Consider the following 144,179-nt stretch of genomic DNA (forward strand, 5'->3'; position numbering starts at 1 on the left):
AAATACCAACAGTAAATTCGCTGTTCCCATTACCTATATCTATCATACCTCTACTACTCTGTCTGTAGTCATGTCAATCACCTGATTTCCCTCCAATGTAATGGATGGCTAAGCCTAAAGACTGAGGTGCCCTTGATATTGACAGAAGAGGAAAAATACTACTTTAACACTAGTATAACTGAGGATGACTTACAGTAATCCTGTCTCACTAATGTGAGAAGGTGAAGGCGGCGTTGAGGGAACACCGCAGAAAAAAGTGGTTGTTGGGATACAGTTGTATTGTGGTCATGAACAAATGAGGAAAGGATCTCATATCCCACTAATCATGGTACAAAAATGTTCTGCTAACAATTTCGAAGCAAATATGCTCCTAACATCACCTTTATCTCTGTCATGGAGGATTCTAAAATAATATTTATTTTTATTTATCTATTTATTAAACACTTCAGCAAAGGATCGTTACCTTGTCATGGTGCTGGAGCTTGAGTACCTCAATGATGCCATGAGCTAAATCGTGAAGGGCCACCCAAAACGGGAAGGTCATGACAGAGATGTGAGACTAAATGCGATCCCTGGGGAAGGTAATGGCAACCCACCCCAGTATTCTTGCCGTGAAAACTAAATGAATCAGGACAACCAGAGATATGTCAGTATACCATTGGAAGATGACACCCCCAGGTCGGAAGATGGTCCAAATGCTACTGGGGAGGAACAGAGGATGAGTTCAACTAGCCCCAGACGTGATGACGCAGCTAGCTCAAAGCCGAAAGGATGGCTAGCGGCCGACAGTGCTGGTGGCGAACGGTGAATCCGATGTTCTAAGGATCAACACACCACTGGAACCTGGAATGTAAGATCTATGAGCCAGGGCAAATTGGATGTGGTTATTGGTGAGCTGTCAAGATTAAAGATAGACATTTTGGGCATCAGTGAACTGAAATGGACTGGAATGGGCCACTGCACATCAAATGACCACCAGATCTACTACTGTGGACAAGAGGACCACAGAAGAAATGGAGTAGCCTTCATAATTAATAGGAAAGTGGCTAAAGCAGTGCTTGGATACAATCCAAAAAAACGATAGAATGATCTCAATTCGAATTCAGGGCAAGCCATCTAACATCACAGTGATCCAAATATATGCCCCAACCACAGATGCTGAAGAAGCTGAAGTAGAGCAGTTCTATGAGGATCTGCAGCACCTACTGGACAACACGCCTAAAAGAGATGTTATTTTCATCACGGGAGACTGGAACGCTAAGGTGGGCAGTCAAATGACACCTGGAATTACAGGTAAGCATGGGCTGGGAGAACAAAACGAAGCAGGACATAGGCTGATAGAATTCTGCCAAGACAACTCACTCTGCATAACAAACACTCTCTTCCAACAACCTAAGAGATGGCTTTATACATGGACTTCACCAGATGGACAACACCGAAACCAGACTGACTACATCCTTTGCAGCCAAAGGTGGCGGACATCTATACAGTCGGTAAAAACAAGACCTGGAGCTGACTGTAGTTCAGATCACAAACTTCTTATTGCACAATTTAGGATCAGACTAAAGAGATTAGGGAAGACCCACAGATCAGCTAGATATGAGCTCACTAATATTCCTAAGGAATATGCAGTGGAGGTGAAGAATAGATTTAAGGGACTGGACTTAGTAGATAGGGTCCTGGAAGAAATATGTACAGAAGTTCGCAACATCGTTCAGGAGGCGGCAACAAAATACATCCCAAAGAAAGAGAAAATCAAGAAGGCAAACTGGCTGTCTGCTGAGACACTAGAAGTAGCCCAAGAAAGAAGGAAAGCAAAAGGCAACGTGATAGGGGGAGATATGCCCAATTAAATGCAAAATTCCAGAGGTTAGCCAGAAAAGATAAGGAATTATTTTTAAACAAGCAATGCGTGGAAGTAGAAGAAGACAATAGAATAGGAAGGACAAGAGACCTCTTCCAGAAAATTAGAAACATTGGAGGTAAATTCCAGGCCAAAATGGGTATGATCAAAAACAAAGATGGCAAGGACCTAACAGAAGAAAAAGAAAAGGTGGCAAGAATATGCAGAAGACCTGTATAGGAAGAATAACAATATCGGGGATAGCTTTGACGGTGTGGTCAGTGAGCTAGAGCCAGACATCCTGAAGAGTGAGGTTGAATGGACCTTAAGAAGCATTGCTAATAACAAGGCAGCAGGAGACGACGGCATCCCAGCTGAACTGTTCAAAATCTTGCAAGATGATGCTGTCAAGGTAATGCATGCTATATGCCAGCAAATTTGGAAAACACAAGAATGGCCATCAGAGTGGAAAAAATCAACATATATCCCCATACCAAAAGGGAAACACTAAAGAATGTTCAAACTATCGAACAGTGGCACTCATTTCACATGTCAGTAAGGTAATGCTCAAGATCCTGCAAGGTAGACTTCAGCAATTCATGGAGCGAGAATTGCCAGATGTACAAGCTGGGTTTAGAAAAGGCAGAGGAACTAGGGACCAAATTGTCAATATCCGCTGGATAATGGAAAAAGCCAGGGAGTTACAGAAAAACATCTATTTCTGTACATCTAATTATTAACTATTCTAAAGCCTTTGACTGTGTGGACCATAACAAATTGTGGCAAGTTCTTAGTGGTATGGGGATACCAAGTCATCTTGTATGTCTCCTGAAGAATCTGTATAACGACCAAGTAGCAACAGTAAGAACAGACCACGGAACAACGGACTGGTTAAAGATTGGGAAAGGAGTACGGCAGGGCTGTATACTCTCACCCTACCTATTCAACTTGTACGCAGAACACATCATGAGACATGCTGGGCTTGAGGAATCCAAGGCTGGAGTTAAAATCGCTGGAAGAAACATTAACAATCTCAGATATGCAGATGATACCACTTTGATGGCTGAAAGTGAAGAGGAACTGAGGAGTCTTATGATGAAGGTGAAAGAAGAAAGTGCAAAAGCTGGCTTGCAGCTAAACTCAAAAAAACCAAGATTATGGCAACCAGCTTAATTGATAACTGGCAAATAGAGGGAGAAAATGTAGAAGCAGTGAAAGACTTTGTATTTCTAGGTGCGAAGATTACTGCAGATGCTGACTGCAGTCAGGAAATCAGAAGACGCTTAATCCTTGGGAGAAGAGCAATGACAACTCTTGATAAAATAGTTAAGAGCAGAGACATCACACTGACAAGAAAGGTCCGCATAGTTAAAGCAATGGTGTTCCCCGTAGTAGCATATGGCTGCGAGAGCTGGACCATAAGGAAGGCTGAGAGAAGGAAGATCGATGCTTTTGAACTGTGGTGTTGGAGGAAAACTCTGAGAGTGCCTTGGACTGCAAGAAGATTAAACCAGTCCATCCTCCAGGAAATAAAGCCAGACTGCTCACTTGAGGGAATGATATTAAAGGCAAAACTGAAATACTTTGGCCACATAATGAGAAGACAGGACACCCTGGAGAAGATGCTGATGCTAGGAAGAGTGGAGGGCAAAAGGAAGAGGGGCCGATCAAGGGCAAGGTGGATGGATGATATTCTAGAGGTACTGGACTCATCCCTGGGGGAGCTGGGGGTGTTGACGACCGACAGGAAGTTCTGGCGTGGGCTGGTCCATGAAGTCACGAAGAGTCGGAAGCGACTAAACGAATAAACAAAAAAAAAATTATTAAACAAAGTTATGAAACCGCTCATCTCACTGAAAGTGACTCTGGGCAGTGTAGCACGAACAGATGAAACAACAAATATAAAAACAACAGATAAAAATGTTAAAAACCCCACATTAATAAATACCATAAAGAACCAAAGATAAAACCATAGGCGGAAGGAGGATGAAATGGCCCCTCAACATCTGAGCCACCTTTAACTGTTTAAAAATAGTATGTTGGCATAATTTGCACTGCCCTTCAACCATCCTGCATTAAAACTTTAAGGACAGCACCCATTGCCAGCTTCATTACTGAGGCAGAATACAGCATGGCTGCTGGGATAGTGCAAGTTACGTTGGCATACTTTTCCGCCACCTCAAGGACAGAAGAAATTGCAGCCAGGAAAAACAGCTTTTAGGGAACGCATGGCACATATTTATTGTCTGTTGCCCAACCTGAAACTTTAATTTATACCATAGCAAGTTGTGATTAGCTGCAACAAGAGGTAAACCCAAGCTTGGGAGTGCATGTGGTATGTGAATGATACGTGTCTGGGGTGAAGACATGCAGTTTCTAGCAACGTAAGATGAGGGCGAGAAGAACATTTCACAGAACAGTTCCGTAATGACTGAAGAAACAAACGTTAAGCAAGGGGCAGGATGGAAACAAATGCCAACTTTGCTTCCTTATAGATTGCTTCAACATCAGAGAATGAACTTCCTAAACAGATTGCCATGCAGAATGGATATGCAACTTCATTATTTCCCAGACAGTGCTGTGAATAAGGTATTATGTTTCCTATTGTATCTTTTTCCAGAATTGAATTCTGGAAAAAGTTAAAAAGCTGTCCAATCCACATGTATTATTCATATCTGTAGTCATTCCACTGACACTTTTTAAACCAATTTTTTTGGTACAAAATATTGAGCTGGAATTTGCTTTTTATATGTCTGCGGCTGCTAATATTTGCATCGATTGCACTAGTGGAAACTTAACAGTGCCTTTGCAGTGACAAAGAAATCCTGGCTAAGCCATGGCATCTCATAATTCTTCATCTGTAGGAAACAAGATCTTCTGTACTCTTACCTGTAATTTTCAAAAAACATGATTCAAGCATTGCACTAAGAGGTGAGGGCTGTACCATCTTCTGGTGCAGTTGGAAAAAACGCTAAAAGCAAACCCCACCTATCCTGCTGCTAGCTTCTACACTGCCCCTTTATTTAACATATGCAGAATAAATCATGAGAAATCCTGGATTTAAAAAAATAAAAAATGGAAATAAAATTTCTTGGAGAAACATCAACATCAGGTATGCTGATGATATCTCTGTGATTACTGGAAACAAGGAAGACTTGAGGAATCTCAACCTGAAGGTGAAAGAAGAGAGTGCAAAAGCCATTCTCATGCTCAAGATTTTTTTTTTAAAAAGGAGCTATGATCTTTTCAATGCAAAATGTCACAGAAGAAGCTGAAGCAGTAAGAGAGTGGATTTTCCTAAGCTCAAACATTCACAGGGATGGAGGTGGTAGCCATGAAATGAAAAGATGTCTGCTATTTGGGAGAAAGTTTATGTCCAATATAGGCAAAACACTAAAGTACAGAGATAATCACACTGTCAACAAAAACACGTTCTCTCAAGCCCATGGTTTTCACATGGCTGTGAAAGTTGGACTAGCAGGAAGGCTGAACAAAGAAAAGGCCTTGGAACTACAGTGCTTGCAAAGGATCTTGAGAATACCTTGGATCACAAGGAAAAAAAATCGTTCAATTCTAGTTGAACCAGACTGCTTACCGAAAGCACTAATAATGAAATTAAGTTTTAAGTATTTTGGACACATGTGAAGGCAGAAGTCATAGGAGAAGATCCTAATGTTTGGAAAAAATAAAGCAAGTTTTAAAAAGACCAAGAGAAGAAAAGGTGGCTAGATACAATCATTGATGACACAAGCAGTTATTAGCAGACATGCCTAGTGGAATTAAGTCTATTGGGTCCCAAAGAATTGGAAGTGACTAACTGAACAACAGCAGAATCCTGCTTCTGTCACCTCTGTTTCCATCACTGTAGTCACTTCCCTTCCGTCCAGGAGTGACAGTTTCAGAATGAAGGGGAAAATATGACTTTAACTTTGGTATTTAAATGTGCCTCACTCATGGGCTTGGGCAGAGATGAAGGTAACCTCAGGTGGACCACAACAGGAAAAAAAATATTGCCAGGACATGTTGTGCTGTGGTTAGGAGCAAGAGGGGAAAGGTCCTCTGTCTCTTGTTCTAACTACAAAGGAAGCAGAAAGATGGCAAAATGGCTTCTGGCTCATACTGGTGAGAAATTAATGTTCAGCTCCCCTCTCCCCCATTTCTGCCTTTCCATAGAGCAACAGATTGTGGGCCTATTTTATTTTAAAAGCAAGGACCCCAGCATACTGTGCAGGGAGTACAGCCTGATGGACTCCAAAGTCAATAGGCTCGTTCTGAAATCTGTACATACGTCTGGGAAACTAGTGAGACAACATAATGAGCAAAAAGTCCCTTGAACCAAATTAGTTTTAAGGTTGGATATTCAAGGCAAAGCTATAGAACTTGGAGGGAAAAGATGTTCTCTTGTAATAAGGTAGATTACACCCTTGGAGCAGTTTAGAAGGTTTAAAGCACTACTTGAAGGAGTTGAGGCATTTAAATGTCCCTCCAACCCATAAATGTCCTTAAACTTGCAATGATAAGCTAAGAAAGAGACATTAATTTGAAGTATGTAGCTTGATAAAACACCAGTGAAGGGTGCAGCTGCTGTGAAAAAGACAAATTCCATCCTTGGAATTCTATTTTCTAATAGTAAATAAAACTGCCAACATTGCCATCTTAAAAGCAAGTAAGTTGCCATATTCTTGGAAAAGATATTGCAAGATCAGAGAAGATGTAGAAAATAGTAACTCAAATAAACAAAGAGTGAGAGCAACTCCTCTACAGCAGGGGTGTGACGTTTCCAGCATGCTGATAAGACTTAGCTCTATTTGTGACATCTGAGCTGGGCTCTTGATTCTCGCCTGGATGAAATTTTGGGTTGCATGAAGGCCAAGAGACTGAGGCACAATCCTAGTAAGAACCAAGAAGCTGCTCAGGATCAGTGATTGGGCAAAGACCTTGTAGGAGCCATCTCACCCAGTGCTCTGGCTGACTCTGTATTCCAGAGGTTGACCAGGCACAAGACAGAACTACTTGCCAAACTGTTGAGAAAGTTCTTGAGCACCCTCTGGAATCCTTCTGGATCCATCTTGTGTTTGGGACAACTGCTTGAAGGGGTTTGCTGCCTCTGCCCATGTAGAGATCAATAATGTCTGTTCTGTAAGGCACAGTTTAACAAGGAAGGGATCTGATCAAAGCAGATGTCAGTGTCCTCCATCTCTGCATCAGGTTTCATTTGCTTGTCAAGCTATTATTTGTTAAGGAGGGAACTCATCACTGCCTGCTTCAAGGCAGGTGGTATTATCCCCTCTCCTAAGGATGCATTCTTCACCACCCTGAATGTCAAGCTCCATGTAGCTGGCAAACCAAGAAAGCAAAAACCATAGAGTTTTCAGCAAAATATATTTAATGCTAGACTGGAGCAAGTACAGAATCTTGAAAACTTAAGAATAAATTCCCAGTCTTAGTTATAGCTAGTTAGTTAAGGCTGAGTCTCTTTGAAATGCTTTCTTCCCATGTCTCTCACATCTGGACTGTGTTGCTTCTCCTCACATAAACCAAATGCCTAACCCCAAACTTTTCATAGTCTTTCACACCAATGCAACCTCCTATTACCTCCCTGAATGTTTTCCCCAGGCAGGAAATACAGGGATCTAGACCACAGGTGGCTGAGTTGATGATACACAGAACCACGTCTACTTCCTTGGGAGTCACCATCTCAAACTCATCTCAAATAACCTCAGAAGACATAGACTCAGTCACATCTCCAAAAGTTGCCCAGTTGCAATCTAGCTCTGAGCAGACTTGAATGACTGTATCCTCCAGTTGCCTGGAAAATTCCACATAGTGATCCTGTAATTGTTTGTCTCATCCTTCCTCAACAGGGTCCAGATCACAAATATAGAGTGGAGAAATGTTGACATTTTGCCACTCTTACTGTGGCAAAGGCTCAGATATGAGTAGTTATCCATGTTAGGTAGGATTTGCTCTTTGTTTTCCACCAGCAGCACTCTAGGAGTCTTCTCTGCCACTCCATCTCCTAGAGCTCCTCAGTAAACTCAGGAACTCCCCTAGACCAATGATCAGGGAGAAGTCACTCATGCACAATCCTGTCCAAGGCTGCAGCCACCCCCTCATTCCACCAGACAACTAAAGCCCAGCAAAGCCTCAGGAAACCCCCAAGGGCCCTCTGGAAGCCAAGTGTTCCATTAGACACCCGAGGCAGACCAATCAAATAGGTCCCTCTTCCCCCACAGAGGTTGGTGGCACAGGTCAACCCCAAAGCAATTAGAGAGTGATCCAACTATCAGAGGAGGTGGATGTTACAGCCTCCCAATCTCAGATCATGCCCCATCTACCCTGAGATAAAGCCAGATCAGGCATGTGTTAGACCCTTGATAACCCTAATAAGTTCATGGTTGTCATGGTGGCCATGAACTTCCAGGCCACTTCAGACCCTACCCTTAAGGAAGACATGTTGAAATCCCCCAGCACTATAAGCCTTGGGAACTCTATGGACAGTGTGGGGATGAGGTTGAGTAACCCAGGCAGGAGAGATAGTAAAACAGTAGCAATCCTGACTTGTCTCTGGAGCCCAAGTTCACAAACAAGGGCTTGCATCTGGTAATCTGTGAGACAGTGCTTCTAGATGCCATCAGGATTTTCTTGATTGCAATAGGCAATCCTGCTAGCTTTATGGTTGGTACCAGAGTCAAAACCCAGATGGGTACATCTCAAAGAGGGGAACCTCCACTCAGATTTTGCTTCTACAATCCAAATCTACCTCTCATTTACGATAAGATCATGGATGAGGCAGGATTTATTACAGGTAGACCTAATGTTCAGTAGCAGCAGTAGAAGACCAGGGGAATCTGAGGATCTGGTAATGTAGTTTCCAGAATGAGGACATGAGGCCAGAAATGGGGATTTGTCTTAGGTACATAATTCACCTTCTCTGAGAATGGCCAACTACTTGTCTTTCCCTATCTCTCTCTTAGCTGTCATTACCCTGATCTTTAGAATGGAGCTCTACTGCCTTCTATACCTCGGAGGTTCCTCCAAATCTTATGGTAGTATGGGAGAGGAAGTCCTGCATACTTTTAAGGGAGGTGGGCACATTGCACTAGAAGCTAGGGAACAGATGGAGATTGGAAGGGGGACATTAATAATTTCCTCACCAGCAAAGATGTAACTTAATTAATGGAAGCTAGTGGTTGCATTTCATGAGTAGCATCTCAGTTCTTGCAATGTTTGAAACAGCAATTCAAATTTAAATCAGGTTTTGTTTTTAGAGTTGCATAGCAAAGGAGATAGGTAAAGGTAAAGGTTCCTGTTTAGTTGTGTCCGAGACTAGGGGGCAGTGCTCATCTCCGTTTCATGGCCGAAGAGCCAGCGTTGTCCAAAGACACTTCCGTGGTCATGTGGCCAGCATGACAGTCACGGAATGCTGTTACCTTCCCATTGAATTGGTACCTATTTATCTACTCGCATTTGCATGCTTTCGAATTGCTAGGGTGGCAAGAGTTGGGGCAAGTGACGGAGCTCACACTGTCACATGGCACTTGGGTCTTGAACCGCCGAATTTGCAACCTTCCGGTCGACAAGCCTGGCGTCTTAACCACTGAGCCACCACGCCCCCTAGCAAAGGAGATATGTCCACATAAACTAATTAAAAGAATAAAAGATTTTTTTCAATAAGTACTTGTTATTCTGTCTTCACTTTAAGTCAGAAGATGCCTAAAGGCAGATCCTTAAATAATTCTTTTAGTGTTGGGTTACTTGATAATTCGTTATTACTTTCCTCTGAGATTGTAAATTACAGTACCTGAGTAAATGGATCCATCATCCATACTGTCCCTATGAAAAGCTCTTTTATTCTTGCCTCTAAGCCTAACCCCCCCCCCCCAAAAAAAATCCACATTCGTTTAAGAGAGAGAGAGACAATTGGGGCTGAACCAAGGTTTCAAAATCAAACCTCAGTTTTATAAACCAGTGAACTCTGGAGTGAAGTAGTGGAGCAAGGGTTTCTTCAGTCAAAATATGATCAAATCACTTGATGTACTCCTGGAGTAATTTAATGAAATATTTGTTTCAATCCAAACGAATGCTTTATAATACTGAAACCCTAACCTAATAATGTTGAACCTCAGGCTCCATCCTTTAGGGGCCATGTGGCTGACAGCACCAACTTGACAGTATATAGTCACTGTCAACTACCAAATCCCCTACTTTGTCTCAGGAAACAGCAGGGGTAAGTTGTCTTTCCAAGCAACTAAGGCAGAGAAGCACCATCCCAACCCCTTGTGCACAGGATGGTGTTACTGCCTTCACAACCATACCAATTTGGGGAGGAAAGTCGCATTCCATTTAGAGTACTTCTGTGAACCACCAGTGGTATGCATATTTCAAGTTGAGAAATGCCTGAGCATCCTCCGGGGTGGGGGTGGGTCAAAAGATGACACATATGTCATGATATCACCTTGCAAATCACACAACTTATTTATGTCATGATGCAATTAGATAAGTATGTTGTTTGCACAATGGAACTATAATGCATGTATTACATTTTTATTATTGTGGTTTGCTCCAGATATCACTGTTACAAGTTAGTAAGAGTGTTGCAGTGGTTAAGTTGTTGGTTCAAGTTCCCAGTCAAATATGGAGCTTGTTGTCTGCATTTATACAACAGTCCTAAACAAGCAAACAAAAAAGATTCTTCATATTTTTAATTATCTGGAAGTCTATTTTGAAACCTGCTTTCTGGGCATCTGGGAATAAAGTTTCCATCACTTTCAGTGAAAATATTGTCATCAATAGGCTTCTCAATGTGCCGCTGTCTACATATAGGTTGAATTATAACTTTCATCACCTGCTAGCTTACATGAAAGTTGTGCTGCAACACTACAGCTGGAGGCGACCGGGCATGGAGAGGCTAATCTAGGCTTTAATGTGCCATGGGAACTCCAAAGCATCTGATGGTGCCTTATGCTGTGAAAGCATGGGTCATACTGCACTCAAGATCCTCAGTGGGCTTGGATGTGGTGTCCCACTCACAGAAAGTAATGTTGCTTCCGTCTCCCAAAGTTAGCTACCGCAGTGGACCTGCTGAGCACCACCTTGCCCTAATGCATTCGCTAAGAGTTGAGCCTGACTTGATGACGCATAATCAAACTTATGTGAGTGCAGCAATTATGTCTTGTAAACCTGGGTTTTGAGTTTAATGTTTAACGAAGTTACTAGAATTGCAGCAAATGAAAAATGTATGTCCTGTGGCTTCCTCTGGTATGAGCTTGGATATATCAATAGTTTCTGCAGAGCAATTTCTATTACATGTAGTTGCACCGGATGGCCACACAGGGGCAGTATGAGCAAAATGGTCTTTTGTTGTGTGGGCGGGCGCAGCTAGTTGGGTTTGCTATTTTTAACCCTGAAATTTTTCAAAATCGTTCATCCTGTCTCTTAATATTTATCCACTCCTTTCTATGGGTGTTTCTTCACTTGGTATGCCTCAGTTTATTTGACAGATGGTCATGTACTTGTAAAAGTAAGTTTATGCCACTTTAGAGGAAATAAAATACTATCCACAACCACCTCTCTGTAACCAGGATTCACATGTGGCATTTTTCACTTCCTAGTTTTATTTTCTGAAGAGGGTAGGTTTAGCAAAATTCCCCTGCCACACGTGGCTGGACTTGCTCACAGTGCGTTATCTGAGATACCTAATGCAACAAAGGTATTGCTGAATCTATGCTACTTTGGGGGATTGATCTACAATCCTGATGCTGCAGGACCAACAAGGAGCAGTTTTTATTGCTATGGTCACGGAAGTGGGTCAGTTACAGATCTAGCAACTTGGCTGGTTTATCCTTGGTTGGGGAACTTTGGGAGACATAGTGTATGGTGCAGACTGTTTAGTAATTTATGTCTGGAAGTATTGTGCAAATGGGCTATATAGTAATCAGATTAAGTATATCATGTGAACACAGCCTGGGGGAGTTTGTGGAATGTCTGGGTGAGAACAGGGGCATTCGTGGGCATTGCTATGGCTGATCAGTCCAAGGCTCTTGCCAGCCTTTCCAGTGCCATGTTGTTGCCACTGTCTGCCCCTGCCCTACCTCATTAGTAAAAAAGGTAAGAATCAATGCTGGCAATTACCAGGACGAGGACATATCCTTTTCTGCAAAACGGTTTGCCACTGTCTTCTTCCAGGATGTTTTTTTCACTTCCCAGTCTAGTATACAACCCTGGGATTTTCTGGTGATCTCCCATCCAAACGGTAGCCAGGACCAGCCCAGTTTAGCTTTTGCAAGATGAGCTGAGGCTAAGTAGATGCTGGCAACATCACACCCAAGTATGGGAATAGAAGGTGGAGTGACACTGTGTACATGCTTGGCTCTTCTGCTAGAAATCTGAGGATCCAAGTTTCTGGCAGGATGTAGACATTGGGTGAATACGCATATGAAGTGTTCCTACACTGCGGCTTCTGTTTTTTTTTTTCCAGCTCTGTGAGTTAAATCTTATTCAAGAAAGAACAAGTTTCTAGAAATGTTTGATTCATTGTGACCACTGTAAGCCATTTTTCCTACTCAGTGCTTCTGCACTTAGTGATCGATCATGAGTGGGAAGATCACTTATTTTCCATGCCCTCACATTGTGTATCTTACTCTTTGTAGAGCCTGGAGGTTGTCAGCTCAGCACAAACCCTCCTCCATTGTTTTCCACCGCGCTGGGGCTTGAGTTTGGCCCCAGAGGGCTTTCATTTTCAGACACTGCTGGGAAATGCGTGGCGCTTGTAACTTAGGCGAGCTTGGACGTTAGGCCGAATTCGGACAGTCCCGGGGCGCCTCAAAAGCGCGCGGATTCGAGGGCCAGCAGCTGCCTCCTCCCTCCTGCCGAGAGCAGGCCGTCTGGGCTTCGTTCCCTTGCTCCCTCTGCGACGGTCGCGGTGACTGGAGGCCTTTTGTTCGCCGAACATTCGTGCCCCGGTTTCGCACTCCTCCTCTCTGAGCTCTTGAAGGAAGCGGGCAGCCAGACCCAGGGGAGTGGCTACACTTAACATGCATAGCTGTGAAGGCGAGAAAGAGGAGAAAATGCACAGACGCCGAGTAGCGAACGAGTTCAAAAGTTTATTTCCCCTGCGCCGGTGGTAGGACAAACCCTTTACCACCATCAGCACCCTCCCTGGAAGGGTCGAGGCCGGCCCCTGCCTAGGAGTAGCCTGGATCGACCTCAGGTGAGTTCCCCGGACCGGCCGAGCGAGGGAAATGTCGCGCAACAGCCCAGAGGCCGGTCCGCCTTTCGTGCCGAGGCAGGTTCCCGCTCGGTTCAGAGGCGCGTTAGAGCGTTGGCACCACGCCGGAGCCTGACACACACGCGTAACTGCAGGCAGGGAGAAGTGAAGACGCAACCAGGAAGTGGGCGCGAGGTGCCTTTGGCAGAAAGGGCCTGACAAGAGGGAGGGAGGGACGCGGGAGGGGGCGCTTCCTCGGAAAGGGCCTTTTTTCTGCTCCCTCCTTCGGACCGAAGAAGCAAACTGGCGCGCGGCGCTCTTGATCCCGTCGGAACGGCTTTCGGCTTCGAAGGTGGGCTGAAAGGTAGGAGGCGAGGCGGTCGGGACACTTGTTTCCCCTTCTTTTCCCCCTCCCGATTTCCTTCTCTTCTTGCTTTTCTACGAAGGCGACGGTGCGTGCCTGAGAAACCCCGGCCGTACTTTTCTGGCCGGGCTTGATCCCGGAGAGGGAGGCAGAGTGGGGAGGCGGTGTGGCAGTCCAGGTCGCGGTGGCCCTCCCGCCCAGCGCACCCTTTCGGGCTTCCTCTCGGTTCTGCTGCGCGGCTTTTGAGACGCCAAGGCGACCCCTCTCTGCAGCTAGGGCTGAGTCGCCCTTCGAGCCGCGCCTTCCGAGGTCCGGGGCACTCGGGAGACGGAGCTTTTGCTCCTGCGTGGCTTGGGGCTAGGCGTGTCCCTAGGAAAGGGAAGGGGGAACGGGGGCGCCAGGTGGAGACCCACCTATCCGCTCGGATACCCCCGGCGGATGAAGTAGAAAGCGCCCCGACTAGCGCTGCGGTAACTCTTAGGCTGGGTTCTCACAACACGCCCGGACTCTTTTAAAACGGACTGGGTACTGTAGCAGTTTGAGGCTTAGCGTGTTGTGGGAAACCCAGCTCTCGCCTCAGTACATTGTATGAATCAGGCTATCTCTTGTTTATTTCTGTCCGTTTATGATATATAAAGATAGCCGTTTGGATTTGTTAACTCGGGTTTAGTGTGTTGTGTGGACCCATCCAAACTTTGAAGTTGATTGCTCAGTGGTAGCTGTTTGAACCGCGTTTTTTTTCCTTATTCTTTTTTGCCGAGAACAATTTAGAATTTGGGGGGTGGGGGAAGAATGTTGGCAAGGAGTTGGTGACCAAGCAGTTAATTCTCAGCAGTTATATCATGACTGTTGTACTTGTTAGGCAGATTGACATTTGATTTGTTAAGACATTTGAGTTGATAAGACAAGAGGGAGGACCAGTTTATACTGGATGTCTGTAGATCAGGCTCTAACAGTGTCACCCTATTTATCTCTTTAGAACTAAGCGCCATTGAGGTCAGAGAATCTTCCTTCTGGAAAAGGGTCATTTCCAATCAGTAGATCTGTCAACCATTGCAGGTTGCTCTGCTGAATAGATGGTTTGCAATATAAAAGGGATGAGAGGCTTTTAAAGGCTAATTGATGTTTTTGAGACATAAGAAGAGGAGGGGGCAAACTTTTGAGGTGCGCTCTGACCTATAACGATAATCATAAAACAGTTTTTAAGATGTCATAGACATTCTTTGTTTTAGTGCAACAGATTAATGTGGCTTCCTTTCTAGAACTTGTCATAAACTTGGATTTTACTTAATGCTTTGCTTTGCATCTGGTTGCATAGTGGGGCTTGCTTTTTTCAGGCCCTACAAATATTGTTCTATTAATGTTTTTGGAAAAAATAAAAGGGCTGGAAAATATTCATATTCAGAGAGTTGGAGATGTCCCACTCTTCCATGTGAAAACTCAGATTTTACAATTGAAGGATAACTTTTACTGAGTTTCATTCTTTGTATCTGCTGGCATGGTACTTGGTTGGTTTTTAAATACATAGAATTTAGAAAGCTTTGGGGGGCACATTGTAAAGAAAAAAGAAACTTCCTAATCATAATGGGGGTAATGTGGATCTTCTATGGTAGAAAGGTATCCCTTGAAAGAACAAAATGTTGAATATAAAGCTGCCTGGCCACAGTGGCTTTCGGGAAGTCCTTTCTGTTCTCAAATTTGGAGATGAAATTAGTTATGATTATCTGTTATTGAAGAAAAGGTATTCTGTACATATCCCAAGATATTTTCTGGCTATAGGTTTCAGGTAGAGCTGTAGTTTTAAAGGTAAGTCCCATGGCCATGGAGAAGAAGTAGAAATCATCAAGAAACTGGAAATAATCCTGCCCATTGTTAACTTGCTAACTTGTTAATGAAGCAGATTGTGGCTAAGTGCAACATTTGAGTCAGGTCATAAAGTGGATTTTGCTTGTCAACAATTTTGTGCAGAAGTTCTCGCTCCTAACTGGCTTTCTTTTTCTCACAACCAAAACAAACAAACAACAACAACAAAAAGCCAGAAAAATTGCATTGTTTAGTTTGCAGATTTTAAATAGAATGCTGGTTTGAATTTACATGGACCTGCAAATGATTATTGTGCCTTCTGGGGATTAAAGGTGCTAATTGACACTCTGAGAAGCCTTGCCTCACCTCCCTCCACCACAACCTGCAGAAAGGAGGTTATCTTATGTCTGAAAAAGCCTCAGGAAGTTGTAATTGCAAAAGAGATGCATTTAATGTAAAGTTTTGTTGGCGGGGAGGGAATATGTATTCAAACCCGAGGAATCTTTCTCCTTCCAATCTTGCTTATATCAAATAAAATCTAGAAAGTCCGCAGTTTAAATAAAGGATGTAAATATGTATTCCTTATGTGAAGCATCAGTTGACAATTTGGGCCCCTAAAACCTAATGCTGCCTTCCCATGCAAGTATATCAAGGTTCCTGTTTGTAAATAAGCTTTTCACCACATTGAAAAAAAAATAGAAAATAAGTAACAAATGAGATAGACATCTTGTTTCAGGACAGAACCACCTCTGGATAGAGATGGAGGTCACAGAAGTTGGGTTCACACAACAGGCTCACTGTTTTGTTTAAATCCAGCCATTGCCTTAGCATGTGGAACTCAGCCAGAGACTGAGAAAAATACCATCTGTACACATAGAAGATGAGCAAGTAGGAAGGAGAATATGCTAGAATGCTTATCCTTGACAGGTTAGTTAAGTGCAAGTGCGACAATATGTCTGCGGTTGCTTCTTGAAAGACCCATAATATGTAATGGTGCAGTCCAGAGTCAGGTTAAAATCCAAGAAAGATTCTGGTGTGAAGATTTGTGCTTCATTGTGATTGAAACTACACAGTTCTTTACAAGGAAGATAGAGGCTTATCTCTGATCGCTGGATGGGAATGCATTTCCAACAGTGGCCAGCCAAAGGACAATAATGGCATTTCTCCATTTGCTTGCCTCCAGCATCTGGCATTCAGGTATACTATTTCTGAACATGGAGGTCCTGTCTTACTATCTCAACTAATGCTGGTTCACCTTCATAGAATGTCTTCAGTGTCCTTTAGAAGCTGTCTTAACCGATCACTGTATCCTGCTTTAATACATTCTTAGGTCAGCAGAAGTTGTAGAAAGAAATAAACCTGGCCAGTAGTTAGCCAATTTTAGGCAGGCTGAGAAGGGAGGAGAAGAAGAGAGAAGTCCTGGGTGAATTTAAGCCTGTCATTTTGATGTGCCAGCTAACAATTGATGATTCCCATGTACAAAATGTATACATTTGCACCAGCTTTCCTAGTGAATCTTGGGAATTATAATATGATCATCATCCTGAAAAATCTCAGGTAAAGGTCAGATTTTATCAACAATTCCTTCATGCCAAATGACAGTTTCCAAAACTGAAATCCTAACTCCTTAAGCATCCCCTTGAAAGCGGCGGGACCTCTGAATAGATAAACATATTTAACAATGACTGTGAATTAGGGTCTTGCTACACCAAGCAGTTCGAAAACATGCAAATGTGAGTAGATTAATAGGTACCGCTTCGGCGGGAAGGTAACGGCGTTCCGTGAGTCATGCTGGCCACATGACCCGGAAGTGTCCCTAGGGACAACGCCGGCTCCAAGGCTTTGAAACGGAGATGAGCACCGCCCCCTAGAGTCGGACTCGACTGGACTTTACGTCAAGGGAAACCTTTACCTTACTACATTGCTTGGAGCTGATTGTGGGAAACCTCCAGAGGTTTGGATTTAAACTCAGAATTGCAGTAACCAAGCTATCTGAGCAAAAAAGAACCATATTCAGCCTACACATTGATAATTGTTTTTCATAATTTTGCAGTGCATATGTGAGTGTTTGGATGTTACTTTGTTGCAGAAAGCTTGACACACATTGTTTAGCTATCGATTTTTTAGAGGATCTGAATCTAAGTTGGCTTCTATTTGCTATCTGTGTGGCAGGAGAGGAAGAATTAGCATCTCAGGTTGTAGATATATTGAAGACTTAAAAAAAAAAAGTTGTTGTGTTTAAGGAACTTTTTAGAGAAATGTCTATTCTCTCTCCCAAATCTGAACTAAAAATGAGATCTGTTCTCTGCAAATGACTATCATCAAGTTCAATTATGCAACTGAGTGCATATGTGCAAATTTAATTAAGTTGCTTATTGCTAAATTAGGTGCTTGTTTACAGACGTTTCAAGGACTGGATAAGTTGATAGAAGGGAACAGCTATATTGTGGTCTAAGGATATAGCTGAATGAAAAACTGCAGTCAGACTCAGATTTTTTTAAAAGGAAAGATTGAAAGCAATAATGAGCCACAGAACCTGAAGTGAACTAACCCTTCTGTAATGTCTTGAGTTTCCTCATTCAAGTCATCCCCATTTGTCCCACCCAGTTAGTATGTTCATAAAACCAAAGCTATGTATCAGAACAGGTTCCCACAGTTGAAACCTAAAAAAATAGCTCAAATCTCTGTATGTTCCCATGAGTTCCCTTCCTAGGGAAGTTATTTGAGGACATCGAGGCTTATGTCAGCTCCGGCTCACTCTTGCTTTGTTTCATGAAGGTAAGATCTTTATTGGACAGAATGGCCATTGGCATTGCCAAAGTTCTTCCTCTTTCTTATGAGAAGATCTAATTTATTTCATTAATACATGAAGAGAAATAAAATGGTTGTTGTTTATTCGTTTAGTCTCTTCCAACTCTTCGTGACTTCATGGACCAGCCCACGCCAGAGCTTCCTGTTGGTCATCAACAGCCCCAGCTCCCCCAGGGACGAGTCCGTCACCTCTAGAATATCATCCATCCACCTGGCCCTTGGTCAGCCCCCCTTCCTTTTGCCCTCCACTCTCCCTAGCATCAGCATCTTCTCCAGGGTGTCCTGTCTTCTCATTATGTGGCCAAAGTATTTCAGTTTTGCCTTTAATATCATTCCCTCAAGTGAGCAGTCTGGCTTTCTTTCCTGGAGGATGGACTGGTTTGATCTTCTTGCAGTCCAAGGTACTCTCAGAATTTTCCTCCAACACCACAGTTCAAAAGCATCGATCTTCCTTCTCTCAGCCTTCCTTATGGTCCAGCTCTCACAGCCATATGTTACTACGGGGAACACCATTGCTTTAACTATGCGGACCTTTGTTGTCAGTGTGATGCCTTGTTATTAGCAATGCTTCTTAAGGCCCATTCAACCTCACTCTTCAGGATGTCTGGCTCTAGCTCACTGACCACACCGTCAAAGCTATCCCCGATATTGTTATCCTTCCTATACAGGTCTTCTGCATATTCTTGCCACCTTTTCTTGATCTCTTCTTCTTCTGTGAGGTCCTTGCCATCTTTGTTTTTGATCATACCCATTTTGGCCTGGAATTTACCTCCAATGTTTCTAATTTTCTGGAAGAGGTCTCTTGTCCTTCCTATTCTATTGTCTTCTTCCACTTCCGCGCATTGCTTGTTTAAAAATAATTCCTTATCTCTTCTGGCTAACCTCTGGAATTTTGCATTTAATTGGGCATATCTCCCCCTATCGCTGTTGCCTTTTGCTTTCCTTCTTTCTTGGGCTACTTCTAGTGTCTCAGCAGACAGCCATTTTGCCTTCTTGATTTTCTCTTTCTTTGGGATGTATTTTGTTGCCACCTCCTGAACAATGTTGCGAACTTCTGTCCATATTTCTTCCGGGACCCTATCTACTAAGTCCAGTCCCTTAAATCTATTCTTCACCTCCACTGCATATTCCTTAGGAATATTAGTGAGCTCATATCTAGCTGATCTGTGGGTCTTCCCTAATCTCTTTAGTTTGATCCTAAATTGTGCGATAAGAAGTTTGTGATCTGAACTACAGTCAGCTCCAGGTCTTGTTTTTACCGACTGTATAGATGTCCGCCACCTTTGGCTGCAAAGGATGTAGTCAGTCTGATTTCGGTGTTGTCCATCTGGTGAAGTCCATGTCTCTAAGCCATCTCTTAGGTTGTTGGAAGAGAGTGTTTGTTATGCAGAGTGAGTTGTCTTGGCAGAATTCTATCAGCCTATGTCCTGCTTCGTTTTGTTCTCCCAGCCCATGCTTACCTGTAATTCCAGGTGTCATTTGACTGCCCACCTTAGCGTTCCGGTCTCCTGTGATGAAAATAACATCTCTTTTAGGTGTGTTGTCCAGTAGGTGCTGCAGATCCTCATAGAACTGCTCTACTTCAGCTTCTTCAGCATCTGTGGTTGGGGCATATATTTGGATCACTGTGATGTTAGATGGCTTGCCCTGAATTCGAATTGAGATCATTCTATCGTTTTTTTGGATTGTATCCAAGCACTGCTTTAGCCACTTTCCTATTAATTATGAAGGCTACTCCATTTCTTCTGTGGTCCTCTTGTCCACAGTAGTAGATCTGGTGGTCATTTGATGTGCAGTGGCCCATTCCAGTCCATTTCAGTTCACTGATGCCCAAAATGTCTATCTTTAATCTTGACATCTCACCAATAACCACATCCAATTTGCCCTGGCTCATAGATCTTACATTCCAGGTTCCAGTGGTGTGTTGATCCTTAGAACATCGGATTTGCCGTTCGCAACCAGCACCGTCGGCCACTAGCCATCCTTTCGGCTTTGAGCTAGCTGCGTCATCACGTCTGGGGCTAGTTGAACTCATCCTCTGTTCCTCCCCAGTAGCATTTGGACCATCTTCCGACCTGGTGGTCTCATCTTCCAATGGTATACTGACATATCTCTGGTTGTCCTGATCCATTTAGTTTTCACGGCAAGAATACTGGGGTGGGTTGCCATTACCTTCCCCAGGGATCGCATTTAGTCTGACCTCTCTGTCATGACCTTCCTGTCTTGGGTGGCCCTTCACGGTTTAGCTCATGGCATCATTGAGGTGCTCAAGCTCCAGCACCACGACAAGGTAACGATCCTTTGCTGAAGAGAAATAAAATATTAATATAAAATAGCACAAAAGAAGGCTTGGGGCCTCATTTACATATGTATGAAAGTAGGATGTTTGCTTATACATTGTGGATTATGAGGAGGGAAGATAAGTATCATGGTTCAGCATTGCCAAGTCTTTAACTTTCCTCTACTCCTGTGCACTAAATAGCATTTGGATCTCCAGAAATTGACAGATGAAGCTTTGTGTGCCATGAAAGGCAGCATTTTGGCATTGCTGTAAGCCATAGTTCCTTTAACCTTAATTTGTTAATAAGCCACTTTTATCTGGGTTCTCAGAACACACTAAATCCAGACCAAACAAACCACATCATGGCTTACTGAAGTGTCTGAATCCAAGTTAAATCACTTGCTAAAGCCATAGGAGATGTTGGCTGAAAAGCTGTCAGTCCCTATGCAAGGCTTCATGTATGTGGTCACTATAGGTAGCCAGCCACATCAACTGTAGCCCTTATACTGGCCTGTGTAATCCATATAACTCAGATCACTGTCCTTATATCTCAGGGCTGCCTGCTGTGACTTAACTGAGTTAAGGAGCAATGTGAAAAAATGGGATTAAAATTAAATATAAAGAAGGTCAAAGTAATGACAACAGGTAGAACAACCAGCCTTAAAATTGACAGTGAACGTATTGAAGTGTTGTATAGCTTCTGCCTTTTAGGATCAACCATCAACAGTAAAGGAACAAACAGTCAAGAAGTATGCCACAGACTAGCACTTGATAGAGCAGCCGAGAAGGCCCTGGAGAAGATGCTCAACTGCCGTGATGTGTCTATACCTACCAAGACCAAAATTGTGCAAGCCATGCTATTTCTGTGACGTGCTAGGGAAGCAAAACTTGGACTTTGAAGAAGTAGGATAGGAAGAGTATTGATGCTTTTGAACTTTGGTATTGGAGAAGGCTCCTAAGAATACTGTGGACAACAAAAAAACAATCCAGTGGATCATCAAACAAATCAACCCAGAGTTCTCATTCAAGGCACAAATGACTAGGTTCAAATTATCATACTTTGGACACATTATATAAAGACCCAGCTCTCTGGAAAAGGCTCTAATGCTGGGAGAGGTGGAAGGAAAGAGAAGAAGTGGATGACCAGCAGCAAGGTGGATGGACTCAGTTACAGTGGCAATGGGTGCAGTTTTGGAAGACTGAAAGACCAGGTTAGGGACAGATCATCATGGAGAAAATGTATGTGGTCTCTAAGAGTCGAAAACGACTCAATGGCACATAATAAATCACCACCAAAGCTGATTTTGCATGGGTAGAAGATGCAAGTCTGGATATTCTCCAGAGAGCCCCTATAGCCTTTTGTCCTACTTAATCAAAGTTCCCTGCAAATGGAGCATGAGAATGTTTACTTATCGCGTTAAAAAAAAGCTATTCATAAACTGAAAGAGCAATTCACTTGCTAGAGCAGTTATTTGCTGCTCTGACATGTGACATTTTTGCTCCCAGTTTGAAAAAGCTCTCAGAACTACACTCCCCACTGTTCATTTGTTTATTTATTTAGATGTGAGCAGGGTTTGGTATACTTACCAGCCTCAGGAATGAGACTGGTGCACTCTGCATAAGAGGAGGAACTGTAGCTTCATCACACAGTCACATAGCACTAGGAGTGTGCCGCACTTCACATTCGAAGGCAAAAAGGTACTTAGAAGTGTGCGGGGATGGTCACATAGCACCTCTATACAACTCCATAAACTAAACATCTCTCTTCTGGGGATCATGCTGCAATGTGGAGGGCAGCTGGACAATCTTGGAAGAAATGTAGCGTCTTTAAAGAGTTGCAAACAGGTGCTATGGGAGTGCTCTCACATGTTTGGAAGCACCTTTTTGATATTTTGATATTAAATCTATAACAACATGCAGAAGTTTTGGGCATCTTTATATTAAAAGGGATCTGGGCTTGTTGGGAATGAAATAGGCCTCTCATAGCCAACAGCTCAGACAATATTGGGTGAGATGGACCAGTGGTTTGTCCCTGTATAAGGCAGCTTCTGAGATAGGCTTTGGGTGGCATCACCAACAAGAAGATAATGCATTTTTTGTTCTTTGATTCTTGGGCACGCTTCCACGCTCTACAGTGTTCTTGCAGAACAGCTGCTACTCATGAACATTGTGTTCCCTCTTTTCTTTTTCTTTGGAAAAAACTCCTACTTGGTAATGGTAATCCTTTCCATACCAAGTGTTTTACCTATCCACGAGCAAAATTGCAGGCACAAATGACTGAGCAGTAACAGTGCTGGGAGGATCATTTTTCTACCAAGTTGGCATTAGCTTTTCCTTTTCACTATCAATGATCAGTGCAAAGTCCACAATGAATCTAGACCCACAAGCAAACTGGCAAGGAGGGCACTGGCCATGCTCATATTGCAATGGATCTGGCTGGTAGTATATCTTCTGGACCAGGGTTTGTTCAAATGTTTTTTTTAGCAACATTTATTTTTATTTGTAACAAATGCTTTTGGGCCATCTCAATCATTGTGACTCTAAGTGGCTCACAAGTAGTAAGTTACAAATACAACAATAATTGTATTAGTAATACAATAATAATAAAACAAGTCATCAAAAAAATGAGAACCATAATTCCATCATAAGACTCATGATAGCTGCCCCTTTTCCTTTCTAGCAGTTCTGTTCCTCTATCTTTTGATTCCATCTAGATATAGTCACTAAGCTATAACTTGCTTAACCACAATATGTTGAATAGGCCCCATTTGGCTGTGCTTATATATCCCACCAAGTTATAAGCCATAATTTATTCACCAGAATGCCTGGGTTCACACAAGATGCTCGGCTAAAACACCAAATCAACCACATTTTGGCTTAGCATAATGTGCAAGCCAGTCAGAGGAACTAATCCATCAGATAAAAGTTTTTCCTGACCAGTGACTTGCATTGGCAGGAATGATTCTACTTGCTACAGTCTGTGTGCTGGGCATCTGCTGAGAACAGAGGAGCAGAGCTGGCAAAAAAAGATGGCAGCTCTAGTGCTGGCTGGATAGCTCCAGCAGCAGCTTGAAGGGCAGTTGTGTGGGTGTACGTGGTTGGGTAAGTACCAGCAGTCTGGACATACACATCAGATTGGCTATGTCCAGCATAGACTTGTTCAATGTGAATCGTGTGTTCCTTCTTATTGATGCAGTGTATTAAGTGTGGGATCCTCTCTTGGTTTGAGCAACTTCTTCCTCTATTTTAATGCTAAAAGAGCCTATGCAGAGGAATAGCAGAGTATCCTACGTAAGGACACTGAGAGAGAGACGTGCTGCAGGATGTCAAGAGAGCACTTAAAGACAACCTAGGATACTGACTATGTTCATTCTGTACATTTCACCAGGTTGAGTACAGACTTAGCAGATGCACTCAGACAACTTGCTAAGCTTGGTTACTGTTAATTTTGGTTTGGTTTGGTTTTACAGCTGCACATGTTGCATGAATTGAGTCCATTTAGTTAATTTATAGTTCCACTGTATGGGTTAATTCAGTAACCAGATTAAGCAGGTTGCATGAATGCAGCCAGATTGTAGAGGAGAATTCACACAAGCTTCAATTTGGAATAGCTTGGAATTGAAGTGGGGAAAGGGGTAATTAAATAATTCCGTTACTACAGAGGAAAGAATAACTGTGTTGTTTCGTTTTATTTTCAGAACAATAAATGGAAACTTCTGGAGTAGTACGATGAGCATTCAGAAAAGTGTGTGTGTGTGTGTGTGTGTGTGTGTGTGTGTGCGCGTGTGTTTTTAATGGGATGCAATTCTGAGCCCTGTCCAGAAGTTCCATTGATTTCAGTATGTAGATTACATACGTATTTAAATTAGTCCAACTGAGATCAGTTGGAGCTAAAAGATGGATTAGATTAGATGCCCATAAAAAGGATCCCCAGTGTATCCAATTTGTGTCCATGAGACCACATAACTAATTTCAGGAGTCAGGGTATGTGCTTTACATTCAAATAGGCCTAGATTTCTTAGCCCATTTAAATATAGTAGGTAACCAAATTGCCACTAGTCGGAGTTGTGCCTGGCCGGACCAATGATCTGATTCAGTGACTGGGTCATTCAGTACAGTTAAGTTACTGACCAAACATTTATCCATTTGCATGAACCTGTTAACTCAGTCAGTACTGGGAGAAGAACAGTCTTAACCTGGATCAGGAGCAGGGCCAATTACCCTTTCTCAGTCAGGTATGTGGAACTTCAAAGACTTAATTAGCCATGGGGCATTGCCCAAGCCCCTCTCAGACAATTCTCCTAGGAAGAAAAGATTTAGAGTGGCTGAAAGCACAATGCATTCTGTTACAATAGTCACTCCTAAGATGGAGCAGCCATAAAATACACCTCAGATTGGCTGCGATGTCCAAGCCACAGCCTTTGCTGTCTGTCTGGACAAAGGGGAAAAAAAGCCATTGATGTAATGAAGCCTTGCCAGAGATCTCCTGGCAGAAGAACTCATGAGATACCAGGCAGACTGAAGGGCATGAACAGAGTTATTTCCTAAAATGGCATTCCTTCATCTGGTTAGGTCTGCACTTCCTAGACAGTGCAGCATGGCGCCCTGGGGCACTGCAGCAAACTCACAGGGGCACCATGGGGTATTTTACTACTTAGTGAATGGAACTGTTGGTGAGTTCACTGCAGCATCTTGGGGTGCTGTGGTGCACAGTTTGGGAACCTCTAAGTGCACCGGGAGCCAAGAACATTTGGGAAACTCTGGGTTAGGCAATTATGTGACATGTTTGGAGTCTATCAAGTGGCTAGCATGAATGGGCTTGCTGCCGCTGGGGGGGTGTCTATTGTGTTTTTTGGTTTTTAATTTTGTATGCCGCCCGGAGTCACTGTGTGTGAGTTGGGCGGCCTGTTAAACTGTCTAATAAATAAATAAATAAATGTTACGTTCTATGGTCTGATAGTAAAGTGCTAAGACTGGATTGGCTGATCACAAGGAGTGGTAGGGTTCACACATAGGTTGTTTTAACTGTTTATTGACTAGTTAGTAAATCATGGTTTATAAACCACAGCATGGCTTATAATTATACCATGGCTTATAAATTCACACCAGCCACTAACCCTACACCAAACAAAGTAATGGCATGGTATCAAACCAAACCACGTTTAAGGTAGCTTCAGATGCTCATAATATTCAGACCTTTCCAAATTCAAGTTAGATACCTGAAATAAATTGAGCTGGCTCTTATTTCTTGGAGGATAGTATGGGTTTGATAACTACAGTTATTAAGCTACAGTTCAGCATGTAGCACATCCACACTGCACATGTTTCTCCATGTGCCCAGATTGCAGGCCTTAAGATCTAGCTCTCTGGAGAAGTCTCTGATGCTGGGAAAGGTGGAAGGAAAGAGAAGAAGAGGACGACCAACAGCCAGGTGGATGGACTCAGTCACAATGGCAATGGGTGTGCCAGACCAGGTTAGGACAGATCCTTATGGAGAAAATCTATCTATGTGGTCACTAAGAGTTGACATTGATCAATCTATAGTGCTTTAGTTGGAACCAACAGAAATACTAGCATCTCTTTGTGCCTTATGTTTTCCATAAAGCTTTCATGTTTACTGCCAGAATCCAAAGAGATGTACATAGAGTGTGGAGACCCTGAGTTATTCTTCCATTGATGAGACTAGAGATAAGATGTCTCCCATTGTTCAAAGCTTAGGTGATAGATTGTCACTTAATTCTATTGAAAGCTGTTTTATTTCGGCTAACCTCTTTTTGGAGTGTCATTTTAAGTGGTTTTGCCGTTCCTATTGTCTATTTGTCTTTCGGACTTTTTTTAAGACTAAAGGTGTGGTAGAAATAGTAGATATAAACAACTGACTGTGTGGCTCTTTTAAAACATGCTTGGATTTATTCTAGTTGTAGGGGAATCTGCATAATACCAGTAGAAATTCCAGCTTCTTCCACATCTGTCCTAAGTTTATGACTAAGTGCAGACTCCATCCATGACTTCAGAATAAGCCAGCCCCCCCAGTCCCACCCTTGCCAAAAAACAATATTTATTCATTTATAAGATTTATAAGACCATCAAGCTCAATGTGACTTTGCTTAACATTTCTACAGAACTGGAATGATCGCTTTCCATTTTGTGATATTTGAATTGGACAAACCAAAGTATTGCCCTAATTTGATACGGGGCATTGACAAGACACTGTAATGTATGACAGCAAGAAATTTATATTGTAGAATTACTTACCTTAGGAAGCTAGGAGTGGCTTATTATTACTTTGCATATATTTGGGAAGAAAACTTATTCTTGGCACTGTGTCATGTGCAAAGCAGCTCTTGGCATGAACATCCAGCCAATATTATACTGTGCAATGTTAATATAGAATATTTAAAATGAGTTTATTGCCTGGGGCACCTTATTCCAGTTTGGCATAGCTTTGGTGTTTAGTCATGATGCCAGAAGAACAGTGAGGTAGAAATGTTGGTGATGAGGCAGCCATCATGATTCCTGCAAAAAGTATTTCCTGTGTGATTAAAACAGCATTTTTTCAGAGCTTTAGCCAGAATATATGACTCCTTCAAATAGGAGTCACTTTTGGGATGTTCTTTTGGGATACTCAGTTTCTGAGTCTCTTTAGAGAGAGAGGTCCGTGACCTTGATGCACAGAGCGAAGCTGTTCATGGACTCACTGGACTCTAAAGGTACTTTGGTAACTCCAAATGTGTATCTGTTTTGTCTTTGCTCGCTGGGATAGAAAAAAGTGGTGATCAGGATTCTTCCTCCACCCCATCATATTACAGATATTAATGTATTGTTGAGGTTGTTTTCTTATGTTTAGTGTTGATAGTGTTTTCAGTAACTTTGTATTCCAACCCAAGATTGGGTGGATTAGAGATGATGATGGTGATGATGGTGATGATGATGCAGCGTTGCTTCCTTCTGCTTGGCCTATTTTTTGAGCAAGAAATGTAGTTATTGAAGAGGAGCTATTCTGTTTTTCCACTCCCAGTGGAACGAGCAACTCAGAATGTGGCCTGAGTCTCACCTTTATGGTTCCCAGCTCTCCCAGGATTTGCCAGCAAAATGTGGTCGAAAAATGGAAATTTTCAGAACCGTAACTAATTTTCTTCTTTCTGGAACACATCAATTATCTGTTAAAAAATAAATGAAAAATTAAAACTCTCAAATAAAAAAGACCAACTATCCTCAAAGGAAAAAGGATTGCATACCCCTTGGATATCCCTCCATTAATTCTGTGTCCCGTAGAGGCTGGAAATACCAACAGTCGAAATGGGGGGGGGGGGGGCTTTCAAGTCCCAAAGGGTCATCCACCCTGTCATAAAAGGTCTGCAGAGAGGAAGTTTGCAGAGGGGGCAGCAATGCCCCTGTGATTGAATGACAGCTGACGGGGCTGTGGAAATAGGCTTTGCATGCCATTGGCTGCAGGTTGAGTCCCTTGGCACCTCAGGTAGGAGGGCTGGGAAAAGCATGGAGAGCCATTGCCACTCAGGAGGAGACCATACATGTGATGGGAATAGAGCCCATCATCTCAGAGCCTAAGATGTTTTGAGTTACACTTTCTTATCATTATCTCCTAAAAAGTTCTGTTGCTGGCTTGTGCCCTGTCAGGACTTACCAAGCAATTCACATAGCTGCTGAGACAGCAGGGAATCCTGTGTGTGTGTGTGTATGTATGCACAGGCCTGCATGGGTGCACATTCACATTCTTTGATATTTTAAATTGATGCAATACTTCAGCCCTCTCAAACTCAGCCCCCCCAAACTGCAGCGCTTTTTAAAAGAACCAGTCATCCCCAATCCTTCTTTCTAAATGTGATGAACTATAAAGCAAGACCATTTCAGCATGTGGTGGTAGAGAATATGAGAGATGATGGATTGGGGGAAGATATTTTAGATAATTCCTTTTGCAGTCCAACAACCAATATAGCCAATATAACTGCAGTTTCTCATATCCAAAAATAATACTCACTTTTGATGCTTTTAAGGATAGATTATGTGATTAATTCTACTTTATTAATGAATGAAGAACTCATATTTGCAGGAGTCAAATAGTTCTCAAGGGATAAATAACATTTTTTTTTGTTTTATATAGAGATTTGTCTGAAATTAGTGCTTATCCCTGCATTATTCAACATATTTGAAGTCTTTAAAAGTTTCATTCCAAGCATGTAATTGCTTCACTTGTTATTAATGTTGGCATTTTGAATCCTAAATAGTTTCAGTCCAGAATAAGATTAGGAGATTTTTTTCTGCATCTCACTTTGGATGAATGAATGATTGGTGATGAAAAAAGGCAGGGCCTTTTCAGTGGCTACACCATAATTATGAAAAAAATCAGCCTTGGCCGTTTGTCCACCAATGAGGAAATAAGTGTTTTCCAGCAGGCTTTATGTGATGGTTATGCATTATGTATAACATTCTGCTTCAATGTATTTTAAACTCAATTTTATAATACTGTGTTGTTCAGCTGTCATCAGCACTAGAAGGTTGGGACAAGAATTTTATATAAACGTGCATTTTTAATAATTATTTCAAATGTTAAAGCATGTTTATGTTTGGTCAGAATTATAAACTGAGCCCAGCTTTCCTCAGCTGATCACCCTGCAAATGAAGTGGACCACAGCGTCCCTTATCTTCAGCTGCCATGGCTGTGCATGTGCTAGCTGGGGATGATAGAACTTTCAGTCAAAGGCAACTACGGGTCACTGTATGAGGAAGACTGATTAAAACTGGCTGTTTTGAACTTTCCCAAGACACTGCATAAGAAATATCATGATGGGTTTGGAGCAGGAAATCTAGTTCTATGAAGCAACAGCAGAAATACTTTCAGCCTTCAGGCAGAGGACTCCAGATCTGGAAGTCATACCTTGACCTGTCTGGCCACAACAGGAATGTCTAGCTTGCAGCTCTGGCCCAGTGGCTGTGCTCCAGCTGCATGCTACTTTCTTCTATTTACTTCCGGAGAAATGGTTTACAGCTTGGCAGGAAATGTTGGCTGTGCGCAGAAATGAATCATTCTTGGGTAACTGAGGAGCTCAGAAAGAATTTAAATTTGCTTTCCATCAGAACCACTTGCTGTGCTTCAGTTGATGCTTAACATCAAGAGTGGAGATGACTATAAAAAGAAAGTGAAAGAAAAAAAGGAAGAGGGAAGAAAAAAAAGGGGGGGAGTCAGAACTTCTTGTTCCGGATGCAGCAAAATCCTTTTTGCTTGGAGGCTGTGAAATGACAAATATGGAGACCATCTGTGATAGAGTGAATCATGAGGGTGAGGGAAAGCTAAGGCAGTAAACGGCAGAAGGCAAAATGAGAGGCAGTTCTAAAATGCTGTGTCCAGCTTCACAGATACAAGAAGGCATCATCTGAATCAAGATTTGTTCTCAGCAAACAGCTAGGTGCTCTGCAAAGTCCTGATGAGGGCTTGAAAACAGCATCCTATTTCAGCTACATCCTTAACCAGAAACTGCTGATAGTTAGAGGTTAACTGCCTCTGCATGTGCTTTTTCTGAGTAACAGGCATTGCTGCATTCCTGACATGTATTTTACTCCTTTTAAGAGTGTTGTTCTGGGCAAAAAATACATATATGCTATTTCTTTGGGTGAAATATAACAACACTCCCCACATCTTGTAACAGGATGTTTCATAAGTTAATGGTCTCACGTGTCTGTCCAGCACCAGACTGGGGAGGGCTGGTGTGTTGTGGGGAGATTTTTGTCCATCCTGGGCCTGCAAGTTGGGGGACCCTAAGAGCTGTAAAAAAATATTCAATTTCTTTCCCCCATATCTTGCATTATTTTATTAACCTCTTTCATATCCTATAAGGGCCGGTTTAATTAAGAAAACCCAACACTGATCCAAAAAGGAAAATGTAAATGCCTTCTCCTGGATCTGGATGTCACCCATGCCACCACCTTCAGAGGTACAGCTGAGACGATCAGATATTTTAGTTAGTAGCTTCATTCCCTTGTTTGTCAGCTTCTGTCTCTGCTTTGCACACCTAACTCATTCATTGGCTATTTTCCTGTGTTCTTATGCTATGTGCATATGTTAACATATTCATTGATGTTGAGTTGGGTGGGCTCAAATCTGAAATAAATGGATGGTGTCAAACTTGGATGCAGTCTATGGATAAATCAACACAGGGTACAATTCACTAGCCTCCTGCAGAACATCCCCACCCCCGAAAAAGCTCCCCCCCCACTTTTTTTCTTTCACTTTTTCATCCACGTCACAGAATCCAAGGTCATCTAAATAAGCTGAATGGTGGGGGATTCAGAGCTGATGAAATATTTTTTTCATGCAGCACCTAGTTAAACTGTAGTACTCACTAGCAGAAGATGTGATGCTAGCCAACCTGAATTTCTTTAAAGGGGTTGAGACAAGTTCATAATGGCTAGTAGTGATAATAGCTATATATTTCTTCCAGTAATGGAGGCGTCATGTCTCCCAATACCAGTTGCTGGGGAACATGAGTGGGAGGTGCTATGTGCTGTTATGAATGGGTATTAGATAGCTGTATTAGATTTCCTGAATCCAAAACAGCACATCTTGAATACTGGTTGCTAAGGATCAACAGTGGAGAAGGACTTTTATAGCTCATCCTGTACAAGGTGATCTTCTCTTGACCACTGGGTGACACTGAATGCTAGGTGAGGAGAGCCTCTGTCCACAGGCCTCTCCTTATGTTCCTAAGTTCATGTCCCATGTTATCAAATACTCCTTTATACACCAGTGTATAGCCCTCCTGTTGGTATCTGGTTGGCCAGCGAGTGAACAGAGTGCTGAACAAACTGGGATTTTGTCTGTTCTATCAGGGCAGTTTTTCTCTTGTTATATTATGCCACCCAAGGTGAATTTCCAGCAGTTCATGCCCTAAAGCACCGTTTCTCAACCTCGGCAACTTTAAGATGTGTGGAGTTCAGCTCCTAGAATTCCCCAGCCAGCGTGCTGAAGTCCACACATCTTAAAGTTGCCAAGTTGAGAAACGCTGCCCTAAAGCATGGAGGAGTAAGCTTTGGCTACCCAAGTTACTTTTTTGCAGCTCTCAGAACTGCTTCTGACTCTGTTTGCTGGGAGCTGAGATACCGTTCCCCTTCATTCTGAGGGGAGTTATAGATATGAACCGTAATGCTAGTCATACAAAGGCACATCGTCATTTCAAAAAGAGAAGATCTCCCAGAATTGTCTGCAAATGGCAGCCCCACCTGCATGTGTGATGTGGTGCCCCCCCCCCTTTGTGGCCTTCAGCCTACCCCCCCCCCATTTTGTGTAGCCCTTGGCCACCAAAAGATTATCCACTTCAAGTAAAGCTTTTGTTTTACTTTACAAGAGCCAGTTTGGTGGTATAGTGGTTAAGGCACAGGCACAAAGCCAGCTGGGTGACCTTGGGCCAGTCACTCTCTCTCAGCCCTAGGAAGCAGGCAATGGCAAACCACTTCTGAAATCTTGCCAAGAAAACTGCAGGGACTTATCGAGGCAGTCTCTGAGACTCAGACACCATTGAACAGATTTTTAAAAACTCTACACCGCCAGAGAAAGGGATCTCCATATGTTGATCAGTGGGATTGGGACTGAATAATAATCTTGCTTTTAGTCCTGGATCAGAACAATTTGCAATGTAAGATAAAATATGGAAGAAGCTGTTCTTCCTTGCCCCTTTGTTAATTCTGTCATAATCTTGCTTGTGTTTCTCAAAGTATCTGCCAAAAAGTCTGTTATGAGTTGGTATTGCACATCCACATATTTAAATTCAATTAACTACGGAGTGATTTGTTTATTTACTTATTTTTCAAATTTCTGTCACCGCCCATCTCTCCCGAAAAGGTTGTTGTTGGCAGTTGTTTTCTTTTAAAGGTTATGTAAACCTACATTGACTAACAAAACATTGAAAATAAAAATTGGGGTAAGAACAAAAGAAGCAAGCACAGTTTGTGAGGGTATAAAAATAAATTTGATATCTTAAGGGGAAGTACAGTACAGGAGAGCCAGTGTGGTGCTGGATTTAGACCAGGGTCTCCCAGGTTCAATCCATCCTTAGCCATGGAAATTATTTGGAGAACTTGAGGCAGTCACTCTCTCTTAGCCTGACCTACATCACAGGGTTGTTGTGGGGAAGAATGGAGGACAGTCTGCTGTTTATGCAACCTTGGGCTTCTGGGATGGAAAATCAACAATATCAATAAATAAAGTAGTTATTGCATAGATAGAGGGAATCTGTCAGGAATTACTTTATTGATAGAACTAAAAACCTTGAAACCAACTTGGAATAAAATAATATTTAATGTGAGGATCTTTTTTTTAAACTCTTCACAGTTTTCTTCACATTTCACTCATCAAAGAAAAATATACTTCAGTTTTCTGATGTTTTGCTATTATAAATTTAGCATCTCACTTCAGAAATTGTGTGACTATCTCATGCTGCATCTTTTTTACGTGTCTTGGTAATGGATGATAAAGGTATATCAACCTTAGCTGGTTGTGTAATTTTTCCAATTTTTCTCCAAAAAGAAATAATAATAATCAAAATAATGAGAGTAACTAAAGGGCCATCGCAGTCAGAGATAACAATATGTATCTATGTGATTACAAGCCCTCTGATACAATCTAGAATGTTTAATGTAATGCAGTTTTAAAGCACCAGCTATGAATTACAGTATTTTTATGCTCAGTTTCTGATGACTTGCTAAAATAGATGGAAAAGGAAGTTTATACTTTAGAGTGCTCAGCTGACTCATCTGGTTCAGGTCCTCTTCTGATACTATTTAAAGACCTATAAGACAGCCTTTTGTATTTTATATAGAAGTTATGTATATTATTGAAATAGTTCCTTTGGTTTTAAGTGAAGTAGACTTGTATCTTTCTTCATATATTAACATTTTAATTAATAAAGAGTTGATAAGCTTGAAAAAAAAATACTATATTTGTATCATTTGAAATCAAGTTGGAAATTATGACCCATTCTTCTGCCTTAGGCACCAAGACAGCTGGGTCTCTCTCTCTCTCTCTCTCTCTCCCCCGCCCCCTCTCTCTCTCCTAGGAAGGAGGCAATGGCAAACCACTTCTGAAATCTTGCCAAGAAAACTGCAAGGACTTTCCCAGGCAGTCACCAGGAGTCAACACTGACTCAAAGGCACCAAAAAAAAAAAAAATCCTACAGAGTCCTATACTTTCCCATACCTTGAATGGATCATATTTATGTTTAAAACATAGGTGATTAAAGAACAGGAAATCAGGGGAAGGATCAGGAGCAGAACTTAATTCCAAACTTCCATAATAATTTTAAAATATTTATTCATGATTGTAGCTATTAGACTGACAGTCTATCTGTAACTCCCACTTAAACCTAATTTATGTCTTTTGAGTGCTGAATATTAGTTGTTTGTTTTAACTTGACAAGCATCCATGTATATTTGTATATTTCAATGTATATTTCAGGTGCAGTATACTAAATCTCCACCATACTTTTGCTTGTATGCCCAATCCAAGGGTTTTTATAATTATATATAATTATGTAGGAAATCAAGTAATAAACAAGGGAGTCGTAAGTATTTAAACAGAAATAAAATTTTAGGAAGAGCAGTCATTTTCATTGCAGTTATTCTGTCAAGCACTAACAAATATGTTGCCATGAATTCTTTTTTTAGCTTTCACAAGAAAAAGTCATAACCATGTTTCTTTAAATGGTGCCAGTACTTTGTAATAATTTCTCCTAAATAACAAAATTCACCTGATATAAGGTCCAGTAGGGTCTTGAAGGCAGTTTTATTACATTATATTCTATTTTTATACTAAGAAGTTGAATGATATTTCTTCTATTATTCTGTGCTTAATCTATAACCTGATTGGATTAAACAAATTAGGAGAAGGTGGGCACCCTTGCTAAATGCTCTGTGTCTTTGAAATAATTTAGTATCTACTCTACTGATGCTGATGACTGCTTGTGCTAGTGAATGTAAATGCTTGAATAATAAAATGATGCTCAAAATTCATTCTCAGTAGCAAATCTTTAAGGAATTTGCATTCAACCATTAAATGCTTTGAAGCCATCCAAAACAGCAAAATGAGAGAAAATGTGCTTAATGTGCTTAATATAATATATTGTGGTAAGAATTGTTCTACTTGAATTAACCATATTTCATTTAGAAGCAGACTTCTTCTGGTCCTTGTATACTACCACAAAGTCTGGTTGATTGGCCAATACCTGCCTGTCTGTCTGGATCTGGAAGTCCCACAGGATCTTAGCCCTGTCATTCTCCACGACCTTCTGTGGAATCTCCCATCTGGACTTGGGAGGGTCCAGCCCATACACTGTGCAGATGTTCCTGTACACAAGGCCAGCTACTTGGTTGTGCCGTTCAGTGTATGCTGTTCCTGCCTGCATCTTACACCCTGCCACTATGTGTTGGACTGTCTCTGAGGCCTCTCTGCACAGTCTGCATCTGGGGTCCTGTCTAGTGTGGTAGACCCCTGCTTCTGTGGATCTGGGGCTTAGGGCCTGTTCTTGCGCTGCTGTGATCAGTGCCTCAGTGCTGTCTTTTAGTCCAGCCCTTTCCAGCCACTGGTAGGATTTCCCAAGGTCAGCCACCTCAGCTATCTGTTGATGGTACATCCCATGCAGGGTCTTGTCTTGCCATGGCACTTCCTCTGCTTGATCTTCCTCCCATATCTGCTGTTGCTGCCTCAGGCATTCTCTCAACAGCTCATCTTTAGGTGCCATCTTACTGATGTACTCCTGGATGCTCCGGGTCTCATCCAGGACAGTGGCTTTCTCTTTAATTTCTTTCTTTTTCTTTTCTCCTCCTTACTTTATATTAGTTTGTATTAGTTTTTAACTTCTATTTTAAAACATGTATACTGTGTATATGTATGTGTGTGTATTTGTGTGTGTGTGTATTTATATGTGTGTGTGTGTGTGTATATATATATATTTCCAAATTCATAATGGCTACATTTCAAATGAACTAATATCTTCATTATTCAGTGCTAATATAACTTAAAGTTTTCTATTTAGAGCAGCATAATTCCTGGCCCCTTTGTACTAATTCTCCATTTTTTAAAACAAAATCTTTTACAGCATTTTAGCTTTTATATCTTGCTTCATTTTTTTTTACTTAGCAGGCCCTACTTATATAATGCCCTCTAATAATAGTTTTTATGACGTTTTATACAGGATTCATCTTCAGATGTATCATTTGATTAAAAAATTGAGAATTCATTTGCTGAAAACATTAAATTAGGAGAAAGCTTTAAAATATATTTTGCTTCAGTGATGCAATAATTGAAAGTGTTTTAGAATAGGCAAAGTTGCTGATCCTTTTTTTGTCTATCGTGTTCAGCCTCTCTAATCTTTTTTTCCTTCTGTTCTGAACATCAAGAAGAACAGTAGGCTTTCAAATCCAGCTGGCTAAATTAGTCTAAACAGCTCTCTTTCCTTTGCACAGGCATGCACACACACACACACACACACACACACACACACACACACACACTTAAATTCCTCATCCTGCTTCCCCTCCCACACCTGAATTCATAACACATTGCATAAGAAGCTCTCAAAGAAACACCTGGTGCCAGAGTTGGAAGCTGTTTCTTCCCCCTGCCTTCCTTCTCAGATACAGCACAAAGTATCATCAGGGGTTACAGAGGAATTATAGAGGGAGGTGGTGATGACTCACTGCTAGCCATTAAGAAGCTGTATGCATATGTTTTTAAAAATAAATTAGTGGGTTTGCAATTCTATGCTACCTAGAAACAAGGAAGGAATGAAGGATAGCAGAAAGAATAACCTGGGAATCTAAGAAGTATTCATAAACATTTTCAGCCATGTCTACTTTGTGTGTAATTTACTTACATTTTTGCAATATTTGCAATTATAGATCATACAAATTCTACCTCTGCTCACACGGATGGAAAGTGAAGGCAGGCTGGTCAGTGCAGGTATTTCCTTTTTTAACTTATGTGGACATATCAATATTTTATTTTCATTCCAACAAAGTGTCTTCATATCAATATTTTATCTTCATTCAAAAGATAAAGGTGATGAAATTGAACAAAAAAACCTATGAAAAACTGCCTTTGCAATCATTTATTCAACCCAAAAATAATAATAATAGTAACAGATATGCCATGATCTTCTGTAGAAAAAGTAAGTGCACCCTTGGCTCTACTACCTGGTATTGTCCCCTTTGGAAGAAACAACCTCAAGTAGACATTATTTATAACTCTCTACCAGTCTTTGACATTGACTGGGAGAAATTTTTTCCCCCATGCCTCCATGCAGAATTTTTTCAACTGTGTGATGTTTGAGGGGTTTCTTACATACATGACCCGTTTCAAATCACCTCACATCATCTCGATGGGAATTATTTATTTATTTATTCCTTACATTTCTTCACTTCCCATCTTGCCAAAGCGACTCTAGGTAGTTTATAATCAGATTAAAATAATAAAAGATTAAAATACCATAAAAACAGATTCATCATAAAAATATAAAATATAAAATCCAAGATGGAGAAACAACAGTCTCAATAATATTTCTCAGGGCCTCATCAAGGTGCCAACCACGCCCATGATTGACTATCCCGCCTCCCACACCAAGCAAGGTGGCAAAGCCAAGTCTTCACTCCCTTTCAGAAGGCCGGGAGAGTGGGGGCCTGCCTCACCTCTGAGGATAACTTATTCCACAGGGCAGGAATGATCCAGGCTTTGACTTGTCCATTCCAGACCCTCTCCATTTTTTTTTCAGCCATTCCTTAGTGGATTTATTGGAATGTTTAGGGTCATTGTCATGTAGCAAGGTCCACTTTCAGTTGAGCTTCAGTCTTCTGACAGATGGTCTGACATTATCCTCAAGCTCCCTTTGGTACAATGAAGAATTCCTAGTGGATTCTGTAATGGTGAACTGCCCAGGCACCAATAGAATAAAGCAGCCCCAAACCATAACATTTCCACCATCATGTACAACAGCTGATATCAGGTTCTTCTGGTGAAATGCTGTCTTTGGTTTTCAGCCAACATATCCTCTGGTACTGTGGCCAAATAACTCTATCTTTGCCTTGGCTGTCCAGAACGCATTGTTCCAGAAGTCCTGGTCTTTGCTTAGGTGTTGAGCAAACTTTAATCTTGCCCTGGTGTTCTTTCTGGACAGCAAAGGTTTCCTCCTGGCACACCTCCCATAATAGAGCTAATTTGTGCAGCTTCTTTCTAATGGTAGCCTCATGCACTTTGACAACCAGTAATGGCAAGAGCTACCTGTAGGTCACATGATGAAATTCTAGAGTTCTTAGATACTTCTTTCAGCATCTTGCATTCTGCTCTTGGGCTGAATTTACTTGGATGACCTGGCCTGGGTAAGTTGTCAGTTGTCTGAAATCTTCTCATTAGTAGATGATCTTCTGGACAGTGGAATGATTGATATCCAATTGTTTGGCAACCTTTTAAAATCTCTTCCCAGACTCATAAGTATCCATAACCTTCTTTCAGAAGGCCTCAGAGAACTCTTTCAATCTAGGTATGGTGATACCACACTCTTCAACAACAAAGAGCAAATCAAACTAAACGTCTGAGGTTTAAATAAGAGTTTCCTTCCAGATCCTCTCTAATGATGTTTTAGTCGTTTGTACCTGATCTAATTTTAGGTATTGGAGGTAGAGATAAATGTAGGAGTGTACTTACTTGTTCCACATGCAAACCTTGCATTTAGATTTATTTAAATTACACAATGAACTGCAGAATGTAAATGGTGCAGGATATTTGTTATATCCCCTTTATACTGTTGAAATGATCAAATACAGGTAGTCCTCAGTTAACAACCATAATTGTGACTGGAAATTCTGTTGCTAAGTGACGTGGTCATAAAGTGAAAAATCACGTGACCACACTGACTTACAACAACAGTTCCAGGAGTTCTGGTTATGGTTGTTACGCAAATCATGCACAGTCATCAAGCACAACATCACATGCAACCTCCTGCTGGCTTCCCCATTGCTTGTTGGAAGCTAGCAGTGAAGCTTACAAATGGCGATCACATGACCGTGGGACACTGTGACCATTGTAATTGTATGCCAGTTGCCAAGCATCCAACTCACAGTCATGTGACCGTGAGGTTGTAAAACTTGTTCAGTGCCATCGTAACTTCAAACAGTCGCTGAACAAGTGGTTGCTAAGCAAGGACTACTTGTATCTGTATGTTGAAATATGTTGAAAAAGTCAAACATTTCAAAGGGGGATACTTTTCACATGACTGTATGTATACATATGTTTATGGAACACAAAAACCTTTGCTTGGTAACACAGCAGTTGCTAGACATGCCAAAGGTCCTGGGTTCAATGCCCAGCACCTCTAGTTAAAGGTTGCAAGCAATGGAGAAGACCTCCCTCTGCCTGAGGTCCCTGCAATCGGGGATAATAGAGAATTGCCAGTCAGGGTGGCCCATACTTGGGCCAGTGATCTGATCTGGTATGAGCAGCTTCTCTCTTCTGATCTGCTGGTTCCCCAGCATCTCACGCTTGCTCCAAAATACAAGTTTATACAATTTCCCTCATGCCTCCCTTTTCTGAGTTGCTTAAGAGCAACAAGCACCCAACAAAAAGTGGCATTAAAAATAAGCGGAGCGCTGCTGCAAAGCCTCCCCCACAAGGTGGACTGGATGTGACTGAAAAACTTCCCCCCCTAGGAGCAGGTATAGGCGTGTTTCCTAGTAACCTTTATCAGCCAGGAGAATGCAAGCAAGCTAGAAAGGAAGTGTTTTTTGCTGGGGGGAAGGCTTTTGCACCATAGAAAACTCATGGTGGGGGGGTGGGAGAGCACAGGTCCTTCATTAGTCTCCAAGCTCTTTGGTCGCTAGGCGCAATTGTCGCTAAGCAACTACATTCTTTCTGCTCAAGTTGTATGTGCAGATGCTCCATTTAGAATCAAAAGCACAATAAAGCTATGGTATGTGAGTGTATTGTGGTTTCTGTGGAAGACTGGGAAAATTATAATAAAGGTATGGTGTGTGAGTGTGTTGTGGTTTCTGTTGATGACAGAGAAAATCGTGTTAGAAAGTCTGAGAGTAGCAAGGAACCAGCCTAAATTACATGTAAGTGACTCATTAGCTGTCTCAACCAGCTCAATGTTTTGTTTTGTTTTGTTTTTCAAATTGCAACATTGGTCTCTTTATGAACGATCTGGAGTGTGTCTTGAGATAATCAATCTGGGTGGAAATGGCCCCTAAAAAAGTTCCAGTTCCCACATTGATATTTCAGTTGTACATCCAAGTTTGTTAAATCTGCACCTAAAATGTCATGTGTCAATGGGACAAGCAAGGGTTTAATTTTAATGAAATTGAAATGAAAGCCAATTTCATTTTGGCAGGGACTTGCCCATATATTTTGGAGTCCATCTCAGGGGATGAGCATAACCCTCAGCTGTTTCATACCTCTCCTCTATAATAACTGTCAGTAATGTTCTAGCCATGTTCCAGACAGTTTAGATCACAACAAAGTATCAATATTTCTGGCTTGTGCAACTGGTATTTGAAAGTCTATGGCCTCTGATACTGAAATTGATGTGTAGCCATTCAGGGATAGCCTTATCGTTTCCCAGCCTGGAATTGTGCCTGATCATAAATCACCATTTGGCGATTTAAAATGTTTGTGTCGTGCTCTATATTCTCTTTTATATATCATTGAAATTGAGGGATAGCTCTGTGAAATGCAAATGATAGCTCTCTGGTTTTTGAGTTAATTCTAACACAGGGATGATGCTACAGCTCTTGTCTCAATTTCCTTGTGCTTCTTTACACTAACAGAACAGCCTGCAATTTAGAACATACAAACTAGTGTTAGGCCATGAGGTTTAGGTGCCTCTTGAGTGCTGAAGTCTTTTAGGAATCTGCCTACAGCAGTGACTAAACTATGCTAGAGTCAGAAAGGAGCTAGGAAGTGAAGAGCATGGCCATCTCCCAGAAGGAGTGCCGAAGAAGGAATTGCAACACTCAGCTGACATGGACCTGCACAGCATTAGTATGCTAAGAGATTAGAGAAGTACCTGGCAGGGCAGGATTCAACTAAGCCTTTTCCAGAGAGCTAGGTCTTATAATGTGTCCAAAGTGGGATAATTTGAGACTGGTCATTTGTGCCTTGAATGAGAACTCTGGGTTGATTTGTTCAATGATCCATTGGCTTGTTTTCTTGGCTGTCCACTGTATTCTCAGGAGTCTTCTCCAACACCCAAGTTCAAAAGTGTCAATACTCTTCCTATTCTGCTTCTTCAAAGTCGAACTTTCGCTTTCATGGGGTATCACAGAAAATACCATGGCTTCCATGATTCTGATCTTTGTAAGTATAGACACATCACAACATTTGAATATTTTTCCCAAGGCCTTCATGGCTGCTCCAGCAAATGCTAGTCTACGGCATGTTTCTTGACTGCTTGAGAGTGACCAATAACAGTATGTTAATTGGGACTTTACATCAGACTGTAATGAAGACCAAGGAATAAAGCTCAGATCCCAAGAATACCTGGGAGAGATGCATTTAGACAAAGTATGAAGGTGGTGAGGCTGAAGATGTGTCTTAATATCAGACTGGAGAGGAGGAACTATCATAGATGTAACAGGCAGCAGGAGATCATCGGCTTCTTGGAAGTGCTTAGGAGAGCAGAGCAAGAGGTCAGCATATGGGTGGAAGAGAAAACCCTGTCATTGGTTTATGTAAATTATGGAGTAACTTCACCAAGGTTTTTGATTGGTAGTATAAGAAACCTTCCATCTGGAAAGAGATTCAGTTTCAACTTTTTAAATTTCATACAGGGAAGAGGGTAGAGACAATTCTTGTTACTCACTAGGGAGGAAACAGCTTGGTGACAGGACAAAGATAGGTAATATGGCACTCGCAGGCATCTCCCTTGATACCCATCAGAGTCCTTGCCCACCTGACTTTATTTTCCCTCTAGGTTCTTTTAGACAAAAGAATGCTAACTGTGATGCTGACATACTGCAAAACAGATCCCAGCATCATAATAAACTAAAATAATGTCTCTGGGTCTCATATACTGTAGGCCTGAGAGACATTGCTAGAAAATAAAAATAGTGGGTGACTGTAGTAGCCAATCTTCAGAGAAAAAGACAAAAGTAAGTTGGGATGGTAGAGAGCATCACAGAGGGATGCTAATGGGACTGGGAACAACTTCACCAGTTTGCTTTCTGTCCAATGGATGTTTTGTGACTAGATATTACCATTATGGCAGTCTTTTTGTGAATAGACAGGCCCCTCCTATGGCAGAACTTTTGCACAATCACCCAAAGCATACTCTAAAAATTCCAAATATGCCCCGGCCCAGAAAAATTCCTTACTTCTGGGCTAGAAAGACTCTTCTATCTTAATTACTGCTTTTTTAGGCTCTAAAACCTAACCTAACCTATATATTACAAAGAAATTACAGGATTGGTTAATCTTAGACCCACAAGGAAGGTCTCAACATCTCAAGATTTGGAAGTGCTAAGTCCATGGAAATCAGGAGGGGAAAAATTGATAGAGGTGCCATTCCCCTGGGAAAAATCAATTCTGGGCATCTCAATTATGCAGCACTGCTCCAGATGCAAAGCTTTAATTTGTAGAAGGCAGCTGGTCATAACCTAAAATAAACAGAACTGTGAAACTGGGCGAGAAGAAAAGACATTTCTCTCCTTCTGTCTTCTTTTGCCTCATCTCACTTCCTGGTACAGCTAAGGACCTGTCCGTCCATCCATAATTGGCTGAATTTTTTTTTATTGTAAACCACCCAGAGTCCCCCATTGGGGGAGATGAGTGGTGATATGAATTTAAACAATAAATAGATAGATAGATAGATAGATAGATAGATATTTATTGCCAAAGTAGATTTTATTTATCTCAAGGCACAGTTTCATCTCTCATTGTGCCATCAACGGCAGAAGGTCTGTAAAGCAGTCTTCTATATTTTTTGAGGAACAAAATGCAAGAATGGAAAGAGAAAAATATTACAAACAACTATAATTAGGAAACCTATCTTTAGCCTTTTGGGATAATACTTGAGAAGGGGCTATTTAAAAAAGGCAAATGACAAGGGGCAAAGTGTTAAAATTTCCTGGCCGTTGCCTTGGCCCCAGTTCAGCTCTCCTCAATTGGCCATTTTACTTAGGAATTACTACAGCTGAAGTCTAGCTGTTCCAGAGAGCTGCAGATTTGGGAGGGCTGCCCTAATATGAATCATCTGTTCTCCCCCATTGTTCAATTTGTCCCCCTCTGAAAAAATGGAAGGTCACATAGTTAATCTCCTGTTTGTCCCCTCTAATTGAGATGTATCTTAAGGATCATCTAGTTGGGCCATCAAATTACCTTAAAGAACTGTCCCTTTCCCAGGGGTATAGTTTTGAAAACTAATGCCAACGTACACTTCCCATGACTCCTTGGAGGAGAAACCATGGTAGTTATAAAGTAATAATAAAATATTTCTAAAAATGAATAACATGTCTTCAATCGTATGAAATTTCATGGCTTCCAGATGTATTGAACTTCCCTAATTTTTAGTCAGCTTGGACAATACTGACATTGGCTGGAAATTTTAGTACAATGCATTTGGAGGGCACTATGCTGCTCTAGTCTTCAGGTTGATACTGATAGCTAAAGCTCTTGATCACTTAACTGGTCTCTTAATTTCAGCCACTTGCTCTCAGTTTTACTTTTTCTAGAAGTGGTGAAACCACACTAAATTCACCCTAAGATGATGACTAAAATGTAGGGCCATTAAAGGTGCTACTCGTTTAGACCAGATCTGGTCTCTTGTGTTACATCCTCAATTATGGCTAGCCATGCTTTTTGGAACAGCCCATAAATACAGCACGAAAGTAATAGCCTTCTCCTTTTGTATTTTCTTTAACAGGTAATCAGAGTTACAGTGGTTTCCTTTTTTACCATCATGGTCAATAGTCATTGATAGGCCCCTTCTCTGTGTATCTAGGCCACTGACCCATTACTTCATCTTGTAATATAAAACTCTGAAAGGTAATAATGAGTTGTGCATAACTGAGCTATTACAGTTTGCTTGAGGCAATAGGAACCGTCTAGCCGTGGTTAAGTGGTGAAAGGTGGGAGGGGAAAGGAGGGAGTGGTTGCATCTCTTTTTCAACATTTGAAAACTAAAGATTAGACTTCTCAGATATCCCTCTTTGCTTCATGTTGATCAGATTGCCCCAGTGGCAAGAAAGGGCAGTGTTTCATTTCTCACATTCATTATGTCCAAATGAGCATGCATGGAGATTTGATTATTTGAAAAGTCCGTCTTTGAGAATTCCAAAACAAGCTGACCCTTACCTGTACTTTCCAAACTAACATGCAGGCCAGAATGTAGAGATCTCCTGGCTTTCTCACTTGCCCAGTATTCTGACACTGCTCTAGGCTCAAGCAATTTATCAAAGCAAACAAACATTTAAATAAATAAAAACTAAATGCATATTTGGAGAGAAAATATGTTTACAAATGACAAATTCAGTGAAACTTTTAGTGTAGACTGTTAAAAACTACCAAGAGCTGATCTGAATTGCAGTGGAATATAAATACAGTAAATAAATAAATGCAGTTCAGATTATTGCTGAAATAGGATGGAACAGCTATATGAACGGATACTGGCAAAAGTGCCATGCACTGGAAATGGATTGATTGTATTTATCTCGGCCACAATTGAAGACACCCTTGGCAGTTTACAATATCCATCAATATAAATGATAAAACATCCATTGTACAAGAACAAGACATAAGAACATAATAAAAGAAACTGAACATACCCAGTGCTGTAACAGAATGTCAGTTCATATATCAAAGGCTTTCTGAAGCACTTCTATTTTTAAAAGCTTAAGAAAGCCAACAGCATAGGGGTAGATTGGAACACACACACACACACACACACAGAATTCCAAGTGCAAGTCCCTGTCCTGAAAAACAGCATGTACTGTATGAACCTCCAGTCCATCACTGGGCAACGTACACGCTGGGTGGGTCAACACGTTAGAGGAGGCAGTCCTGTAAGTCCCTGTCCCATCCTATCCATATTCATAAGAAAATCTGTGGTAATGACACATGCCCACCCTCTACATATGTCAGTTCATTTTTTTCATTGTGAAAGTCTGGAAGGGCCTCAGTATGGTAGGAAAGAGATTACAACCAGTGTTAACAGCTTTCTTGCCAAAAGTAATCTTTGTAAGACTCTTTTTTTTTCCTGTGTTTGATGCTGATAACATGAGCCAGGGTGATCACTAAGCTCCCAGAAATCTCTTGGTAGTTTGTCAGGGGTAGAAGGTAAATATATAAAGTAATATAGGCTGGAGGCAGCCCAGCCTTCCCCCACCTGTCCCTTCCTGATATACTGGTCTACTAGTCTCATCATCCATATCAGTATGAGACTGGTAATTGATGGGCATTATAGTCTAGCACATCAGAATGCTGCTAGACTGGGGAAAGCCTAGACAGACAATAGTTGTTTACTGTTGTGTAGACAGTTTGTATGGACATGTTTTGTCCTGTTGTAAGATCTGTTCTAAAGGATTCTGTAGCTGTCCTGAAGCCCAAACAGAAACCTACAGAACCTGTGGATAGAGTTGAGCCTGGGATAAGAATTCCCAGCACAATGATGCCTATCTCATGCCTCTTCCAGCAATTTAGAATTAAAAACAAAAACAGCTCGTGTCTGTCTCCAGCTCCAGAAATATTCAAATAATCAAAATGGCAAACGTTCAAAATTCCAAACTCAGGGGAGGGAATTCCAGAATGCCAGCTGATTGCCAAGACACATTTTAGGGTATGTTTATTTCCACTGTCCATTTTGAAGTTTGCCTCTGCATTTTCTTTCTTTTTTTCTTCTTCCATGCTGAGTGATCTTTGCAATCCATATTGCAACCCATATCATCTTCATCCTCCAATCACATCCAATTTTGCTGCTGTCTGCAGTCTGAGGTACTCTGGGTTAGATAACAGGTCCCATTTGGCCATGCTGAGTGGAGGATGGCGGGAAGGTCTTAGAGCCATGTGGGGGCACTTCTTCCATTTTCTGTGCTAAGCTGATGGTAGAAGCTTGCATAAAGTCAGGTGATACAACTACATTCTCCATTGTACATGAGGGCAGCAGGCAAGCATAAGGTGCAAGGCAAATCACCTAGTCCAGGTGTCTTTGTCCTCCATCATCTTACTGCTGCCTGAGGGAGCCACCTTATTAGTTATTGGAGTTATTCTTCAATACATCTGGAGGGTAGCAGGTTAGGGAGGACTGAACTAGTACACTGCTTGCTATCCCTTCAAAAATATCCAGAAAATTTCTAGTTCTAATACATCTGAAATTGCTGACTGGGCCAAGAAGCAAACTGGGTTTGTTCTAAATTACCACCTTACAAAAGCACCAGTCAGTAGTTCACCTGGTCAACCAAAAGAAAGACCCTTGTGTCTAGGAAGTAGATTTAAGGGACCTTAAGTCACCTTGGCCACTTGGGAAGATTTTGACTGATTTCCCAGACTTGCATCTGCATGTTTATTTTGATCCAGACTAAAGTGCCTTTTACTCACAAGTAGAAACTCTCATGTGCACTACTTTCTATGGATACCCCCTTTTTAGGGATAATTCCCATAATCTAGAACTGATTGACTATTACAGGAGAAGGCATTGAGAGGGACCATTTCGGTCATCAAGTCCAGTCCTCCATTCAAGTTAAAGCATACCTGATTGGTTGATACCGGCTTGAACATTTCCAGTGGAGAGGAGTCCATCTCTTCTCAACAGTAATTTCCCAACAATTGAGGAAATAGCTATCCCAAAGTCATGCTCAGAAAATATGCCACAGGGAAGCAAAGAGAAGGGAGGAAGTAGTGAAAAAGTTGGGAGCTTGTGGAGGAGCAGTTATCAATTCCTACTGGCACTAGGAATGGGTGCTTAAGAAAGCACTGGATATTTTTCAGGCGCACAGTGCAAGCCACAAATTGTGCAGCTCTGAGCAGTTGTTGTTGTAACAGAAAATGCCATTTAACAGCACTGATAGCCTCCTCATCCTTCATGAATCTGTCTGATGCTGCCTTCTCCAATCTGGCACGCTTTGAGTCTATTGATCTGCATAATATGAGAGCAATGACTTGGGATAAAGGAAAACTCAAGTCATCCCCACAATTACCGTAGTAGTTGATTTATTTGGGCCTCCAGCCTTTTGAGGAATGTAGAGGTATATGCCCCAAGCTTTTAAAGAGCCTCTTCCCTTCAAAGCAAATGCAGAAAAGTAAAGCCCTGCACCGTCTCTTACCTTGTCATGGGCCAAAACTGTAACTACTGTATATATACTGTATTTTGACAGAAGTTAAGCAGCTCTGTTTGACAAGGAACAGTCTTGCACTATCACAGTTTTTTTTCAAACCTGGCAACTTTAAGATGTGTGGACTTCAATTCTCAGAACTCCCCAGCCAGCATGCTGGCTGGGGAATTCTGGGAGTTGAAGTCCACACATCTTAGTTGCCAAGTTTGAAAAACACTGCACTATCCCAACCAAATCCAGGGGTTGAGAGGCAGAATGAAGCCCAGCACACAGCTATACTGCTGAGCAATCAAGATTTTTCAGTATTCTGCAGCTGAGCAGACAGGGGCAACATGTAATTAACACCATGGTTGCCTCTTGCATCAGAAATCCCCCATCCTTAGCAATACAGCATGTCAATTAAGGAGAGTAGGAGAGAATCTTTAAAGGGTTGGAGGTGCTCAGCTAATCATTGAATTGAAAAAAGTAAAAAGACAGTTTTCTATCACCACTGTCACCACAGCCCCACAAAAAATCCTGTTTATCCATTCAAGTTGCTGAAGGAGGATTTCGGCTTCCTTCCACCTCCACTGATGGTTTAGTTGCCAGGCTTTTAGAAAACCTTCTCTGTTACTGCACTGAACCTGTGGAACTTCCTGCTGCATAAAATAAGATTTAACTCATCTTCCCTCACCAAAATCCATTGTACCTGGGAAGAAGGAAATTAAAATTTAACAGATTGTCATAACTCGCTCACTCTTAGTGCTTTTCATTTGTTCTTAAAATCTGCTGTTTTTTGTTTTGCTTTGTTTTGTTTTTCTCAACATTTATTGCAATGATCACCATCTTGGATTCCTTTCTGTTGGATGGAAAGATAGGATATAACTAGTTTAAATAAACAAAGAAACAATAAAGATGCCCTTCCATCTTCCCCGTCCTTTTCACCCACAGAATCTCACTAGGTGTTTGATTGCTCATCTGTGTCAGAGAATGATGAATCTAGCTGTGACACATGCAGAAGATATTCCACAGTATAAGGACTACAGAATAGGAGCTGTGACCCAGCTGTCCCTGATTTACGTAGGTGGCCTTACTTGCTGAGCAGATGCTGCAGGTAGAAATGGCTCCAGAACAAATGCAACCATAGAACTTGATGGTCTTTTTGATGCCAGATCTGGGAGGTCTCATCCACAACCAGCCAAATCATCCCTTAATTGTTCTTGGGTCTCTGAAGAATGTGCAATGATTTTAATTCTTCGTGTGTGAATTAAATCTGGGGAAGATTCCAGCCAGGGCCATCTGCAGCTGCTGTTCTTTAGCAGGTGGGAGAGAACCACACAAAGACAGCAACACACTACGGTGTGTTTTGCTGGCTTAACCACTGCATCTCTCCCACGGGCTCAAGTCTTTCATTCACTCATCAAGGCCATTTAAAAAGTCTCCCAGGGAAACCAATTGCTCCTCATCCTGCTTGTTAGCAGTGTCAGCTCTGTGTGGGATGGAGGTGGTGACATGGTGCATCAAGAATTGGTAATATGGTGGAGCGTGATTAATAATATCCATCCTGCTTGAGAAAGAGCAGCCTGTGAAAGGGTGTTAGTGCTTGCTCCCCATGAATAGGGAATCTGCCTCTTGCTCAGCTTCTTGTCCAGCTAGCTCAGCCTTGCCCACCATGGAAGCTTCTGCTGTCTGACAGCACCCTCCGTCATCAACCAGACTTTTAACCGCAGATTGAACCTCAGGCCTTCTCCATGTAAAGCACCGAGTCTGCCTGTGCATGTGAATCTTCTTTATGGGGGATCTAATCACGGTTGGCTTTACTATTCGGCAGGGGAATCCCCAGGAAGTGGGGGTGCCAAGCATTTGCACTGCTCTACATTTCCTGTTTGTTTCAATCAACAAAATGTCTTTTGACACTTGATTCAGTTTGACTATTGGCTCATCTACACTTGTATTGCCTACCCTTTGGACAGAATGATAGGGTGCAAAAATATTACAATAATATACCTGCTCTGCCTAGCAATGACTTCTCAACAAACCTCAGTCAGAGGGAGGGTTCTTCAAGCAGCAAGGCTTATTCTTTAACCAGTTTAATGTTGAGATCATGGGGAGTGATAGATCTGTTCTATGCTCCACTGGTCAGACCACATCTGTGTCCAGTTTCAGCTTCCATGGTACATGAAGGATGCTGAGGAACTGGAAAGAGTGCTGAGAAGAACAACAAAGAGGGTGAGGGGCTTGGAGGCTAAATCCTATGAAGTAGACATGTTTAGCCTAAAGAAGATAAGGCTACAGGGAGATGCAATAAAAGTATTCCAATACTTGAAGGGCTGTCACAGGGAAGGGGGTGTGGTTTTATTACCCATAGTGCCTAAGGACAGAGCAAAAACAAAATGGGTGGAATCTTTATAGAAAGGTCGAACTTGAAGTAAGGTGGAATTTCCTGACCGTGAGAGTTATTAACCAGTGAGACAACCTGCCATCTTTATTTGTGGGTGCTCCATCACTGGAAATTTCAAAGTTTCGACAGCAATTTGTCTGGGGTTGTCTGAAGATTTGTTCCCTGGGCAGCGGGTTGGTCTAGAAGATCTCCAAAGTCCCTTCCAGCTTTATGATTCTGTCATTCCAGATGTGCTGGCAACTGAGTCTAAGACCTTTGGGCTACAAAGCATCTGCTTTATAACTGAGGTATGAAGTATTCCCTATCTCTGAAAGTCCTCAGTGTCTGAAGAGTCATTTGTTAGAAATGCTGTAGTGGATCCTGCACTAAGCAGTGAGTTGAATTAGTCACTGAATTAGATGACCTCTAAGGACCCTTCCAACAATATAATTCTGTGATTTTTCTTGGATATTTTTTCCTATTAAATGTCTTTGTATATGTTGTGGGTTGGAGTCTCATTCAGCCCAAAAACGGAAGGTAGCTTTCTAACAGGTTTAGAGCTGAAAACTAAATAGACAAGCTTCCATTACAAATTTCAGCTTGAAGGCCCTTGTGAATGTCATCTCCAAGCTCCTTTCTGAGAAATCGTGGGCGAGGGGCATAGTGCTAGAGGAAAGAGGTAAATGTTGTATATATTTTCAAAATGGCAGCGGGGAAACAATTACCTAGGTCGTTACAGATGGGTCAGCTTGATACTAATATTGGGCAAAGCTCTGGAACAGATTATTAAGTTGTTGTTTTGTTGGTATTTGGGGAAAAAATAGATTGCTCAGCAGGAGATGCATGAGTTCTTCAAGAATAAATCATGCCAAGCCACTCTGATTCCTGTTTTTGGTAATGTTATCAGTTTATCAGACCATGGGGATGTGAATGACATGTACCTTGACTTCAAGTCTCCCATGAGACTCTAGAATAGAAGAGGGCAAAATGTAGATTTGATATAGAACTGGTTGAATAATTGCAACCCACAAGTATCTGTAAGCAACTACACATCAAGTGTCAAGTGGTATATTGCAAGGCTTTGTTCTAGATCCTGGGCTGTTTGTTTTTTTTTAGAAATGACTTGGATGAGAGATTAGAAAATATAATTATCGCATTTGCAGATGACATAAAGATGAAGGGATAGCAAGCATCTTAGAGAACAGTTTCAAGATTCAGGAGGATGTTGACAAGCTGGAAAAATGAGCAGAATGCTGTCAGGTGCATTTCAACAAGGACAAATGCAAAATGTTACATTTGAGTAGAAAACATGAAAGGAGGAGGAAGAACAAATCTGCTGATCTTTACCTATAAAGCCCTATATAGCATAGGGCCCGTTTACCTTGTTTACTATGCCTGTCACCCATAGTATCATCCTGGCCAGTTTGATCCTGCAAGGTTGGTGTGCTCTGGGTTCCTCCAATTAAACAATGTCATCTTATCAGGACCCTGGAAGCACGCCTTCGCTATAGCAGCACCTGCCCTCTGGAATGAAGTTCCCCCTGAGATCCAGTGGCCCCCTCCCTGCTGGAGTTCTGGAGGACCTTGAAGACCTAGGAGGCTTTTGGCTAGGATGGGTGCAGCGTCTTCTGACGAGTGGGTGTGTTTTGTTGCTGCCCAGTTTTTTTGCCATCTTTTGTTCCTTGTTTTTACTGTTCCATTGTTTTATGGGGGGGTTGTGTGTAAATCGCCCAGAGTCACTAGGAGTCAGGCAGTGTACATATTTAGATGATGATGATGATGATGATGATGATGATGATGATGATATAGAAATCTCACCAGGAGAACTCAAAAGCTAAGCAAGGTAAATCCTGATTAGTATAGATGGGAAACCTCCAGGAAATATTGAATCTGTAGTCTAGATTGGTAAGTTAACAGAACAATCCTAGAAGAAGACAGTAACAAACCACTTCCATTTTTGCTGCTAGGAAAGCTACATGAAACCGTCAGGACCTGAACTCAACTTGAGGAGCACTTTACCTCTGCCTCATATGACAGATCACCTTTTCAGAACTAGGGAACCAATTTGAAGGGATTATATTGGGAATTATTACTTACCCTCCTTAGCATTGTACTGTAAATACCTATTTGCTCATTTCAAAGGTAGAGCTGTTTGTGGTTGCTGCCTTAAAGCATCTACATTTTCAAAAGTAACTTGAAGCTAAAGAGGTTTGTGCTGTTTTGCTTAGAAATAATAATTATCTGATAAAACTAAAAATATTGTATTCAGCTGTCAGAATTCAGTGGGATTGATTTTCATTGAAAAGAAAAACAGTTATTTCACAATGTTGGGAGTATTCAGGTTCTTGTTTGCCCTCAGCCACAGAAACTCACTGAATGACTTGGGGCCAGCCACTGTCTCTCAGCCCAACTCACAGGGTTGTTCTTGGGGGAAAAATTGGAGAAGGCAGTGCTTTGTAGACCACCTTGACCTCCTAAAAGATGGAATATATGACTAATAAATATATCATATTTGGAACAGTATCGTTCTGGAAAGAGTCTCTTCTTGTGATCGCTAAGAGTCAACAGTGACTTGATGGCATTTAATCAGTCTGGAACTACAAAGGTCTGAGAAGGCAGTGGTCTCTGCTAGCTAAGATAGCTTTATTTATACAGAAGTTCATATAGTGTCTAATTCCTAGGACTGAAAGCAGTTTATAATACAAAACTAAACCAGACAATTAAAACAGGATGGTGTCATAAATCAGTGTTTCTCCACCTGGGCAACTTTAAGATGTGTGGACTTCAACTCCCAGAATTCCCCAGCCAGCATCTTAAAGTTGCCCAGGTGGAGAAACACTGTCATAAACTATGCAGTCCCTTCAGCATCAGCCCCAAACACCTTGGAGATCTTTGGTACCAGGAGGTTAGGGCCATTCTGTATCTCAAGAGGCAAGGGCTTTCAGAGCAGGGTGACAGCCATAGAAAAAGTACATCTATCAGCATACAGGTAGTCCTCAACTTATGATCACAATGGGGACCAGAAAATTTGTTGTTAAGCGGTGAGGCCGTTAAGCAAGGCATCACCTGACCACACCCAATTTTATGACATTTTTTGTGGTGGTCATTAAATGAATCACATGGTTCCCCATTGATTTTGCTTGTCAGAAGCCAGCTGGGAAGGTCACAAATGGTGATCATGTGACCCGGGACCCTGCAACCATCATAAGTACATGCCAGTTGCCAAATGCCCGAATTTTGATCACATGACTGCAAGGATGCTGCAATGGTTGTAAATGTGAGAACTGGGACTTCCAGTGGGGACATGGCGGACTGAACAGCTGAGCCTGTGGACTCAGTGGGCAGAACTGACAACACTGCAGTTTTTTCGGGCTCAGGCAGGTTTTTCCTGAAGCCCAAGAGCCTTTTTCCAGAAAAAGGAAAACACCTGGAATCACCCCATCTGTCCTCCAGATGGCTGCTTGCAGCCAGAAGATTGCAAACAATGTTCACGTTCAACTGGTAAGAGCTAGCTGGGAGTCAGGGATGTCACCATTTTCCAAGCCACGCTGTAGCTTTAAAGGGACAGTAAGACCGGCCACCCCATTTGTAAAGCACCCAATTTATATTTCTTTTAAGTACATGTACCCTAAGAGAGGCTTTCTACAGCAAGGAGAAGCAGGCTCTCTTGGTGCTTATTGTTATTTTTGGGATTAATTTTTAAAAAAAATCTTTTTAAGTTTTGGACTTTGTTTTCCCTCCAAATATTAAGGAGGATTGAGGGTAAATAATTGTCTCCCTGTTATTATTTTTGTACTAAATTTGAAGATATTAGCATTTTCCTACACATTGCATCGGCTGTTTTGAACTTTCAGTTTCCTGCTTCTACTTTCCCTTGAGAACTGTCTGAATATATCGCTTTCTCTTGTGTAAACACATTCCAGAATTCTTTCATATCTTCGACTTTCACTGGTTAAGCTCCTAAGGGGCGCCATAATCTACTGCGTGAGACATGGAGGATTTCAAACAGATTCTTTCTGACTTTCACCAGGATTTTAAACAGATTTCTTCTGACTCCTACCAAGTTTTTATGCAAGGCATTCAGGACATTGTGGAAAATATGAGGTCTAAAATGTGTCATCTGTCTGGGGATGTCATGGATGAAACTGAGGAATTTAACAGTGACAGAAATGTCTCTTCTAAGAGTGAGATCAGGATTTCTGTTGAAATGCTGGATAAAGATTGGATAGTCAAGTTGGAGAAATTTAAGCGAGTGACTGAGTTGCAGGCCACAAGTGAAATTGATCTTCTGGTGGAATGCCATGGAAAAGAAGGGGTTATTATGTATGGGAGGTCTCCTGAAGAGAAGTTGGAGTTTTTGAGGGGGCAGTTGGGCTGTTCAGTTTTTTTTTTAAAAAAGGCTCTATGCGCATTGTGGGGATATGTAAATGCTCTGGTTTATTTTGAAGTGGGATAAGGGTTTAAGAATATTTATCTGGATTGCTTTTCGGGTTTGGCTGATTTCATTTATCTGTAACAATTTGGATTAAGATTATTAAGGTATAATAAAAAATAATGTCTATTTGGATGGTTTTGGGTTTAATATGATTAAGATTATTAAAATTGTATTATCAAGTACAATGGCAGACAATTTATATGTTTCTTAGTCTGATCTTTATTATAGTAGACAGAAATGTATAGAATAGTAGTAGGAAGGAAATAAATCTTATCTGGGGGGAGTTGATTAGGAGGTTTATATAATTTTTTCTTTTTTTTTTTCTTTTAATAAAAGGGGAGGGAGTAACTGTATTTAGTGATTTTTACTATGTACCAGTGGAATGGTTTATAGAAATAATGTGATTTTGGTTTAATATAGAGTAAGTGATTGATTATGGAAAATTTTGTATATCCTTGCTGTTAAAAGTCAGAAGTCACCTCTTTTTGTAACTTTGAAAATTTTTTATCTTGTGTTTCTACACTTAGTTTTTTCTCTTTTTTTCTTTGCAGTTTTTTGTTTTTCGGTAGCTTTTATCTTTGCTTGAAATTTAATAAAATCCTTATATAAAAAAAGTAAATGTGAGAACTGGTCATGATTCACTTTTTTCAACGCCATCATAAGTTTGAATGGTCACTAAATGAATGGTCGTAAGTCAAGGACTACCTGTACCCTTCCTGAGGGAATGCACAGGGCAGACCTAATCTCGTTTGGAAGGACAATCCAATAAGATCATGCAAATACACAACAGAATATGGCAATGTTGTTACCACGATACCTAAATATAGATTCTTGTATAATGCAGTATATATGTAAGAACCAGCAGTGAGATGTAGAGAAATGCCTTCTACCAAGTTACATTTTTGGTCCTTTTTACCTCTAACACCACAGGCAATATATATCCATGATGACTGTTAGCCATGGATAATCTTATTCTCTGTGAATTTGTCTAATCCCCTTTTAAAGCTATTACTCTATCTTGTGGCAGGGAATTCCAAAGTTTAGAAAGTTTTAATCTGTCCTGAATCTCCCACCATTCAGCTTTATTATGCATCCCAGACTCTACTATTGTGTGTGCTTGTGCATGACAGCAAGAAAAAGAGAAAAGAGACAAAGAATTATTTTTCCTCAGTATCCATAGGTTTGTACATGTATCATATCTCCTTCATTGTATTTTCCCCCTGTTCTTCCTTTCCTTTCCTTTCCTTTCCTTTCCTTTCCTTTCCTTTCCTTTCCTTTCCTTTCCTTTCCTTTCCTTTCCTTTCCTTTCCTTTCCTTTCCTTCCTTTCCTCATTCAATGTAGAGTCCACCCAATTCCAGATGATGCTTACATTAAAAAAGTAGGAACAATTAAAAAAAAGAAAAAGATATTAAAAACTCAGAAGACAAACTCTAAAAAACAATAAAATAACCTACTGGGGCTCATCCTCTACTCTTCTCCAGGCCTAAGAGAATAGCCAGGCTTTCAGTGACTTTCTGAATGTCATCAGGGCGGGAGCTATATGGCTATCTGGGGGATGCTTTCCAGAGGATAGATGCTGTGACATAGAAGGCATGCTTTCTGAGTCCTGATAGATGCTACTGTTTTATTGAAGGGAGCTTGGGTGCATCACTGTACCCAATCTCATTGGCTCAGCAGAAACAATAGAAGACAGTTGGTTCTTCAGGTAGCCAGGCCTATGCCATGGAGGACTTTTTAGGTAACAACCAGCACCTTGAATTGTACCCAGAAGGCAACTGCGAACCAGAGCAGCAGTGGCATCATATGGACGTAGCATAGCATGCCCATCACTGCCCACACTGTGCATTCTGGAGCAACTGTAGCTTCCAAATGGTCTTCAAGGGCAGCATCATGTAGCATGTATTGCAGGAGTTTATTCATGAGGTGATTGGGGCATGAGTAACTGTTTGAAAGGCCTCCAAATCCAGGAATGGGGGCAACTGGCACACTAGATGAATCTGTGCAAAGGCCACAGCTGCCACCTATTCTTTGAGTAGGAGCTGTAAGTCCAAGAAGACCCCCAGATTGTACAGCAGTCAAGTTGAGAAGTACAACCCCATCCAAGATTAAAGTTGGAAAGCCCCAGGACTGGGGGAGCCAAATATCTACAGCCACTTGGCTTGGGCAGGATTGAGCCTGAGTCTGCTCCTCCCCATGCAGACACGCACAGGCTTCAGACACTGAGACAGGACCTTGACAGGTTCACCTGGTCAGCCTGGGTATCATCAGTGTACTGATGATATTTGACTCCAAACTGACTGATAGCCTCATCCAGCAGTTTCATATGGATATTAAACAAAAGGGTGAGAGCATCAAGCCCTGAGGCACCCCACCCTGAGGAGCCCCAGATTTAAATTTTCCCCTCCCCCACATCAACAGTTGACTAGGACTGACTGAAGAAAGGAGAAGAACCACCACAACAGAGTACGTCCACCTCTGAATCCCTGCAGTTTGTCCAGAAGAATATTATGATTGATGGTATCAAAAGTCACTGAGAGGTCAAGGAGAACTAGAATGGATGTACCACTCCCATCCTGGCTCCCCCAAAAGTCATCAACAAGCACAGCCAATGCTGTCTCCAGCACAAAACAGATCCAGATAATTAGTTTCCTCCAAGAGCCTCTGCAACTGTTGTCCAATCACCTTTTCAACAACTTCCCAAGAAAGGGAAGGTTGGAGATCGGACAATAACTGACCAGAGGAATTGAGTCCAGTGATGGCCTCTTGAGAAGGGGGCATACCACGACTCCTTCAAGGCTGGAGCGATCACACCTTTTCTCAGAGGCTGGCATAACTGCATGGACCCAGCTACAGGACACCTCCGGGATGCCTTAACAACAGGCTCAGACTCACTCCAGATAACCCTACAAGGCCATGCCCCATTTTATTATTCCTTTCCTGCAGATCCCTAAAGGACTTTTCTTTTTTCCATGACAGGCTTATGCAATGGATGAACATGTTTATGAATTACCTACCAAGACCCTTTCTGAGTTAGTCACTCCTAGTTCAGATCACATCAGTGTACTAAACATAAGTGTGTTTTTACTTTTGCTCTGGTGCAGGTTCTTTTATACCCTGAAGACCTGGTTTTGCCATCTCGCCTGGGGCGGGAAAGGGAATAACCATTCTTGGGGATGGCTTGCACCCTAGAGTCCCTCCCACCAGCCTGGATTTTACATTTCTCTTGGATTTTATTTATTTATTGGGTTTTATTATAATTGTTTTATGTGATTTTAATGTTTATGTTTTATGGGGAATTTTATTGTAAACTGCCCAGAGTCCCTCTTCTGGGGGAGATGGGCGGTGGCTAAATATGAGTAATAAATAAATAAACAAATACTTCTATAAAATAACTTTCAGTCTTGTCCCTTCTCCCATGCTTTTGAAAAGAAATTGGTATCAGTGGTCGCAATCAAATATATATTCAGCTGAATAGATGTACATGCCATGCTTTTAAAACTAGAATCAGAGGCTTTTATAAAAGCTGAAAAATTGCTCTGTTGAGGAAGAAAATGAGGCAATGGCATAGTGATTTCATGCATTTTTAGCTAATTGGTGGTATTTCAGTAAAGAGGTAAAGGTTCTTTTGAGTCGAGATCTACTTGACTCAAAGCAGTTTCTCCTGAGTTCAGTCCAGGAGAGAAGGTGATAGAGCTAAACAAAACTTGAGAAATGCATTTTTGAAACAGACTTGCTGAACAAAGTGCTTCCTAAAAGTCCATAACATATTTTTATTGTTTGCTGCCATGAAACTACCCCCCAAACAATGCATTAAATAAATAGAACAGCAAATCCTTACCTATTCCCCCTAATGTGCAAATGATGTGGCACTAAATGACTAACAGGTATATTAAGCGATCAATCTTTGTGGTCCCTGAGACCCCTTTGGTATTTTATGCTTTAACATGGCTTGCCCTTGGGAGTGAAATGGAGGGAGGCGCAGGAGTTAAGACGGCTCACAGCGTAATGGACTCACGGTTCTTGCTCGAAGAGCTGGTGGCAGCCGTGGCTAGGAGGGCCTTTGGACAGCTTTGGAGTGTATTCCAGTTTGGTCCATTCCTGGATTGGGATGCCCTACTTGCAGTCACTCATGCTCTGGTGACCTCTAGATTGGACTGCTGCAATGCGCTCTACATGGCGGCTGCCCTTGAGGAGCATTTGGAAGCTGCAGCTGTTGCAGAATGCAGCAGCATGGGCCATTAGCGGTGCCTGTTTTTTGGCACATGTGACACCACTGCTCTGTGAGCTTCATGGGTTACCAGTGTGCTTCCGGGTGCAATTCAAAGTGGTGGTCGTCATCTTTAATGCCCTTCAGGTCTTGGGGCTGGGTTACTTATGGGACCACCTCTCCCCAGTTTTTTCTACACATCTTATCCAGTCAGACAGGAGGGGCATGCTCTGGGTCCCATCCACCAAAGTGTGCTGGCTGGCAGGACCCAGGAGGAGAGTGTTTTCTGTCATGGCACCTGCCCTCTGGAATGTCATTCCTCCAGAGATCAGATTCGCCCCGTCCCTATTGGCCTTCCATAAGACCCTGAAGACGTGGTTCTGTGCTTGAGCCTAGGGCTCCAGATGCATGAGGGAACCCATCTCCTGGCCATGTTGATCACTGTTTGTTGTTTTGATCTTGGGCTGCTATGGGTTTTTATATTATTATTATTGTTGTTGTTGTTGTTGTTATTATTATTATTTTATTATTATTATTATTTTAATGTTGTAAGCGGCCCAGAGTCATTTATTTGAGATGAGCAGCTATATAAATCTGTTAAATAAATAATCAGATCAAATCACAGGATCTTTAGCCCTCAGATGCCTCCATCCCGGCTTCCGTCAGCACTGCAGTTCTGTGGCTTTGCCCGCAAGGTGACTGCTAATGCTATTTTAGGGGCATTTTTTTTTCATGGTGTCCCATTGACAATTACACATCTGCTCTTCCTTACAGAAGCATCTGCTTAGTAGGGCTATGCGGAGGAGAGACAACAGGAAGGAATGCACAAGCCATTAGTAGATAAATGAGACAGTAAATAACATCTCAGCTCTGAGAGAGATGGAAGCATGAGAGAGAGACTCCAAATAACCCTGCCTTGATTCTCTATGGTCCAAAGAGGGGGCAGAGGGAAACACTGGCAGGTTTTCCAGGCTCTGTTGTTATACCCTACAACAGTGTTTCTCAGCCTGGGCCACTTGAAGATGTGTGGACTTCAACTCCCAGAATTCTCCAGCCAGCATGGTTGGCTGGGGGTTCTGGGAGTTGAAGTCCACGTATCTTCAAGTGGCCAAGGTTGAGAAACACTGTCGTACAACAATAGAGTTCCAGTAGTCCTTGTGGTGTGTTTTCTGACCTGGCCTACCTCAAAGGGCCGATAGGCTACTATATTTGAGTTGTATAAACTTGGACAATCAGTAAATGGCAGCACAGCATTCGAATTTTTTGTTTTCAGCCTAAATATGTTAGCCATTCTGACTGGTCTCTGTGAGTACAGAATGCTAGATTAAATGGGGTTTTGGCCTGATCCAGCACAGCTTATTCACATGTCATCAGGTGCACGATGACAGCCGAGCTCCACAGGAAAACAGGGATGGGGGCTCTTTTATCACACACACATTCTAAAGCTCACTCTCTAGAGAGAAGATGTAGAATGGATTAGGTCAGCCAATTCCTCAGCAGGCCCATTAACACAGCAAGTCTGCTCTTAGCAATTCAGGGATTTGGCCTGCTGTCAAATAAGTTATTTCTTTGCTCCCCTCTCTCTATTTTTTGCAGTAAGTATTGCTTCGTAGCAGAAAATGATGCAGCTACGAGGCAGGGAAGCAAAAAGTGCCTTTTTACGAACTGCAAATATTAAATGAAAGAAAGAAAAGAAAGACCATAGCAGACACTGTTCCAGATTTTAGTGAGAAAAGGCTGAAAAATCAGGCATGATGGAACTTGCTGCAAATAAACAGGGCTCCCCAACCCTGAAGCATTTTTCTTTCTTACTGTAAAAAACTTTATAGCTCCAACAGTCATCAGCCTGATTGTGGAGTCAGACCACATGTGAATAGGTCAAAATCTATGCTGAAGCTTTCAGCTGCCTTGTAGAACTTCGACTGGAGAATACCACACTCCCTTCCCACCCAGATTCTGAACCTGACTGGTCCCACACATGCTTGTTTTATATATGTTTTGTATACAATATTCTCATATATGTTTCTACATGTTTTTCCAAGTTCACTTGTGGTGAAAACTGTATTGTAAATTCTTTGAAGTACATATCACAGTGGGCTGTGGCCTTCTGGTTCCCTTCTAGCATTACAGGGCAACTTCTGAGCTATCAGGATCAGCAGCCCTGACCTTCCAGAGCAGTATTCTTAGCCTCAGCCACTTTAAGATGTGTGAACTTCAACTCCCAGAATTCCCCAGCTAGCATGCTGGCTGGGGAATTCTGGGAGTTGAAGTCCACACATCTTAAAGTGGCTGAGGCTAAGCAACACTGCTCTAGAGAGCCATAGGAGATCCTCTGGTCTGATATTGCTGGAACAGCGGGGCCATTTTTATTTGCTTTGAGCCTTTTTTTAGGAGAACTTGATGGAAATAGGAGTGGGAGGACTCTGGAAGGCAACTCCCTCTGGTTCTCCTCCCTTAAACCCCTCCCTCCAAAAAACCTGAAAACCATCCCAAGTTTTATGGCCACCTTTTCAATTGTTTTGCCAAATTAGGGTGCTGGAAGGCTGTGGGCAATCTACATTCCACAAGTAACCCATTCCTGCCATATAGGTTTGGGATGTATAAAATGAATAAGTTTACAATCAAATGAGACAGTACTAAGTTTAGTGGGTACTGTAGTGTCCTTTTAGAGGAGGGAGACCAAGATGTCAAAGGAGAAAGGCCAAGAGTGTGACTCAGTAGTAAATCCCGGTTTCAAACCATAAAGGGTGCATCCTTTAGGGGAAGAGCACAGAAACTCCCAGTTTCAGTCTGCCAGCATATTCAGAAAAAGGGACTCTTCAAAGTCTATTGAGTCTCCCTAGCTGAAACCTTGAGCCATTGATAGTGCTAGACTAGATGTACCCATTTGTATGACTGCATATTTTTATTTGTTCTGTAAGGTTCCTTTGTGGCTGCTATGGCATTTCAAAGGTGATCTTGGTACTGGGTAGAGTTTAGGGCTTGGATGTAAGGAAAATCAAGTGTAGACGACTACTGAGCTCAGTGAATTGGCCCAGCCCAGCCCAGCAAATCTTGATTGCTATAAGGTTAAAATTGTGGTTGCCTGAGGATCCTCCAAAGAAAGTGGATGGGCTGCTCCACTGAACCAGATTTCAGCCTGGCATGTGTTTTCCCCTCACTGAGGGGTAAAGGGGGATCTTCTGCAGTTCTCCATGTCACCCTGAAAGGCCAAGTAGTCCTTCATAAGACAGCTGTGTTTTGTGTCTCCCTCCCTCCCCAGGAAGCTGCAAGCAGTTTGAAGGGAGAGAACAAGGAACTTTTGAAAGCAGAGGAACTAAAGGGGAGATAAGGAGCATGTTTCTCTCCCATTCCCACCCTGGTGCTCCTGCTTGGAGTCCTGATAAACAAGGAGCAGAACCGCTCTGGGTACCAGATGGAGAGTTGAAATTGGCAAAGATCAGTGAGTGGCAGCAGGTTGGAGAAGCTCAGTCAACCAACTCCAGCTCCCCTGGGAAGTGCCTGTACTTGTGAGAATGGCACTTTCTTGCAAATCAGATGCCTCCCACCTCTGTGTGGTCCTCAAAGGTCAGGTTTGTGTGGCTCTGACACCCTCTAGTGCCCAACTGGAGCAAAAACGGTATCTGAAACTACCCATTTCCTTCCTGCAAAGCTCCTGCTGCTTGGGTGGCTGCTTATCAGGCAGAAATTCAAGAAGTGCAGCATCTCTTAACAACAGAAAAGAGACCGTTGTGAGGTGGTGGTTGTTTTATAATGGCGTTATGTTTATTCCCCAAGCAGGAGGTGGGGAGAGGAAGCCCAGAGATACATAGACACTTCCACTTGGCACAGTTTGGCTTATTTTTGGATTTTCCCTCTCCTGCCTAACTTCACAAGACATGAATAATAGCAACTCATCCCTGCACGGGCCTGATCAGATGCTTTGGATGCTGCTAATGCAGAGATGGGGTGCAGATGGTGAGGGAGGGGGAGGTGCTAGATTACTAAAAAAAAAAAGCCATGAAGGGGGTCTTAGATCTAGTTCAGTGCAGGAAGTCTCTTAAGTAAATGCTTTATTGTTGCACTGAAATGTCTTAACGCTCAGCTAAGATCTACCCTCCTTGGACTAAACCCAATGTTCAAGATGTCCTAAATGGGCCTGTTTCCCTACCATCGTTGCATACTGTCCTTTCCCTCTGGGCCCAAGCTGCATCAGAAGAGAGGACCAAGCCAGGGGAGGCTGTGGATATTTCTCCTAGCTTCTGGGAAGGCTTGCCTACTTGAAGAGGGCAAGGAACAGTAGGGAGAAGGAGGGGGAGGAGGAAGCAAAGGAGTGCTCTGGAATACAAGTGGGTCCCTGCTGGAGTGTGGCTCTTGCCAGCAGTCTGCAAGAGGATTGACCATATCCTTGCCCTGAAGAATCATGGGTAAAAGCTAACGAAAACAAAAGCATGCTTTGGGTGTGACTTTTCACAGAAGTGAAAACGGTGCTTTGGGGAGGGGGTTGTAGCTCCACTTCCTCTGCTTGAACTCCCCGTCTTGCATTCTTGTGCATTGCTCAAGGCTGTTCTTTGTTGGGATACAGGTAGCCCAAGTTCACTGTACATACCTTGGCGAGATCAGTACTGAAGTAGAGATCACGTTTTTGTCTTTTTCTCCTCTAATACCGCTATCTAACATTTGGCATTGGCTTCTTCTGCAGTGAGCATGTTTGTACATGGACTCTGACAGTCTCCTTTTTAATGATAACCAAAGAACATTTGCTTTTTCCGTGGGTTGGGTTGCCTTTATTATAGAACAATTTGTAATTCAGTAGCATTGACTCTCTGGAGGGGGGCTATGTGAAAGCAAGAGCGGAAGGGAAACACGTGTTTTCCAGGGCACAGACATGTGGACAGGCTCATAACGTTATGACAAAGGAGGGACTGGATCCAAACAAGACAAAAAGGAGGAATTCTCCCTGGAAAGTAGAAAGAGTTGACATATATATTTAACAGGAGAGGGGAGGGGAGCAAAAATGCCCTCGAGTGTAGCCCCCTCCTCAATTTGGGGAGCCTGTTGGGCTCTCGCAGGCAACCCCAGTCCTCCAAATCAGGCCAGGCAGCTGTGTCTAATGGCCCTTTAAATCTTCCACCAATGCCTTTCTGCAACAGTTTGTAGGGATGGTGTAGAAAATTAAAATGGTGTTTAGACCGACCTTCTGGTCAGTGTTTGGAGCTGAAGGAAGGGAAAGAAATGTTTAAAGGTGGCACTGGTTCAGGGGGTGTCCTGCAAGGCACTGAGGGACGATGCTATGGTGTGGTTAAGGCTTGTTTGATTGCAGGTCTGAGTCCCCTGGGCCTGTAGGCGTACATGGGGGGGATTCATCCTGACAGGTTGCTTGAGATACGCTCCCCCAAACTCTGGGCTTAGCTCCCTTTTTCCTTATATAACGTTTGTCCATTGATTGCAGCCTGCAGAGAGGGGATGAAAACCATCACGTTTCATGTCCAGGACCCGTTATTTCAGAATCATCAGTTCTCTTGCATGAGGCTTCAAAAACTGTGTAATACAGTATCTAGAACCACAGCCTCTTTCCTTTTCTCCCAAAATAGGTTTCTGAGGTTTTGAGGGAAAAGGTAATAATGGGGAAATGTTGTATTATTTCCTCCTCCTTTGACTTCCACCACAAGACAGTTGCAGCCAAGTCTTTTCTTCCAGATGGGAAAGACTGCAGATGCTCTGTGCTATATTCTTCTGAGCCTGGTGGATACCTTTGAAATTTTAAGAGCATTTTGTAGGCATTCCCTGAAAATGGGTGCTGGAGGAGGACTTGCCTCATTTCAAACTGGCTACTGCGGAGGACGTTGGTAGCACTGTAACTGAAGGCCCTTTGCCACCCCATCTATTATTCCCATTCTGTAGGATGGTCTCCTACGGACGCCAGCTATCTTTTTCTATTTTTTCTGAGCAGGCAGATACATTTCCAGACAAATTACTTAACTATAGCTAACCCCCATTTTTATTTTCAAAGAAATCTTGTGGAGCCTAAGATGCTTTTGGAAATAAATATACTACTAGAGCTGGTGCTTTAGCTTTCAGTAGGCCAACTTCCTGATTTTCTAAATTGAAAAACTATTTTAATGTATAAGAATTCTGGTAGGGTAAAGGGATTGCCAAAAATCAAGAAATCTGTGCATTGGCACATTGGAACCACAGGTCCAGGTTGGCAAACCCAGTTTCCTGCTGACTTCTCTGTTGTTTTCTTTCTTGTTGCCAGGAGGTAATGCTCCGGCATTAGCGGTGCATTGCTCATGATGATGTCCGGACTGCCAGAGGCCTTGAACCGTCTGAGAGCAAATTCTCTCCGCAGTTGCTTCAGCCTGGCAGGGCCCTCGGAGTCCACCATGGTTGCTGTACCCATCGATATCGACAAGGATGAAGTTCGGATCCTCAAGGTTTGCTTCCACAGCAACAGCTTCAACATGGGCAAGAACTTCAAACTGGTGAAATGTACAGTCATGACGGAGATCCGGGTGAGTTTCACGGATCAGTCTCATTGGCTGATGGCTTCTCGCAATGGGTGTGGACCAATATCCTCCCATTTAAATCAGTGTTTTTCAAACTTGGCAACTTTAAGATGGGTGGACTTCAACTCCCAGAATTCCCCAGAATGCTGGCAGGGGAATTGTGGGGGTTGAAGGCCACCCATCTTAGGGTTCCCAAGTTTGAAAAACACTGATTTAAATGAACAAAATGCCCCTTATTAACATGCACAAGTGTATATTACCCAAACTCCAAGGAGTGTGTTCAAAGCGTTTCTGCACACAATGTGTAAACTGCATCACATCCTCTGCCGATTCCCAGTCAGCGAGGTCCAGAGTGTGGAGAATTGTTTAGGCTTTTTTTGAAGGTGGGGAGGAGGGAATCAGAGGGTAGGGAGGCTGCCCTTTTGAACTTGTTTTCCCATTCCTGTCCTTAAAATTGCACCAAAACTTGAAAAACAGGCCAAAATAGCATCACCAAAATTCAGCAACGCCGTCTTAGACCCTGGGGGCTGTCGGTTTACCACCCCTGGCCAAGAGAATGATAGAGGACAAGGAACTGGCTTTTTACAGAAATAGAGCTCTTTCAAGACAGGCTGCCATACATCCCACCCTCAGAATGAATTACAGTTGGGTCTACAGACAGGCCACAGGCTAAAGCAGGAATGGGCAACCTGTTTTGTGGCTAGAGGCCATACTTTTTGTTTTAACTTCCCAAAACTATAGAAAGCAGGGTAGTAACTCAGTGACATTATCAAAATGGACAGGGCCAAGATTTTATTTGGAAAAAATGTGTAACTAAAAATTGGCAATTAGGGTAGAGCAACTTATAGGGCTATATAAAGGGGGCTGGGGACTGCATATAGCCCTTCAGCCAGGGTTGGTGACCCATTGGCTAAGCCATGTAGGGGCTTAATTTAGATCAAACAAGGTAAACCAGAGATGAGGAAAAGCAGGGTCATATAAAGATTAGCCCTGTGGAAGAGGTGGATTCAGGGGAATTCTTTTTTCTATAGTACATCAAAACTGACAAAATTAAAAATACCTTAGGTATCCTTGTCCTTACTGGATTGTTACACACACACACAAACACACACACAGTTTTGGGAATAGCTATTTTTCTTAATATTTCTGGTACTTTTGCATACCACTAGAATATAGCTAAGTGGAACACCCCTGTTTAGAAGTAGTATACCTCTGAATTTAGCTGCTGGGGCAAAGCGGAAAGAAGATGTATTGTCAGTATGCTCTGTGAATATTCTCAAGAGCGAACTGTTCTTGAGAATAAAATGCTGAACTACATGTATTTTTGGTATAACATAGCAAAGCAGTTCTTAAATTCTAGGTGTGTTTTACTCAACCACTTCTGAATATACCATCTCCCTGCTTAGGTTTGGTGAAAATTTAGGGCCTCTTTTAACAGGCTTACAAAGCCAGTTACCACTTTTCCCCTCCAAAAAAACAAAATAAACAAATGTACTTTCTTCATTGTAATGTTCAAGTCATATACAGTCTCTCACAATTTATATTTCAGACAATTTTAATATAATTCTAAATACGGAAAAGAGATACATATGCAGGTAGAGTAGTTAAAACCAGACAGAATGCCAAAAAACACTGATCATACCCGTCCTCCCCAATCAAAAATCACAATCTTGTGCCTTCTGGATATCAGGACCCTATCTCACAATGCCTTACCATTGGTCACGCTAGCTGATGGGAATTGTAGTCAAATACATCTTCAAGATACAGCTATCTGCTTTCATTTACCTAAAACTTTATTGTAATGGTTGCCTATTCTAAAACACTATCAGACTCATAAGCAGGAACTCAAAGATACCTGATTTATTAAAGAATGGTGTGCAGGATCACAGAGAAAGCTGAGAATGATAAAAGCGCGCCAAATTCAAATTAAAAACCCTCGGTGCAAATGAGATCCCTCCCCCCGTAGAATCTTCCCAAGTTCACAATCCCAGGTGCTCCTAACGGTTTCTGATGGTCTGCGGGAAAAGTCCTTGAACAGAGCACATAACCCAAACGCATTCCATTGTCCTGATTTCACATACAGAGCTTGGTACAAGGTCTCACAGCAGCTCCCTCCCAAACAGAAATGTGCGTCAGCGCCATGGCATGTGAAACGTTATGATGTATAAACTACATTGAAACAGTGAACATGACAATTATTTCCCAAATGTAGCTGGGGTTCAGTATGTTGGGGAAAGTCTTAGACCTCCACAATTTTTTCCTGTCATTTAGATGCTAATTCTTGGGTCCAAGGAGGAATATCCAAAATGGTTATATATGTGAAACATTACAGATGACAGCCAAAGTGACATTAGTGGGTTGGCAAAGATCTTGCTGGTGAGGAGTGTGTAATAGAACATTCTCAGTGCCAGTGAAGCCCCATTTCTTACAGATTTTTTTCCCTTGACTTTTCTTTTTAATTAGAAATGCTTCTTGCACTTCTCCAGACTAAATTCTATGCTAACATCTAGAATAGAGGGTGGATATCTGATTTTAAGATACTGCTCACATGAATTACCAGTCTGCTCTGTCCAGAATCCATTTGTTTAAAGTTCAGACATTTCTCACCACTGTGTTATTTTTTTTCTCTCCTTCCTGCTATTTATCTGCATTTTTCCTTTACAGGAAGTAATAAAGTCAATCCTACAGAGTGGAAGAATTGGTCCTGATATCCAGCTTGCTGAGTGCTATGGATTACGCCTGAAGCATGTGAAATCGGACGAGATCCATTGGCTTCATCCAGACCTGACAGTTGGGGAAGTCCAGGACAAATACGAATGTTTGCACATTGAGGCCGAATGGAGGTACAGAGCCCCTGTCCATCCCGTTCCCACCAACCCCCTTAGCCTCAATACAGAGATGATAATTTCAGCCAACCTTTCCAGATTAGCTTCATGCTTAGTATTAAGGGGTGACAGAAATGGGGGGGAGGTGTCCAGTTTTGTCTGGGGTATCCTATTATGCTTGTGTACTCCCAGCAACTCTCATCTCATTTCCAAACAGGTTGTTTGTTTGTTTGTTTTAATTGTGTTAGTAAAATGAAACAAAAGTAATCCATCGGTGAGAGTACAAGACAGTGATTAAAATAAAATAAACTTAAAATGGGGGGAAGAAACTAAGGGAAAAAAGGATCCATATAATATTAATGTAAAACTAATACAGGTTGCACTAGAAGTAGAAGTGGCGTTGTGGAAAAGAGAACCACGATAAGGCACTGCTAGTTGGGGAAGCTGGGTTTTGTAGCCTGTTAAATCCGAGCCCTAAACTTGAGGACAGCTGGTTTAACTTAAAGTTCGGTGTGCTCTTTAAGGTATGACCTCCAGGTCCGCTACCTCCCCGAAGACTATGTTGAGCGCTTCCAAGAGGACCGGACAACACTTCTGTACTTCTACCAACAGGTTGGAATCAGAGGACTGCAGTCCCTACTTAAAGAGTTATCCCTGGTGTAACTGTGTTGAATGTGTGAGGTTGCACCTCCATTGTGCTTACTAATGCAACTTCTTCACGTCCTCTAGCTCAGTGTTTTTCAAACTTAACAACTTTAGGATACTGTATGTGTGGTGGACTTCGGTGCTGCTGTTGATTCCCAGGAAGGAGGGAGTGCACTTTTTATAGCTGGAACAAAACAGTAAAGGGTGAAACACGAGGCAGAAACTCTGTAGATGATAAAAGCCATTTGAAATGGCAGGGAAAGGGGAGCAGGTCCACAGCAGCCACTTGTTCGTTTCTGCATGCTTAGTGGGCCTACCCAGAATAATCCAGACTTCATTTCTGGTGCTTGTATGAGACTATTCAAGACCTCTTCACCAGGATGACCAGACAGATCAAGATGCAGGCTGTAACCTATGGAAAGGAGGAATATTTATTCTTGTGTTTAGGACAGGAAGGATGAACGAAACTTAACTGTGGTGGATTTCGGTGCTGCCGTTGATTCCCAGGAAGGAGGGAGCGCATTCCAGGCAGATAAGAGGATTCACAGTCCAGAGACTGTTGCTGGGAAAGTTAAGAGGTTCAAGGTAGCTCCACCCTAGAGTCTCCCAGGTTATTTACCCTTAGGTCAGTTAGAGTAGCCTTAGTCTGGCAAGATTCTGTCTGTATAGTGAAAGCAATAAAGAACTGGAGTTTGGAATATACTGGCTCGACATTGTTCTTCAGCTGGCCCTGACAGTATGTGGACTTCAGCTCCCAGAATTTCCCAGCTAGCATGCTGGTTGGGGAATTCTGGGAGTTGAAGTCCACACATCTTAAACTTGCCAAGTTTGAAAAAAACTGCTTTAGCTGATGTGTCATCATCTTAGCAAAACATTTCTTCTCTTGGCCTTGGAGCAACCAAGCAAGACAATAAACATATATCCATGTATAAAATCAAAATGGGGCACAGATTCAATATTGGGTTAAATGCTGAAAGTGGGCTTTTGCAGGGGGGGGTGGAATCCATCCTATGAAATAGTTCACCTCTCCCTTTCAGAAGCTGATAAGAACTTAGCTGTCTGCAAGGCTTTGGGAGCTTGAGTGCTGAAGAACTTGCATCACCAAGAATATTATATTAGTTGTAACTTTTTACCTCTAAGTATATGTTTTATTTCTGCGGTTGTATATTATCGGTATTATTGTACTGGCTGGGGCTGTCACTTTTGTATATGACTTAGGGTTCCCTATGCTGAAGTGGGAAAGGCAGGCAGGCAGGCAGGCTGAGTGTCACCTTTATGGCCTAGCCATCACCTGAACCAACCACCTCAGTGCAGGGCTGGTTGTCTGCTTTCAAAAAACATGTTGTTATTTTTTTTAATCAGAGGTTCCTAACTGAGTGTCAAAGAGCAGTAGGAATTATTCTGCGCAGGGTTTAATATGACTGCTTTAGGTATTAGATCTGCTGATGAACTGAATTCTGAGCTAAAAAAATCCTGTACTTGTATTTCGGACCTTAAAACCTGCAGATCTTTCAGTTCACAGTTCTGACTTCCCTTAGCTTCTTACCCCATCCCTTCGCACCCCCAAAGGAAGTCTGTGTTTTAATGTCTAGCATCTGCCAACTATGTGGGAAAAGGGACTGTTTGTCTGTCCCCTATGTGGTAAAGAAGTGCAAGTGCAAGAAGTGGGGAAAAGTTTCTTGCTGAAGTTCAGCAACTCTGATGATAGGTTTCACTTCTTTCTGATCCTTTTCGGTATGCACTCTGTCACAACCCGCATTACTTGCCCTGTACTTTGAGCTGAACTTTTTTTTTTCTGATTTCACAGGCACAACTCAAGAATTTGGTATCTTTCCCCCCCCCTTTTTTTTTTAATCTAAAAAGCTTTATTTTTTCATTTAAATTAGAGACCAGGTTTTTAGTTCCCATGATTATAGTCAAATGCTTAGGAAAAATACTAAACAGGTCTGCAGATGGTTCAGAGCACAATTAATGTGGAAGATAACATTGCTAAACTCATGGTCCTCTCTCCCTGAACATTTTGGATGACCAGTGTGGTTTATTTGGTAACCAAGATTGAGAGGAAAAAAATGTCACCCAGTGTGTAATATAGAGCATAGCGATTGTGGCCAAATTATGTGATTGTGGCAACTGACTTAACTAGTTAGATCCCCAGTCAGATCCCAAGGATATGAATGATGATACTCCGGATGACTATGCAATCAGAGATTCTGCCCCACAGCGATTGTTTCCTGGGGAGAGTAGTAAAGAAAGGCATTGCCTTTCTGCTGTGCTTCTAGGCTTCTAGGAAGCCTCTGATTGGACATGGTGAGAAGCTAGATGCTGGGCTAGATGAGTCATGGTCTGATGAAGGTGCAAGACTCTTCTTTTATGGTGTGCTGCTTCATCTGTATATGCTCCTATCCACATAAAGTGGGTGGGTCCAAAATCTAACATGGGAAAGGCTAGTTGAAAAGCACTTTGTAATGGTATGTGGAAATGACCTTGGGAGACAGGAGGAACAGTCTGATAAGAGGCAGCTCAGTCCATAGGTGGAGGGAAAGCATGGGAAGTGTTCCAGAAGAGACCCGCCCTAGTTTTCCAGAGACTAAAAAGAGAGGAGGGAGAAATACCTTCAGTCTTGCAAGTTTCGGTTAATGTAACCTTACAGTAAAGTAGGATTGGTTCATCTGGGTGCGTTTCTTGTCTGGACTACCTCACAAGGCTGACACTTTGATAAATGTAGTTACTTAAATAAATAAATGTGTGGATTTAAAGGAATAAATATTTATTATTTGAATGATTTCATACATTTACTTGAAGCCCTAGTATTTTCTCTGTGCAAGAACACCCACTCATCTCTGCTTTTGGGAAAGAGTAGTGAGCACCGGTAGGGACCTGGGATCCTTAACTGATCATCTTATTTGTGCTTTTCAGCTCCGGAGTGAATACATGCAACTTTATGCAAGCAAAGTGAGTGAGGGGATGGCCTTACAGCTAGGCTGCCTGGAGCTTAGGTATGTACTTGGTATGTAGAAGGTTGCATCTGACACAAGCATGTTTGGAAAACACATGACCAGGGTCAAGCTCTCTTGGCTTGCACAATGATCGTAGCAAAACAGGAACCAAACTACTGAAGCTGGGACATTGGCAAGAAGAAGGATCTGAGGAAATCCAAACACTGTGCATGAATTCAAGAAACACAAGCAAAGCCAGAAATCTGAGAGGATGCAACGATGGAGGAATATTACAAGAAGCTGGTCAGCTCTTGCATAATCGTAAAGCAGGATATTGTTAACTACAGTTTACTGAACAAGCTATGGTGAATGAGTTTTGCACACCAAGCTAAACCATAATGGGTTGGTTTGCCTGTAGCATTAACTCTTAATAGGTGAGTTTCCACATTTAGCTAAATCAAAACAAACCACAGCAATGCTCAGCATTATGCATGAATCAGGTGATGATACTGAATGATGTTCCATTGATGATGAGATGGGAAAGTTCAATTTAAAAACATCAGAATGGGTTTTGTGCTGAATTGGGAATCATGCTAGCTTTAATATCCAATTTTTGCAGGAGATTCTACAAGGACATGCCCCACAATGCTCTAGACAAGAAGTCCAACTTTGAATTCCTAGAGTATGTAGACAATATTTTTATCTATGCTGGTTGATTTTTTTAAAAGTTTCTCATTAGTTGCAGTGATATCTGACTGATAGATCTCTTCTTTTCCCACCTGTGTACCTATATGCAGACCTGCTTGCATAACCAGGGAAGATATTTTAAATGTGTGTAGGTGTGTATGTCTGTTCATGTATGAAGAAGAGAGAGTGCATATATATGTATAAGAGCCAGAAACAGGATCTCCCAGATTCCACCCACAGATTCACAGCAGTGTCTAAGGCTTAACAGCTAATTGCTGTGCTCTTTTTGAGTCTGGTTCCTACCCACTTAGCACTGATGTCTGTCTCAGCTGGGAAAACTGAGAATTGTAGCCCCAGTGCATCCTAGCTGAAATCCCAATATTGATTTGCTTGAGGAAGGTTGAGCTGGAAAAAGAATCAATGGAGAGAAATTACATGCGGTGCAGAAGTGGAATGATGGGGAGCCGAGGCACCAATCGGTATTAGTTTTGGGCCCAGGTTCTACAGTGATGTGGGTCATTTTAATTGAATTGGAAGGATGTAATGATAGTGTATGATTCCACATCACAGCCTAAGTAAAGTTACCAGAGGCCTCCCCATCCAGTCCACAAAGATCTCAGTGGAAGCTCCTCTCCATCACAGAGCTCATCCCTGTTCTCCTTGCCCAGAGGGCATTGTTTAAGGGAGTGTTTCTCAACCTTGGCAACTTTAAGATGTGTGGACCTCAACTCCCAGAATTCCCCAGCCACCATGCTGGCTGGGGAATTCTGAGAGTTGAAGTCCATACATCTTAAAGATGTCAAGGTTGAGGAACACTAGCTTATAGTCACAGATGATTGGAAAAAGATGCTTGCTTGAGAGTAGGCAGCAGTGCAAGATACGCTGAATGAGCATGGCTAAAGCCCATTTTAATGGCTCCTGATTGGCTTTCAAATCCAAACAGAAGCACCATAAATTAAAATGGCCAAGTATTGGACACCTACAGACATGTAAAGCAGCATCTTCTTTCTCTTTAAGGAAGGAAGTGGGGCTGGACTTGTTCTTTCCAAAGCAGATGCAGGAGAACTTGAAGGTGAGGAATGTTTTAGCCCCATGTATATATGTTAGACTGAGGGCGGGAACAAGCCATTAGCCAGGCTCTCTGGAGTTGATGGGAGTCTCAATGCATCTGAGAAAGAGCCTAGTTTGCCTAGAATTATTCGGAGTGAATTTCCCCCCCCCACACACAAACACACTTTTTTTTTCTTCCCCAGTCTGATCTATCTCAGGAATTACTGTAGTGGAACAGTTCTTTCACAGCCTGAATTACAGGGGGGGAAAAGTAACCACCTGCTTTGCCACCAAACTTGGACCCACAAGCTAGACGGTTAAGGCTTAAAGCAAGAACATCCATGAGAGTGGGGAGGTGACAAAATATGCATGACAGTATCGTCACACCAGGGATGCAACCTAAGTACTTGTGTCAGATCTTGCAACAGAAATGTGTAACGGTAGCATTTGCATAAGGACATCACTGCATGCTGTCACGTTGGCATTGTGGTTTTCTACAGATGCAGGGTTAGAGTTTGATCTACATAAACGGCAGAAAAGGGCTCCAGAACCTGAAATGGCTAAATGGATTATACCATCACTTTCAGACTGAAGGGGTGGGTCAAAAATACTTCGTAAAAGTTTCTCTCCATATCAAAAAGCAGCTCAGCAAAGTACTGGGGCATTTTTCTGTAATTACAACGGAATTAAACAATAGAAACAGCCATTTGAAAATTGCAATCACCTCACACTATCTGCTGTCTAAATTGCGCTGCTTGCCTGAACAGAAAAATCTTAGGTTTCCAGCAGCGCAGATGTGAAAGTTTAGGGAAAAAATACTTCATCCCATCTGACTGCATTTATTAAGAAGTTTGAGGGTGTTTTCTTCCTCCTTTTTCCTTTTTCTTCCTCCCTGCTTCCCATTCATAGCCAAAGCAATTCCGCAAGATGATCCAGCAGACCTTCCAGCAGTATGCGCTCTTGCGAGAGGACGAATGTATCATGAAGTTCCTTGGCACACTGTCCGCCTTTGCCAACATCGACCAAGAAAGCTATCGCTGTGAGTTGGTTGTAAGTATTGGACAGGCGAGGAAATGTTTCCCAGAGTCTGTGTGGCCTTGTTGTGGTTCCAATTACAGTTTAGAAACAGATGCATCAAACAAGGTTGGCCTTGCAAACTTCGTCTCTTCAGGATGCCGTCGTAATAGATTGTGACTGGGGTCTTCTCTACCAGTACTGTACAGAGAGATGCCCTGACGGGCTGCAAGAGGAATATGGACCAAGTCTGGGGATTTTAGAACTTCTGAAGCTGAAATTGAGTGGGTTGGAACTTGTAAGACAAAGGAAAGGGTTTGGCAGATGGGGGCCAGATAGGTTGGGGGTGATCCAAGACAATAGTGAAAAATCTCGACAAATAAAGTAACTTTTTTTTCTAGCTCGTTAGCCTGACATTGTTATATTTAGAAAAAAGGCTATATCCCCAAACCTCAGACTTGATAACTAGCAGAGATAAGCAGGCTTTACGTGTTTTATGATAGTCATTCTCTACTGTTAATTGGGGCTTCTATCCAAATGTACATGTGCTTGCCTTTGGCTCTTCCCTGCTTACCTGATGTTTGCTGGGGCCTGTGTGTGCTTAATTGGATTTAATTCCAAAAGGTTTTCAAACTTAAGAGCTGCTTAGGTCATGCATCATATTCACAGTAGTTTCGTATTATGTGGGGCTCACCACTTTGCTTCAAGCTTTGTGGCATCTCTAACTCTCCACTTCCAGACTGATATCCAATTCCAGTATTCATGTGGTGTCTAAGAGTCAAAAGACAACCTGAAAGGTTGATGAAATTGCAGCCGAATCACTTTTCCAAATGTACAGCACTTTGCTGATCTAAAATGATATATGTTGATATTTTCCTTCTAAATCCCATGTAAGTTTGAAAAATACAGGAGAGTTTAAACCTTATTGTTGAGCTTTAAGATAATAGTATTAATTAGGCATTTGCATCACGTCCTGCTCTAGAATTCTTCAGCTGCTCAATATACCCAGAATGTTAGGGGCTGCAAAAATTAGGAAAGTCTTGTTTCAGCTGGAGCACAAATTACTTTTCTCCCGTCCCTTTTCAGCAAGGATGGAATATCACTGTGGACCTGGTGATTGGCCCAAAAGGCATCCGGCAGATGACAAGTAAAGAAGCAAAGGTGAGTTGTTCAGACATCTTGTAAAGAAGGGTTTTCATAATTCATCAAATATGGATTTTCATCGCATTGTATTGTTCCCTTTCCTTTGTTGCTTGAATACAAGTTAAGCTATTTTGCAGATGGTGAGGGAGCAGGCGTGTTTCCATGGTAACTTGGGGGTTGTTTTTGTGCCACATAATTATCATCTCTGAATGCCACTGGTACAATTGGGTAACACAGTTTTTAATGCAGGATTCCTGCACCTTTCAAGGGGTAGAAATCCAATAGGTATAAGATTGGTTGGACTATGTCCTTTCAAGCAGTAAAACCAAGCAGTAAGACTTAAGGCAAAGGTCTTGTAGAGGGTACAGTCATGAAACACAGGATATTATCTCTCCACTAGATAATTCAGGTTTATGTTCTTGGAGATGGATTGAATTCTCCAGCTTAGTTCCTCCAAATATAGTCACTCATGCCTTGGTCACCTGCCACTTGGACTATTGCAACACATTCTATATGGGGCTGCCTTGAACACCATCCAGAAGCTATGATTGATCTAGAATGCAGCAGTGTGGGCAGTCATGGAATACCCATATAATGATTGTGAGCTGCATTGGTTCTCAGCATACTTCCAGATGCAGTCAAGCTTCTGGTTATCACTTACAAAGCCCTTCTTGGCACAGGGCCAGGTTATTTGCGGAACTGCCTATCTTCAGTTGTTTCTGCTTTTCCCACAAGTGCTGACAGAATGGGCATGCTCTGAGTCCCTTCTGTCATCTGGTGGGACCCAGGGGGTGTGCCTTCTCTGTCATGGCACCTCTTCCAAAGGGCATGCCAAGATTTAGACAGCCCTGATTTTGTTAATATTCTGTGAGATCCTGACTTTTCCCCGAGTCATAGGGCCAGGGCATTGGGTGAGCCCATCGTGTAATGGTTTGTGATTATGAGTGGGGTTTTGGCCTTGGCTGCATTGTGCTCATAGTTGCTTCTGTTTCTGTTGTGGGGGTTTTCTGTGTTTTTTTTAATCCCATATAAACAACCCAGGGTTTCAAACTGTGAGCTGGGCAGCCCCATAAATTATATAAACGTATATATTCATACATTCGGGATGGTCTGAGAATTCCTGCCCTGGGCAGAATGTTGCCCTAGATCAGTTTTCCTCAACCTGGCTTGGGAATTCTGGGAGTTGAAGTCCACACAACTTCAAGTTGCCAACACTGGACTAGATGACCTCCAAGACCCTTTCCAACTTTATAATTCTATGTATGGATCTATGGATAAATAAGCAAGCAAGCAAGCCTAGAAGCAGCCTGGCCAGTATGGCCACTGACACTGCTGTGTAGGAAAATCCAGTTCCTTTTAGACAAGGCTATTTTAGGACACCCCTGGTTCAGCATATACCAAGATTGGAGATAATTCTATCAATAAGGCTTCATTGTATTTTGCTATCAATGAAGCTTCACTGTATTTTGCTTACAGCATGATCTAAGTATTGTCGGAGGTTATGCTAAGGTTTTATGTGTGTCTGTTAGCTCCAAGATGGCAGAGCTGATCTTCACATGTTAGAGCTGAAGTCTCACAACTGATGAGCTTCTAGACTGAAGCACAACACTTAGTGAAATACGAAGTATGGGTTGGCCAAGGCAGTTTTGCCTTGGAGACTAAATTACAATTGTATTCACATTTACCTGAAAATATAATGGGATCTGTGTAGGATGTCCTTGTAAATCTTTCTTTGTGAAATGTATAAAATGAAGAGGCATGAATCAGAATGCTGCTGTTCTGCATGTATAGGTCTGGCATAGTATCCTACCCCCCACCCTAGAAAGTGTGGAAAGCAGAAAGATTTCTTGATTGTAATGCAAGTGAATCATTCATAAAAACATTAATGTTGCTCCTTTGCAGCCTACTTGCTTGGCTGAATTCAAGCAGATCAAATCCATAAAATGTACTTCTGTGGAGGAAGGCAGAGCTTTGCTACAGCTTGGTCTTACTGGGAACCCCCAGGTAAGAAAGAAGTGCAGGATGGCTTTTACTGTATCTCAGTTATCTCCCTTTTCCAGTCTTCTAACACTCTATTTGAGAGAGAGAGAAAAATAAGGATTCTTGCAGGATCAGGCCAAGAGCTAGTGTGGTCCAGCCTTCTGCAGTAGGCAGTCAAATGCATTCAGGAACCTCACAAGCATAGACCAGAATGCAATATCCCTACTCCATTTTTCTCCTTAGCAGTTAGTAACCAAGGCATGCCATGTCTGATTGCAGAGGTATCAAACTTCCATCAAGACTAATAGCCATTTTAAACCCATCTGAACTGATGGCCATCAACAGATTTGATGGCAGCAAATTTCACATATAACTATGGACAACATAAAGGGGTACTTCTTCCTTTTATCAGTCTCAGATCTCTGTACATTTATTTTGAGTGGGTAATGTCCACATTCTACCATTGTGAGAGGAGGAAAAACGTGTCTATCCACAGATTTCATACTGTGAGGATTTATATGCCTTCATATCAGTCTTAACTCATGGCAACTACATAGACAAATCCATGCACTTTTCTTGGCAAGGCTTTTTGGAAGTGGTTTGCCATTGCCTGCTTCCTGGGGCTGAAGAGAGAGTGACTGGCCCAAGGTCACCCAGCTGGCTTCACACCTAAGGTGGGACTATAATTCACTGTCTCCTTGTCCTAACAACCAGGAAACACACTGAGACAAGGAACTGGTCTCTAATATTTATTATTGGTACTTAACAGGAATCCTAACAAACTGAAGAAGCGTGGGAAAAACTCAGACATATAACCCCAAGGGTTAAGGCGGTCCCGATCTGTGTCTCTTTGAATGGCTGAACAATTCCTCAGTGCTACGCATGCGCTTGACAGTCTGGATGGGAGCCCCCTGCTCGCCATCTTTACTCATGACACTCCTGGTTTCTAGCCCAATGCCTTTATCCACTACACCAAACTGCCTCTCATACGTACATGTATGCACACACACACTTCCATACTCACTTTTTTCTGTTAGATAGTTTGATATGATGAAATAATTTTTAAAAACATGTGCATGATTTTATATACCCTTAGGATCCCTTTCCTACCTTTTCTCCAAGCTACAGTTGCTGTAGTCTTTCCTGTTAGCGGAGCCGCTCCAGTTCCTAATCGTTTTTGGTTGCCCTTTCTCAGTATCCTTTAGTAGGCATGATAGCCAGAACAATACTCAGCATTCCAAGTGTGGCTTTACAATAGAACTATAAAAAGATTTTATCAAATTGGCGTTTTATTTTCAGTTCCATTTCTGGTTATTCCAAACATGGAATTATTAGGCTTTTTTACAGCAACTGTATATTGGGTTGATATTTTCATCAAGCTATCCATTGTGACTCCCAAGATCTGTTTCCTGATCAGTCACTGCCAGCTCTTGTGCCATTAATGTGCATGTGAAAGTGCATCATATGCACTTCATTTCACTGAACTACATTTGCCATTTGGAAGCCCTTTCATTTAGTTTGAAGAGATCCTACTATCCTGCACAATTGGGTATCATCAGCAAATTCAGCAACCTTGCTGTTCACCACTTTGCCAATAGCACATCCTAGATTTATTGAAGGAATTCATGAAACAGGAGCATGCACAGTGGGTATGGGTTGGCAAGGTCAAAATGGTGGTTGTGACTAGGCAAAGTCCTGACCCTTTTTATATGCATGCAGTGCATGTTAAAAAGGAGCAAGGCTTCAATTGCCCAGGCATGCCCACCATTTTGTCATCATTGACCCCCTCCTGTGGATGCCCCTGGGGCTAGACAAGACCTGGAGAGCTATAGCCATTCCACTTGTAGAAACCAATCTCAGAAAGCTAGGCAGAGTCAGACCAGGTTAGTACCTGCATAGGAGACCATCAGAAAGCATGAGGGTTGCATGCTAATCTTGGAACTTGAAAAAACATACAGAAGAAGGCAGTGGCAAGCTAATTGTGGATTGCTGCCATGAAAACTACATAGACATGTCCATGAAATCACCAAGAGTTAAGCTCAGCTTGAGGGAGACTTCACTTTCTTTACAGATGCACAGGTTGTACTCAGCTAAGTTTGCAGATTATCAAACCTTTGCTACAAGTGACTCAGGAAATAAAGGAAGTCTGAGAAAACATAGAAGTTCAAAAATGAAAGGTTCTATTTTTGATACTTTCTTGGGCCTTTCCAGTGCTGACAGTTTGCTTTGGTTCACCTCTTTCTCAGCTTGGCCTCCAACATGTATTTTGGTTCCAACCAAGCTCTTTAAACCAATGTAGTTACTATCTTGATGGATAAACTCTTGAGCACTGACAGTGAAGTCTCTATCTATGTGGTTGGCATAGGGACTTTATGTGTCTTTTTTACTTGGCAGTCCTTGACGATTAAGACATCCTCCCTCGCTGAGGCAGAGAACATGGCTGACTTGATAGATGGCTACTGCAGGTTGCAGGGGTCCTTGGATACCTCCCTCATCGTCCGTCCGAACAGAGGTGAGAAAGCAACCAAGTGATCCTGTGCATATGATAAGGGTGGATCTTACCTGATCTCAAGGAGCATAGTGGGAGTGTAATAGTGCAGAGTGAATTGATCTATATCACATACATTCTTGAAGGAGAATGTGGGTGATGTTCTTTGTTTCTTAAAACAAGATTAAGCTATTTGTGGGTGGTTCTTACTGACCTATCATCTGGAATTGTCCTGTTCTTTTCTAGTGGAATTCTGATTTCCTGGGAAAGATCTATATGTTTAGCCTGACCACAGGATCATATCATTCATACACTGCCTTGCGCTGTGTGAGATTATGGCAGATCTGCCTTCATATTTCCTTGAGTTGGATGAGGTTAAAACATATCTTAAAGTGCCGTGTTCTGAAGCACTTTCTTCTGTTTGGTGCCTCTACATACAATGGAACTACAAGTTCCAGAATTTACAGCCAACATGGTATTGGGTGTGTTGACTAGGAAGTATGGAAATGTTAGATCCAACTTATAGCTCTAATCAACCGTATACAGAGAAACTAGAATTACAGGATATTTTCATCTCATGGTAGTATTTTCCCATTAATCCTTAAAATCAGAAGCCTGTCTTACAAATTAAGGCAACACATGAAACTATTTTTGGGTAAATTCTTAGTTTGAGAAGAAGATGCTGAAAATCATATTAATATCCATAGTTCATGTTGGTGCACAATGCTGTATTGATAGATAGATAGATAGATAGATAGATAGATAGATAGATAGATAGATAGATAGATAGATAGATAGATGATTGATTGATTGATTGATTATTTACTGTGTTGGCCTTAGAATATTTGGGGCCCTGGACACAAGTGTCAACTGGGACCCTGCCCCCATGGAAAACTGATTTTTAAAAGTTACTGGGTTGCTATATAAGTTTTTATTCTATGATTTCCTAACCCATGATGCAGCTGTGAAAGTACAGTTATCATAATTCATAAATGAAAGCAAACAAAACCAAGTTAAATCCTTACTTGTTCTTCCTGCCACATGAAGAAGTCTTCATGGTAAAGTCTTCATCCTATATTTTTATAGGGTTTTTTTTTTTAATTTATTGAAATTATGTCAAAATTGAAGGCCCCCTCAAATACAGGGTTTAGGCAGTTGCCTGATTTACTCATTCCTAAAATCACCATTAGCAAAGTTTCCAGTTAAGGAAAGGTTCTTGCAAATTAGTTAATTATTTGGCTTTTTCATTCAAAGTTAAAATATAACATTGGAAAGGAAGCATTTATTTTTGACTTGTACTTTAATTCAGTTAGTTCTCTGTTTGTCCTCTCTATCTTACTGATGTGCATAAGCAATCATCCACTTGTATAATAATGTTCTGGCCCATGTTGTAGTTCATTAGTGCTTATGGATGCTACAGAAACCTTTGCACATTCCAGTTCCAGAATTCATTTTAGAATTTCTCCCTGTTCATTTGGTGGAATGGAATAAGCAAAGCTGTAAGAGAATAATAGAAAAGAACAAGGGAAGTCCACCTAGTTATTTGGAGACAGGGAAAAATCAGAAGACAGGGAAGAGGTCTCATTCACAGCAAAATGGCCAGTAAGATTTGAGCTGTGAGTTTCCTGAAATGCCTTATCTCCTTTTCCCTTGCAGAGAATGATAAGAGGATTGGTCTGCCTCAGGTCCCAATACAGTAAGTAAGATGGTGGACCTACCCCAGGAAACCTATCTGTGCATAATACTGAATACCAGAGGACAGTAGGAGAACAGACCGGTTTTGCACTAGCCATGAAATCACCTCAGTGCTCCCTGAGCTCTACTTTACTCAGAGATGAAGCAGAACTTTGGCTGTCTGGAAATATTATAGGTAGTAGAAAAGTATGTGTTCCATGTTCACAGAAAAATGTTGACCAAATTGATGGAGCCAACACCTATCAGTACTTACGAATGCTGGTAACAAAATAGAATTGTACTATACGGTGCCTATTGCTGGGATACCAACAGCAGGTGAGGGTGGTTGCCTTCACTGTTCTACTCATAAGCTTTCTAATGGGATTTGACCAGCCGTTGTAGGAGAGAGGATGCTGAATTATTGTAGATGGACAATGATTTGATCTGTCAGGACTCTTCATGCATTTTTATTTTCCTTAGCCGCCACTGCTCCTCCTCCTCCCATTTCTCGATGCCTGGCGACTGCCTGGACTAGTCCCTGCAGTTTTCTTGGCAAGATGTTCAGAAGTAGCTTGCCCTTGCGTTCTTCCTACAGCTAAGAAAGAGGCTTTGTGGCTTTGTGCCTAAGCTGGGTCTAGAATCCTAGAATTCATGGTCACTCAGTTTTTAGCCTGGTGCCTTAACCATTATGCCAGACTGGCTCTCTAGCCCTCTCTTAGGTGCCCAAACATTATCCTAAATGGAGGGACCATAAACAAGTGAAACTCTTCATCACTATTGGAAGAATTGCTTTCATTTTGATTGATTATATTGATAGACTCCCTAATGCTCACATTCCTTTGTACAAGTCAAAAGAAATCTCAGTAAGAGGAAATTAGCAAACCCAGTTCTGTTCCTGAATATTTTTCTGCCCACAGGCATATAGAAGAGAAGAGATCCACCCTGACAGAGAGCTTCAGTGGAGGTAAGTTGAGTTCTACCTTGCCACTATCAGATCTATGAGGATTGATGACATCAGATATATGAACTGTGTACTCAAGAGTTTTGATCTGTCTTAACCTCCAGCATTGGCATTTTTAACCGAAGTCATGGAATGATGGAGTGTACACTAAGGAGTTTACACTAGGTTGATGTCTGCATACTTTTGTTGTCCTATCATTTCTAATCAAATAGATTGCACAGATTTCTGAAACATTACAAAAGTATGCCGAGCTTCTCTATCAGAGTCAACAATGAAATAGAAAAATGAATATTCTGTCCACAAGCAATGTCTAACATAATGACTCAACTGTCCTTATTTGAAACCCTTCCATCTTTCCTTCCCTTGTGTTTTTTTTTTTTCTTGAAAGAAGAGAAGCTGTATTGGAGAACACAGTAAAATCTTCTGGAAGCATCCCAAGTTATATTTATATGAACCAGGTGATGGGATATCTTTGTTGGAAAGGATATTTACACTGAAGTAACAGATAATGTTTTGTTCCAGATTCTGACATTTATGCTGAGATTCCAGATGAAGCATCCAGACCCAAATCTGGAGGTTTGTTCAGACCTTGGTCCCCTTTCCAAAATAATATATAGGGTTAACGTTTCATCATTTGCACTTTTAGACTGTATTGATGTATAGAAGGGATTTGGTGGCTGTATTGTTAGGCAGAAATGGTACCTAGGATAACATGATGTACCAATGTAAAATAAAGGGTTTTCTTGAAAAAAATAGGCACTTCAGAGATACAGTATTGTTATATTGTTATAGTATTGTTTAGTATTGTTATATTGTTATACGATCATTGAAACAGAGTTGGAAAGGACCCTTTAGACTATTAAGTCTAACCCCATTATCCAATGACTGGTTTCTAAAATATGCTTAGCCAAGTCAAGGGTAGCTGAGTCAAGGGTAGGGTTATCATGTTATGTGAACAAAAAACAAAGCAGTAGGACAGGAGAGGGCCATTTTAATTAAATTTAATTAAACATTTCAGAAATTGTTTTGGGTCAGATTGCCCTCCCTAAGTCAGCCATGCTTTGTGATTCCAGAATAGAATCACATCCTGCCTCTGGCTGCCATCAATGGAAACAAAAGCTTAGACTAGCCTTACAAAGATGAAGTACAATGTCAAGTGAAGCACATTGGTGCCAGAAATCCTAACTACTTACATAGACTAATTGAATCAAAGTTAGCAGTGACTGATGAGGAAAGAGATCTTGGAATAATGAAGGTGTTAATACAGTGTGCATCTACTGTAAAAAAAAAAAAAAAAAAAGGTCAACAGCATGTTAGGGATAATAAGGAATTGTACTGAAAATAGAGATGCCCCATATCATAATGCTCTTATGTAAATCAGTGGTGTGACCGCATCTGGTATGTTAGGTGCAGTTCTGGTTGCCACACCTCAAAAAAGGATACAGTAGAACTAGAGAAGGTTCAGAGGAGGGCAACTAAGATGATCAAGGGGTGGAGCAGTTTTCCTATAAAGAAAGGTTGAGACATTTGGGGCTTTTTAATCTAGAAAGGAGGCAAATGAGAGGGGACTTGATTGAGGTATATGATACTATGCATGGTGTGGATAAAATGGACAAGAAGAAGCTGTTTTCCCCTTCCCAAAATACTATGACCAGAGGTTACTCAGTGAAATTGAATCCTGGAAGAGTCAGGACAGACGAAAGGAAATAATTTATTACAGAACACATAATTCAACTTTGAATTTGCTACCACAAGATGTGTGCTGGCTACCAACTTGGCTGCCTTCAAAAGAAGATCAGACCAATTCATGGAAATCAAGGGGATCAATAGTTATTAGCCTTGATGGGGGTGTGACTGCCTCTGAGGGCCATCTGCTGGGAGACAATTGGTTGGCCACTTGTACAGTTGATTGGCCACTGTGAGAACAGACTGCTGGACTAGATGGACCAGGGGTCCAATCCAGCAGGGCCCTGCTTACGTTCTTATTTTCCCTAAGCAGCCCTTCTCTGTTGCATGATTCTCCATTGGCATATAAGGTGGCTTGGTGCGGCTCAGCCTTCTCCTGCCCCACCCCCAGGGCAGTGGCTGCAACCCTAATCAAGTCACGGCAGACTTTTCCTTGTTATTAAGCACTAGAGGGAAAAGGGGGAACTGGATACCTGTCGGGGTAAGTGCAGCTCGTTGAACGGGGATAACTCTGCAGGCTTTTCTTCGTCTGCTCTTAAATCACTGGGTATGCAATTTTCTGCAGGCAGCAGCCATATGGATTAAAGTGTGGCATCCAAATGCAGCCATTTGCTGCATTCATATAATGTGCTTAAGCAGGAACTGCATTTTCACAATATACTAACCTTGATTAATTTTAACCTGTGATAGGATTTTCATAGCTTAACATGCTGTACACAGCCAGCTTGTTTCATTAGTTTATGGTTCAGAGTGTTATGCAAACCAGGAAAATCAGTTAATTCAGAAACCAGATTAAACATGTTGGGTGAATGCAGCCACTGAGTACTAGGACTGAGGCAGGGAAGGGAAGAAAGAGTAGGAAATTGCAGCAGAAAATGCATATAGATTACATTTAGAAGCAAAGCCCAGAATTAAGATGAAGAAGAAGAAGCAGGGCCTAATCTGAGGGTGAGAAAGTTGGCAAAAGATTCATGGTGCTAAATCTGAATCCAGTCTTGGGTGGAAGGGAGGTGGAAGCACCATTCCAGGTTGTGGTGTACTCTATATTGTTATGGTAAATACTGTATTTTCATATGAGGGGGGAGGAGCCACTGCTAGTATTTAACTTTTACACTATTAACAACAACTGTGAAAAGTTGTAGCCAGTATTCTGATTCCCAAATTGCTGCTGAAGTCCTAAAAGAGCATAGGTAGTTGAAGGCCACAGTTTATGGACAGGTGACACCTGAATGTGTTTTCATTACTGCAGCCACTGCAGAATGCCACTCTCCTCCTGCCTGTGGTTGTAGTTGAGTCAGCCCATTGCCAGCCAGCAAAATGGCAGTCTTTCTTCCCTTCTGAACTATGGTGGTACTGAGGAATTACGTTATGCTGTTGTTGCTGTTTACAACTGACAAACTGATATGCCTCACAATTCCATTCCTTGCACAGCTCAACAGTTTGTGATTTCTCGAGAAGATGTTTCTCTGGGCAGGATCCTGGGAGAAGGCTTCTTTGGAGAAGTCTATGAGGGTGTCTTCACCAATGAGGTGAGTCTGCAGCAATAGGACTCTATCCTAGTCTTTCCTAACCAGATGATAATCAGATGTGCTGGGCTGCAACTCCATTATGCGCCATGGTCCAGCTGGCTTCATGCCGATTCTAGTCCAGCATGTGTAAAGAGCACCAGTTTACTAGACTGCCTTTGGTCTGTAGACAAAGATGGAGAGGTGTAGTATGAGTCACAAATGGCACAAGAAGAAGGATGGCAAAGAACAATTATTTATTTATTTATTTATTAAACAAATTTATAAGGCCACCCAACTCACACACGGTGACTCTGGGCGGCTTACAGAATGCAGAATATACATTCAACTTCTTAATTTAAAAAAATCAAGGGAAAATATGTTATCAATGTTTGTTAATAGACAGACAGACAGACAGATAGGATTGGGAGAAACCTATGCATGGTGCCAAACTACATGTGATAAGTAGCTTAGTTGTGATGTAGGACCATTGAAATTATTACAAAATTGAAGGTGGGCAGGGACATTCTGCCTGTTGGTTTTCTTTGGAAATAGGTTTCTAGATCTTTGGCCTGATCCCAGAGCTACTGCTGCAGTCTTAAAAAGCCAAAGGTGCCACTTGTTCCTGTTAAAAAGATTGACATACATGAATCCAGCTCTTTGCATTTTGTCCAGTAGTGTTGAAGTTAAGTAGACTAGCAAATTCTGTGATTTGTTCTGTTGAGCATCTTCTTAATACTGGGATCTGCCTCTTGTTCCAGAATGGGGACCGGGTCAGTGTGGCTGTGAAAACCTGCAAGAAAGATTGCACTGCTGAGAACAAGGAGAAGTTCATGAGTGAAGCAGGTATGTGGGTTCTCCCTTTCTGGGAACATGTGAACTGAAATGCCATCTCCCCCCAGCCCACCAATCTGGCACAGTGCCATAACAGCAATGACTGAATTTGGACTGTGTCAGTAGCTGTGGGATGAGACAGCTTCTTTGGGCATAATTTCTTCAAATTTTCTCAGTATGAGCTTTTAGAGTTGCCATTTTTAAAAGGTTTTGCTCTCTCCCCATGCTCTCTCCAAATTAAATGTATGTGTGGGGAAGGGATTTATCTTATCTTCAGTGGACTTGCCTGTCAAGGCAACAGGCAGTATGTACAGAACACACAATTCTACATCCTGCAACTGTTGAATTCCTAGTGTGATGAAATGTCTAGCAGACCCTAGGAAAGCGGAGGAGGCAGCACAACAGTTACAAGAGAAAGCAGAGCAGTTATAGAAAAGACTCCTGAGTCCAGGGGAGGGAGAAAACATGAGAAAGTGACTCAGAGTTATGCCTTAATTACGCTAGGTATAAGTTGAGCTGGAGAATTGCTTTGACAGGCTTTCAAGATTCTGTTACAATACCCTATTAGCAATAAGGACCTTTCCAGAAATCTAAGTGGTTCTTGTTTCCCAGGCTTGCCAGCTTTGCTGCGCTTGCTTCCTCTTGTAACTGTCATGCTCCACCCTCTGCTTTCCCAGGTTCATTAGACATTCCATCATACCAAATGATACACTGTAGAACAATTATATTTTTGAGTAATTGCTTAACTGGACAAGTACCCTTGACTTTTAAATCAGTGACGATAGGCTTTTCAAACTAAGTAAGAAAATAACATTACTGGGCATCATAAAAATGCTATTAATTTAATTTAATTAATTTAATTAATTTAATTTAATTTAATTTAATTTAATTTAATTAATTTAATTTAATTTAATTTAATTTAATTTAATTTAATTTAATTTAATTTAATTTAATTTAATTTAATTTAATTTAATTTAATTTAATTTAATTATAGAAGCTTCAACAAATGTAAGAAAAGGAAGGAGCTTGGCAGTGATTGTTAATGTGGAACAAGGGATTTTAAAATAATTTGCTCCTTGGGTAGAGGGGATGAGAGCATTAATCATGCTGTGGAGGAAAACTGATGCTAACATATCTCTAAGAATAAGATATATTCTGTGAGGATCTCTGAAATTAAGGCTTTTTCCCATTAAAAAATGGGCATGTTTCAAGATTAAGTTTCTCCCCAACATATCTACAGTGCTCATGAAGAAGATGAACCATCCCCACATTGTGAAACTGATTGGCATCACAGAAGAGGAGCCAACATGGATTGTCATGGAGCTCTATCCTTATGGAGAGGTGAGGTGGCGGTACCAACTGCAATGGGAGTTAGATGGTTGAATCTAAAAAAGATAAGGACACAAAGAACCAAGAAAATGGAAGGGACTCCCTTGATTTTGAGCTTCCCTGGAAATAAAATTTTAGAAACAGACTTCTATCCAGATTTGTCATCTCCCTTCTGCAGCTGGGACACTATCTTGAGCAGAACAAGGCCAACCTGAAGGTGCAGACCCTTATCCTGTATACCTTACAAATTTGCAAAGCCATGGCTTACCTGGAGGGTAACAACTGTGTGCACAGGTACAAGGACTTTTTATTTTAACTTGGCAGACTGCAAGGTGGCACATAAAGACACAGTATATACATACTCAGATAAACATTTCTCTCTGTATATTCATGCATCAACTTGCTACATCCAGGGCAAAATGGAATCTAGCCTCCTCCAGGATGCAGCTTTTAGGCCAGGGAGGGCAACCTTTTTGGGCTCAAGGGCCACTACCTTTCTGCTGTGCCTCAGGACTGGTGAGGGTAGGGGTTGCAGTTGTGGAACTCTTTTTGGAGGGGGAAATTCAGTGGCAAAATTGGTGCCATAAGCCATGCAATCTCAAGGTACCCATTTTGCTTTTTAAGTCTCCCCAAACAGGAAAAAATGTGCAGTTACTTGGCTTCATCAGGTGTTCTGTTGGATTCAATGAGTATCTTAAGTTCCTGGAAGGCTTAAGAAACCCATTTTGCCCCCTATATCCTACTCCAGACTCTCAAAACACAAAAAAGGTATGAAAACCTCAGCCTTACCCATTCTGTGAGGATGATGAGCACTGCAGATAAGGTGCTGGAAGCCCCACATGGCTCACAAGCCATAAATTGTCCATCGTCACTCTTGGCCATCACCAGGTCAAAATTCTCAGCCCTTGAAAATGTGCAAGAACATGGAAATTGGCTTTTGGTGTTGACAACTTTTGAGGAGCATATGGAATGTCAGAATTGAGCTTTGGAGGAAGGGGTGCTCCTTAATTGTTCTCCATTGGAATTGGAAGGAACGCTATGTGCCAGATGGAGCAGAAGCATATTTCAAGTAGAGCTAGAATATAACACATTGCAGTAGATTCTGACCTTTTACAAAAGAGCTTCAAGTTCAGCCTCATGTGGCATAACCAGAGAGTGCTGAAAACCAAGGCTCTCTGGCAGCTCAGAATCATTAAAAAAAGCATTATAAATTAGCATTATAATGCAACATCGATGCTGAAAGACACCCAATCCAGCCTTTTCACAATGTTTGTTTTGTAAGATGCAGGGATAAATTAGAGATAATGAGAATGCCCAAGCAAACCCAAAAAGTGAATTTGAAAATTCAACAAGGAGCAATGGATTGGTAGGAGACTTAGTCTTCTCCAGAGAGGGAAGCAATAGGATCATGTTCAATAGCTGGTAGGATATAAATCGGTATGCAGTGAATACCAATCATAGCAATACTGGTAAGCAGTGAATACTTGGAAAGAAAATGCCAACTTCCCACTGCTTCCTGTCCAGTGGCCTGAACTGCTGCATCTCTATACACAGCCTAGTAAGAGCTTGAAGCGGGAGAGGTTCCAGGTTTCATAGATAAGGATGTAAAACTGTAATGTGATCAATTTTTGCCATGTTTTTAGCCCAATGTAGGACCTTATGTCCCCATATAGTAGTTACTTCCAAGCACCATTCTGGGAAGTAGGTTGCCCTTATTGTACACACCCACAGCCACCCCATCTCCAGCAGCTGTGATGGCAGTCAGAGGTGAGACAAGTGAAGGTTCATTTACTGTTAATTCCTCCTGCTTTTACACTCATCCCCCGATTATGAGATAACAAATGAGTACCCACTTACTGAAATACCAAGAGCCTATCCACTTGTATGGATCTATGTTATACAGTTGTGTAGAAAATGAAAATATGGCCAGATCAATGATCAGTGATTTAGGATCCCATGAAGTCATGCTCAGACACTCATGCCTTTGCTCATACTTCCTGCTGTACATATATGTTGCCCTGCAGCTATTCAGACCTTCCCAGAAGACAGTAACCAGCTCACTTTATTATCTACAGGGACATTGCAGTCCGGAATGTGCTGGTGGCCTCACCCGAGTCTGTCAAACTAGGAGATTTTGGCCTTTCCAGATACATTGAGGATGATGAGTATTATAAAGGTATGGAAAGTTGCTGGGAAGAACCCAGACTTTGAGAGTAGACATCACGTTATGTGCAAAAAAAAAAAAAGTTACTTGGCTTTTATTGCACAATCAGCATTAGTTGGTCAGAGGCCAGGATCTTAGATAACTAGGCTGGAAAAAGTGAAAGTATCTCTTATGCTGGTCTATGACCATAATAAAGATTTGATTTGATTTGAAAGTATCTCTGCCTAAGAAGGAGTCACTGTCAGACAGAAGACCCCCAAAGCCTTTGGAGTCCCTCCAGTTAATACTAGATGGAAGTAGAAAATTGTTAAATGCATGAGAAGTAATCATATTGGTGTATTAAATTTTAAATAAATTAAATTTTTATCCTGGCTTTGCCTGCTTATTGTTTCTGGCATGCCACTCAAAGGCTAAACATAGCTTTTATCTCCACAAATGTTGTGCAGTTATCTATAAACAGGCCATTGCTTTGACCCTGTAAGGCAGTTATACGCTACTACATCCAGGAAGTTCCTACCTTTTGGGATCATTTGGAATGCTAATGAAAGATTATTCTCATGACCATCAATTGAGTGCTGTGGAGTGTGGCCAATCACAGATAGGCAGTGTTCCTTGCTTTTGCCATCTGAGTGTTTTCACAGAGATGGAAAATTAGAGAATCAAAGAATATAAGGATTGGAAGGGACCTTGGAAATGATCTAGTGCAGTCTCTGTTCAGGTTGGAAATTACTACTACAGCATCCCCAGCAGATATTTATACATCCTCTGTTTAAACACCTCCAGTGAAGGAGAGTCCATCATCTGAGTCTGTCTATTCCATTGTTACAGTTAGGAAATTCATCCATTCAATCATTCTTCATAAGTTTTTGCTTCCAGACCTTTTACCAGCTTGGCTGCTCTCCTCTTGACATGCTCCTGTTTGTCAATGTCCTTCCTAAACTGTGCCCAGAACTGGATGCAATATGCTGCGTTGGGTGCAATCTGACCAATGCAGAATAGAGAGAGTGACTTCTGTTGATCATGCCACTTCTGTTGATGCAATCTACACTCCTTTCTTTTTATTTATTATCTTTCTGTTTGTTTATATATTTATTCACAGGATTTAGTTACATGTTTATTTACAAATAAATAAATACATTATTTAGTTCTCATACAACAATTCTAGGTGGCTCATAATAATCCATAAAAACATAGATGAAAACAGAAGTACCCTTTCCCCCAGGCACCAGACCAAACAGCCTCCTGTCCTAGTCCGATGCTTGGGGAAACAGCCAGGCCTTCACGACCCTCCAGAAGGCTAAAGGGCTAGGGATCCCTCAGATCTCAGGTGGGAGGCTATTTCATACTGATGATATCAAACCCCGTGCTGCTGGATGTTCTCTCCCAGCAGCTTCATATAGATGTTAAATAGGAGGGGAGAGAGACCCGAGCCCTGAGGCACCCCACATAACAGGGCTGGACATCTCCAGTTTGTCACATGACTTAAAGTGCCTTTTGCTAGCTTAATTACATTTAGAAAACATTTTACTCTGATTTCTTCTTCCCACAACTCAGCATCAGTGACTCGCCTACCCATCAAATGGATGGCTCCAGAGTCAATCAACTTTCGCCGTTTCACCTCTGCTAGTGACGTTTGGATGTTCGGTGAGTAGGAGGTTGGACAGGAACAGCCACATCTACATCCTTCAGGGATGGAGGCCATGGAGAGCTTATCTGTGCCCACATGCCAACAAGAAATGGTTTAAGATGCCACTTCTTCAAGCTGTGTCATGTTTCCCAAAGTTCTTTAGAAACAAGCAGTGCTGTTTGAACATCAGAATGCAACCAAGCCTGGCCTATAAATTGGTGGTTGAAGGAACTATTGGGCTTTATGAGCAGATATTTCTAGCCTAGTTCCCAAGCAGCAAGCAGAATATACAGCCCAATTTCTAAAATATTTCCTTCTGTCCACAGCTGTTTGCATGTGGGAGATCCTTAGCTATGGCAAACAGCCTTTCTTCTGGCTGGAGAACAAAGATGTCATTGGGGTGCTGGAGAAAGGAGACCGCCTCCCCAAGCCAGATGCCTGCCCACCTATCCTCTATGCTCTGATGACACGCTGTTGGGATTATGACCCCAATGACAGGCCCAAGTTCAAAGAGTTGGTCTGTAGTTTAAGGTAAGTGATAGACTAGTCACTTGCATGGGAGGAAGTAATATTCTGCAATCTAATAGATTAGGTAAGCAAATCTTCAGAATTCTTCTTACTGTGCATAATTTATTCTGGTTCAATTTGCCAGTAAGTTGCATGCCTAAAGCCCTTCACACAATAACAAAACCTCCAATCAGCCAGTATCCGAAACAGTTCTGAGGTTTCAATCCACTGATCCCTGAATGCTGCAGGGGACATGGAGCAGGAGGACACTTACATTGGGTTCAGGGTCCCTTAGTCCCAGCTAACATGGCCCATGGACAAAAAGGTGCTCTAGCCCTTTAACTTGTAGAATCTACCATCTCTATAAAGAAGATGGTAAAATCTTTTTATTTACAAACTGCAGGGCTGAGATGAAAAGGAAAGAAAAGCCCTACAGAGCACTGTATAGGCAGCAGATGGAGCTCATGGATAAGCCGAATTGCGCTCTTCCCTTTCCCTTCCGTTTCTGAATTTCAGTGACATTTACCAGATGGAGAAGGAGATTGCACAGGAACAAGAGAAGAATAATCGCCGCCGCCCCCCCAAAATTATGGAGCCTACCTCTTTCCAAGAGCCCCCTCCAAAGGTGAGAAGACTTTGCTGGCAAATGTTCAGAAGATCTGGACAGGTTGTTCTTTAAAGGTTAGGTCAGGGTTTCTCAATCTTGGCAACTTTAAGATGTGTGGACTTCAACTCCCAGAATTCCCCAGCCAGCCATGCACTTAACATTGGTTTTGGGAAGAATCATGCATGTTTTGCTGTCAAAACAGGAACCAACCATTTCCATTCTATCTAAGCTCCATGCTTTAATATAGTAGGTGTCACTTCTGTGATTCCTCAGGATTCACCCTTTTTAAAAAGCAAAGGTAATATATATTTCACTCCTAAGTTGATCTTCACACCTTTTTACTGCTTCTCAGCCACAATCATTTCAATACAAAAGGAATAAATGCCACCGATTCAGTATTAACATTTGCAGAGAACCTAGCCTCAATTACACTGATTACTAATCTACCACCAACTCTTGAGTTCTGAATAACTTTATTTGCAGTTTCTGATCATCACGATCTGTCCTCCCAAACAATATTTTTAAAATGTTTTTCCTGTTGCTGTATACAGTGGAATAACTGGAAAGACAAAACACATGACTGATTATAAAATAAGTTGCAGTTACATTTTTCTGTGTCATCCAATATAAATTGTGCAAATTTGATAATTACTGTCTGCATTTGGTTAGAAGATGGAAGACAGTAAAGGACCCTAATTTAGACACGTGTGTGGTGGGTGGGGGACTACCTGAATAAAAGCTCCTGGTTCTGACAGTCAAAAAGACATTGTCCAGTTGTTATTCTTCTCTCAAGATGTCTTCATGGTGATAAAACAAGAGGAAAGAAACATAATTTGGACATTACAAAAGTTTATTAATGAAAGCCAATACTTCTGGACCCAATACTTTATAAACAACATAAACCTCATTGGAAAGTATATTTAAGAAAATATGAGCTACATTGTGATGAAAAATACTTCTCTATATCTATAGAAGACAGTCAATTAAAATTTCTACCAGGAATAGAGCCCTGGTGTTGTTGTTTTTTTGGAGCCTTCATATCAGTGCTAACTCCTGGCAACTGCCTGGACAAAGTCCCTGTAGTTTTCTTGGCAAGTGGTTTGCCATTGCCTCTTCCTAGGGCTGGGAGAATGTGGCTGGCCAAGGTCATCTAGCTGGCTTTATGCCTAAGGCAAGACTAGAACTCAGGGTCTCCCAGTTTCTAGCCTGGTGCCTTAACCACTACACAAACTGGCTGTCATTGAGAGATTAATACATAGTTAATATTGGGAGTGCACATTTTTTATTCATAGATTTGATGGCGATGTATTAAACGTTACACATATGTTTTTGCAGTGTGCGTGGGGCGTATGTTTATGCATATTTATAAATATACAGTGATTTCATGTCTATAGATTTGCTGTTTAAAAAAGTAGAGGTGAGACTTTGAAAGAAGTAAAGATAGGAATTATTTCCAGATATTTGACTCTATGCTCTTCTGTTATCAACCTTGCTAACTGTCTCCTATATATTTGTTTTTCTAATTCATCTCAGCCCAGCAGACCAAAGTACAAACCACCTTCTCAGACCAATTTACTGGCCCCCAAACTGCAGTTCCAGGTAATATCCAAGAGGTTCCCATATCCTAAAGTGATTCTTTTAAAGCTTTTTTCTTCTACTCATGCTTTCAAAACTAATGCAGCTCTTTTGCAGTTGGCTTTTTCTCAACTTTGCCAAATGTACATAGATGTTTATTCATTTCTTCTGAGCTGTTGATAAGCATCACTGCCCCCACCCCCTGCTGAATATGTAGCAGCTGCTTGATGCTTTTCTCTAGAGGTGATTCCAGATGGATGGCTTCCCTTGCAACTGCCAATCTAGAAACACCATTCATTTATTCTGTCCTTTTTGCTTAAAAGATTTGCTGAGTAGGAAAATAAGGTGGAAGTAGCAGAGGGAAAGCACATAAGAAAGGTAACGATGTTTGGACCCGCTGTAAAACTCTGTCAGTGGGGCAGGCAGGGGCATCAAAAAAGTTAAGCCTTTCTTTATGTGTGTGACACGTGTTTATAAAATGGGGCAGGGCTTCAATCACAAGGTTGTAGCCACCATCTTAAATTTGACCTCCCAGCAGATGCCCCTGAGGGCAAGTCATTTCAAAATAAAAGCTTCATCTTGCAGCCCTCTGCATTTCTAAACCAAATAATTAATGTGATCCTTCAGTCTTTGCATATAAAGTTTTGAAATCTTCACCCAAGGATCTGTTTTGTGGGTTTGCACTTACATCTCAGTTTTAATTAAATTTAAAAGTTCACCACATTGACAGATATCACCACTTTATTGTATTGCATTTGGCTCCATTATTGTTTACCTGACATTTACTTTTGGAATGAGTACGTACAATATATCGCACTTGTAAAAATCAAATTTGACTTCTGCAAACTTGGAGGTTCTTAAACCTGCTGGTATTCTTTGCTGGTCTTTTGGTGTTTTATTTTGACTACAAATGGATGACATATTTTTCAAGGGAACTATCAAAATGCACTACCACTGAAGTTGGGAATCTCAGTTTTAAACATTTAAAATATCAATATATGTGAAGTTTTAAAAGTAACTTTCACAATCAAGAGGAACTAATGGCGAATTAAAAATTAAGGTTTCTGAAGTCTTCCATTTCTGAAGTCAAATAAAGGCATCAGACCTCTCTCTATATATATTTATCTGTTTCTGGAGTGCTCTCTCTGCTCAGTTTGTGTGCCTACTGCTTATGCTGTGTCTATTGTTTTGTGCCCGCTGCCTTTTCCTTCCACCTTCCCAGGTACCCGAGGGTCTGTGTGCCAGCTCACCAACGCTCACCAGTCCCATCGAGTACCCATCACCTGTCAACTCTCTGCATACCCCACCACTCAACAGACACAACGTCTTCAAGCGCCACAGCATGAGGGTAAGACAAAGCTGGCCAGCTGGCCTGAGAGTCAGCCTGAAGTCAAATGCAAGATGGCTCCTTCAAGGCTACAAAGGCAGTGGGGAGGCATTCGAGTGAGAGTGAGTGAGTGAGTGAGTGAGTGGAAAAGCTTGGCCGACCTTGGTAGGTTGTTTTGGGACTAGAGAGTTGCATCCTACCACATAATGTATGTTTTATATTTCCTTCTATGAATTCTCAAGAACGTTTGCTGCAAGTTAACATGATGAGATTGATGAGCAGTGTCAGGACAGTTCACAGTAATGAAAAGGAACTGGAGTAAGAGGAATTTAAAAATTGTGGCAGGAACAATTGTGGCAAATGGTGTTGCTGTTACTTACAATGTACAGAGCATGTTGATATGAGAGACTGATGCATTCCCCTGACTTTGTTTTCTTCCCTTTCCACAAACATCACCAGCCAAGATGAAAACATGCACTGAACATTCTTCTTAATATGGTGTGGGCTAATGAGTATTGACAGATAACTAGATGGGTGGATTTAGCCATCTGTCCCTCTGCCCAAGTTCACCATGCAGCCATCCTGCCACTATCACTAATCAGCCATTCAATGTATCCAGTTTTCTGAGCAGAAACTCAGCTTAGAGGCCTGAAAGACAGAAGGAGATAGCCTGGTTTAAAAGATCTAGACTCTTCTGGTGCCTGGAGCAGAATGACCCTGGAGGACATTGCCCAGGCACCAGAGGGGAGGGGGTATGTATGCACCAGCCTAAAGTAGCCATTAGGAACCATGCTAATTCAACTTCCTACAGATCATCTGACTGATTGAAGGCGAGATCAAGCCAACGTCATGAGGATATGGAAGAGAAAAGAGGTTGTCAGGGCATTTTTATGCCATAGTTAGGTTCTAATGGGGAAAGGCCCTAAGAATTGCTTAGCTTCAGACCCTGGTCTGCTAGCTTTCTCTGGATTCTAACCTCTTAAGCACTGTATTTTTCATACTTCATCCCTGAGGGTCAAGTTCTGAAGCTCTAAGACCTGTCCTTCAGTTGAATTATTTTAACATGCACAGCTCTACACCAACATGTGACCACAAATATAGATGCACAGAACCATTCCTGAATTTAAAAAATAGTGATTGATCCTGAGACTAGGTTATGAACTGAATTTTTTGATTATGATGTGTTCATGTGCTCAACTTGAACAGAATGAATCTCCACTTGCTGCTAGTGGGTTGTCAGTTATCAAATTCCCAGATACGTGACAGTTGTCAGATGCATTGGGAGCCAGTAGAGGTTAATGGCAGAGATTAAGGTGTTGGGCTTGGACCAGGGAACCCAAGTGTAAGTCCTACTTCACTAGAGAACTCTCTGATGAATCCCTCTCAGCCCAGCACACTTCACAGGGTCATGTTTGGGAGACAGAATTAACAGGGTTTCTCTCCCATGTAAGCCCTTTTGTGATCTCTGAAAAAAGGCAGAATATATTCATGCAATAAATAAGTGGATAAGACACATGTAGACTTTCTTCTGACATTCAAACAAACAAGTACAGATAGATCTGGGAGCCTGAGGACAGACTCTGTCACTGTGATGCTGTCCTCACCAAGTCTATCCATTTGTTAAATAAAAAACTGTAAACCCCCTGCCTAAATTACTAGGAGCTTTCTCTTAAACAGAGAACCCCATGAAGAGCTTTGAAGTAGCTGCCCCATTTCCTTTGCCACACTGACAAAAGTTTCAGTCTTTCCCCTGGCTCCTACTGTATGTTGCTAGGCAACAAGCAGCTGAATCATTCCACAAACATGATATAACTAGTGAGTCCAGGAGACTAGCTGGCCCCACTTTCATGCATATTGTTAGGTGACACCATCCACCCATCCAAGGTCTGACAGAAGTTCTCTAACAGCAAGTTGCCAGGGTAATAAAAGACTCTAATAGTGAAGGTGGGTGAGGTGGACCAGAACATAAGCCTTTGCGGGGTTGAAATATTCGATAGGAAGCAGGCCTGTGCCTTTTAAGAGCTACAGGCCACCAATCATCAGATGTATGTGAGAAGCTATGCTCTGGAAGGAGGACTTTATCTTCCCTTGTTGTATGGCTGCTGTTGTCCTTCGTGCTACTGTTTTTACTGCTTATGCAAATATACTCGCCTAATTCGCTTACATGTCCTTTTTTGCAATTCGTCCTGCGTAGCCTGCTTTCATTGCAGTCCTATCTATTGTGGAAAGTCCTAGAAGGTTCTAGGAATGACTTGCCTCAAGTAGCCAAGGCCTGCCTTTGTTCAGGAAACAAACAATAATAAAAGCATATTAAATCAAGAAGTCCTGATGGGTGAACTCATGCTAACCAAGTACAACCTTTTCCCCCTTTTTTTCATCTCTATTCCTTAACTTGCTTCTGAGCTGAAGCCATTCAGTGGTTCCTGGAGACTATCCTAGAAAAAGTTCAAGGAGAAGTCCAAGAACCTTCAGCCCAGGTTTCATTTAAGAAGTAAACAAAAAGTGGGGTGTGCCCATAAGAAGAAAAGTGGCATGGCCAAACACAAGAGCAAACATAATTTAAGGAATTGTCCTCAGTGCATTTCAGATTTCTTTGTTGGACGAAATGGTTTAGCAATTAAATAGATCCAAAGCTACACGTTGGACTATCCTTCCTCTGCAAATGGAATGACAGATGCTTTTAATCTGCTTTACTGTTAGCAATTTCCGCTGACAAACATATTTGAAGTACATTGGAATTATTTATTGAACTACTGCTGAAGCCAATTGGCTTCACTATTTATTTTGCCAAAGGAAAGAGCTATGGTATGCTGATAAAAGGTTGTACTCTATTTTTGTTTTGGTATGGTTCCAGAGTTTCTTTGGATTTTAGACTAATTAAACTTTTAATGTATCCTTTAAATCCCCCCAACTCTCCCTTTTTTAAAAAACTCTGAAAGTCATATCCATCTTAAGCTTAGCCATGTTTTGGTCCCTGTAAAAGCTACTCAGCACATTCTTCCTTCCCCTTCACACCAACACTGGACAATGGCTATCTAGAATTGTAGGTTGTTCGTTGTCCCTCTGAGGGCCCAAACCTCTGCAGTGAGATACCTTTAGGCTTCTCTCTTTCAGCTGCAAAAACACTGATGACCACTTGACGGTAGCAAAGAGATACAGAAAGATCTGTATCTCTGCTACCATGTAATGGTCATCAACATTTTCGCAGCCCAAATATGGTTACCTGAACTATCTTTCTATTCAGATGACCTCTGCCTGAAATGTATGCATGCATGCATATATATGCATATGCATATGCATGCCTTGCTTGGGATGGGAAGGGCAACAGCTCTTCCTCGGGGTGGTTGGCGCCGTAGTGCCCTCCCCATTGAATGAGAGCTTTTCACCACAAGGATCTTATATTTATCTATTTATAATGATAGTCTGTATCGTAATTTATGTTTTATGGTTTTAATTTGTTTATTTCGCTGTAAACTGCCCAGAGTCCCCCTTTGGGGGAGATGGGCAGTGACAGAAATTTGAAATATAAATAAATAAATAAATAAATATTAATATTAAAGTCTCATCACTTTAACTTCTGGCTCATGGGGGGCTCACTTGTGTCCCAATCATTTTCTTTGACGATTGTCCCTAAGGGTTACCAGTCCCTAAGGTAATTCATGGGACTGGTAACCAATCAGAGATTTGGGGGTGCTATCTCAGGAAAAAGGCCTCTGACTTTCCATTCTTTTCCTTCTTTTCTAAGGAGGAGGATTTCCTTAGGCCCAGTAGCCGGGAAGAAGCCCAGAAACTGTGGGAGATGGAACGGGCTAAAATGCGTCAGCTCCTTGATAAGCAGCAGAAGCAGATGGTGGAGGACTATCAGTGGCTTCGGCAGGAAGAAAAAGCCTTGGTCAGTGAGTGAAGGAGGCAGAACAGGCAACCGCTGGGATAATAAGATTTGTTACCTTCCAGCTAAACAATCTCAGTAAATTCAGGGAAAGTTGTTCCACATACCACAGTTCTTTTGTTGTTTCTGGTAGAAACCAAAGGGGACTGGGTGGGAGAGAGAGGGGATTTTGAAAAACCAGCCCTAGGGCCCTTGTGGAGAAGCTTAAAATAGCTAGTGTGGAACTGCTTAAAAGCATTTTGTTTCTTTTTTGTGGATCAGCCTCTGAGGGGTTCCAAATAGCAAAGCTCAGTTTTTCACTTACTCAAACTGAGATTTAGCATTTCTTTAAATAAGTTGTCTTGGGCTGAAAACTGGGCTTTGTAAATTTAGATGCTCCAATTTTTACCTTGGTGGGGCACAATTTTGGATTGCAAGTTATTTCTGCATTCAGTGCATCGCTCAAAATACTTGGTTTTTTTTTTATTATTATTGTTGATTTTGCCCCTCTTCTCTGTCACAGGACCCCCTGGCTTCTGTGAACAGCAATTCCTCCCCCCCAGTAAGTTTACTCAAAAGGCCACCCTTCCTGGCATCATGGCCCAACCTCTGCTCTCTACACTCTTTTTAGCCTTTCTTTCTTCTGCTGAGAGTTTCAAAAGAAGATAAGGTCAGAAAAAACAGTCACTGAAATTAGCCAGTCACTGAATCAGATATCATGGGTGTAAAATGCACCAGAATCTCCTAACAAATACTTTTCACATAAAACAGCCACAGGATGAATAGGCATGCCTTATTGTGATCCAGCAGCAGGGTCTCCATCTCTGCATTTCCCTGATTTAGAAGAGTTTTTTCCAAAGCTGTTATGAGCTCCTAAGTAAAAAAAGAAAAGAAAAGAAATAATGCACTTTTTCACAGGTGTTACTTTTTTCACTATTAGATCCATAGGAAGTTAGTGAGGCAGGAAGGATATAAATCTCAGAAATACATAAACAAACAGTGTGCATTGTATTAAATAATATTAGACTTGTTTTATGCAGAAGTGCAGCTATTAGGATAAATGTTTGTGAAATTGAGCACTTCTTCATGCAGTTTTGTAAAAATAACTTGCAAATTGATGTACAGTAAGTAAAGGTAAAGGTTTCCCTTGACGTAAAGTCCAGTCGTGTCCGACTCTAGGGGGCGGTGCTCATCTCCGTTTCAAAGCCTTGGAGTCGGCGTTGTCCATAGGACACTTCCGGGTCATGTGGCCAGCATGACTCACGGAACGCCGTTACCTTCCCGCCGAAGCGGTACCAATTAATCTACTCACATTTGCATGTTTTCGAACTGCTTGGTGTGCAGGAGCTGGGACGAGCAACAGGAGCTCACCCCGATGTACAGTAGAATGAAGCAAATTTATGATGGAAAGTACAAAACTAAGTTGTTTTCTCCTGCCAGCAGATGGCACTTGAATGGCAAGGATGTGAAAGCCCTCCTGCATGGTTTTCTCTTCGGGGTGCCCATGATTTGTTTCTCAATTTTTATTGTTTCTTGCTTTTGAAGTGTAAGCCACCCAGAGTTGTTTAGAGTTGGGCAGCCTCTAAATTAATTTATTAATTGAATTAAACAGGGAAATCTATCAACTGCTGTCCTTAACTTGTTCCACATTAAAACAGTGAGGATAGCACCACTTGCTGTCCATTGTTTTCTAGGGCAGAATAGGAATTGGTGATGTGGGCATTGTAGATTATGTTGGCATACTTTTCTGCCAGCTCACAAACCAAAGGATAACACTGTGCGTTGAGCAATCTTCCCAGGTCAATATGGAGTATTGACTCCATATACTGTATATGGATTTTTTTTCTTTTTTATTGTAAACTTTCTGGAGAATTAGATCTTCAACCAGCTCCTCCTAAGAACCAGTGGGTTTTGTCACAATTTGGCACTGTTTTCAACTGTCCCTCAAACTTTCTTTAGGTTCCCCCTCTAAATTATATAAATTATAGTTCAGACAAGTCTGTGCACAAGTCCTAAAATAACATTTTGGGAAATAAGCCCCTTTTTCAGTAATACATCCAAATAAAAGCTGCTCCATTTCATAATCAGATGTCATTATGAACTTTTCCAACATCACAATTTAAAACAGAGTAGCAAAACAAGTTTTGACCTATGGGCATAAAATCTCAAAGGCCACTTTTGAGAGATGCTTCTGTATATATCTGTACACAGCACTGTTCTATTCCATGGGTAGAGTGATAAATCTCATGTACTAAGAGTAAACTCAGAATGGAAATATATTTTTGATTTTCATTTTTTAATACCTGTTAAAAGGCCGTCTTCTCTGTTCTGAGGTCAGACTATACACCCCTCTTTCTTTTTTCTTTTAAAATTTCAGAGTGGACAATGCCTTTTGCTATTTTTTTTCCAACCCCAGATAAATGTCTTCTATTTCTTTTCCTGTATTTTGGTGCTCTTGGGAGAATACGAAATGGAATAGATTATGCTACAGCCATAACATATCCATCACGCCATTTCCTTTAAGAGTAAGCAATGCTATCCAGAGCACAGAAAGGGAGCAAGAAACAGCAAGCAACAGCAGCAGCAGAAGACAATGAATCATAGCTAAATCTAGTTTACCCCAATATCATGCCTCTCTGTCCCTTTCTATCCTTGCAAGCCATGTTTGCTTTTAACACACCCACACTCTAAAGCAGGGTTTCTCAACCTTGGCAACTGGAAGACATGTGGACTTCAACTCCCAGAATTCCCCAGCCAGCACGCTGGGGAGTCCACACGTCTTCCAGTTGCCAAGGTTAAGAAACTCTGCTCTAAATCATACATGTTTTTGTTCCTAATATTACAGTCCTCCTCACCTGAGACTTGGTACATATAACGGACTCTCCTTTATCCCCCCATTTTTACAGCCACACCGCTGCTTCGCCCTTTGCCGTAGTCTTAGAACCCCCTGCTTTCCTTGAGGGTAGACATCCAGGCTGCAATAGAATCCTAATTCTTCATGCAGTCTCATCATGCTGCCATTTGCTTCTGGGAGCTGTGGGGCTTTGCTTGACTTTCCTTCACTTTTCTGTCCAACAGCCACCCTTCAGTTGTTTCTGTGGCCCTTACCTTACCCTCCAATGGAGGAAAAGGAAAACTCTTTTTACTGATGCAGAAGGGTTCCATTCCATATAAAAGAGGGGTCCAGACAACTGCCTAGGAGTGTGCGATCTGTCTCTCTGATGCTTCAGAGTTCCAGATGAGCTCTCTGTTCTGTGGACTAGAGCAGGGGACCAGTACCGGTCCATGGCCTGTTAGGAACCGGGCCTCACAGCAGGAGGTGAGTGGTGGGCAAGTGAGCAGATTTACAGCCTGAGTGTTTACAGCTGCTCCCCATTGCTCGCGTTACCACCTGAGCTCCGCCTCCTGTCAGAGGAAGCAAGCCCATTGGCTGCTATCTCCAAGCGGCGCGAAGAAAAAAGAATAAAAGGTCGGGAAAAAGAGAAGGCACTTGAATCATCCCAAAACCATCCCCCTGCACCCTCCCCCAAGTCCATGGAAAAATTGTCTTCCATGAAACCGGTCCCTGGTGCCAAAAAGGTTGGGAACCACTGGACTAGAGCTTCAATCCTTGGAACATTGAAGTCAAAGCCCTTGCATAGCATTGTGCTACAGGTGTCAGAGGGTTTATTTATTTTATTCTATTTTGTTTTATGCTTTTCAGAAACTGCCAGAGAAGGAGACAAGCTACAGTGAGTATCTCTCCCAAGCTGACTGTTTTACCTTCACAAACTGTTGTTACTCTTTTTATCTCTTATCCCCTGATTCTGTGTATTTTGCCTCTCCTTCTGTACAGTGAAGGATGTTTACCCTTTATGCCAGTGTTTTTCAAACAAAGCAACTTTAAGACGTGTGGGCTGGGGAATTCTGGGAGTTGAAGTCCACTCATCTTAAAGCTGCCAAGTTTGAAAAACGCTGCCTTATGGGTCGCAAAGTATAATATATACATGTGTGTAATCTGTTAGCTGGTTGATTAGAAACAGGGAGTTGTTTTCTTTTTAAAGCAGGAAATCTTTCATCACTTCATAGCTGCTACAGTAATATTGTGATGATCATAATGTCGATGTTGTTAATAATAATAATAATAATAATAATAATAATAATAATAATAATAATTTGTTCTATTTCTTTTTATTGATGGCTTAGCTGAGTTTACAGGACCACCCAAAAAGCCACCCAGGCTTGGAGCTCAGGTATATAATTGGTCCTTATTTTTACTATCTGTCTCCTCCTCATATGAAGCCAGAACTGAAGCAGTTCACACAAGAGATGCACTGTGATTATCTAAATGTCTTAACTGATCTATCCTCACACTGGGAGGAAAGATGAGAAAACTCCCAGTGGGAATGAATAAAATTTCTTTCAAAACAGTTTCCAACTGTTTAGTAACTAGGGTAGTCCGTTCCTTCTGTTACTGTAACCTTGCAGTTAGAGTAGTATCAGTATTCATGATTTTGGTTTCCTGGGGTGGACTGCTTCAAAGGGCTGACATAAATCTTGCAAGTGGGAAAGGGCTTCCCCCCTCCCTGCCTTTATACAGCAGAGAACTAGGGAGGATCAATTCTGAGACGCTTTCTCAAATTACACTTCGGGTTTGGACTCAAGATTTCGTTTGTCAGACCACTGTCCAGGCTGCGGCTCTTCCTCCCATCTCTCAAGATTATTTTCACAGCCCATTAAATTTACAGTTCCAGCCTTGTTTCTTTGTTAACGTAGCACTCAGGTAACAAGCGTAACAGATACACAAAGGTCTCAGAGAAATGCCTTGCACCGTGCATTGGTGCTGAAAAAGCTCCCTTCCTTGAAATGCTGAGAAGCATCCTGTGAAAGGCTCAGCATGGCCACTGCCCTGGCTTTCCTGGGTGTCTCCATATTTCTGTGTGTAGCTTTGCTGAAAGTTCCAGGGAAATGTCTTGTACACATGCAGGTTAGGAAAGCATTCACAGCACTTGCTGCAACCCTTTCAGAGGATGCAGCTCCCTCTACACTTTGAGAAAGGGCCCTCTGTTTATGCCAACGATCTTGCAAAGTGCCCTTTCCAGTGTTTCTCACAAGCTTAGTGAACCCTGACCAAAAGTGGTGCAAAAATGGGCCACCAGAGGAGGAGATAATAACATGCTTGGAGGAATCCCAGAATTGGTAGAAGTCCAATAGAATCTTTAAAAATCCATACACCTAAAGAGAAAAAATAAAAATTCTAATGGATGGTATTGAGTATGCTCAGTAGTATGGAACTTTGGATATCAGTTGGAAATGAAATACAGACATTTTCTGTTAGGCCCTCTCTTGCATTGTTTTATTGTTATCTTTCGTCAATTTGGAAGTCCTCCTGAATCCAAAGCCTGTGCTACATTGTAATAAAATAAGTAAAAAGGGTGATTAACAAGAATAATAAAGGATAATGAAGAGGAATGCCTCTGGGTTGGGGGAACACTTACTGGACAGTAACTTTGTACCCCCTTTTCAGATGTCCCTGCAGCCGACTCCCACAGCCAATCTCGATCGAACAGATGATGCTGTGTACAGTGATGTCATGGGGCTGGTGAAGGCTGTTCTGCGGTTGAAGAATGAAGTCAGCAACCATCCACCTGAGCGATATATTCTGGTTGTTAAGGTAATACAATACTACTTTCATTTGACCCAACCCTGAACAAGTTCTCAGAATGGTATCTATCCCAGGAAAGAAAGCAGTGAGGTGTATAGCAAAAACATGAGACTGTCCTAAAGAAGAAACCAATCTAAGCCCATGCAATAAAAGGATCCAGAAATAACAGGAAGGAACAAGCAAAGGATCCAGTTGCTGGAACTAAGTAGTAGGGTAGCTGCTGGAGTACTCTGCTAGGACTTGGAAAGTCAGTGCTATCATTTTAGGAAGTACCAGGTCAGAGTTGGCTGAGTTGTAAGAATCATTAAGGCAATGGGGAGGGTAAGAGAGGCCTAGCAGAAGCTCAGAAAAACCACAAAGGCAAGCTAGACATATGCTGTAGGCAAAGGGTTGGCAAACTTTTTTCAGGTCTCACAATCTGTTAATTAAAAAAAAAATCCACAGTCCCAAATCAAAAGGCAAAGCTGTAGTGATAGAAAATTGGGTGTGTTCAAAAGAATATTTATTTGTATATTTGCCCTCAGTCTTTCACAGAACTCATCACGTTCTCAAAGGGTTCTGCATAACACAATTTGCATAACCTACTCTAGGCAGTTATTTTCTAGAACGCTTCTCCCATTCACATGAGTTCCAGATCTAGTTAGAACCTTTATTGCAAGAACCAAAATAGCTAGGAGAATTTTCATTCTGACTTTTTCTTTTTGCAGGATGTGGGTCTTTCTCTTCGAAAACTCATTGGGAGTGTGGATGACATCCTTCCAGCTCTACCTGCATCCTCGCGCACTGAGGTGAATCATGCTCAACAATGAGTCCTTTTGGTTCCTAAGTGAGACCATCCCCCTTAAAACTCAGGAATGATCGGATATGGGCCTGCCATCCTTGGCTAACTTATGGCAGGAGATTGTAGCCAATTATAAGGAACCTTTTCTTTGAAATCCTGTATCTAATAGTCCATGTAGAGTGCTAGGAGATTGTAGCCAATTATAAGGAACCTTTTCTTTGAAATCCTGTATCTAATAGTCCATGTAGAGTGCTAGAACTGAGCAGAGATCAAAGGCAGTGGCAAAGAGTTTGCTTGATCTGCAGAAGGTCCAAGATTCGATCCTTGGTATCATCTCTTTAAAGAAATCAGGTAACTTTTAACCCAAGACTTGGAAAGGACCTATTCTGGGAATCAGTAGTATACCCAGAAGATACCTAGATGGCATATGTGAAACTACTGCTTATGAGAATACACAATTCTGAGCTACCAGTTTTGTATCAGTATTTTATCTCAGCATAAAGAAGCTTTTAATATGCTGACAGTAATTGGTAGTTGAGATTCTGTTTGTTAATCTGTTTTGAAATATTTAATTAAATATCCTTTTGAATTTTGAGGAGTATTACCCGTTTTCCTAAACCCCAAAGCAAGTAAATATGGAATCAGGTGTTTCACCAAAATGGTGAATGGGTTTGTCTCAAAACACCCTGTTAAAACTGGCCTTGAAATAATACTGGATTTAATTGCTACCTATCCCTATTTGTTTCCCATTGGCAGATTGAGGGTACCCAGAAGCTCCTAAATAAGGACCTTGCAGAACTGATCAACAAGATGCGTTTGGCTCAGCAGAATGCTATGACCTCATTGAGCGAGGAATGCAAGCGCCAGATGTTAACAGCTTCACATACTCTGGCTGTGGATGCAAAGAATCTCCTGGATGCTGTTGACCAAGCCAAGATGAGAGCCAACCTTGTGAAGGTCTCTTTTGAGTGACCAAGAGGGCTGACTTATGTTTTTTTTTAAATATCCCTTTACAACTTCCAGATCCTCTCCCCCACCCTGCCTCACCAAAAACTGCTTGTGTCTTTGATTTTGTCATGTCTGTCTTCTGAGAGCAATGGAGAAGCCATGTTCAGGGCAGGGAAGAGACTTTTTTCCAGTGTTCTGTGGACAATGCTGCTAAGGGGCACTGTGTGCATGATGGGATCCTAGTCGCATGATAAGGATTGTTTCAACCAAACTTTGAACTCTGAATCTGCACCAGTAGTCCCATCATAGAAAGTGACTTCCGTAAACATTCTGCTTCCTTTGACAGTACCTCTGGCATCAAGCGATACAGTCTGTCTCACTATGAAAGGAATCAAAGGCAGGGGTGGGTGGGGTGGCTTGTGAACCCTTACACTGTTCTCAGGATAAGCCAAAAAATGACAGGTAAGATTACTCCTTGGTTGATCCAAGGGTTCTAAAGGCCTAGTGTGGGAGAATGTGTTTGCTAGGTCTTGCTGCATCTATTTTGATTGAAGATATTCCCATGGCGATACTGGTTCTTCAGAAGAGACTGTTTGCATCTTTCTGTGTTGTATAGAAACATATATTTAATGGCCATGTCTGAATGTGTGCACCCTCCCTAAATCCTCTTCTCCTAATAGCCTCATTTATTGAACTTGAGATGACTTTTGAACCAGTTTAAACAATAGATCTCTCTGTCAGTTAAGCAGATCCAAATAAATATATAAAGCCATAAGAAGCACAGAAGGACATCAGAATTTAAGAAGTTGGAGGTGTTTCAGTCACTATGAATCTGTTAATTTGAAAGGCGCCACAAGATACCTGTAGCCATGACAGTCTTTCTGGCTTTTTAGATATAAGGCTGCAATTTTAGATGCAAATGACATCAGTACAGCTGAAGGGTGGAATGCACATATCTTCCCTCCCCTTATAAATACAGATCAAACACAGATCTGATCCCATATTTGCTACTGAATTATAATTTAAAATTTAAGTTTCCTGGTAAGCATTGACATTAAACATGCCTCATAAATACGGGGCTTAAATTTTGCCACTGAAATTGAAGTTTTTGTTGAAAACAACATTTTGAAGGATTGGAAGCCATTAATATATTTCTAATTCCATTGTCTTGAATGCAGTATCCCATCCCTGAAAGATAGGGGAGAGGGGGGCTGGGGAAGGTGCCTAAGAAATGGACAAGGTAAATTTGTCCTAGGTGAGGTCAGCACAGCTTATCCATATTTCTTCATAATATTATCTTTATGTGTTTTAAAAAAGAAACAAGTTTAGAAAACTTTGTTTGCTATGTGGGTTTTGACCAGAAAACTAAAGCAATGTTGTTTATTTTGCCTGAGATAAATGAAATACAAAACTCCAGTGGCTGATCTTCCATTTCTTCATCAAGAATGACTGTTTTTTAGCTAGAGACCTGATGTGGTGCCATAATGTAGTGTCAGGCTTTACTGTTTGCACACAAGAGGCTGCGATTTTGGTCCCTGACATTTTCCAGATGAAAATGCTCTAGGGCTGGGAAGACCCCCTGCCTGCAACCTGGAGAGCCATTGCAGGTGTAGTCACTCCATTAGTATGTCAGACAAAGGGCTTGATAGCGACTATCTGCAACAATAATGTAGCTCCTATGGTTACAGTAATGTAGTGGCAACTCTGCACGAATTTGCTTGGGCCTTCAGCTTATTATAACTTCCAGCATTATTGACAGAGGCCCAAGCTACTTCTGATTCAAACGTATCGTATGTAGTCTGCTTATGATACTTTGCTATATTCACTAGATTCAGGGAGAATTAGAACATACAGACATTTTGGGTTGCTCGTCAAGCCCAGTATTGGTGGTCTCAAGTTGTCTTACGCTGCAGAGCCAATTGTTTTCTGAACCCCATAAATTGCACTCTAGGCAAATGCAAAGGTGTATGCGTATTACTTTGGACTCCAGTGCAAATTCTCCAAGCAGATAGCAAAGCTGCACAAAAATACAGATGACTCATATTAAGGGTCAGATTTTCCAAGTATAGGACTTAAAGGCCAGGGGAAAAGACTTAAAACAAGGTTGGTTATGCTAGATTTTTTAAAAATGTTTTATATTTACTTGCTGTTGGAAATCTCTTGACAAATTACTGATCCCTGGAATTACCCGGCATGGTGGGGAAAAGGTTTTTGGACATTTTTAAATGCTTGAGGGTATTTTAAAGAGTGAAATCAATGACTTAATCACCCCTGCAGAAAATTGGGCATTTTTCCAAACTTGCTGGTGAGTGAGGGGGTTATTAAGGGACAATATGAATATCTTACGCTTCTGCAATATTTATAGAGCCATAATACCCCTTAAAACTTAGCACCAAGCAAAATGGTCCTGTTGATTTTAGTGACAACATGAGGTCACTGGTCACCTACATCCACCGCCCCAAAATGTTTTAAAGTGGCTCCCAAACTACTGCCTGCTCCTGTGTTATGGCTCAGCCTTATATATGAACCAGGCCAAAAAGTGATTAAATTGGCTGCGTGGGTCCCCATGTGTCTGCATCCCAGCAAGGAGATGAAGAATACCACCAAGTGCACAACTCAAGTGACATTTTTGCTACAGAAGCCAACAGAGGCAAGATCACTCAGCAATTTGGGGAGGGGGACGGGGTTCTCAATGGAAAGAATGCAAATTCTACTTCCTGAAGTTTTGCAAAAGCAGCATTTTAAAAAAATAGATTGTACATGTGTTGTTCTATCTCCAGTATTGCACTGTGATGAACCAGTAAAATGATTTGCAAACTATGTCTGCTCTCAGGAGTCGGCTCGCAGCCGTCTCAGGCAGCACACGTTCCACTTGTCTTCATCCTCCCCGAATCCGCCTTGCCTGACAAAGAGGACCCGAGGACACTGATACTGGGACTCCTGGTCAATCATCAAGGATGACAGATTGCCGGGAGAGGGAACCGCAGCAAAGGAAAAAGCAATTGCCACCCGTCAAAACGAAGGGTGTTCTCTCCACCCACCCACCCCCATGATATTTGCAAATATCTTTTTTGGCCTCCAATTCAAAGCAAAATATTTGAAGTCTCTGTGCTATTCAGGAGTTACTCAGTTTTCTCTAACTACAAACTGCATGCATTCCTCATGCTCACAAGTTTCTCTCAGATTTGAAGGATAGAATATGATGTTCAGAAAGCCAGGTTTTTAGAACAAGACTTTGTTCCTGTCCCCCAGATTTAAAGAGATGGGTGTAAAAAGCAAGAGGAAGCCTATAGGCAAATCACAGAAGGAGAACTTAGCATCCGAGGAAAAGAGGATGTTTGGTGTGATTTCACAAGAGACTTTGCACACCTGAAATCTCTGTGTTTCACCAACAGGAAATGCCACATCCAGAATGATTCAAGTCTGAGAATCTGCACCAATGAATGAGTCATCTAATTTCCATGCATAATGACAGCAGTTAACCAAGGAGTGAGTTAGGATTACTGAAGCTCAAGCTTGCTTTTGTTTAAATATAGCATTCAAACCCCCTCCAATGTGGCGCCCTCCAAATGTACCAGACTACAAGTCCCATCATCCCCAGCCAGCACAGCCTTTGATCAGTGTTTTTTCCCCAACATATCTTTAACAAAAATCACATTGGGGGAAGTTGCTATGCCATAACAGAACACTGGTTAGAGCTGCTATTAAGGCCTACCTGGTGGCGATAAGGGTGGCGAAGTGTCAATACTTCTCTGCCCTTATTGCATCTGCAGAATGCCACCCAACAGCCCTGTTTAAAATCACACAATCTCTGTTGGGGAAGGTGGGCACAGTGACCCACCTACAGGGCTGTGTAGAGGAGTTTTTGGAGCATCTGCAAGACAAAATTGCTCGGATCCGTTCTACGTTAGATTCCAAGCATGAGGCATGGTCTGTGGAGATACCAAGGGATCGTACTTACCATGTTATCTGGGAACAGTTTGATCCTGTTGGACCTGAGGAAGTGGACAAGATCCTCCGGACTGTAAATGCCACCACTTGTCATCTAGACCCATGTCCCTCCTGGCTGGTAAAAGCAGCTCGGGAGGTGACATGTGGCTGGGTCCAGGCAATGGTCAATACATCCTTGAGGGAGGGGGTGTTTCTAACTGCCTTTAAGGAGGCACTGGTACATCCCCTCCTCAAGAAACCATCATTGGACCCTACTATACTGGATAATTTTCGTCCAGTCTCCCACCTCCCCTTTTGGGGGAAAGTGGTTGAGAAAGTGGTGGCATTACAGCTCCAGAGGGTTCTGGAGGAAACGGATTATCTGGACCCCTTTCAGTCAGCTTTCAGGCCCGGATATGGGAAGGAAACAGCATTGGTCGCGCTAATGGATGATCTCTGGTGGGAGCAGGATGGGGCTAGTGCATCCATCCTTGCTCTTCTTGACCTCTCAGCAGCTTTCAATACCATCCGCCATGGTATCCTTTTGAGTCGGCTCAGGGAGTTGGAGGTGGGTAGCGTAGTTCTACACTGGTTCACCTCCTTCCTCCAGGGCCGGTCCCAATCGGTGGTGATAGGGAGTGAGAGCTCCGACCCTCGACCCCTCCTTTGTGGGGTGCCGCAGGGTTCGGTTCTCTCTCCTCTCCTATTCAACATCTACATGAAACTGCTGGATGAGATCATCCGTCATCATGGGATGAGGTATCATCAGTATGCTGACGATACTCAATTATGTATCTCCATCCCAGGTGAGGTAAGGGATGCCATAGCTGCCCTTTCCAGGTGCCTGGGGGCTGTAGGGGCCTGGATGGGGAACAACAGGCTTCAGCTGAACCCTGGTAAGACAGAGTGGCTGTGGGTTAAGGGATCTTCCGTATCCGGGACTTTGTCATCTTTGGTTCTGGATGGGGTTGCACTGCCCCAGACAGACCCGGTGCGTAACTTGGGGGTCCTCGTGGACTCACAGCTCCTGCTCAAAGAGCAGGTGGCAGCCATGGCCAGAAGGGCCTTTCCACAGCTTGTGCACCAGTTATGCCCTTTCCTGGATCAGGAGGCCCTTCGAGCAGTCATTCATGCCCTTGTTCTCTCAGATAGACTACTGCGATGCGCTCTACATGGGGCTACCCTTGAAGAGTATCCGGAAGCTTCAGCTGGTCCAGAATGCGGCTGCGTGGGTTATTTTTGGCGCCCCTAAAAGGGCGCACATAACACCTTTGCTACACGAGCTTCATTGAATACCAGTCTGCTTCCGGATCCAATTCAAGGTGTTGGTTATCACCTATAAAGCCCCATATGGCATGGGACCGGGTTACTTAAGCACCTGCCTCTTCCCCGCTTCATCAGCCCGTCCCACCCAATCATGCAGAGAGGGCATGCTACGGGCCCCATCGATAAGAGAATTCCATCTGGCGGGGTCGAGGAGGCGGGCCTTCTCTGCAGTAGCACCCGCCCTCTGGAACACCTTGCCCCCAGAGGTGAGATTAGCCCCATCGCTCCTAACCTTCCAGAGGAAGTTGAAGACCTGGCTCTGCCACCGGGCTTGGGGCAGGGAGGAGAATAGTCATACTTGGGGCTGGCTAGTGCCTTGAAGTGCCCCTCCTATGCAATGACTGAATGAGATCACAGCCATCTGGATTTTATTATATTTGGTAGTTCTGTGAAATTGTTTTATAGTGTGTTTTGTATTGAAGTTTTATTATATATTTATTGTTTTATATTGTAAACCACCCAGAGTTCCTCCGCTCGGAGGAGATGAACGGTGACAAATTTGATTGATAAATAAATGAGGAACAGAACCCAGGAGCCAATAAGTTAGAAATACTTTTACTTTCATTAGCAGTGGGACCTAGAGGGTATAGATGACTAGTTACTATCTTAATAACATCTCTACTTTAAGCCTCTTAATAGAAAATTTATTATCCACCTGGCTGCTTGCCAGAGCAGGAGGGTGGAGTATAAACCAAATAAATGAATAATAAATATTTCCATGCACCTTCAGAAATCCTCATAATTTATAAATCCTCAACACAGAAGCTCCCTAGCACATTTTTTTTAATGCAGGGAATTAAATGCTGCTTTAGCAGCAGTTAACAAGAAGACTCTTAGTTAAGTCAAAGCATTTTCCCAATCTGGAAATTATTCTAGCTCACACTATGACATTTTTCCACAGCAACCAGCTTTTTAACTTTACCCTTGGCTTTCTGGAATAACAGCAGACAAGCTGAATGAGCAACAGCATCAATAATTTCTGGCCACTGCACTATATGTGGCTCACCGGCCCCTTTTGTGCCCCAGAGGGCTGCCCCAGATCATACTGCTGAATAATGGTGGCATGATTTTCTCTTGATCATTGGCAAAACAAAAACGTAGAATAGGTGCACAAAACCTCAAGTTCAGGTTCCCAGTCATTATTACTGTTCCTCATTTGGGTTTTGGGTTTTTAAGTGGTTTTAGTAACTGAGAAAATATCTAATGTAAAAATTCCTGGGCAACGGATACTGGACCAAGATGCCAATCCTGTTATTGGCCTCATTAGGAAGGTGAATGGAAGTTTGTGTGGCATTTTTGTGGAGACTGGATGGATGGTGTTGATATATTGAAAGAAGGTAGCTTCTTCATCCTGGGTACCAACTCTAGATCATGCCTTCCAGAAATGGAGGAAGAAAAAGTCCAATCGTCCCCAGCAAACAGACAAAGATAAACATCCAGAGGAAGATGCGGTCAATCACCATGGCAACGTATTTCCAATCTTCTTTGACCTGCAACCAAGTGAAAAATCATGACCTGGGCAACTGATCACCAATTTAACTGGAATTCACCATGATTGGGATGGGAAAACTTAAAAACATTCTCTGAATGCTTCAGTAACTTGGTCCTAGCTGTAGTAGAAAAGTATCAATATGGCATACCACAGAATAATCCATCAGAATTAAAATAGACAGAAAATAAGACTATCAGGATTTTGCAGGGCTGCAAAAATCCAGATGAGCACTAGATGGCAGCAAAGATGTAGTGCTTTATGACTATCCCATAGTTATCTATTGAGTAGTTGTCCAGATTCTGGCATTCCAGATCTGGTAGCCCTACAGAACATAGAAAAGAAAATGCAAAGTGCTGGATGAAACTATTCAGTCAGTTGGGTTCCTTTGGAGTTGGGAGGCCTTGATTAAAAAAAAACAGAGTTGCCTGGGAAAGATTTTGGCAACCTGTGGGGAGATGTGTAGCTCTAGCACCTCATTTGGAGTCCACAGTCCCATCTAAATTGGATGAACCTGAAATTTGGGGGCGGGGGGAGATGTATGGTGTATGGCACTAAAATGAGTGCCATACACCATACAGATTAACATCCCCACCCCTGCACATTGGGAGTTCAGAGGGAGGTGAAGTGGCAAACAGCTGCATTTCTTCTCTAAACCATCACCAGCCATGCCTTTCAGGCAGGGCATGAAGTCACAATGTGTCTCCCCAGGCCAAAAGAGTTGCCCACCCCTGGCACAGGCATCAGCTGAACCCGGCCCAGGAGGGAATTTCAGAGATGGGTTCCCTGTGGGCTGTGTGTGCCTTGACACATTATCCTCCAGCCTGCAAAAAAATATGCTAGCAGAAATGGCACTGCCTCAACTGTTCTACCTCGAGGTACTGTTTTAATGACGAATGCGTGGAGGAAAGCGGTTAGTGGATTCTGCTGGCTTTGTTTCCCTTCCCACTGAGCGTCATCTGCAGCTCAGAAAACACCCACCGATGCTGCTTCTTCATGTGTGATGAGATAGTTTCAGGCAGGGGTAGAGGAGTTCCTGGAACAGAAGGTTTAACCACCTTCCAAGTTTTATTGCTTGCTTGCTTGCTTGATTGATGAGGCTTTACACTGCCTCAGCTGCAGTCAACGCTAAGCAATGCAGAGTCCAGAAAAATCTCCAACAAAGGCAATGCAGTGAACAGTACAGGACAGCTTCCCGCAACATTCGTTTGTGGCATCACATCTTTCTCAGCAGCCTCGTCCCCAGAGGCCTTCCTCAACAGCCAGGTTTTAACATCTGTAGACTATCACGAGGGAAGGAGCCGGGATAAGCTATTCCTTAAGGTGGGGTGGAGGGGTGGGGGGAGAGGAGCACAGAGGAATTTCTGCACTCCCTCCCGTTGCCCAAGTGATAAAGTGCAGGTGTGGAGATACCTCCAAAGAGTGTCTGATTTATGCCCAAAAGTAGCCAGGCTGATAGGCTGCAAGCTTAGAAGGCGTGGGGGGGAGGGGGGCACTGGTGAGGCAGGAGGGAGCCAGTCGGGTTCTTGCTCTCAATGTCACTTGCTATACAGAGAGCTGATCTGCAGAGTGCAAACGGGGGATTTCCTGCTTTATTAGTCAGTCTTCCCACAATCCCTGCTCCATGGGGTGGCAGAAGCCTTCTGGTAAAGCAAGCGTCTCCGTGCTTCACTGGGCTTCCAGACGTGGGCAACACTGTGAGGAATGGCAAGTGAAAGGGGAGATTTATGCTGGACAAAAGAGGGAATCTTCATACACCCTCTTTCACACCAACACTTCCCCTCTTCTCTCTCACACACAAACAGCTGTCAGGGACAATCAGGAACCAGTTTTAACTGATGACTAAGCCAGCTGTATGACAGCCAGTCTGGTGCTGTAGTGGTTAAGGCATCAGGCTAAAAACTGGGAGACCGTGGGCTCTAGTCCCACCTTAGTCATGTAGCCAGCTGGGTGACCTTGGGTCAGTCACCCCCACTCAGCCCTGGGAAGAAGAAGGTATTGACAATATCACTCCTGAAAAACCTTGCCAAGAAAACTGCAGGGACTTGTCCAAGCAGTCTCCAAGAATCGGACACGACTGAATGGATTAAAAAAATGCCAGCTGTATAACAATGACAGTAGTAAGTGAGATGGCTAAACTGGCGTGCATAAGCCCACTGGTCAGTTCCTGCAGAACTGGCTGTGGAGTTTCCAAGCTGTCCTCAAGCCAAAAGCAGAACGATGGAGGAGGATGCCCAAGGGCTGAGGGAAAGGGGCATGTCACACCAGGCAGCGTGGCCAATTATGGTGGGCAGAACCCAGCCACTGACAACATCATCAGCCACATTGGCTGTGACCTATCCTACTTTGTGTCCATGGCAAAAACAGTATTGGGGAAGGAGGGGAACACACTATTTCAAAACTAGAACAGCTCCAGGCAACTTTAAACTCCCTCTCTGTGGGCTGGGGATAAGACAAAAAGAACATCATGAGGACATGATATTTAAAAATGGTTGGTGGGCATGTTTATGCCTTAATTAAAAGGTTGTGAAGCCTTGGGTCTGTTTAGTATGACTCTTCAGGATAAAGATAACAGATTAGAGTCCACTTCTAGCAGACTTCAAGGAAGATTAGAAACAATTTGATGAGGCCAATTTTTGGTGTCTGGCAGTCCACTGCCTCTCCAGTTACATCTAGCTACCCACCCACCACCACCCCACCATGGGTGCCTAGGAGGAGAGACTGATGTTTGAACTACTGGTGGCATTTTTATCACCACTAAATGCCTTTTCTATCCAGTTGTAATGGAGCACTTAACAATCTCAAGTTAAAAGAAAGTTTTTCTTATTTTTAATAAAACTCACTTTTAAATAATAAAACTGATGCTTCAGTTTTTATCTCATCAGGAGGAAGGACTGCTGTACTCTAGCCACATACCTAGAGCAAGGAGGTGATGCTACAGAATTGTACTACTATTATTAGTCCCAGTTTATGGGTGAGTAACTTGCTTAGGCTGCAAAGAGCCCCATGTCTCTCTCACAAGCCAGTACTAAGGAAAAGCCCATTTCCGTCCTCCAGGAAGGTGGGTGGGAACAAGAAAGTTCTATGTATCCCATAACCAGAAGAGCCCTCCAGCCACAGCACACACACACACACTCCAAGTGACCTGAAAGCCCTTTCACAGTGAAATAGGTTACAGTACTTCAATTTGTTGATTTTTCTGGAAAGAAAAGGAAGAGCTTGCAAAATTCCAATGACGTTTCAGTTGGAAGGAGCTCCAAAGATTAAAAACAATATTGCCTGCCACATCTGGCAGACAATGGAATCAAAAATTAACAGTGCAGTCCATTGCAGGTTGAATCAGCCTAAGCCCATTAAACCTAATTGATCCTTTGCACAAATAAAAGTACTGCAGAGTAAGTTAAATAAGTCGGCAAAAACAAAGCATATGTTATGGAGTGCAGTAGGGGAGATTCATGAAATATTTCTCTTTGAATTACTGGGTTAATATTGTGATTTATGATCAAATCATAGATTTCTCACTAATTCTGGTTATGTTCCTTCGTGTCCCCCTTTTTTCAGACGTGTCTAGCATGTCTGCTTCAGCAAAGAATCGTTACCTCGTCGTGGTGCTGGAGCTTGAGCACCTAAGTGACACCATGAGCTAAACCGTGAAGGGGCACCCAAAATGTGAAGCTCATGACAGTGAGGTCAGACTAAAAGCAATTCCTGGGGAAGGTAATGGCAACCCACCCCAGTATTCTTGCCATGAAAACTAAATGGATCAGTACAACCAGAGATATGTTGGTATACCATCGGAAGATGAGACCCCCAGGTCAGAAGATGGTTGAAATGCTACTGGGGAGGAACAGAGGATGAGTTCAACTAGCTGTGATGACGCAGCTAGCTCAAAGCCAAAAGGACAGCTAGCGGCCAACGGTGCTGGTGGTGATGGACAGCTCGTAAAAACAAGACCTGGAGCTGACAGTAGTTCCGATCATGAACTTCTTATTGCACAATTTAGGATCAGACTAAAGAGATTAGGGAAGACCCACAGATCAGCTAGATATGAGCTCACTAATATTCCTAAGGAATATGCAGTGGAGGTGAAGAATCGATTTAAGGGACTGGACTTAGTAGATAGGGTCCCGGAAGAACTATGGACAGAAGTTCACAACATTGTTCAGGAGGCAGCAACAAAATACATCCCAAAGAAAAAGAAAACCAAGAAGACAAAATGGCTGTCTGCTGAGACACTAGAAGTAGCCCAAGAAAGAAGGAAAGCAAAAGACAACAGCGATAGGGGGAGATATGCCCAATTAAATACAAAATTCCAGAGGTTAGCCAGAAAAGATAAGGAATTATTTTTAAACAAGCAATGTGCGGAAGTGGAAGAAGACAATAGAGTAGGAAGGACAAGAGACCTCTTCCAGAAAATTAGAAACATCGGAGGTAAATTCCAGGCAAAAATGGATATGATCAAAAACAAAGATGGCAAGGATCTAACAGAAGAAGAAGAGATCAAGAAAAGGTGGCAAGAATATATGGAAGGTCTGTATAGGAAGGATAACAATATCGGGGATAGCTTTGACAGTGTGGTTAGTGAGTTAGAGCCAGACATCCTGAAGAGTGAGGTTGAATGGGCCTTAAGAAGCATTGCTAATAACAAGGCAGCAGGAGACGACGGCATCCCAGCTGAACTGTTCAAAATCTTGGAAGATGCTGCTGTCAAGGTGATGCATGCCATATGTCAGCAAATTTGGAAAAACACAAGAATGGCCATCAGATTGGAAAAAAATCAAGGTATATCCCCATACCAAAAAAAGGAAACACTAAAGAATGTTCAAATTATCGAACAGTGGCACTCATTTCACATGCCAGTAAGGTAATGCTCAAGATCCTGCAAGGTAGACTTCAGCAATACATGGAGCGAGAACTGCCAGATGTACAAGCTGGGTTTAGAAAAGGCAGAGGAACTCGGGACCAAATTGCCAATATCCAATGGATAATGGAAAAGGGCAGGGAGTTTCAGAAAAACAACTATTTCTGTTTTATTGACTATTCTAAAGCCTTTGACTGTGTGGACCATAACAAATTGTGGCAAGTTCTTAGCGGTATGGGGATACCAAGTCATCTTGTCTGCCTCCTGAGGAATCTGTATAATGACCAAGCAGCAATGGTAAGAACAGACCACGGAACAACAGACTGGTTTAAGATTGGGAAAGGAGTATGGCAGGGTTGTTACTCTCACCCTACTTATTCAACTTGTATGCAGAACACATCATGCGACTTGCTGGGCTTGATGAATCCAAGGCTGGGGTTAAATCGCTGGAAGAAACATTAACAGTCTCAGATAAGCAGATGATACCACTTTGATGGCTGAAAGAGAAGAGGAACTGAGAAGCCTTATGATGAAGGTGAAAGAAGAAAGTGCAAAAGCTGGGTTGCAGCTAAACCTAAAAAACAACAACCCAAGATTATGGCAACCAGCTTGATTGATAACTGTCAAATAGAGGGAGAAAACGTAGAGGCAGTGACAGACTTTGTATTTCTAGGTGCAAAGATTACTGCAGACACTGACTGCAGCCAGGAAATCAGAAGATGTTTAATTCTGGGGAGGAGAACAATGACAAATCTCGATAAAATAGTTAAGAGCAGAGACATCACGCTGACAACAAAGGTCCGCATAGTTAAAGCACTGGTGTTCCCTGTAGTAACATACTGTATGGCTGTGAGAGCTGGACCATAAGGAAGGATGATAGATGCTTTTGAACTGTGGTGTTGGAGGAAAATTCTGAGAGTGCCTTGGACTGCAAGAAGATCAAACCAGTCCATGCTCCAGGAAATAAAGTCAGATTGCTCACTTGAGGGAATGATATTAAAGGCAAAACTGAAGTACTTTGGCCACATAATGAGAAGACAGGACACCCTGGAGAAGATGCTGATGCTAGGGAAAGTGGAAGGCAAAAGGAAGAGGGGCCGATGGATGGATGATATTCTAGAGGTGATGGACTCGTCCTTGGGGAAGCTGGGGGTGGCGATGACCGACAGGAAGCTCTAGCGTGGGCTGGTCCATGAAGTCACGAAGAGTTGGAAGCGACTGAATGAATAAACAACAAACTAGCATGACTGGCTCTGTGTCTACCACCTCCTATCCTTTCATTCTGCTAGGCTGATTTCTCATTTGAATCTAGCTCCATCCTCGACTCTCAGGAAAGGACCAGGAACATTCTTGGAGACAGGTTTCCTGACTACTGAATTTAAGTGATTCCACACGATTTAAGTGGAAGCTGAGGCAATATACCTCAGGACTGGGGATATGTGACAAAAGATGGACTGAGTGAGCCAAAGTTCTAATCCAGAAAAGCAGTTCTTGGTATCTTAGACTCAGTGACTCACCGAGAAATCTGCATCCTCAGCCCGCAGATGATTTGCTATGTAGTGCACCCCTTCCAGGGCCTTCAAGATGCTTGGAGACAGCTGGATCCCCTGCTCAGATGAGGCTGAACTCTCTGTTTTGGTAGTGGCTGGGCGCTGAACCAGTTCCACAAATCTTCTTCCCAAATGTCGAGCACAGGTATAGCGATATTGAAGGCATTGGTGATGACAGATACTCTGGAGGGGTAGTTGGCCAGCATGAATAATCTCTTCATGATTCTCCTCTTCCTCATCCCACCTATCATCTACATCTGTTTCCAGCCAGTACCGTGAGGTGCTGAGATTTACTGGAGGCATGTCATATTGCGCAATTACTTCTTCACTGGTCACCCTCAATCCTGAAGCTATCACTGGAGGACGTTTCATGAAGAGCCAGCGGGGAATGAAATCCAGGAAAACAGTCTGGACCCAGTGTGGCATCTTGTGAGTACTGGGTGAGCGGTGATGGACATTGAGAACAAAGACTGTAATGACAATGGAGAGGGTGACAAAGATCATGGTGAAAAGCAAATATTCACCAATCAGCGGAATAACTAGGGAAGTCGATGGGATGATTTCGGTGATAAGTAGGAGAAAGACAGTGAGGGACAGAAGGACAGAGATGCACAGGGTGATCTTCTCACCACAGTCAGATGGCAGGTAGAAGACCAACACAGTCAAGCAGGAAATTAGGAGGCAAGGGATGATGAGATTAATGGTGTAGAAGAGTGGCAAACGACGGATGATGAAGCTGTAAGTGATATCAGGGTAGATCTCACTGCAACAATCATATTTCTTGGTGTTATAGGTGCCCACTGCACTGATAATGGCCCATTCCCCACTTTCCCAGTAGTCCTTAAGGTCCACATGGCGCTCCATGCTCTCCAAATCAATCTTGGCCTTGTCATAAGTCCATGAACCAAATTTCATTTTGCAGTTCTGTTGGTCAAAGGGGAAGAAGGTTACATCAATGCTGCAGGAACTCTTATAGATGGCTGGTGGCACCCACTTCACACTGCCATTAGAGAAAAGGTGAGCCTTTGTCATATGTGTGACAGCAAACTCTCCATCCGCACTTGAGAGAAGAGAAGAGAAGAGAGGAGTTAAGAAGAGATTGTATAACCTTAAACATACTTCTGCATATCGAGGCATTATAAAATCTAACTTATTTATCTTATGAGGACAGCATTGTAATCTACTGAGTTAAAGCCAATCAAGAAAACCTTCAAATATATTGATTTATTGTGACAGAAACTTTGAGGAACCAGACAGTCCCCTCCCCCCAAAACAAGAGAGTTTTGAAACTCCCATCTTTCTTTGTTCACAAATATTAATTGCTAATACCATGAAAATACATCTATGCAATATTCTGAACCCTCGGTTAAGCGTTAAGTATGTCATCATTTGGTAATGTTATAAGAATGGGCTTTGATAATGTATTTGCCCTTGATAATGTAACTACTAAGGCTCTGATCATGTAATAAAGAAGGAGGATGAAGTTAATGTATCTAGGTTTCATTAAGGCTATTATCCTAGCTGCATGGAAATTGTCCTTTTAGAAAGCTTGATAAATATCAACTAGAAGTCATCACTAGAAAATGACTTCAGAACTGAAAAGCCACATTTAAAGAAAAATAATAAATGGGATAGATTAATATCAGGTCGGAAATCAATTTTCATTTCAATAGCGGCCTGTAGAATTCATATTTATTAGCCCTCATGCAAGCTCTGATCATCAAACCATCTAGCTCAGATTTGTTGGCACCATCTTTTCCTGACCCTCCATTTCAGGGACAATGTAAAACTTGTTCTATGCCACCTACCAATATTCCTGTGGGATTTCAGACCAGTTTCTGAGCTCTACCTGGGGATGCTGGTAACCAAACGTGTGACTCCTCATCCAAAGGCTGTCCTCTACCACAAACCCCCGTAATTAATACATCTCATAGAGATTGGGGTCCCTACAAGATGTGTGTTTTAGGGAACCATCAGATAATTGTCAACTTTCAAACAAAAGAAGAGCTACTGAAAACATTGTAGAAAATCAAAAATGTCAAATTATCTCAATAAACTGACCTTCAAAGGCAAACAGAAAATATAACTAATTCCAGCATCACAGCAACTGTAATGCACATTTAAGAGACACCTTTTGTGCAGGTTAATAATATATTGATGTATAAGCATTGGCAGATTAGAGCTGATGTGGCTATTTGCTCAGAAAGCACATGGGTTTGCACATTTCACAAATCAATATTACTTTAACTCAAACATAGGTACTTTATAATTTGCATAGTTTAAGAATTCATGGCTTGATTTCTCTTCACCATTTCTGGTGGTATATTTATGTATATCCTGGACAATCCTTTCTACTGTCCTTCCCATCAAATGTTCCCCTCTCCACTCCCCTCCCTGCCCACAACTAGGAACATTTCAAAGATTTGGGACAAATAGACTAGAATTGAACTGTTATTGTTCATGAGGGCCATTTGATGGCAGCATAATACCAGCAAATGGAAGAAAGCCATTCCTCTTGGGTTGAATTGAGATTTTGCACACAGACAAAAAAAAAAGATGTTTGCCAGTATTCCTTGGAGGAGGACAAGATGGGCATCGCATCATCCTTCAAGTTTGCATTGCTATCGAGGGAATACAACATTTCGGCAGCAGTCAAAGATGGGATATATCATCATATTGAGTGTGCAATGTGGTTACAGAAAGTAATTCCTTAAGACCCAAATCTGCTAATGTTATGCCACTTTTTAAAGAATAAATCCAAAGCACAGCACAAATTTGGAACTCTCCTATACCATTTACTGAAGTCTACAGCTGGTGGGGATATATGAATATTACTGAAATGGCAACACCTGCATAATTCTGCTTGACTGTGGAATGGATATAACTTGTAGATGTGTTGCTATTCTACTAAGAATGCACGAATGGTTGATCCTTTTGGAATTATTTGTAGTTGCAAGGTCTTCTTCCTCTTACCAGCTAAGATTTGTTTTATTTATTTATTTATTTACTTAATGTTTTTATTTATTTTAGGATGTAATAAGACTTTAGGATATATTCAGTTACAAACAAGGGCATAAATTTCATTTATAATGTATGTCCCATTGGAACACGGTCCATCTACAATCAAAATTAACCAGTAAAATTAATAACAGTTAAGATTACACAAACGCAATCACTCTGTCTCACACACACATAGTGTAGAGGGACACAGAGATGACCTTGGAGAAGGTATGTGATGACCATGGGTAAAACATAAGCTTAGCCCAGGAAAACAAAAAAAGCATGAGAAAGGAAGTTAAGATTGTCCTGCCTTGACTCTTTTTGGAGTAAGAGAGAAGGAAGGGAAATCTGACAGGCTTTCAAGATTCTGTTACTATAGCCTCTATCAGTGTTTCTCAACCTTGGCAACTTGAAGATGTGTGGACTTCAACTTCAACATGTGCTGGCTGGGGAATTCTAGGAGTTGAAGTCCACACATCCTCAAGTTGCCAAGGCTGAGAAACACTGAACTATATCAATAAAGCAGAAGTTTAGTATTTGTTGTGGTGTCTCTTTCCTGACCTGGCCTACCTCAAAGTGCTAAACACATGCATTTGTGTTTGTTTGTGTATGTGTGTATGTGTACACAGATACTTATGACACCTCTGCCCTGAGAAACTCTGGCTCTTAACTCCCACGATCACATAAGAAGAGTTGGCTTACCGTGAGTTTAAGACAGTGCACTTCTGTGTAGTTATTTTGTATGTAGGATGCTGCCAAGGCTCCTATATTTCATTTGCATTCCTAAAATCCTCTCAAATTGTACACCAGAAGGTGGATAAATGCCAAAGAAAGATACCAGAAAGCCATGGCTTCTCAAAAGAGCAATATTTTCCCAATCCCTAAAATTTTAGGTGCAGGAAGCCACACTTTGGGGACACGGGTAGAGGCATCCATGGGGTTTTTAAAAAAAGAATCAAGAGGGCAGTCATGGGCCTGTGATTGAAACCCCACCCCTTTTTTATGTGCATTGTGCAACACATTAAAAAGTAATAGGGTTTTGATCAAATGGTCATGACCACCATCTTGACTTTTTTTGCTTCTCCTTGTAGATGCTCCTGGAAAGGGAGAAATCTCTCCCCCCTGAAATTCAGATTTGCTGCTGGTCTTCATTCACATGACAAGGGAAAAGTCACTCAGCACCAAGGCTGGGCTGAATGAGGTTGGGCACTATGTGGAAACCAGTATTTGAAGTTAAGTTAGAATAAAAGGGGACCTAACCTGTCCCTTGCAGTTCTCTATCTCCCCTTGATACCGTTCTGTTCCCCAGCAAGCAGTATCAGAGCAAGTCTACTCAGGCAATGTTCACACAACATGCTTAATCTAATTTCAGAATTAATCCATTCTCTGGATTGTGCTATATATACAACTGCAAACTCACAAAATGGCCTGGATTCACATCATACATTCAGCCCCCAAACAAACTTAGTGAAGGTCAAGAGAACCAAACTTAGCATCTGATGTCAATAAAGCCATTAGTGAAATCTGCCTCTGTGTGTTCTTTTGCATTAATCCTTTCTATTTAGATTGAGATCTCTTTACATCTGTATTTCTCACTGTCCCAATTCACCCAGATGTACAATGCCATCACCTACTTGTTATACAGCACGATGTCCGGGATCCAGATCATCTCAGAAGGTACTCGAATAGAAGTAACATTGTCAAAATCTGTTGGATTCCACTGCAGCTTGTAGTCATTCCATTCCTGATGGTAAGGAAGCAAGTCTTTGTTCATTTCTTTTGAACAGGATGATGTGACTTTTCACAAGGGCACCATGTTTGTTTGTTTGTTTGTTTGTTTGTTTGTTTGTTTGCAGGACTTATTGGCCGTCTATCTCATACAGTGACTCTAGGCAGCTCACAACAATCCGTAAAACATAGTTAAAAACAAGGGTACCCTTCCCCCCAAGGGTCAGACCAAACATCCTCACAGCTCAACCCCTTTCCTAGCCCAATGCTTGGAGGAAGAACCACGTCTTCATAGCCCTCCAGAAGGCTAAAAGGGTAGGGATCCCTCTGATCTCAGGTGGGAGGCTGTTCAAAAGGGCCGGGGGGATCACTGAGAAGGCGCGCCTCCAAGGTCCCATTAGATGGCAACGTTTAAGGGAGGGGACCTTGGAGTGCACCCGCCCTATCTAACCCAGTTCGATGGGCAGATACCCTCAAGGAGAGGCAGTCCTGCAAGTAACCTGGCCTGTGCCATGCAGGGCTATAAAGGTGATAACCAGCACCTTGAATTGCACCTGGAAGCCAGTGCAACTCACACAGCAGTGATGTTACTGGGGTGAACTGCAGGGCACCCAAAACTGCATGTGCCATTGCATTCTGGACAAGTTGCAGCTTCTGGATGGTCTTCAAGGGCATCCCATATAGAGCACATTGCAGTAATCCAGGAGGTGACTAAGGCATGGGTGACTGTGAGGAAGGCTTCCCAGTCAAGGAATGGGGGCAATTGGCACACAAGAAGGATTTGTGCAAAGGCCTCCCTGGCCACGGCTGCCACCTGCTCTTCCAGCAGGAGCCATGAGTCTAGGAGGACACCCAAACTGCACACCAGATCTGTACAGGGGATTGTTACTCCATCCAGAGTCAGAGATGTAAACACTCCTGACTCTGGGGGGCCAAAAACCCACAACCACTACATCTTGCTAGGGTTGAGTCACAGCTGGTTTCTTCCCATCCAGGCCCTTATAGCCTCCAGGCACTGAGCCAGCACCTGAACAGCATTGCTTGCCCAGCATGGGGTAGAGATGTATAATGTTCTTAGATATATTATTTTTCACATTCTCTGGTTGAATTAACCCATCTTTTGAATTTGCTGAATACACTGAGCCATAAACTATGCAAATGAGCTAGGTTTATAGGACATACTAACCCATAAAAACTTAACCAGGTTTAACACTAACCAACAGCATATAGTGCAAAAGCAGCTGCTAGCTTTTTACTGGACCCGGTTGTATGAACACCGTGATGGTGCCTTTACCTCAGACATTGTCTTCCTTGGCTTTTTAAAAGGATGAAAAAAACAGACGGTAGCCCTGAAAAATGAAACATATTGGACAGCCTGTAGGTAGACACCCACTATATTCAGATGTGGGGAAAAGTTGGAAAAACAACACAAGGGTTGCTGTAATGCCTCTGGATTCTCTATTAAAAGTGAAAGAACAAAGGAGGGCACTACCCCTTTTACATGGCACAAGATCCATGTAATGTTGTTGCATTTGAGTAATCAATCCTTGGAGTCTCTCTTCCCAGCTTTGGATTTACTAGATTATACCTGTCCTGCTTACCTGTTTCAGCCAAACATTTGTGGTCATCATCTGGTTCTTCTCATCCTTCATAGGCAAAGAAAAAAAATAGAAGAAGTATTTAGATTGAAATGGAAAGACACAAATTAACTTCTGTCACTGCACTTAATCCTAGAAAGAAAGAGGCCAAATATTGCACTTGTATGGCTACTCTTGTTCAGTATGCTAGATTAGGATAAAACTGGGGGTTTCAGCATGTAGTAGGAACTCAGCTGTTGCATTAGCAGGTTGTGTGAACCAAGCCATTGCACTAAGCATAAAGTGGCACATCTGTTTGGGCACAGCATGTTCCATGAATACAGCAATCAGGTGTTGTTCATCTAGGTCAGCGTTTCTCAACCTTGGCAACTTTAAGATACGTGGACTTCAACTCCCAGAATTCTGGGAGTTGAAGTCCACATATCTTAAAGTTGCCAAGGTTGAGAAACACTGGTCTAGGTTCAGCAGGTTGTATGAACTCAACCTCTGGAACTCAATGACAGCTATCCCCTTTTCTCATCAGAGTGAAGAGCACAAACACCTTCTCCTTGACATCTGGGAATGGTTGTTATAACTGGTTGTGTGTTCCATAACATCTAAGGAAAAATATGTCCCTGACTGTTTTCTGCAACCAAACATGTCTTCCATGATACTTACAACACAAATGATTTTCTAGAAAAAAATCAAATTCATTTTGAAAGCACAAAGCCAGTTCCAAAAGAGGGTTTCAATCTGAATCTTTTCTCCTATTTTCATAGTATCTTGACAATACAATTAATGAGCATTTTCTTCAGCTGCAAATATTGTTTTCTGAAAGTGCTACAAAAAAGATCAAGTACCACTTTGTATACATACCACATCAATTAGCTGAGCTATGGATAGTCCAAACCTGACAATAACAACATCAGAGGTATTGGGGACTGGCCTGGACCATCTGTTGTAAGCATTGAAAAGATATCTGAAGAGTCGTTCCTCTGCCTGGGTCTGTGTTCGGCCTTGAATAGATGCAGATTCTACAAATAGGTACAGGCAAGCTTGTTATGGTCAGCCTAACCAAACTAAAAAAACCTGGCATATTATCTCTCAAATATTCCAAAATAAGTATTGCAGGTCAACTTCTAAATCAATTTAAATAATGAAATTAAATATTGAGATCAATGTTCAAACACAACCAGATGCTTCTTTAAATATTTAAGCTTAACCATCTTTCACATCTCTTACATTAATCATTCTGACAACCTTGTAAAGCTGAAGTCAGCAACTTTATTGAGCCTTGACCATCATTATATGATCTTGCATAATGGCCTAGGTGGCTCAAATAAATAAAACAAATCCCCGAATCTTGCAAGACTGCTATATCGTGCAAGAGTTTAGCATCTCACCTCAAGGTCTCACGCAAAGACATCAAAATCCATATGATCTTATGTACTGGCAACACCACTCATGAGATTGTGGTAATTTTTGCAGCCACCATGAGGTAAACATGTGAACGTTTTGGTACACATAGGTTCTGTAGGTAGATGGGCAGCTATATGGGCAGCAATATAAATTTGTTTAATTAATCAGTCTCTAGAATCCTAAAGCTGGAAGAAGGGTACATTCTGCTCGGTGCAGGCATCCAGATTAAAATTTCCCAACAAATGATGGATGAGACTGAGGGAGAGACAGAACAAACTATCTAAACCAGTTAGTGATAGGCACTCCTGGAATCTGCACCTCTCTTGTATTACATTATAACTTATTATGCAAAAATACATCCACATGTAGAAAAACACAAAAATGCAAAGCTCTTGAGCAGAAGTTGGCATGCAGCAAAAGGAAACTTACTAGTTCAGGAAGACAAACATAGCTTAAGGAAAGGATATAAGCCTCATATTGCCACAAGTAACAACAGAAAATACAGAAGCTTAGCTGTATCATTATAAATCCTAGCTTTGGAACCAGTAATATCTGCAGGGCAGTCTTAAAAGTCAAGATGGCAGTTGTAGCTTGGATCATCAGATTACTCCTTTATGGCTCTTAATAGCAGTTATACAACAAGAGCAGATGGAGGCAAGAAACAATAGTTTGCCCAGGATGGAAGGGAGGATGAGAGTGGTAAGAAAACATCTAGGCTAGATCTGATGGCCAAGGTCCCACAAGGGGGTTTCAGTGACACAGGGTTGGTCGTGTAAGGAGCAGAACAGTTTCAGAGGAAAGACTAAAATGAAATCTGCACAACCGTTCACAGCTGTGCTTCCTCTCAGTCACAGACCTTAAGGCTGCACCTCTCAGATGGCCAAAGGAGAGGGGAATTCTGGGAGCTGGAGAGTTTTCCTAGAATAGCTTTTCTAACCTGATTCTTGTTGTTAAACAAACAAATGTATAAAGAAAGGTGAGGATGCAGAGTTGATCTGTTGATCTTTTGCTGTTTATGTTTTCAACTGTTTTTAATATTGTACACCAATCAGTCATTAAGGGGTGTGTGTGTGTGTGTCTTTCAGTCAGTTTTCGACTTCTGGTGACTTCCTGAACTAGTCCCTGCAGATTTCCTGGCAAGGATTTTCAGAAGTGGTTTGCCATTACCTGCATCCTAGGGCTGAGAGAGAGTGACTGGCCCAAGGTCACCCAGCTGGCTTTGAGCCAAAGGCGGGACTAGAACTCTTGGTCTCCCAGTTTCTAGCCTAATGCCTTGTATGTCACACATATGCATTTTGCTACAAAACCTGGAAAGGTAAGCAGGCATGGGGACCTTCTTTCTGCATCAAGTCTGTCAATGGCAAACCTTTATGTAATTCAAGATAAAATAAGATATGGTCGCAGAGGCCAGTTCTGAAGTAGAAGCACACTCAGGAACAAGGTTTTAGACCAAACTACAACTGATGAAGCTGCCAGTGGAAATACGATCCTTTTTAACTAATGAGACTTGTGTTCCATCAAGGTTGCACTATTCCAGTTCATAGATTTTCTAGTTCTTTGTTTATCTCCTTCGTTGCACCGAAGGAATTCTTTCATTTGGATTCATACTGCCAATATCCTCAAAAATGAATTGTTCTCTGTCTTCACGTTCTGAGCCAAAAGGCCTTTGGAACAACATCAGGGACAGCATCTAACACTCAGGTCTTTACAAGTTTGAAAGTTTGGAAATGATGACAATAATAACTGAATGCAGTGTCCTTCTTGTCTTTTGCCACAAGAAAAAAGGCAATATACTAGGGTACGTTGAATTGTAAGTCTGGCCTAGCCATATAATGGCTTGTCAGGGACTGTAGGAATCTCTGAAATGCTATATTCTGGTAATTTTATTCAGCAACGGTGAACTATACTGGTTCAGAGCTACCTGTAACCCTTGAAGAAAGCAATTTTGAGATCTAAACTTAAGTCATAATTGAATATGTAATCAGCATCCTGGATTTTATCTCTTGTGTTTTTGCTGGATGCTTTCTTTTCTAAGTGGGTGTTTGCTTTTAATGCCATTTATGTACTTATTTGCAAATCCATATTCTGGCTCTTCAAGATGAGACAGACAATGAATTTGGATAAATGAACTGACAAAATACTGTGCCAAATAACTATCAGGAAAGAAACCAATCCACCAAAAGGGAAAAGCTAGTAAATCACAGAATCAATGGGTGGCTTTGGCTCAGACAGCTTTGTTTATGCATTCCTTCGCAACTTCCCATTAATCACTTCCCACACTGATCTGCATAATAAGAAACCAGAATTTGATTAAAGACGGAGGTAAATAATTTTAGAATTGGGGTGGTGGAGGGGAAAGAGTAGTTGTTCCTTACCTGACAACAACACAAACCAAAAGGAGAGGATGATCCAGAAGGCCGGAAATCCACTCATAAACGGCTCCATCTTCTCAGAGGTGGTTGTTCCCCCTGAAATTCTTGGTCCAGATATAGAAATTTGTTCACAAAATGACACCTAGGAGGCTGAATGAACACACACGTTCACCCTCTTTGACTCCATCATGAAGGTAGCTGAGCTCAGTGCCACACTGGTTGGGTCCCTTCCTGGCTGGCAGCTAGCTGGTCTTACCATTGGAGGAACATCTTGTCACCTAGAGATCTGCCCATTAACAGGGGCTTTTACAGCGTAGGGATACTTCAAACATGCTGTCTCATGTTTACATGGGAACAAAAGAAGGAAAATGTTTGACTGAAGCTCAAGGCAGGACACCCAAACAAGTCTGCAGGCAAGATGTTGCACCAGCGTCCCTAGAAAACCAATGGAGTGATACCACGAGGTAGAAGTCCAAAGGAAGGGTCCACTATGTTTTAAGCAATATATTCCTAGGGTTACAAGAGAGAAAGTGAGATTAATTCCTCATGGTAGGAGTGTGGGAGAGGTTTGAACCTCCAAAGCGATCAGATTCCCAAGTTTCAAAGAGAAATATTTTGTAGCATCAAAAACTGCCAGTTGCTTTTTGCTCCTTTCTAAAACAGGATACGTTGGTTAGGGCTCAGGCATGACACACACACACACACACACACACTACACATACATAAGTTGGAGGGCCTATGAATATCTGCCCTTACATACAGTCACATTTTGCAAATCACATACATGTACGATTTCATACACACCACACTGTACTGGAATCCTTTCAGCACATATAGGCAGGTAATAGAGGGGTGGAGCAAATCCTTTCTTTGCTTTTTAAATGTCTAGGCACATAGACATATGCACATCTTGCCCATTACATTTCCCAGTTCCCTAATTTCTTCTTCCTACTTGCCTTTGTAGTGTCAGTGACAGCAGCAAGGAAGGAAAAAAAATTAGGTAGGAAGGGATGAAAGGAGAGTGGTGGTCATTCACTGTAGAATCAAGATAGACCATGTCCAAACAGTGCAGAGTAAGCAAGAGGATGAAACCAAACATATGCAGCATCTTATTTTCCATAACAGTGAACTGAGTGCCTGGGCAAAGTCAAATACAGGGAAGAAGGACAATACGCCTCTCCCTGTGGTCTCCTCCACAATTTCATCCAAAGGTGTGAAGTTGTTGGGGCCAGGATCCATCAATTCGGTGCAAAATTTAAGACGTTCATTTTTCTCCATTACTTCTCATTTTGAAAAAAATAGCTGGAATGTTGACATCACCCACTCTGGGAAGGTTCTGGGGGCTACCAATACAATATTGGCAGGCCCCAAATGGCCTCTGGGTCACATTCCTTATAGCCCTGTTGTTGGTTATAATCACATCAGACCCGTTGGCAATATTTGGGACATTTGGTTCAATCGACTGCTCTTTTTCTACTCTTCCTCACCTACACAGAGACTGGTTCAGTTTAGAAGAAGATATAGATATCAAAGGAGAGGTCATCTTCCACACAGAAGTCAGGGCAAAAGTACATGGCTCTGTACAGCAGAATAAGCAGGAGAACCCACCAACACCAGAGGGCTGCCTTTCTTAATTTTGAACTAATAGGCTCTGCAATCTAAAAAAAAGGTGGACATGTTCTGAATTTTCTGTGGCATATGTGTTTGTGGGGGGGGGGGGTCATGCTTGAGCCCTAGCCAACATATGCTGTTTTAGGAGCAAAAATTGCAACTGCCTGAATCCCAGGCAGCTCTCGATGCTACAAAATATTTCTCTTTAAAACTTGGAAATCTGATAGCATTGGAGTCAAGGCCAAAAGAAAGAAAAAACACTATTTGCATGCACATCTTTCACTTTCAGGTCTATAAATCCTTTGCTATTGGAAACTTAGCTATTCTTTTGACAAGCTGGAAAGTCATTATATATATATTTCATTTGGCACAGACAATTCCTCATGTATTTGCTCCTTTCTAAAACAGGATTGGTTATGGCTCAAACACAACACATACACACACACATCCCACACACATACATACATACACTGGATGTTTTACCTAATTGAAAATATCAGGTGTTTCTTTGTTTAGTCACAGGGGACAGCCCAACACCAAGGTGGCCTGGGTAAGCAGCTGTCTACTCCCAAGAGGATGAGCATAAGGCAGCTTCTTGCAGGACTCTGCCCTCCATCTGATAGAGAACTCTGAATGGAAGAAGAAAAATAATTATCGGATTTATCATCAGTAGGCATGTGTGGAACAACTTGGATCTACTTCGGTGAAGAACTCTGTGCCAGGGAGGCCGTGCAATTCTCTTGTCAATGCAAAGAGGTGACACAATGGAGGCTGATAAGGCACTTTGTGTTGCTTGGCCCATCTTGACCAGCATTTGCACCAACTGGAAGAGGTGCAAATTGCAATTGCCAGTCAAGAGAGGCAGAAAGAAACAACACAACCACTTCACTTTGCTCTTGGAAGTAAAGGGGCCACCTTGGTTCCTGTGGGAGCTTCACATGAGCCTTCTTCAAAGCAAAATACCCCTTAAAGATCTGTATAATCCTAATCGTCATATGTCGTAGCAATAGCAAGTCATTATTTCCGGAGCACCAATCATTATCAAGCCAAAAGGGCACCACCCACACACAAGCTGTCAGATTCCTCAGATCAAAGGGTTCACAGAACCCCTTATCAGAGCATCTTCCATCACTTCCTTATCAATGGGTTAGACTGTCGCCAGATGGGAGGTGTGTGAAGTTGGAGTGTGAATTGCATTATTATGGCTACAGATTTATGATGGTTCACATCAAGGCCAGTGGTTAGAGATACCTCAGGAACACCACCTGGATGGGAAGGGGGGTGACATATTTTCATGGGAAAGGGAGACAGACAAGGGAATGTAGTTTTAAATGTATGTTTTAGCGGGAATTCTCCATTCACAGCTTTACCTCTGTCCTAGTCATTTCGCTTCACTAAACGGTTAAAGGAATCCAGGCTCCTGACTGTCACTGTGTGAATGCTCGAATGGTCTAGTGCTGACACAAGCAGGAAGCATCAACTAGTTTGGAAAAATGCCGAAGTTTGCAGGACTATAGCTACTTTGGAAAAGTGTAGGGAGCAGGACTCCAAAATAGATCAGTGAGGACCGAGCACACTGTTGCAGGAGAAAAAAAAAATCCCAAACCCATTCGTTTTTGCATCTCCCACTTATTTTAACATACTCGCCAGTCTGCATCTCTGTCACGCCCTCTAATCTATTCCGGCCCTCTCAAACTCATTTTGTTGACAGCAGGACAACATAGCAATTTAACCAAAATTGGGGACTGAGTAAAGTGTGAACTCACATCTTCCAGGTCAAAAAACACTTCTTTATGGCTCAAAGTAGGGAAATTCTAGGCAGCCAGCCTTTCCATAACCTAAGCCACTTCACTTTACAATGAAAATGAAGCAGGGCTTCAGCGGGATATTCTGACTATTTATGGTTACCTGGATGCTACAAGAATAGGAATAGAGCATTTACTTCTTTGCAAATCTAGAGAATGGACAGATAAATGAGAGCATGCCCTTAGATGCATCTCATAGTAAGATGTATCTCATCTCACCCACTTGCTTTTGCATCAAAACTCAGACAGGTCAAATATGCATCAATTTGGCAACCTCTGTTCTGTCTGCTGTGTCTTCTTTACCCAATAACCCTGATTTCCACTGCTATGCAGGAATTTACTTTCATAATATTGCAAGCCAAGCCAAGCCAAGCCAAGCCAAGCCAAGCCAAGCCAAGCCAAGCCAAGCCAAGCCAAGCCAAGCCAAGCTGAATGTTCTCTTCAATGGCTGCCCATAGTGCCCCATGCAACATTATTTGCACCACACTGTCGCTTCTACAGCATCATTCCCCACCTAAAAACTGTAGCAACACTCCTAATTATAGCACAAAGAAGCTGAGATAAAGAACAATGGTCACTGATTGATGGTGGTGGCAAAAAGTCAGTTTGCTTTAGTAGCACAACTGCTTCTCCACTTGATAGTATCTTGAGTCTAACTTGGCCTGTTACTCCATTGCTTTCTGATGCCTTGATTGCCCTACTAAGTTTGTCCATTTAATGCAGGTGGTAAGCACTCAGGAAAAAGACTATATAATGACACCCTCAAGGATATAGCCCTTATGCTGTATACTTATTTCCAACTTTCAAGGATACCTTTTTTAAAAAACAAAAACATATATTTAAAGATTCACATTTGAACTCTTATCATTGATAAGGCAAAAGCGCCAGATGGAACCCCCTGAAAAAGCCAACTATCCCCAATATTGGGGATATTATGGGGAGTATTGGGGATATTATTGACAATATTGTCAATATTGTATGACACCAAGTTGGGAAAGACTGCTTGACTCAATTCATTGGGCTTTCTCAGAGATAACCTCAGTAAGGTTTTGACTTTCTGGCCTAAACCCTGTGAGGGCCAGATCAGAAGCTGCTCAGCACCAAAGCATGGTTCGTTTTCATGCATGGAGGCATTTTTCTGGAATACAATTACTGCTACTCAGTGCCTAGGTGACCAATACAAGCCATGGTGATGTCATGCACATAATCATATCATTGCATAAATGATGCAGATTTTATAAACATGTCATGAAAGGCACCTCCCTCCCTTTGTCACTGCTGTGGATGCCCATGGCTCTGTGGGCAACTGTCTTTAAACTGTCTTTAAACTTCAGGATCTGCTGTATTGGATACATGACAGAGAGAGACGTATCTGCTGTAAAGGCAGAAAGCACTTTTACACTTCAACTCCCATAATTCCCCAACCACCATGTTTTGAAGTCCATACATCTTAAAGTTCCTGAGGTTGAGAAATTCTGATCTATAGCACTGAAATTGAGGATGCCAATTGCCACCCTGTTTAATTGTTTTATAGTAAGTAATTTTTATCAATGATTTGTATGAAGGGGAAGGCTTATCATATTTGCAGATGGCAGAAAATGGGATGGGATAGATAATTGCCCAGATGACAGAAACAGCTTAGAAAAGAGACAAGTCCAAAGTTCTTCACTTAGGAAACAAAAATCAACTGCACAGGTATAAGGTGAGCTGAGCTGCTGACCTTGCCGATCGGAAGGTCGGCGGTTCGAATCCGTGTGATGGGGTGAGCTCCCGTTGCTAGTCCCAGCTCCTGCCAACTTAGCAGTTCGAAAACATGAAAATGTGAGTAGATTAATAGGTACCGCTTCGGCAGGCAGGTAACGGCGTTCCGTGTAGTCATGCCGGCCACATGACCACGGAAGTGTCTACGGACAAATGCCGGCTCTTCGGCTTTGAAACGGAGATGAGCACCGCCCCCTAGAGTCGGACATGACTGGACTTCATGTCAAGGGAAACCTTTACCTTTACCTATGCTTTACATCCTGCTTTCAGCCTATAGGGCACCAGCATCATATTCATACACATTGTGGCTACATTTAAGGGTGTCATCCTTGTTGCCATCATAATGATTTTTTAAAATTTAATTTTTATAGAGATATCCCATGAGTTCGATCCATCTGGCAATGAGCATAATCTGGGTGCCACCTTAAGGGCACAGATGAATAAATTCCTTTGTCCTTCCTCAGCGTAATCTATAGGTAACATGTTTGTGTGGGCTTTTCAGAGTTAGTGGTAATGGCAGCTTATGCTGGAGAGCATTAGGTGATCTACAGACTATCCCACCACTTTACATGTGCCTGTGCCCCTTGGCTAGTGGTTGCGGGGAATACCCCACTTTTCCCCCAGTGACATTGCAGTTCTGATGGCTCATGGAAGCACAACACCTGGGCCCCCTGCAATTTCAGCTGCTTCTTTAAACCCTACATTTTTTATTAAGTCGGTCAACGATCTTCCCCAGTCTGATGCCTTCCAGATGCTGCCTGGAAGCCCTAGGAGTTGCATTCCCAATCTGCAGGGTGCCAGATGGGCGAAATTATCTAGTGCCAGCTCTGTAAAGCAGTGCAGAAGTAGTATTATCATAGTACAGGTGACAGAACCATAGTTTAGCTCACGTTACTTGAACCATCATTTAGGTAAGGTGCCTCAACTGCCTTGTTCCCAGCAACTATCAGGATCTTAGTTTGTCTCATAGTAAGGTAGGTACAAACAGCAAATTGTGGATAAGAGTGGTTATCCACTCATTTTCAGGAATTCCCACTTCTCTATTTATATGCCCACAGAAAGAAATTATTTTGCCTCAAGGTACAAAACTGGCATCTTCTTGAGGGAACAAAATATGTTGCATACTTAGGTTCTCCCACTGCCCCCATTCATTTCAACAGGGTTTGTGTTAGAGGATCTCCCGGTGGATCCTGCCCTGAGAAAACTTCACTGCCTCTGGCTGTTGCTCTGGCCAACTTTTTTGCACCAACATCACTCTGTCCCTCTACAGACAGAGAAGCACATGCAATGGTTTGTGCTAACGGAAAAGGCAAGCAAGAATTACTCTGACTCTGTTCCTCTGGGCAGGTGCTGGTCTTGTAGCTACTCTGCAAACATCAGAAACCAAAGGACTTACCTTTAGGGAGAAGAGAAGAGGAAACATGTGCTAGCCAGTATTAAGTAGGCAGAGCCTCTTGGGCTGAAGAGCAGCCTTCTGGATCCCTGGATTCCTCAACTCCAGCCTCATCTCCTCAAGAACAAGGTAGAGTATCCCCTAGAGTGGAAGCAGGCAAACTGAAAAGCCAAATGTGCACAAACACCCTTCTGGGCATCTCTCTCTGCTGCGCTGCTTCTTGGCTATGAGTTCAGCTCAAGTTGCCAAGTGAGCATCGGTCGTCTTCCTGCTCTGAAGGCTAAATGGTCCCAGGAAACCTTCCTGTCCAAATGCAGCAGTGTGTTTGCATGGGAGAGGGAGACAGCATTTCTAGTCTAGTGACGACAGAGGCTGGAAGGAGGAGAGGCTCCTAGCTGATTTGTCTGTAGGGGAGAAGAAGGAGGAGAGAGGTTTGGAGCTTGGCCATGGAAGGGTAGATACACGGGGCTGCTTTAGGGAAGAGGCAGTTGTTGTCCTGTTGGGCTGCCTGGATTTCTCTCTCATCCTTCGCTGCTGTAAAGACCTGCCGATGTGAAACAGGCAGACAAATCTGATTAATTTTCAGTCTTCTGGAAGAGGGGAGAAGACCAAAGGATAGTTTGTTAGGCAGCATCCTGGGTGCATTTCAGATCTTAACCAAAAGACTTGGGCATGTGCCTCCCTCCTATCCACAACTTCTCCAGCCAAGAAATGGACATCTAAAAACATAAGGATAATTGGGGAAAAATCTTTGTGCTCTACAATCTTGGGGTGGAGATTAGTCACAGCAGCTTGGGAAATCTGCATATACTGGGCAGATAGGCCGGAGAAAGAGAAGCACAACCTACAGTACACATTTTAAAAACAGCATGAAGTACATTTTGATATAAGGTAGCTGTAGTTTATTTGACTGTGAGCTAACAAAACAAAGCCTCAGTGAATTGTCATCTTTCCACTTTTGCCATGCTTCTGATGGATTGTTCATTATGCTCAGATTTAAATCTATCTGTTGCAGTTTTCTGTCGTTGTTATGGTTATTTTAGCCCAGGCTGTCTGTGTTATTGTATATTTTTAACTATTTTTATTGTTCTTGGATGTTGTAATATTATTATTTTAATTAATTAATTAATTCATTCATTTTTATTTGTTAAGCAGAACAAATGCAGAACTAGGTGAACTGAGATGTGACAAGAAAATTGGAATGGATCTTATTCATTAACTGCATGTAGTTTCTGTAAATCCAAAATTGCAGCCCTTCCAGGTTGATGACACAATCAGTAGCAATGATATTCTCTCCATAACTGGGATTTTTGGCTTAATGTACTATGTAAACACAGCCCCAGTGTTTACTGGGGTGATTAACACAGACATTTCTATACTACGGATGTAGCAACTGCTTAGAAGGTGTTCCATATTTACATGCAATAAATATTATAAATGGGATAAACATGCAACTATTACTTAGAATAGCTTTCCCCAACCTGATAGGATAGGTTTCTCCTGATAGGTTGGATTATAACACCCATCATCCTCCAATAGCAATGCCAACTAATATGTTCCCTGTGGTGGGGAATTCTCATACTGATGATGGCTAGACTGCTTGGGAGTTTCAGCTTGTGATCAGCCCAGACCCATTCACTGCAGGAAGATTATAGACTGACTGTAATAAATGATGCTGATCCAGTGTAGGTTGGTAGACAGATGTTTTCCAACTTCCCAGGCTCGGGCTGTGTGAGAATGATTGGCGCAGAGTTACTCAAACATCTTCTGTGCCTCAGGGAGGACTAGAACCTGGGAGAAACTCCTTGTGGTCCACACTAGCCGATGCTAGAACGTGCAACTTTTCAATGGCAGTGCTGGTGTTGTGGAATGGTCTCTCTGCAGAGATCAGGTTGGCCCCTCCTTGATGGCTTTCAGGAGTTATTAAAAGCCAAGCTCTTACAGAGCGTTCCAGTGATTTTTCACTCACTGCAACATCATTTACTTTCTTTTTTTATTGTGACAGTATATGAGACTGGTAATTTATTTTCATTCTTTTTTATGTTGTCCTTTCATCCTATGGATATTCTAATTTTTTTCTCATCTCTTGTACATTGTCGAAAGCTGTGAGATTGCGATGGGATATATATTTAATAAATAAATGCAAGCATGCAGATGCACAGTTTTTTGCTTAACTTCCTGTCATAATAATATAAGGAGGTGGCGGTAGCATTCCTTTTTTGCATCAAGTAACAAAGGGGACTTCTATTCCTCCAAGACCCACAGCAGCTCAGGGGCTGAGCACTGATTGGATGACATTTTTTACACTCTTCTATTGGTCAGCTGAATGGTACTGCTTGGCTTGGGATGGTCTGAGCAAATTCCCTGCTTTTCAAGGCCAGCAGCAGCAATGAAGACAGATATAGATCAGGATCAAACTACTTTGGAGGGATTGGGAAATAAAAACGGTGGTGGAATAAAAGTGCTGGAGCAAGAGCCATCTTTTCCTCCAGAAATTTACAATCTATAGTGTGTCAGATGGGAAAGAATGGAGAGCAAATGAGGCAAGAATTGTAAGGAGCATGTAGAAATAAATAATGCAGTGATGTCTACCTAGTTTTCACTGGCTGGGAAAGGCAACTAAGAGTGTGAGGCAAACAGTTTGGGGAAAAGTGAATGGTTTGAAAGAGATTTTGGAAAAAGAAAGAGGCTGCATTGCTGTAAATGTTCTAGTGGAGATTAGGACCAGTGCTGGGTGCCATATGCAGGAAGTCACCTTGGGTATTATGAGCACAAAGGTCAATGCAATGAATGAATGAGGAAATAGTGATTTGAAAAGATGAACTAGTAAGTTAGTTTCCACTGACATCTGATGATTGGTAACTTTGAACATAGGGTTAGATGGGATCTTGCATGTGCCCATCCAATACAGCACCCATCCCTTCTGCTCAGTGCAGGAAATCCAAAGCGAGGATATCCCCAGCACCTGGCCATCCAGTGTGCTTCTAGATAATTGTCTCCAATGCTGAGCTGCTATTACTAACAGGACGTTTCTTCTAGATAATTGTCTCCAATGCTGAGCTGCTATTACTAACAGGACGTTTCTTAAAATGTTCAACTGAATTGTACATTCCTATAACTTAAATCTATTCAAATTAATCCTGACCACAGAAAATTACAGTTTTCAAATTTTCCATACCAGTGCTGCAGTTATTACTACTGATCAGTTGCACAGTAATTTAAAATGACAAAGGGCTTGATGATATTGTGATTACTCACAGAACAACTCTGTAAAATAGACCACTTTTAAAAAATTGATGAATTCTGCCTGGCAGCCGAACTTCTTTCTGTGTCCTGGGTGCCAAGTCAGCAACAGAGCAGACATCAACCTCACCTCCATGTTTATTCTGACCTCCACCAAATTCTTTATGTCATTTGGTTCTGGCACAGGAGAAGTTCGTTTTGGATCATGCCCAAAGTATGATTAATTGTCAGTAAGTGCACTTGAATGTGAATGCTAACTTAGCAACTTCACTTTATTTCATTAGACTTACAGGGCAAGGTTAAATGATTTAAACAAGCTGGTAATAGACTTAGATCAGGCCCTAGCACAGGATTATTAGCCTCAGAATAATTGATTTTCCCCATTTTTACTACAAAAAGAATGTTCTGAAGGAGCCAATAAAGTCTGCCACAAGAGGGCACTGGAGTCAGTTGCACCTCACCCTGCTTATGGCAGCAAGAGGTGTTCTGCTGTGTTCCAGAACTAATATTGATCCATCTTTCTCATTCTGCTGGGGCCCAAAGAAACAGGGTATGCTGGATTCAAAAAGGAGCATGATACACTAAATTCCTGGGAATTTCTTGTGAGGGGGACGAGAGACCGAATAAATCCCAGTCTGATATTTTAACAGTACAGAAGCTTTTAAGGGGATTCCCAAGATTTGAAAGATCCATGAACATAGGACAATAAGATTTCAGCTGACACCAGCTCGTTTAACTTCCATATTCTCCACAACCCTGGTGTCTATAATACATAGTATGGCCACCCCCTTCATGGCAGAGGAGTTTGCTATTCCATCTTCTCTGCTTTATTGTGAAATATGACAATCAGACTTTTACAAAAGATCTGCACCTTGTGGCTTCTCGGTCCAAAGCTGAAATAATCCATCATACTAAGCCATGGTGTGTTTAATGATATTTTACCTAATAAACCATTTCCGGCTAGATTTACACACCATACTCAGCCAAAATCAAACAAATCACATTAGAGTATGGCATCACTGCAGAATTCAGTCCAGAAGCCACCAATGTCATCTGAAATGGACAGCTTTTGAGTTTTTTTTTTCTTTTTGTGTCATATTGATAACACATGAGAAGCATCTGATTAGCTTTCCCCAAGCATGAGCCATACCATGAGTGATCTCAGAAAAAATATGCATGAAGGACACCCATTTCAATTCTCTGAACACCAGTTTCCTAGGCTATACAGGCAGCTAACTTGGTACATGCAGATCCCAATACACATACACCTTCTACCAGTTTCAGTGGATATGCTCAGCACCAATTCCTAGAGCCTTGAAGGCCATCTCTTATAATGTTTCCATCCCACTTGCTGTAAGAAATCCATTTGACAGCACTCCCAGCAAATTGATGCTTAGCCTCTGTCTGAGATCTCAGCCTCAGTCTGAGAACTTCCAGTAAGAGAGAACTCAGGCCCCTTTGAGATCATTGGCTTGATTGACATTGGTTTGATTAACAACAAAAATCTGAGCTCTTGCATTCAAAGCTCTTTAGAATAGCCTGGAACAAGGCTGTACTGTGTTCTGTGGACAGACCTTCAGGATTTGAACATATTAATATGTATCCCTTCAGTCTTGTCTCTCCCAGATTAAATGGTATTTGTGTCTTTCAAATTCTCCTTATGAGATTTGTTTTTCACTCTGCAAGTAAACTCCAATACTCTGTTTAGAATCCATTCTGTATCCACTTTTTAAAATGTGGGTCCCCAGAAATCCAACCATTGTTTAACTTCCTTCTGATATGATTGCAGTTGAGAATTACCTTGTTTGGCCTAAGCAGAGACCTGACTTGCTTCCCAGGAGGAAGAAAGCTATTTGAGAACTCTTTTGGATGTAGCAATCATAGGGGGACATACAGGAACTGACTTAAATATACGGTTGCCTCAGTACTTCCCTGCCTCTTCTGAAATTAATTTCATACATGTTTCCAAATGGGAAGTTGCCCAAGCTTACATGAGAGAGATGTACAAACGGGAAGGATGGAAAGGGGCCAAGATGGGTGCAAATCTGTTTTGGGACGTTCAGAGCTGTTTTTGCCATGAGAAGTAGGAACACCTGTTTTGCAAGCCAAATACTTGAGATTCAACTGTAAACATCAGCAGTTAAAAGGAAAGTCTCTTTCTGCCTATAACTTTGGAGAACCACTGCCAATCGGTGTTAGCAGTGAAGATAAGACAACCAATGCATTGCTTTCTTGAGGTCAATGAAAGACTAATTGGGTCCAAATTCATGGGCCCAAATTAAATGAGACCAACTTACATTTGAAATTCCCTCTTCCCTCTCTCAGTGGCCCTTCAACGAGTATGCTATCCAATGCTCTCCAGTTTTAGTGCCTGCTACCATTCACATCATGGAATTCTGCACTGCATATTACCACAGGGAATAAGGCTTCCTGGCATAAACGTTTGCACACCAGGTCACAGTGACAGGGGCAAGGTACATGCATGAAATGCTAAACATCAGTCAATAGCTCTAAGTTCATTTTCATGCCTTAATAAGAACAGGCTCAGGTCTAGGATGGCGGCAGAGGGCTTCCATATATGAGAGTTGTGGATCTCTCCAAGGGTTTGGTCAGTGCTTCCAGAAGATTTTGGGATTCCTGGTCCAACTGCTGAGCTAGGCGGCCGATCACTTGAATCATGTGGTCCACAATCTGAAAATGTTTCTTTATCCTAAGCAAAACAATAGCTCAATTTAGTTACCCTTCGCCAAACTATAAAACAGCCTTCCCTAACCTGGTGCTAGTAGATGTGTTGGGACAATTCCCAGGGAAGCGGATATTCAATAAACAGCAGAGTTCTAAGTATTGTAGCAAACCCAGAATGATTCATGAGAACTTCTTGTTCTGAATTAACATTTTCCCCATTTTGTGTATACTCCAACTTCATATGCAACTGTTGCATTAGCAAACTACATCCATATTTTAATATTTCTCTGGTGATACAATCAATATTTGCAGCCTTATGTTTTTCAAGATTCTCACAGCATTTATGACTTCCTTTCCATCAGTTTGTTTCTTGGATATAACCTTGAAAGCATTAATTTCAATTCTGCTTTTCAATATATCACTATCATTCCCAAAGAAATCTCTAAAGTATTCCTCAACAATCCCTCATTTCAGGTTCATCCCAAATCATTTCATCATTTTTATTTTTAATTCCATTCATTTCATTGGAGGTTCCTCCTTCACCACCTTCCAAAACAATATTTTATTTTCCTCAAACTCATTCTGTATTTTCTCTGCCTCTTTTAATTTTCAACTTTCCTTGTTCTCCTTGATTGCATCCTATCTTATACAATATATTTTCCTCATTGCCAATTTTCACAGCAATCCTTCCCTTATATACATTTTTCTCATCCACTGCCTCTTTCACTTCATCTTCTCACTAAGCATCACTCAATCAATCTTCATTCAGTCATAGAGCAGCAAATAAAACAAAAGAGTCATAATTAATTAGGATAAAAAGAAAAACACATAAAATTCTAAAATAGCTAAGAAAAATTAGAGGAGATAGTACGGCATAGTGTACAAACTATAGAGTAGTACATAGCTGTGGTCAACAAGACAGAATCAGATCGATTGGATAGTAACAAGATAAAACAAGTCAGAACAACCAGGATGTTTAGAGAAGAACAGAGATAATAATTCCTGGCAAGCTCCTGCGTAGAAGGAACAATACAAAATAACATGTTCCATCATTATACTTATTCCTGTATCACATGGACACAGTCTCTGTTCAGAAGGGATATTTTGATATCTCCCTTCAATAACAGCTATTGGGAGGGCATTAAATCTAGCCAAGGATAAATCCCTTCTAAATTTCATAATCCTTATGCAGCTAAGGTATCTGGCTGGTCGGAGAAAATATGCAGAATGACCCAAAAAGATGTTTCTAGGTAGGAGTGATAAATCTGATTGCAGCTCTAAATCAATGGCTCATTGTTTGAGATCAGCTAGTGCATGTTCATAGCCCATCAGGGTGATGGCTGCCCATGTAAAGCCATAAGTTTGCAATTTAGCTTGTATTGCCTGGCACCAGGAAGACTGAAAGCTATCGGTCATAATTAAAGGGGCCAAGCCGATTGGTAAAAAAAGAGAGCTTAAGCCAATAGGAGAAGATGTAAATCCAAGCAGAAGTTCCTATTTTAAGTAGGCTAGTTTCACGAAGCACCTCGTTCAGAATCCAGCAAGGTACTTGAAATATAGATCTCAGAAACTTGGATTGAACGCTTTTAAGAGAAAGAAATGACCTGCAGAGGCCCAGTGGAACTCCAGAGAGCAGCTGGGCTCAGATCTTAGCCAAGAAGACTTTAATCACTGCAGGTATATGCTGAGCTCCTTTGAAGGAGTAGGAAGATTGTAAAGCCGACACTTTTTTGTGCACTTAAGCTGACATAATCAAGTTGACATAATCAGTGTGGGACTTACCATTAGCTGTAGCATGGAAAACAATCCTCAGGTATTACTTTATTCACTAAGCATCTTCTTTCATACTACTCATCAGGTAACTCAATATATTTCTGTGGCACTGTAATGTAATTCTTTTCACTCTGTTCCAATCACCTTCCACATTCATTCTAATTTATTTCACTTCTTTCCTTTTCTTCCAGGTCCATTTCTTCCCAAGTTCCCCTCTTGACACTACCAAAAAATGGCCTGTCCCATGTTCAGCACCTCTCATTGCTCTCGTATTTTTCATTAATTCTCCCAAGCTTCCATCATAAAGAATCAAATCAATCATGCTTACAGATCTATATTCATTTCTTTGTCATGTGTATACAGAAATGGATCTATGCTTAAGCTGCTTATTCAAAACAAACCTTTTTCTAAGCAGTTACTTACCAAATTGTTACCATTCTTATTCATTCTTGGTTCCTCAGATGACCCAAACACCTCCTGTACTTTCATCTCATTCACACCCCTTCCTTCATGCCACTAAACAGAATAATTTCTCCCTCAGGTTACATTCATTCAGAATGCTGCAGAATTTTCTTCCAGACCTCTGATTCTTCCATTATCACTGTTCACTGAAGTATAATATGAAACTATCACCTACCTATAGATTCTTATTTTCATACAAACCCACAACCTAGATGATACCAATTCATACTTTCTGATACACATTTCAGCCCTTTCATTCATAATTAAACCTA

General features: G+C 42.0%; 2 protein-coding genes across 9 annotated transcripts; one reads left to right on the forward strand and one right to left on the reverse strand.

The window, feature by feature from the left end:
- Positions 1–12,962: 12,962 nt before the first annotated feature.
- PTK2B (protein tyrosine kinase 2 beta) lies at positions 12,963–107,338 on the forward strand. 8 transcript variants are annotated; one of them, XM_063300421.1, is made up of 31 exons: positions 12,963–13,055; positions 63,868–64,123; positions 66,782–66,960; positions 67,467–67,554; positions 70,504–70,583; positions 71,143–71,205; positions 72,228–72,282; positions 73,170–73,310; positions 74,361–74,435; positions 76,320–76,421; positions 78,792–78,909; positions 80,542–80,581; positions 81,477–81,523; positions 82,043–82,096; positions 84,638–84,735; positions 85,473–85,557; positions 86,786–86,886; positions 87,053–87,168; positions 88,950–89,050; positions 90,593–90,682; positions 90,992–91,196; positions 91,689–91,797; positions 93,313–93,378; positions 94,577–94,702; positions 98,427–98,573; positions 99,073–99,111; positions 102,253–102,280; positions 102,726–102,781; positions 104,056–104,202; positions 104,901–104,981; positions 105,731–107,338. In XM_063300421.1, the coding sequence occupies exons 2-31, from the start codon at positions 63,902–63,904 to the stop codon at positions 105,944–105,946; spliced, it is 3,075 nt and encodes a 1,024-aa protein (XP_063156491.1). In that variant the 5' UTR covers positions 12,963–13,055; positions 63,868–63,901; the 3' UTR covers positions 105,947–107,338. The 8 variants fall into 8 exon arrangements, with proteins under 8 accessions (XP_063156491.1, XP_063156524.1, XP_063156540.1 ...); XM_063300428.1 differs by lacking the exon at positions 12,963–13,055 and adding an exon at positions 13,116–13,416 and having other exon boundaries at positions 102,735–102,781; XM_063300412.1 differs by lacking the exon at positions 12,963–13,055 and adding an exon at positions 13,117–13,416.
- A 4,418-nt stretch (positions 107,339–111,756) lies between these two features.
- CHRNA2 (cholinergic receptor nicotinic alpha 2 subunit) lies at positions 111,757–129,247 on the reverse strand. The gene is made up of 6 exons (XM_063304175.1): positions 129,178–129,247; positions 126,260–126,417; positions 125,408–125,452; positions 123,713–123,822; positions 119,046–120,138; positions 111,757–112,668 (listed from the first exon to the last, which is right to left on the reverse strand). Exons 1-6 carry the CDS (start codon positions 129,245–129,247, stop codon positions 112,543–112,545), a joined length of 1,602 nt encoding a protein of 533 aa, XP_063160245.1. The 3' UTR covers positions 111,757–112,542.
- Positions 129,248–144,179: the final 14,932 nt, after the last annotated feature.

Source organism: Candoia aspera, chromosome 1 (genome assembly GCF_035149785.1).
Source record: "Candoia aspera isolate rCanAsp1 chromosome 1, rCanAsp1.hap2, whole genome shotgun sequence".
Taxonomy (NCBI): domain Eukaryota; kingdom Metazoa; phylum Chordata; class Lepidosauria; order Squamata; family Boidae; genus Candoia; species Candoia aspera.

Coding starts and splice junctions, on each gene's coding strand:
- PTK2B (XM_063300421.1), top strand. CDS start 63,902: ATGATGATGTCCGGACTGCCAGAGGCCTTGAACCGTCTGAGAGCAAAT. Junction 86,887..87,052: donor AGCTCTATCCTTATGGAGAG/GTGAGGTGGCGG, acceptor TCCCTTCTGCAG/CTGGGACACTATCTTGAGCA. Junction 93,379..94,576: donor CCCCCAAACTGCAGTTCCAG/GTAATATCCAAG, acceptor CCACCTTCCCAG/GTACCCGAGGGTCTGTGTGC.
- CHRNA2 (XM_063304175.1), bottom strand. CDS start 129,247: ATGGAGCCGTTTATGAGTGGATTTCCGGCCTTCTGGATCATCCTCTCC. Junction 120,139..123,712: donor GACATCGTGCTGTATAACAA/GTAGGTGATGGC, acceptor TCTTCTCTCAAG/TGCGGATGGAGAGTTTGCTG. Junction 112,669..119,045: donor CTGAGGATGCAGATTTCTCG/GTGAGTCACTGA, acceptor ACTTGGTTGCAG/GTCAAAGAAGATTGGAAATA.